Source organism: Anas platyrhynchos, chromosome 1 (assembly GCF_047663525.1).
Source record: "Anas platyrhynchos isolate ZD024472 breed Pekin duck chromosome 1, IASCAAS_PekinDuck_T2T, whole genome shotgun sequence".
In the NCBI taxonomy this organism is placed as follows: Eukaryota; Metazoa; Chordata; class Aves; order Anseriformes; family Anatidae; genus Anas; species Anas platyrhynchos.
The window spans coordinates 81,398,357-81,516,025 of NC_092587.1; the positions used below are offsets into that span (position 1 = coordinate 81,398,357).

Here is a 117,669-nt window from a genome sequence, read left to right on the forward strand (position 1 = left end):
GCCAGACTTTATGCATCATGTCTAATCTCCCTAGGCTGTCTGTTAAAAAAGATCCACATGACTGTTACATGAAGGTAAGAAGGTAATGGTGGACAAGAGAGACTTGTCAGAAGTACAAAGCTGCAGTGCCGATTATGTGGGCTGTCTTCCCACCTGGGTTCTCTGTTAGAGGACAGTGGAGTCTATGGCTTGAAGAGATGGGGAAGACAATGAGAACTAAATTGTGAGTTGCCCCCACCAACAGCAGGAGAAATCCCAGGTGCACTGGGGATGGCCCTTGTGACCAGAAAGTCCCGGAAAAGGGATTCTGAGGAACCGTGCAGTTTCCAAGCATCTGCTCTGGCCCATCTACTGCAACCCCCGCTGCTAGCTGCAAAACAAGAGGGCTGCTCTGAATTGCCTGCTCTTCTTTATCTTCAGTGTCTCTGAAGATCAAGGGACTGGAAGTCCCCAGTGGAGCTAATACTCAGATATATTTCACCACACCAGACCACCAGGGACAGAAGCTAAGAAATCCTTCTTGCATGAGGAGGTACGGGACTCTTTGGGGTGCTCCAGCTCACGCTGTAGTACGATGATGTAACATGAAATAATGGCGTACAAGAGAACTGTGCAAGACCACAGTTCCCATCTATTGATCCAGATTCTTTCACTTAGCATCTCCATGCAGTTCTCCTTATGCCTTTCACTGACCCTTCTCATCTGAAGTTGTGGAACACACCATTGGAATTTTCCTTCCTGGCATCAGGAGAGGCAAGTATCACCAGGGACAGGAGCACATTCCCACTTCCTTCTCTTTCCCTGTTACCAGTCAGAGCTCCAAGGCAAAGGTGCTGCCAGTTTCAAGGAGGAGGGAAAGGTTCTGTTAGGCAGTCTCAGCGAGCTGAGTTTCCCCATTCAGGACAGCCATGTGGATGTCCTTCTGTAGAGAAACACCTGAGGGCGCTGTGGATAGCACGTTCTCCATTTCCCATGAAAAAGCGAGCAGAGCAATAGGGAGCTGTCACTGGTAAAGCATGAGCAAACTGTACTATACAACCACTTTTTTATTCTTTTTTTTTTTTTTTCCTTTTTTTTTTTTTTTTTTTCTACTGTCTGGCACATACTCAGACCCCACATGAACCCTTAGCATATTCCTATCTGTACACTTGCAGACTTCCCTGATCCACACCGTTTTCTGTAGGCTTTATACTTTCCTGTAACTGCATGCGTCATTCCACAGCGTTGTCAGCCAGCCAATCCTTTCTCACTTTTCATGCTCTCTTATTGCTCTGCCCAGCCCCAGTGTGTCTCATCCTCCTTTAGTACTTTCTTGTCACATACCTCTGAGCAGCTACAAAGACAGGTCCCTGAAAGGAACAGGAAGGACAGGTGTTTTCACATGGTTTCACGCTGTTTCTTTGTGGCCCTTCTGGCCCCGGTGGGTAAGTGAACTCAACAACCCCCTTAGCACCTGCATAGATTCCCGTGCTGCTTGACTCGGCTGGATGCCTATTTCCCAAAGCTTCCTGTGGTAAGGACAGACGTTGAAGAAGATGGGCAAGAATCCATGAGTCTCCTGCAATGTCTATTTCTTTCTTGTGTGCACAGCACCCAAGTATTTTGTCTAAGGACACAAGCTGCCCAAGAATATTTCTTGCCTTTCACCTGGATATTGGAAACTCACATACTGATCTAAAGAAGTATGCCATTCCTTCCCCTTCTCCCTAGCCTGTCCTATTCCTTCTCATCATTCTTTCAAACAACACACCATGCCTAGTTCATGCTTTTTCATTGTGTCTGAAGTCATGTCCTGCCCTGCTTTGTGCTTGAGTAGCTCTCCTCATCTCTCCATCAATCCATTTCTCCCCATCCTCCTTAATGCTTCTCCTTTTCCCTTCCAGTGTTGGCTCTGGAACAGTCGCCAGACACAGTCATATGGCAAGGAGAAAAAATGAGTCTGACCTGCTCCAAAATGAATCCCTCCTATTCAACTATGTACTGGTACAAGATGCCTTTGGGAAATGGCTCTGGAATGATCCTAATGGTTACTGCAATAAAAGGTAGCAAAGCAAGTGTTGAAGCAGCATTCCAAAGCCACTTCATGAGCAGTGGCATACAAGGAGACGGGATGACCCTCTCGACTGAGGGTGCCTTTCTCAATGACTCTGGCATTTATTACTGTGCTGAAAGTGAAACACAGTGGGTAGGTTGATGAGGCACCTGAGCACAAACCTCCCCCTGCACAAAAGTGAACGACTATCCTCCTCCTCTGCACTGCACAAGGCTGGACAATACCTTTATACTTGTTTCTGTCTCTGCTCCCTAGACGTCCTTTCCTCCTCAGGCTCTTTCCTTATTTCTCTCCTTCCCTCTCCACTCCCTGTCTAACTCTTCCTTTGCTTTCATTTACATTATATGCACCTCTGACAATTGTTCTAATCCTCTCTGCCTCCTTTTCTCTCTCCAGCTTTTTTTCAGCTCTCTTCAATCCTCACTCCATACACTTCCCTTCTTCTTATTTAAGTCCACTTTTCTGGCTTCTCTCATCAAACATCCCTACTCTCCTTCTCCATTTGACAGCTTTCTTTTCAAAGTTATTATTTTTTTTCTCCTTTCTGTCCAATTTAATTCACTCCATACTCTCCCTAAAGGGACTGGGAATGAGTGGAAGTTTGGATACACAGCCTTCCAGCTCAAGCCTGTGCTTTCCCCAGTTTACTCCTTCCTGGAAACAGAGGGGACTTAGAGAAGTCGATCTTTACCAGCCAGATAGGAGGTAAGAGTGCCCAGGATCTGTGCAGTAGTGCTGGGTGGACAGAGGAGCTGTGCCAGGTACTCTAAGGGTCCATGATTGTATGTGTGTTTATGAACATAGAGAGAATTTTATGTGTGTCTTCACTAGTGAACCTCTATCTTTACCAGCCAGAGAGGAGCAAGGGAACTCAGTTACTTGTGTCTATGTTTACATGATGGTGTGTAAATGTTGTTGAAGGTAGCCCTTCACCAAGACAGCGTGTGTGACCAGTTGTGTCAACATCCAGTCTCTGTGTGTGTGTATCTGTGTGTCTCTGGGATACATGCTCAGCTTTGCTACTGGTTGAACATATGAAAAAAGGAAAGCAGCAGCCATGTTCCCCAACCTGAGCAGATACTCTGGGTTTCAAGGCACTGGGCTGGATGCCAATGGCCAAACCAGAATGGTCCTTGAATTGGAGCAGCTGGAGGAGGTGTCCGTGTTCACGTCATTCTTCATTTCCACTTAAAAAGCACATTGGCTAGAGTTGTCCAGAGCCAGCATATGCTGGGCATGTTTCCACATCCCTTGCCTGAAGTGGGAGCTCTGTTGGCTTGAATCCATAGACATTGAAGTTACCTCTGATCTCTTCTTTCTAAAGGGTGTATCCTGAAGAGAAAAGAAAGGGTCAGGATGTACTGACTCTCCAACATAACCAGGGTCTGATGAGGAAAGGGTTAAGGATGAAGGCAATGCACATTATGCTGCTGAATCCTAGCATTCCTCTTTCCCTGGAGCGGGGGGAAAGGAGACAGAGTCGTGGCTTTGGCTGGAGATACAAATATCTGGCCAGGTGGTGTTGGGCATGGAGGGTTGGTACCAGATATAGAATTGAAAAAACCGCCAGGCAGTTGATCCTCATAGCAGGGCACTTCCAAATATGTAGTTATATGTGGCATCAACAACTTGTTAAGAAAAGCTAATGCTACTGAAGGATGTTCCCTCTCAGGCTTCTTCTTGAGGCTGGGATATAATTCCAGGGAAAGCCATTCCATTGAACGTGCAGAGTACTTGAGGGAAGCCATGAAGCTTATATAGCTTCAAGAACATAGAGCCCTATATTTAACAAAAAACTATTTACCTGAGACTAGATGGGAATACTCTAAGGTATTCTATTTTCATAACGGAAAGAAGATTCCCCAAGACACACAAATCTGTGATATCTTCCCTTAGCCTTCCAACAGGCTGTGCGGTGACTGAGATGGCCTCCTTCCTTAAACTACCTCCAGGTACTGCAGCTAAGTAGTGTTCTCGGGACCCTGCAGTGTAGAAGCAAGCAGCAGCATGACAGGGACACAACAAAGCAGGCCATCATTCAGCTTCCCCAATGCACCCACACTATATGTTCCATTTATTATTCACACAGTGTTTTTATAAACACACACAATGTGTGGAGATGTATGCTCACAGGATGTGGTCCAAGAGACGTATTACCCAGAAGACAGCACCCACACTCTTGCCTGCCCTAAGGGAGGATGTATCTTTCTCTTCCCTTGCAGTTTTTCTGATCTTTCTGTCTTCCCCAACTCCATTCCTTCACTTCTCTCCCAAGACCAACGGCCCCTCCCCACTTTACGTGCTGTTTCCTCCTTCCTTCCAGACCCACACGGTTCCTGTGAAGTTAATACCTTTCTCACAGAGCTGCACAAGCACTCTTTAATAGTCCCACAGTGCTTACTGAAGGAGGCAGACTATAAGGAGCAGCCCTGCTGTAGGCAATGGGAAAGCAGAAGTGTGGAGGTGCTCTTCTACAGGTGTAGTGAGAAGCTGATGACCCTCACGCAGAAGCCCTTGATAGCCCAGAGCAGGCAAAATGATGGGACACTCCCTGGCATGAAGATGGCATGAACAGCATAGGGCTGAGCAGAGAAGATACAATAGTGCAATCTGTGTGGCCAGGCCCTGTGAAATTTTGGGAAGTCAGATGTGGGAGAAATATTAAAACAAACTCCTTGTTTGCAGGCAAACTTGATCTCCAGTAGAAAAAGAGTGAGCCAGTGCATCCACCAGAACTGGTGCCCTTAATATAAGTATTTATCAGTGGACAAGACCCAAAGTTTTTGCTAAAGACAAACATAATTTGTAGGAGCTTTATTCCCAGTTACATGCACCTGATCAGGTTTCCCAGTCAAATTTACAGCATAAAGCTTCGCATACAATATTGCAAATGGACTTCCTTTTTCCCAAGCTCTTGGGGTTATCTGAACTCTAATCAGTGCTATAGGTAAAACCTCTGTCCGTTTTAACTGTGTTTCCTGGCGCAATTTCCTAACCTGTCCTTTCAATGTTTGGTTCATTCTCTCTACCTTGCCACTTAACTGTAGCTTCCATGGGGTATGTAGGCCCCATTTTATATTCAATATCCTCACCAATTCCTTAGTAATTGCTGCTACAAAACGAGGTCCTCTGACAACATTCCTCCAGTACTCCAAATCTCAGGATTATTTCTTTTAACAGACATTGTACTACTTTTCCTAGTTTGGTTCTTCACAGGTTATCTTTTAGCCACACAGAAAAGGTGAAGGTGCCCCCCCAGTAGAAGTACATATACGTAACTATATTGGTTACACCTATGTAATTCAGAAAAACTTGCCAGTACTCACGCAGAGTGACTCCCTTTTTCACCTCTACAGAAGGAGGCTTTTTGTATTTCCAATACAAAGCTCACATATTTGAGTTATGCTCTTAGCAATTAGTAGCATTTTTTTCTCCAATGGCATCCCTTCTGACGTTTCCTACTAGAGCTTCCCAATGAAGTTGTGTCGTCCATTGTTTCATAACTACTAGGGTAATGTCCTGGATTCAGCTAGAAGAAACTTCCGCCTATTGGGTTCTGATTGGGTTCTGTGTTTGGGATTTAGGATGAGAATAATATTGATAACAGGCTGATGTTTTAATTGTTGCAGAGCAGCGCTTACTCTAAGCCAAGGACTTTTCGTCTTCTCCCACTGTCCTGCCAGTGAGCAGGCTGGGGTGCAGCAGGGGATGGCAGGGGACAGAACAAGGACAGCTGACCCAAACTGGCCAAAGGGGTGTTCCATACCATATGCTGTCACGCTGAACGATTAATATGGGGTGGCTGGCAGGGGTGTGGGGACTGCTTTTCGGGGATAGGATGAGCATTGGTCAGTGCAAGTACCTGAAGGAGCAAGTACCACACTGATCTTTAAGAAGAGCAAGAAGAAGGACCTGGGGAACTACAGGCCAGACAACCTTCCCTCAGTCCCTCGAAAGGTGATGGAGTGTATTTTCTGGAATGTATTTGCAAATTCATGAGGGCCAAGAACGTGACATGGAGTAGTTGTCAAGGATTTATGAAGGAAAAGTCGTGCTTGACTAACCTCACTGCTTTCTTCAATGAAGAAACTTGCTAATGTGACGCCCATCTATGAGAAGGGTCATAGGGAGGATCCAGGGAACACACAGGCCTGTCAGCCTGACATCAGTTCTCCTTGTGCCTTTCACTGACCCTTCTTCATCTGAGGATCGTGAAGTTGTGGTACACACCATCAGAATTTTCCTTCCTGGCATCAGGAGAGGCAAGTATCACCAGGGACAGGAGCACATTCCCACTTCCTTCTCTTTCCCTGTTACCAGTCAGAGCTCCAAGGCAAAGGTCCTGCCAGTTTCAAGGAGGAGGGAAAGGTTCTGTCAGGAGGTCTCAGCGAGCTGAGTTTCCCCATTCGGGAGAGCCATGTGCATGTCCTTCTGTAGAGAAACACCTGAGGGCGCTGTGGATAGCACGTTCTCCATTTCCCATGAAAAAGCGAGTAGAGCAATAGGGAGCTGTCACTGGTAAAGCATGAGCAAACTGTACTATACAACCACATTTTATTTTTTATTTTTTTCTTCTACTGTCTGGAGCACACTCAGGCACCACATGAACCGTTAGCATATTCCTATCTGTCAACTGCCAGCCTCCCCTGCTCCACTCCCTTTTCTGCAGGGTTCATACTTTCCTGTAACTGCATGCGTCATTCCACAGCGTTGTTAGCCAGCCAATCCTTTCTCACTTTTCATGCTCTCTCATTGCTCTGCCCAGCCCCAGTGTGTCTCGTCCTCCTTTAGTACTTTCTTGTCACATACCTCTGAGCAGCTACAAAGACAGGTCCCTGAAAGGAACAGGAAGGACAGGTGTTTTCACATGGTTTCACGCTGTTTCTTTGTGGCCCTTCTGGCCCCGGTGGGTAAGTGAACTCAACAACCCCCTTAGCACCTGCATAGATTCCCGTGCTGCTTGACTCGGCTGGATGCCTATTTCCCAAAGCTTCCTGTGGTAAGGACAGACGTTGAAGAAGATGGGCAAGAATCCATGAGTCTCCTGCAATGTCTATTTCTTTCTTGTGTGCACAGCACCCAAGTATTTTGTCTAAGGACACAAGCTGCCCAAGAATATTTCTTGCCTTTCACCTGGATATTGGAAACTCACATACTGATCTAAAGAAGTATGCCATTCCTTCCCCTTCTCCCTAGCCTGTCCCATTCCTTCTCATCCTTCTTTCTAACAACACACCATTCCTAGTTCATTCTTTTTCATCGTGTCTGAAGTCATGTCCTGCCCTGCTTTGTGCTTGAGTAGCTCTCCTCATCTCTCCATCAATCCATTTCTCCCCATCCTCCTTAATGCTTCTCCTTTTCCCTTCCAGTGTTGGCTCTGGAACAGTCGCCAGACACAGTCATATGGCAAGGAGAAAAAATGAGTCTGACCTGCTCCAAAATGAATCCCTCCTATTATACTATGTACTGGTACAAGATGCCTTTGGGAAATGGCTCTGGAATGATCCTAATGGTTACTGCAGTAAAAGGTGCCAAGGCAAGTGTTGAAGCAGCATTCCAAAGCCACTTCACGAGCAGTGGCATACAAGGAGACGGGATGACCCTCTCGACTGAGGGTGCCTTTCTCAATGACTCTGGCATTTATTACTGTGCTGAAAGTGAAACACAGTGGGTAGGTTGATGAGGCACCTGAGCACAAACCTCCCCCTGCACAAAAGTGAACGACTATCCTCCTCCTCTGCACTGCACAAGGCTGGACAAAGCATTGTACTCATTACTGTCTCTGTTCCCTAGACTTCCTTTCCTCCTCAGACTCTTTCCTTCTTTCTGTCCTTCCCTCTCCACTGCCTGCCTCCCTCTTCTTTTGCTCTCATTTACATTATATGCACCTCTGACAATCGTTCTAATCCTCTCTGCCTCCTTTCCTCTCCCCACCCTCTTTCCAGCTTTCCTCAATCCTCACTCCATAGACTTCCCTTGTTCTCATTTAAGTCCACTTTTCTGGCTTCTCTTATAAAACCTCCCTACTCTCCCTGTCCATTTGACAGCTCTCTGTTCAAAGTGTTTTTTTTTTTTTTTGTTTGTTTCTTGGTTGGTTTGTTTGTTTTTCTTCCATCCGATCTAATTCACTCCGTACTCTCCCTAAAGGGATTAGGAATGAGAGCAAGTTTGGATACACAGCCTTTCAGCTCAAGCCTGTGCTTTCCCCAGTTTGCTCCTTCCTGGAAACAGAGAGGCCTTACAGAAGTCCAGGTAGATGGCATTGGTTGGTCTTGTCAAAGTTTCTCTATCAAAGAAGGCCACTAGGTTGGCCAAGTACAATTTGCCCTTGATGAAGCCATGCTGGCTGTATCGGATCACCTCCTTGTCCTGCACATGCCTTGATATCAGTGAGTGGGGATTTCCACCCCAGCACCTGGAGTGAGGCTGTGGGTCAGAGACTGTGTGCCTAGTACCAGCTGCTGGCGGTGGGTAGGGCCAAGTATCTGCATCCTCCCCAGCTTTACCTGTGTATTTGCTAGCAAACTTTAAGCTGGACTAGACAACAAATAGTAGAGGTCTCAGATCTAGGCTAGCTGTGGGTCTGTGCTGGTACTCCCAGGTGGACTTGAGAAAGTGGTATGCCAGAGGGAAAAGTGTGAGTGTGTGAGCGTTTGTGGTGAACTTCAAGCTGGACTAACCAATGTGAGGGTGACTGTGGAGCAGGTAAGAGTGCCCAGGATCTGTGCAGTAGTGCTGGGTGGACAGAGGAGCTGTGCCAGGTACTCTAAGGATCCACAATGGTTTGTGTGTTTATGAAGACAGAGAGAACTTTATGTGTGTCTTCACTAGTGGATTTCTACTTTTACCAGCCAGAGAGGAGGAAGGGAAGAAAAGCAAATGCTACTGAAGGATTTTCCCTCCCAGGCTTCTTCCTGAGGCTGGGATATAATTCCAGGGAAAGCCATTCCATTGAACGTGCATAGTACTTGAGGGAAGCCATGAAGCTTATATAGCTTCAAGAACATAGAGCCCTATATTTAACAAAAAACCATTTACCTGAGACTAGATGGGAATACTCTAAGGTATTCTATTTTCATAACGGAAAGAAGATTCCCCAAAACACACAGATCTGTGATATCCTCCCTTAGCCTTCCAACAGGCTGTGCGGTGACTGAGATGGCCTCCTTCCTTTGACCTAACTCCAGGTACTGCACCTAAGTAGTGTTCTAAGGACCTTGCAGTGTAGAAGCAAGCAGCAGCATGACAGGGACAACAAAGCAGGCCATCATTCAGCTTCCCCAATGCACCCACACCATATGCTCCATTTATTATTCACACAGTGTTTTTATAAACACACACAATGTGTGGAGAGGTATGCTCACAGGACGTGGTCCAAGAGACATATTACCCAGAAGACAGCACCCACACTCCTGCCTGCCCTAAGGGAGGATGTATCTTTTCTTCCCTTGCAGTTTTTCTGATCTTTCTGTCTTCCCCAACTCCATTCCTTCACTTCTCTCCCAAGACCAACGGCCCCTCCCCACTTTACGTGCTGTTTCCTCCTTCCTTCCAGACCCACACGGTTCCTGTGAAGTTAATATCTTTCTCACAGAGCTGCACAAGCACTCTTTAATAGTCCCACAGTGCTTACTGAAGGAGGCAGACTATAAGGAGAAGCCGTGCTGTAGGCAAAGGGAAAGCAGAAGTGTGGAGGTGCTCTTCTACAGGTGTAGTGAGAAGCTGATGACCCTCACGCAGAAGCCCTTGATAGCCCAGAGCAGGCAAAGTGATGGGACACTCCCTGGCATGAAGATGGCATGAACAGCATAGGGCTGAGCAGAGAAGATACAATAGTGCAATCTGTGTGGCCAGGCCCTGTGAAATTTTGGGAAGTCAGATGTGGGAGAAATATTAAAACAAACTCCTTGTTTGCAGGCAAACTTGATCTCCAGTAGAAAAAGAGTGAGCCAGTGCATCCACCAGAACTGGTGCCCTTAATATAAGTATTTATCAGTGGACAAGACCCAAAGTTTTTGCTAAAGACAAACATAATTTGTAGGAGCTTTATTCCCAGTTACATGCACCTGATCAGGTTTCCCAGTCAAATTTACAGCATAAAGCTTCGCATACAATATTGCAAATGGACTTCCTTTTTCCCAAGCTCTTGGGGTTATCTGAACTCTAATCAGTGCTATAGGTAAAACCTCTGTCCGTTTTAACTGTGTTTCCTGGCGCAATTTCCTAACCTGTCCTTTCAATGTTTGGTTCATTCTCTCTACCTTGCCACTTAACTGTAGCTTCCATGGGGTATGTAGGCCCCATTTTATATTCAATATCCTCACCAATTCCTTAGTAATTGCTGCTACAAAACGAGGTCCTCTGTCTGACAACATTCCTCCAGTACTCCAAATCTCAGGATTATTTCTTTTAACAGACATTGTACTACTTTTCCTAGTTTGGCTCTTCACAGGTTATCTTTTAGCCACACAGAAAAGGTGAAGGTGCCCCCCCAGTAGAAGTACATATACGTAACTGTATTGGTTACACCTATGTAATTCAGAAAAACTTGCCACTACTCACGCAGAGTGACTCCCTTTTTCACCTCTACAGAAGGAGGCTTTTTGTATTTCCAATACAAAGCTCACATATTTGAGTTATGCTCTTAGCAATTAGTAGCATTTTTTTCTCCAATGGCATCCCTTCTGACGTTTCCTACTAGAGCTTCCCAATGAAGTTGTGTCGTCCATTGTTTCATAACTACTAGGGTAATGTCCTGGATTCAGCTAGAAGAAACTTCCGCCTATTGGGTTCTGATTGGGTTCTGTGTTTGGGATTTAGGATGAGAATAATATTGATAACAGGCTGATGTTTTAATTGTTGCAGAGCAGCGCTTACTCTAAGCCAAGGACTTTTCGTCTTCTCCCACTGTCCTGCCAGTGAGCAGGCTGGGGTGCAGCAGGGGATGGCAGGGGACAGAACAAGGACAGCTGACCCAAACTGGCCAAAGGGGTGTTCCATACCATATGCTGTCACGCTGAACGATTAATATGGGGTGGCTGGCAGGGGTGTGGGGACTGCTTTTCGGGGATAGGATGAGCATTGGTCAGTGCAAGTACCTGAAGGAGCAAGTACCACACTGATCTTTAAGAAGAGCAAGAAGAAGGACCTGGGGAACTACAGGCCAGACAACCTTCCCTCAGTCCCTCGAAAGGTGATGGAGTGTATTTTCTGGAATGTATTTGCAAATTCATGAGGGCCAAGAACGTGACATGGAGTAGCTGACAAGGATTTATGAAGGAAAAGTCGTGCTTGACTAACCTCACTGCTTTCTTCAATGAAGAAACTTGCTAATGTGACGCCCATCTATGAGAAGTGTCATAGGGAGGATCCAGGGAACACACAGGCCTGTCAGCCTGACTTCAGTTCTCCTTATGCCTTTCAGTGACCCTTCTTCATTCATCTGAGGATCATGAAGTTGTGGTACACACCATCGGAATTTTCCTTCCTGGCATGAGGAGAGGCAAGTATCACCAGGGACAGGAGCACATTCCCACTTCCTTCTCTTTCCCTGTTACCAGTCAGAGCTCCAAGGCAAAGGTCCTGCCAGTTTCAAAGAGGAGGGAAAGGTTCTGACAGGAGGTCTCAGCGAGCTGTTTCCCCATTTGGGAGAGCCATGTGGATGTCCTTCTGTAGAGAAACACCTGAGGGCGCTGTGGATAGCACGTTCTCCATTTCCCATGAAAAAGCGAGCAGAGCAATAGGGAGCTGTCACTGGTAAAGCATGAGCAAACTGTACTATACAACCACATTTTATTTTTTATTTTTTTCTTCTACTGTCTGGAGCACACTCAGGCACCACATGAACCGTTAGCATATTCCTATCTGTCCACTGCCAGCCTCCCCTGCTCCACTTCCTTTTCTGCAGGGTTCATACTTTCCTGTAATTGCATGCGTCATTCCGCAGCGTTCTCAGCCAGCCAATCCTTTCTCACTTTTCATGCTCTCTCATTGCTCTGCCCAGCCCCAGTGTGTCTCATCCTCCTTTAGTACTTTCTTGTCACATACCTCTGAGCAGCTACAAAGACAGGTCTCTGAAAGGAACAGGAAGGACAGGTGTTTTCACATGGTTTCACGCTGTTTCTTTGTGGCCCTTCTGGCCCCGGTGGGTAAGTGAACTCAACAACCCCCTTAGCACCTGCATAGATTCCCGTGCTGCTTGACTCAGCTGGATGCCTATTTCCCAAAGCTTCCTGTGGTAAGGACAGACGTTGAAGAAGATGGGCAAGAATCCATGAGTCTCCTGCAATGTCTATTTCTTTCTTGTGTGCACAGCACCCAAGTATTTTGTCTAAGGACACAAGCTGCCCAAGAATATTTCTTGCCTTTCACCTGGATATTGGAAACTCACATACTGATCTAAAGAAGTATGCCATTCCTTCCCCTTCTCCCTAGCCTGTCCCGTTCCTTCTCATCCTTCTTTCTAACAACACACCATGCCTAGTTCATGCTTTTTCATTGTGTCTGAAGTCATGTCCTGCCCTGCTTTTTGCTTGAGTAGCTCTCCTCATCTCTCCATCAATCCGTTTCTCCCCATCCTCCTTAATGCTTCTCCTTTTCCCTTCCAGTGTCGGCTCTGGAACAGTCGCCAGACACAGTCATATGGCAAGGAGAAAAAATGAGTCTGACCTGCTCCAAAATGACACCTTCCTATATATATATGTACTGGTACAAGATGCCTTTGGGAAATGGCTCCGGGATGATCCTAATGGTTACTGCAATAAAAGGTAGCAAAGCAAGTGTTGAAGCAGCATTCCAAAGCCACTTCACCAGCAGTGGCATACAAGGAGACGGGATGACCCTCTCGACTGAGGGTGCCTTTCTCAATGACTCTGGCATTTATTACTGTGCTGAAAGTGAAACACAGTGGGTAGGTTGATGAGGCACCTGAGCACAAACCTCCCCCTGCACAAAAGTGAACGACTATCCTCCTCCTCTGCACTGCACAAGGCTGGACAATACCTTTGTACTCATTACTGTCTCTGTTCCCTAGACTTCCTTTCCTCCTCAGGCTCTTTCTTTCTTTCTTTCCTTCCCTCTCCACTCCCTGTCTAACTCTTCCTTTGCTCTCATTTACATTATATTCACCTCTGACAATCAGTCTCACATTTTCTGCCTCCTTTTCACTCCCCACCTTTTTTACAGCTCTCTTCAATCCTCACTCCATAGACTTCCCTTCTTCTCATTTAAGTCCACTTTTCTGGCTTTTCTCATCAGACCTCCCTACTCTCCCTGTCCATTTGACAGCTCTCTTTCCAAATATATTAGTTTTTTTTTTCCTCCTTTCTTTCTGGGTAGGGCCAAGTATCTGCATCTTCCCCAGCCTGCTGTTCCTGTTTATTTGCTAGCAAACTTTAAGCTGGACTAGACGACAAATAGTAGAGGTCTCAGATCTAGGCTAGCTGTGGGTCTGTGCTGGTACTCCCAGGTGGACTTGAGAAAGTGGTATGCCAGAGTGAAAAGCGTGAGTGTGTGAGTGTTTGTGGTGAACTTCAAGCTGGACTAACCAATGTGAGGGTGACTGTGGAGCAGGTAAGAGTGCCCAGGATCTGTGCAGTAGTGCTGGGTGGACAGAGGAGCTGTGCCAGGTACTCTAAGGATCCTCAATGGTTTGTGTGCTTGTGAACATAGAGAGAACTTTATGTGTGTCTTCACTAGTGAACTTCTATCTTTACCAGCCAGAGAGGAGCAAGGGAACTCAGTTACTTGTGTCTATGTTTACATAATGATGTGTAAATGTTGTTGAAGGTAGCCCTTCACCAAGGCAGTCTGTGTGACCAGATGTGTCAACATCCAGTCTCTGTGTGTCTGTATCTGTGTGTCTCTGGGATACATGCTCAGCGTTGCTACTGGTTGAACATATGAAAAAAGGAAAGCAGCAGCCATGTTCCCCAACCTGAGCAGATACTCTGGGTTTCAAGGCACTGGGCTGGATGCCAATGGCCAAACCAGAATGGTCCTTGAGTTGGAGCAGCTGGAGGGGGTGTCCGTGTTCACGTCATTCTTCATTTCCACTTAAAAAGCACATTGGCCAGAGTTGTCCAGACCCAGCATATGCTGGGCATGTTTCCACATCCCTTGCCTGAAGTGGGAGCTCTGTTGGCTTGAATCCATAGACATTGAAGTTACCTCTGATCTCTTCTTTCTAAAGGGTGTATCCTGAAGAGAAAAGAAAGGGTCAGGATGTACTGACTCTCCAACATAACCAGGGTCTGATGAGGAAAGGGTTAAGGATGAAGGCAATGCACATTATGCTGCTGAATCCCAGCATTCCTCTTTCCTTGGAGCGGGGGGAAAGTAGACAGAGTCGTGGCTTTGGCTGGAGATACAAATATCTGGCCAGGTGGGGTTGGGCATGGAGGGTTGGTACCAGATATAGAATTGAAAAAACCGCCAGGCAGTTGATCCTCATAGCAGGGCACTTCCAAATATGTAGTTATATGTGGCATCAACAACTTCTTAAGAAAAGCTAATGCTACTGAAGGATGTTCCCTCTGTGAGGAATGTTTTAACAATTCGTGTCCATAAAGAACAATTCTGTTTGAATCCTGTCTGCCTCTGGGTCCTGCACTGGCAATTTAATTCTTGAACCACAGATGCAGTGTGTCCCAGTCTCCCCCTCATTCTAGTCAGTTTATCACGTCTTCAGAGAACACTCCTTAAATTTATGAACCTGTTTGCTTTTGTTATTCCGGACTTCTATTTCTAACAGTTACAGCCTTTTTTCCTGTCTTCTTTGAGATTAACTTAACACTGCTATAGATGTGTCTGTGAATGGCTGTTGAAGAATGTTTTAATTACTCGTGAAGCGTCAAATAAGAAAGCTGTTTGTGTTTGATATCTGGGAGTTTCAGAACAACTGATAACAACTAGTGACTGTTATGGGATACTATGTGGATCTTTGGTATCTGGCCAGGGGGCCAAGAGATTAAGAGGAAGGAAAAAGAAGCTGAAGGACGGTTGGGAGACAAGACCTGCAGAAAGTGTTCTATAAACTTGGAATTGTGCCAAGTGAGTACAAAGGTGAGAGGAAGACTACGAGCCTTCAGCATGAAAGACCCCTAGAGACTCACAGAGGAGACTGATGCGCATGCTCCAGTAGGAGGGACTGGACCCTGGAAGCTAATTATAATAATCTATTTTTTTTAGAAGTAGTAATGAATATGTATTAGTCTAGGAGCATAAAAAATCAGCTGCTTGATGTAACTGGGGTGCGTCCTGGTGGAGCGGAGACTCCCGGTGTACCCAGCTGCTTACCTCTATTCCTTTATATTCTTTTAATAAATCCTATTTTTTTATTTAATCCTAATTTGAATCCTGAGCCATTTATAACACCTCCCAGGCTTCTTCCTGAGACTGGGATATAATTCCAGGGAAAGCCATTCCGTTGAACGTGCAGAGTACTTGAGGGAAGCCATGAAGCTTATATGGCTTCAAGAACATACAGCCCTATATTTAACAAAAAACCATTTACCTGAGACAAGATGGGAAAACCCCTGAGACGAGATTGGAACTCTGGAACCAGGAAGACTCATCCTTAGTGCAGGAGGACCAGATCAAGGAGCAATGAGGCAAATTGGATGTACCTAAGTTCATGTGGCCTGATAGATAGCACCAAGTACCGAGAGATCTGGCTGTCACTGCAAGGTCACTCTTGATCTTTGTGCAGCTGTGATGAGTGGGAGAGGTTCCTGAAGACTGGAGGAGAGCAGATACCACACTTTTTTAAGAAGAGCGAGAAGGAGGACCTGGGGAACTACAGGCCAGTCAACCTTCCCTCAGTCCCTTGAAAGGTGATGGATATTTTCTGGAATGTATTTGCAAATTCCTGAGGGCCAAGAACGTGACGTGGAGTAGCTGACAAGGCTTTATGAAGGAAAAGTCATGCTTGACTAACCTCACTGCTTTCTTCAATGAAGAAACTTGCTAATGTGATGCCCGTCAATGAGAAGGGTCATAAGGAGGATCAAGGGAAACACAGGAACGTTAGCCGGACTTCAGTGGCAGGGAAGGCTGTGCAACAAATCATCTTGAGTGCAATCACGCAGCATATGAGGGACAAATGGGGGATCAGACCCAGCCATCATGGGTTCATGAAAAGCAAATTAGTGGGTGTTGGCCAGTGCTCATCTAAACAAGAGACAGTAGTATTCCCATGTTGCCAAGAAAGCCAAAATCATCCTGGTTTGCATCAGGACAGTGTAATAAGCATGACCAGGGAGGTGATCCTCCCCCTGTACTCTGCTCTGGTGAGGCCGCATCTCAAGTACTGTGTTCAGTTTAGAGACCCTCACTACAAGAAAGACATTGTGGCCCTGGAGCATGTCCAGAGAAGGGCTATGAAGCTGGTGAAAGGTGTGGAACACAGGTCTTCTGAGGAGTGGCTGAGGGAACTGGGGTTGTTTAGTCTGGAGAAGATGAGATTCAGGGCAGATGTTACTGCTCTCTTCAGCTACCTGACAGGAGGTTGTGGTGAGCTGGGGGTCAGCCTCTTCTTGCAGAAAACTAGTGATAGGACTAGAGGGAATGGCCTCAGGTAAAGCCAGGAAAGCTCAGTTTTTCAGAAGAAATTTCTTCTCAGAAAGAGTAGTTCGTCATTGGAACGCGTTGCCCAGGGAGGTAGGTGGTTGAGTCACCGTCCCTGGGATGTTTAAGAAAAGATTGGACCGGGTTATTAGGAAACTGGATTACTGGATAATATTGGTGGTATGGGGACAGTTGGACCAGATCATCTGGAAGGTCTTTTCCAACCTTAGTGATTCTATGATTCTGTGTCTAGCCTGGTGGATAAGGGGAGAGACAAGGACGCTTTTAACCTTGACTTTAGTAAAGCCTTTGACACTGTCTTCCGTAGCATCCCCGTAGAGAGAAGCTTCTAGAACCACAAGGTTCTAGAATAGACTTCACTTCTCTATCTACAGGAGATACACTGGCTTTTCAACAAAATACCATAAGTGCTTTCTCATTTCTATTCTTAATTCTTCTTCCAAGTCTTGTGTCTTAGAAGCACAGGAAGTTTTGAGAAGTTGGACCGACCAAGATCCTGTGTTCTGTCTCATTCTTGGAGCCTTTTAGTTAAGTGCTCCTGATGGTTTATCACTTATTTTCCTGTCATCCCAGGTTGCCGAGTGCTTTTCTTGCCTTTGTATGTGCACCCAAATACATTGCACTTGATCACAGCAGGCTTTTTTTTCTTCAGAAAAATAGAGAAACCACAGGGCACATTGTCCTGTTGACCCTCAGGCTCCAGTTAGTCCACACAGTTCTGTAATTCCCTCACTCCTTCTGTGTAAGAAAAACAATATGTAGAAATGTCAGCAGTGAGAGAAGTAAAAAGTGTCCTCACATCTCAGTTCTCTCAGACTTTGGTTGCATTTACAAGACAGAACATGAGACTCTGGGTCATGAGTTTGGGGCGTACGGGTGCCAGAAAAGAGTGTGGTAGTATAACATCAATAGGTAGGTAGGCACCACACTGCCACTCTTTCATTCCCCCTACTAAACAAAACGTGAGGAGAAAATATGCTGAAAAATAAACAACCGTGTGGTTTGAGATAAGGACAGAAAAATCACTCACCAGTTACCATCATGGACAAAACAGGCTCAGTGTAGGTGGGATTAATGTAATTTATTGCCAATGAATTACTAGCTAGAGCAGTGGGAACTAAAAGCAAGCTAAAAGCACCTTTCCCTCATCCTCGTTCTCTTTTTTTCTACCTCTTCCCCCCAAGCAGCACGGGCAAGTGGGAATGTGGTTACACTTGGTCTTTGCGAATCCACCCTCACTCTCTTTCCCTGCTCCAGCATGGCTCTTTTCCCCACTCCAGTAAAAGCTAAAAATCTAAAAATATGCATTGGAGTATAATCGGAGTCAATATGCGTGAAAGGATACAAAAGCATGTAAAATTTGTTCAAACTCATTGGCCAACAGCTCTACCGACTTTGAAAGCACAACTGAAATGCAAGGAAAAACACAAAAGCTTTTGAAGGCACTCAGACAAATCGTCTATATTGTCTACAATTTTTTGACAAGCTGCTGAAACTGTAAGGCGTCCAGCATAGGGCCCAGCCTTTGCTGAAGCACAGGTAAGGAACAGTTTCTCCTGACAAAACCTGCAGTGGCAAGAACTGGCAGGGTCTGGACAGGCGCCACGGTCATATCCCTCCTTCTCATATGCTAAGTGCCAATGGGCCCTAGGGCCACTGGAGAGCATACAAAGCTTTCACACATCACATAGAACATATTTTCTTCCCCTCTGGGAAGAGCTAAAGCGTTTCAAGTCACTTCCGTTTCCTTCTTTAAAAGCAGGGTTAAAAAAGAGTGATGGGGAATATCCGCTACCAATTCCGCTGAGATGTACACCACTCTCATAGACAGAGCATGCCCTTTCTACAAATCTTTGAAGGCCAAGGGACAGGTACGAATCTCTCTAGAGCTTCAGACAAATATGTTAGGGATAACAACAAAAAGGGAGGAGAAAGTGAAAACCTCAGTAACATTGCTTGGAAGAAGCAACATCAGTACTAACGAAGAAGGTCTCTGCAACCAAAGACCTCCATTTCAAAGTGTTAGTGCGAAAAGAATCAGCTACAACACCCTAAGTTCTTGGCATAATCAGAAAATAATGGAGAGCATTATTAGTTAAGACTAGCTTAAGGCTAGCTTTAGGACAAGGCTAGCTAGGGCACACTTGGCAGGCTAGAAAAATCAGACTGATCATGAGGTGATGTCTAGTCACAGTTTTTGCTTTCAGGAAAAGAAGGCTGGCAGAGATACCTCCCTTTCTTTAATTCGGAAGTGAATTAGGATGTGCTCCCAGGAAGGTTATACTATAGGGAATATGCTTCGCTGACTGGAAAACTGAAGAAGCTAAGATGTGACTAAGCGCAATTTTTTTGTGCCCCCGCTATCTTTGCTTCTGTCTGACAGAAGTTCCGAGTTCTGTTGTACAATCATCTGTCACATACTGAGAAGGTCTCTCGAGAATGGAGCTATGTGTGCTGAAGGTGTAGAGGAGGGGTCCAGCATGTCCATCTGTCCAAAGTTCTGGTTCACATCAGCACTTCTCTTGTGTCAACCATAGTCGGGAAGCTCTGGGCTCTGTGTTTTCCCTCATCTTTCTCCTGCTCTGCGCTTTCTCTCTCTCCAAACCCCACCCATAACCCTAACGCTAACAAACTAACCTCAACCCTAATTCTAACCCTAATCCTAACTATGACTCTAAGACCAAATCAATCTCACCTAGGTCTCTCATGAAATAATGATCGCAATGGAACCCTTCTGGGAAATATGAGCTTTCTTTGGCAGCCTTTGTACAGCCCCACTCAGAACAGCAGCTTCTGGATGATTGACGAGGATGGTCGCCTTGCAAATAGGGATGCAGACAAGATGAACAAGGAGCTCCAGGCTGAATTCAAACACAAACCACTCAACCCTTTGCCAAAATGGACTTTGAGAGGTTCTTCCTTCATCTGACTCTGGGAATCCAAACATCTATGCAGGTCCTGCTCTAATTCCCCAAACTTACTGCCCTCCAAAGTCCTTCATCTGCTGTGCAGGTCCCTCTTTTGCAATTGGCAGTGTTTTCCCATGTTTGTAAGTTACTGTGTTTCCCAAGGCCTTTTACAAAAACAAGCGAAGTAGAGGGGCAGAGCACGCACACCTGAATCCTCTGGCCAGACTTTATGCATCATGTCTAATCTCCCTAGGCTGTCTGTTAAAAAAGATCCACATGACTGTTACATGAAGGTAAGAAGGTAGTGGTGGGCAAGAGAGACTTGTCAGAAGTACAAAGCTGCAGTGCCGATTATGTGGGCTGTCTTCCCACCTGGGTTCTCTGTTAGAGGACAGTGGAGTCTATGGCTTGAAGAGATGGGGAAGACAATGAGAACTAAATTGTGAGTTGCCCCCACCAACAGCAGGAGAAATCCCAGGTGCACTGGGGATGGCCCTTGTGACCAGAAAGTCCCGGAAAAGGGATTCTGAGGAACCGTGCAGTTTCCAAGCATCTGCTCTGGCCCATCTACTGCAACCCCCGCTGCTAGCTGCAAAACAAGAGGGCTGCTCTGAATTGCCTGCTCTTCTTTATCTTCAGTGTCTCTGAAGATCAAGGGACTGGAAGTCCCCAGTGGAGCTAATACTCAGATATATTTCACCACACCAGACCACCAGGGACAGAAGCTAAGAAATCCTTCTTGCATGAGGAGGTACGGGACTCTTTGGGGTGCTCCAGCTCACGCTGTAGTACGATGATGTAACATGAAATGATGGCATACAAGAGAACAGTGCAAGACTACGGTCCCCATCTGTTGATCCAGATTCTTTCACTTAGCATCTCCATGCAGTTCTCCTTATGCTTTTCACTGACCCTTCTTCATCTGAAGTTGTGGAACACACCATTGGAATTTTCCTTCCTGGCATGAGGAGAGGCAAGTATCACCAGGGACAGGAGCACATTCCCACTTCCTTCTCTTTCCCTGTTACCAGTCAGAGCTCCAAGGCAAAGGTGCTGCCAGTTTCAAGGAGGAGGGAAAGGTTCTGTCAGGAGGTCTCAGCGAGCTGAGTTTCCCCATTCGGGAGAGGCATGTGCATGTCCTTCTGTAGAGAAACACCTGAGGGCGCTGTGGATAGCATGTTCTCCATTTCCCATGAAAAAGCGAGCAGAGCAATAGGGAGCTGTCACTGGTAAAGCATGAGCAAACTGTACTATACAACCACTTTTTATTTTTTATTTTTTTCTTCTACTGTCTGGAGCACACTCAGACCCCACTTGAACCCTTAGCATATTCCTATCTGTCCACTGCCAGCCTCCCCTGCTCCACTCCCTTTTCTGCAGGCTTTATACTTTCCTGTAATAGCATGCGTCATTCCGCAGCGTTCTCAGCCAGCCAATCCTTTCTCACTTTTCATGCTCTCTCATTGCTCTGCCCAGCCCCAGTGTGTCTCATCCTCCTTTAGTACTTTCTTGTCACATACCTCTGAGCAGCTACAAAGACAGGTCTCTGAAAGGAACAGGAAGGACAGGTGTTTTCACATGGTTTCACGCTGTTTCTTTGTGGCCCTTCTGGCCCCGGTGGGTAAGTGAACTCAACAACCCCCTTAGCACCTGCATAGATTCCCGTGCTGCTTGACTCAGCTGGATGCCTATTTCCCAAAGCTTCCTGTGGTAAGGACAGACGTTGAAGAAGATGGGCAAGAATCCATGAGTCTCCTGCAATGTCTATTTCTTTCTTGTGTGCACAGCACCCAAGTATTTTGTCTAAGGACACAAGCTGCCCAAGAATATTTCTTGCCTTTCACCTGGATATTGGAAACTCACATACTGATCTAAAGAAGTATGCCTTTCCTTCCCCTTCTCCCTAGCCTGTCTTGTTCTTTCTCATCCTTCTTTCCAACAACACACCATGCCTAGTTCATGCTTTTTCATCGTGTCTGAAGTCATGTCCTGCCCTGCTTTTTGCTTGAGTAGCTCTCCTCATCTCTCCATCAATCCGTTTCTCCCCATCCTCCTTAATGCTTCTCCTTTTCCCTTCCAGTGTCGGCTCTGGAACAGTCGCCAGACACAGTCATATGGCAAGGAGAAAAAATGAGTCTGACCTGCTCCAAAATGAAGCCCTCCTATTATAATATGTACTGGTACAAGATGCCTTTGGGAAATGGCTCCGGGATGATCCTAATGGTTACTGCAGTAAAAGGTGCCAAGGCAAGTGTTGAAGCGGCATTCCAAAGCCACTTCATGAGCAGTGGCATACAAGGAGACGGAATGACCCTCTCGACTGAGGGTGCCTTTCTCAATGACTCTGGCATTTATTACTGTGCTGAAAGTGAAACACAGTGGGTAGGTTGATGAGGCACCTGAGCACAAACCTCCCCCTGCACAAAAGTGAACGACTATCCTCCTCCTCTGCACTGCACAAGGCTGGACAAAGCATTGTACTCGTTACTGTCTCTGTTCCCTAGACTTCCTTTCCTCCTAAGGCTCTTTCCTTCTTTCTGTCCTTCCCTCTCCACTGCCTGCCTCCCTCTTCTTTTGCTCTCATTTACATTATATGCACCTCTGACAATCGTTCTAATCCTCTCTGCCTCCTTTCCTCTCCCCACCCTTTTTCCAGCTTTCCTCAATCCTCACTCCATAGACTTCCCTTGTTCTCATTTAAGTCCACTTTTCTGGCTTCTCTTATAAAACCTCCCTACTCTCCCTGTCCATTTGACAGCTCTCTGTTCAAAGTGGTTTTTTTTTGTTTGTTTGTTTCTTGGTTGGTTTGTTTGTTTTTCTTCCATCCGATCTAATTCACTCCATACTCTCCCTAAAGGGATTAGGAATGAGAGCAAGTTTGGATACACAGCCTTCCAGCTCAAGCCTGTGCTTTCCCCAGTTTGCTCCTTCCTGGAAACAGAGAGGCCTTACAGAAGTCCAGGTAGATGGCATTGGTTGGTCTTGTCAACTGATGCAGTTTCTCTATCAAAGAAGGCCACTAGGTTGGTCAAGTACAATTTGCCCTTGATGAAGCCATGCTGGCTGTATCGGATCACCTCCTTGTCCTGCACATGCCTTGATATCAGTGAGTGGGGATTTCCACCCCGGCACCTGGAGTGAGGCTGTGGGTCAGAGTCTGTGTGCCTAGTACCAGCTGCTGGCGGTGGGTAGGGCCAAGTATCTGCATCCTCCCCAGCTTTACCTGTGTATTTGCTAGCAAACTTTAAGCTGGACTAGACAACAAATAGTAGAGGTCTCAGATCTAGGCTAGCTGTGGGTCTGTGCTGGTACTCCCAGGTGGACTTGAGAAAGTGGTATGCCAGAGGGAAAAGTGTGAGTGTGTGAGCGTTTGTGGTGAACTTCAAGCTGGACTAACCAATGTGAGGGTGACTGTGGAGCAGGTAAGAGTGCCCAGGATCTGTGCAGTAGTGCTGGGTGGACAGAGGAGCTGTGCCAGGTACTCTAAGGATCCACAATGGTTTGTGTGTTTATGAAGACAGAGAGAACTTTATGTGTGTCTTCACTAGTGGATTTCTACCTTTACCAGCCAGAGAGGAGGAAGGGAAGAAAAGCTAATGCTACTGAAGGATTTTCCCTCACAGGCTTCTTCCTGAGGCTGGGATATAATTCCAGGGAAAGCCATTCCATTGAACGTGCAGAGTACTTGAGGGAAGCCATGAAGCTTATATAGCTTCAAGAACATAGAGCCCTATATTTAACAAAAAACCATTTACCTGAGGCTAGATGGGAATACTCTAAGGTATTCTATTTTCATAACGGAAAGAAGATTCCCCAAGACACACAGATCTGTGATATCTTCCCTTAGCCTTCCAACAGGCTGTGCGGTGACTGAGATGGCCTCCTTCCTTAAACTACCTCCAGGTACTGCAGCTAAGTAGTGTTCTAGGGACCCTGCAGTGTAGAAGCAAGCAGCAGCATGACAGGGACAACAAAGCAGGCCATCATTCAGCTTCCCCAATGCACCCACACCATATGTTCCATTTATTATTCACACAGTGTTTTTATAAACACACACAATGTGTGGAGAGGTATGCTCACAGGATGTGGTCCAATAGACGTATTACCCAGAAGACAGCACTCACACTCCTGCCTGCCCTAAGGGAGGATGTATCTTTTCTTCCCTTGCAGTTTTTCTGATCTTTCTGTCTTCCCCAACTCCATTCCTTCACTTCTCTCCCAAGACCAACGGCCCCTCCCCACTTTACGTGCTGTTTCCTCCTTCCTTCCAGACCCACACGGTTCCTGTGAAGTTAATACCTTTCTCACAGAGCTGCACAAGCACTCTTTAATAGTCCCACAGTGCTTACTGAAGGAGGCAGACTATAAGGAGAAGCCGTGCTGTAGGTAAAGGGAAAGCAGAAGTGTGGAGGTGCTCTTCTACAGGTGTAGTGAGAAGCTGATGACCCTCACGCAGAAGCCCTTGATAGCCCAGAGCAGGCAAAGTGATGGGACGCTCCCTGGCACGAAGATGGCATGAACAGCATAGGGCTGAGCAGAGAAGATACAATAGTGCAATCTGTGTGGCCAGGCCCTGTGAAATTTTGGGAAGTCAGATGTGGGAGAAATATTAAAACAAACTCCTTGTTTGCAGGCAAACTTGATCTCCAGTAGAAAAAGAGTGAGCCAGTGCATCCACCAGAACTGGTGCCCTTAATATAAGTATTTATCAGTGGGCAAGACCCAAAGATTTTGCTAAAGACAAACATAATTTGTAGGAGCTTTATTCCCAGTTACATGCACCTGATCAGGTTTCCCAGTCAAATTTACAGCATAAAGCTTCGCATACAATATTGCAAATGGACTTCCTTTTTCCCAAGCTCTTGGGGTTATCTGAACTCTAATCAGTGCTATAGGTAAAACCTCTGTCCGTTTTAACTGTGTTTCCTGGCGCAATTTCCTAACCTGTCCTTTCAATGTTTGGTTCATTCTCTCTACCTTGCCACTTAACTGTAGCTTCCATGGGGTATGTAGGCCCCATTTTATATTCAATATCCTCACCAATTCCTTAGTAATTGCTGCTACAAAACGAGGTCCTCTGTCTGACAACATTCCTTCCAGTACTCCAAATCTCAGGATTATTTCTTTTAACAGACATTGTACTACTTTTCCTAGTTTGGCTCTTCACAGGTTATCTTTTAGCCACACAGAAAAGGTGAAGGTGCCCCCCCAGTAGAAGTACATATACGTAACTCTATTGGTTACACCTATGTAATTCAGAAAAACTTGCCACTACTCACGCAGAGTGACTCCCTTTTTCACCTCTACAGAAGGAGGCTTTTTGTATTTCCAATACAAAGCTCACATATTTGAGTTATGCTCTTAGCAATTAGTAGCATTTTTTTCTCCAATGGCATCCCTTCTGACGTTTCCTACTAGAGCTTCCCAATGAAGTTGTGTCGTCCATTATTTCATAACTACTAGGGTAATGTCCTGGATTCAGCTAGAAGAAAATTCTGCCTATTGGGTTCTGATTGGGTTCTGTGTTTGGGATTTAGGATGAGAATAATATTGATAACAGGCTGATGTTTTAATTGTTGCAGAGCAGCGCTTACTCTAAGCCAAGGACTTTTCGTCTTCTCCCACTGTCCTGCCAGTGAGCAGGCTGGGGTGCAGCAGGGGATGGCAGGGGACAGAACAAGGACAGCTGACCCAAACTGGCCAAAGGGGTGTTCCATACCATATGCTGTCACGCTGAACGATTAATATGGGGTGGCTGGCAGGGGTGTGGGGACTGCTTTTCGGGGATAGGATGAGCATTGGTCAGTGCAAGTACCTGAAGGAGCAAGTACCACACTGATCTTTAAGAAGAGCAAGAAGAAGGACCTGGGGAACTACAGGCCAGACAACCTTCCCTCAGTCCCTCGAAAGGTGATGGAGTATATTTTCTGGAATGTATTTGCAAATTCATGAGGGCCAAGAACGTGACATGGAGTAGCTGACAAGGATTTATGAAGGAAAAGTCGTGCTTGACTAACCTCACTGCTTTCTTCAATGAAGAAACTTGCTAATGTGACGCCCATCTATGAGAAGGGTCAAAGGGAGGATCCAGGGAACACACAGGCCTGTCAGCCTGACTTCAGTTCTCCTTGTGCCTTTCACTGACCCTTCTTCATCTGAGGATCGTGAAGTTGTGGTACACACCATTGGAATTTTCCTTCCTGGCATGAGGAGAGGCAAGTATCACCAGGGACAGGAGCACATTCCCACTTCCTTCTCTTTCCCTGTTACCAGTCAGAGCTCCAAGGCAAAGGTGCTGCCAGTTTCAAGGAGGAGGGAAAGGTTCTGTCAGGAGGTCTCAGCGAGCTGAGTTTCCCCATTCGGGAGAGCCATGTGGATGTCCTTCTGTAGAGAAACACCTGAGGGCGCTGTGGATAGCATGTTCTCCATTTCCCATGAAAAAGCGAGCAGAGCAATAGGGAGTTGTCACTGGTAAAGCATGAGCAAATTGTGCTATCCAACCACTTTTAAGACACTAGTGATGTCACCGACTGCATCCTAACTGTGTCCTCCATGCCCCTCTGTTGGGCAAGCTCAGTTCTGCCAGAAAAGAAGACCAGCTTCGCTGGGGTGATTCACAGGGCAGAGGGGACATTTGCAGAGATGGTCTCAGTCCTCAAGCACTTCTTGAATTTGCCAAAGTGTGCTTGTGAAGCAGAGCTGCCAAGAGGCAACACCAAACTGAGCTGTCCAGGGCTCCCCAAATAAGTCCCCAGTGCCAGAGAGAAGCTACCTCTGAAGGAACCTGGGCTACTGCCTGTTAGCAAAGAAGGTAGAAGGAGAAGCTGCCCTGTGCCTGATCACAAGCACCTCCCATACAATATTGCAAATGGACTTCCTTTTTCCCAAGTTCCCAGTTTCTGGAATGCGCAAATGCACAGGACTCTGAGCATCTCTTGTCTCTGCAGTCCCTCTGTGGAGGGAACAGGTCTGGAGAAAGCAGCCAGGGAAGGGGGTTGTTTGTTTCCTGCCCCTTCTGATCCCAGGAGGAGAGATACGGTCTGGGGCAGATGGGACTCCATCCGACTGTCCTTTGTGGATTTCAGAAACATTCCCCAGTCTGATACAGAGAGTAAGAGAAACTCACTGCAATGTGAATCACTGTTTCATGCAGGAAACAGGTCTGGGGAAAGCAGCCAGGGAAGGGGATTCTTCCACATGAAACCTCGGCATATTCCTATCTGTCCACTGCTAGCCTCCCCTGCTCCACTCCCTTTTCTGCAGGCTTTATACTTTCCTGTAATAGCATGCGTCATTCCACAGCGTTCTCAGCCAGCCAATCCTTTCTCACTTTTCATGCTCTCTCATTGCTCTGCCCAGCCCCAGTGTGTCTCATCCTCCTTTAGTACTTTCTTGTCACATACCTCTGAGCAGCTACAAAGACAGGTCTCTGAAAGGAACAGGAAGGACAGGTGTTTTCACATGGTTTCACGCTGTTTCTTTGTGGCCCTTCTGGCCCCAGTGGGTAAGTGAACTCAACAACCCCCTTAGCACCTGCATAGATTCCCGTGCTGCTTGACTCGGCTGGATGCCTATTTCCCAAAGCTTCCTGTGGTAAGGACAGACGTTGAAGAAGATGGGCAAGAATCCATGAGTCTCCTGCAATGTCTATTTCTTTCTTGTGTGCACAGCACCCAAGTATTTTGTCTAAGGACACAAGCTGCCCAAGAATATTTCTTGCCTTTCACCTGGATATTGGAAACTCACATACTGATCTAAAGAAGTATGCCTTTCCTTCCCCTTCTCCCTAGCCTGTCTTGTTCTTTCTCATCCTTCTTTCCAACAACACACCATGCCTAGTTCATGCTTTTTCATCATGTCTGAAGTCATGTCCTGCCCTGCTTTTTGCTCTCCTCATCTCTCCATCAATCCATTTCTCCCCATCCTCCTTAATGCTTCTCCTTTTCCCTTCCAGTGTTGGCTCTGGAACAGTCGCCAGACACAGTCATATGGCAAGGAGAAAAGATGAATGTGATCTGCTCCAAAATGAAATCCTCCAGTACAGTTATGTACTGGTACAAGATGCCTTTGGGAAATGGCTCCGGGATGATCCTAATGGTTACTGCAATAAAAGGTGTCAAAGCAAGTGTTGAAGCGGCATTCCAAAGCCACTTCATGAGCAGTGACATACAAGGAGACGGAATGACCCTCTCGACTGAGGGTGCCTTTCTCAATGACTCTGGCATTTATTACTGTGCTGAAAGTGAAACACAGTGGGTAGGTTGATGAGGCACCTGAGCACAAACCTCCCCCTGCACAAAAGTGAACGACTATCTTCCTCCTCTGCACTGCACAAGGCTGGACAATACCTTTGTACTCGTTACTGTCTCTGTTCCCTAGACTTCCTTTCCTCCTCAGGCTCTTTCCTTATTTCTCTCCTTCCCTCTACACTCCCTGCCTCCCTCTTTGTTTGGTCTCATTTACATTATATGAACCTCTGACAATCGTTCTAATCCTCTCTGCCTCCTTTTCTCTACCCACTTTTTTTCCATCTTTCTTCAGTACTGGGAAGGACTGGAAGTTTGGATACACAGCCTTCCAGCTCATGCCTGTGCTTTCCCCAGTTTGCTCCTTCCTGGAAACAGAGATGGCACTTCTTTACAATGGTGATAGCACAGTAACAGGTTGGTCAGAAAGGTTGTGTAGGTTCCTGCTCTGGAGATATCCAAAACCCACCTGGATGCCATGATGCACAGTATGCTTTAGGTGATCCTGCTTGGCACGGGGTTTAGAATAGATGATCCTCAGAGATCCCTCCAAACTCAAACTTTAGTGATTATGTGTTTCCAGAAAGGAATTTTTCTGCACTGAACTCTGCTCGGAACCGTGCTGTGCTGGTTCTGCCAAAAAGCATGTGAGGAGAAAACCTGACCTCTGTCATTGAGTCAGCGGTAGCACTTGATGTGGTTAAATAATCATGGAGAGCATTCAGGGTGCACAGAGGCTTGGACTCAGTGATCAAGGCCAAAGAAGCCGGAGACTGATCCCAAGTGTATGGATAAGTGTACTAGTGTCTGCCTCGCTGATGATGCCAGAATGACAGCTGAACTACAACAGCAGAACTTGTTAGGCACACTGGTATTGGAGAGGAAAGCTCACAAAACAAGGTCCTGTTCACTGGCTGAGATGGTGCTTTGCATGGAGAAACCTCATATGCAGATGTTTCTTTGCAAGACGAGAAGTCTGTCACAGATTGTACCCACCCTCTTTTCCGGATGTTTCCCATCTTGGAGTCTAACATCTTGCATCAGCTCTGCTGCGTGAGGATTGTGTAGAACCCTGTGCATGCACTCAGAGCTATATTGCTCACCCTACAGTAATCCTGTCGTGGCCAATCTCTCAAAATCCATTCATGTGGCCTGTCTCAAAAAGTCATCTCATATGACCCTGTGGGCTGGAGTGGGGAAAGGCTGAGGATTCTCTTACCTGCACCAAAGTCTCTTGCACTCAAAGGTTATGCTGCCACCTGTCTGTTGGGGGTTTGAGAGAGAAATGGGGCATGTTTCTTTCTAGATCTCAGTAAGAAAAGTCAGGCAAGAAATGGCTAAATGAAATACCTCCTGTAAAAAGATAGAATAACAATAATAATAAGGAATGTAGATAGCAAGTAAATAATACTTCCCTCCAGATGCTGAGCACCCTGCGTTTATATAGCATCAGACAGAACAGAGAGGGTTTCTCTCACAGCATGCTGTGTAATTTCCATCCATGGAGAGAGGTTCCAACTTTTTGGTCCTTCAAGCTACTGCAGGTTTTCTTACAAGGAAACAACTATATTCCTAAAGGATGTTTGCATGTGGACTGCTTATTGAACATTCAGATAAAGGCAAGGCCATAGCATTGATGCAAGCACTGGTACCAAGTGGGGGCTTCCTGCAGGCTTTTCTGTTACAATGAGCTGAGTTCATTCTGTGGCCAAGGGAAATGTGCGACCAACAGCCTGAAAGACCAAGCTGTACGTACAGCACAGCACAAGTTTGTACCTCTTCAGGATAACTGACCACTAGTCTCTGAGTGTCACCTTCAATCCAGTTTCATATCCACTGTTTCCAGTTTCATGTCCACCCTTCAAATCCATCTCTCTCCAATTTGGAGATCAGGATGTCATGTGGGACCATGTCAAAGGCCTTAAAGAAGTCCAGGTAGATGCACTGGCTGGATGCCATTGGCCAAAGCAGAATGGTCCTTGAGTTGGAGCAGCTGGAGGAGGTGTCTATGTTCATGTCATTTCCATTTCCACTTAAAAAGGACATTGGCCAGAGCTGTCCAAACTTTTATCTCTTCTTTCTAAAGTGTATATCCTGAAGAGAAAAGAAAGGTTCAGGATGTATCAACTCTCCAACATAATCAGGATCTGATGAGGAAAGCATTAAAGATGAAGGCAATGCACATTATGCTGCTGAATCCTAGCATTCCTCTATTCCTCTTTTTTTTTTTTTTTTTTTTGGGGGGGGGGTGGCGAAAGGAGACAGAGTCATGGCTTTGGCTGGAGATACAAATATCTGGCCATGTAGGATTGGGCATGGAGGGCTGGTACCAGATATAGAATTGAAAAGATGGCCAGGCAGTTGATCCTCATACCAAGGCACTTCCAAACATGAGGAAAAATGAGGCATTTATAATTTCTTAAGAAAAGCTAATGCTACTGAAGGATGTTCCCTCCCAGGCTTCTTCCTGAGGCTAGGATTTAATTCCAGGGAAAGCCAGTCAACTGAAGGTGCAGAGTACTTGAGGGAAGCCATGAGAGGCTGTTGAGCTAGAGGAAGAACGTGGACCCTGGATGCAAGGCCACATCAAGCAGGAGATTACCCCTTCTCCCTATTAGTGTGGGAAATGCCTGACCAGATGGGGGACTGATGAGGATGAGAAGAAGAAGTTGAGTGTAACAGAATGAAGATCCCCCAAGACACACAGATCTGTGATATCTTCCTTTAGCCTTCCAACAGGCTGTGCGGTGACTGAGATGGTCTCCTTCCTTTGACCTAACTCCAGGTACTGCACCTAAGTAGTGTTCTAAGGACCTTGCAGTGTAGAAGCAAGCAGCAGCATGACAGGGACAACAAAGCAGGCCATCATTCAGCTTCCCCAATGCACCCACACCATATGCTCCATTTATTATTCACACAGTGTTTTTATAAACACACACAATGTGTGGAGAGGTATGCTCACAGGACGTGGTCCAAGAGACATATTACCCAGAAGACAGCACCCACACTCCTGCCTGCCCTAAGGGAGGATGTATCTTTTCTTCCCTTGCAGTTTTTCTGATCTTTCTGTCTTCCCCAACTCCATTCCTTCACTTCTCTCCCAAGACCAACGGCCCCTCCCCACTTTACGTGCTGTTTCCTCCTTCCTTCCAGACCCACACGGTTCCTGTGAAGTTAATATCTTTCTCACAGAGCTGCACAAGCACTCTTTAATAGTCCCACAGTGCTTACTGAAGGAGGCAGACTATAAGGAGAAGCCGTGCTGTAGGCAAAGGGAAAGCAGAAGTGTGGAGGTGCTCTTCTACAGGTGTAGTGAGAAGCTGATGACCCTCACGCAGAAGCCCTTGATAGCCCAGAGCAGGCAAAGTGATGGGACACTCCCTGGCATGAAGATGGCATGAACAGCATAGGGCTGAGCAGAGAAGATACAATAGTGCAATCTGTGTGGCCAGGCCCTGTGAAATTTTGGGAAGTCAGATGTGGGAGAAATATTAAAACAAACTCCTTGTTTGCAGGCAAACTTGATCTCCAGTAGAAAAAGAGTGAGCCAGTGCATCCACCAGAACTGGTGCCCTTAATATAAGTATTTATCAGTGGACAAGACCCAAAGTTTTTGCTAAAGACAAACATAATTTGTAGGAGCTTTATTCCCAGTTACATGCACCTGATCAGGTTTCCCAGTCAAATTTACAGCATAAAGCTTCGCATACAATATTGCAAATGGACTTCCTTTTTCCCAAGCTCTTGGGGTTATCTGAACTCTAATCAGTGCTATAGGTAAAACCTCTGTCCGTTTTAACTGTGTTTCCTGGCGCAATTTCCTAACCTGTCCTTTCAATGTTTGGTTCATTCTCTCTACCTTGCCACTTAACTGTAGCTTCCATGGGGTATGTAGGCCCCATTTTATATTCAATATCCTCACCAATTCCTTAGTAATTGCTGCTACAAAACGAGGTCCTCTGTCTGACAACATTCCTCCAGTACTCCAAATCTCAGGATTATTTCTTTTAACAGACATTGTACTACTTTTCCTAGTTTGGCTCTTCACAGGTTATCTTTTAGCCACACAGAAAAGGTGAAGGTGCCCCCCCAGTAGAAGTACATATACGTAACTGTATTGGTTACACCTATGTAATTCAGAAAAACTTGCCACTACTCACGCAGAGTGACTCCCTTTTTCACCTCTACAGAAGGAGGCTTTTTGTATTTCCAATACAAAGCTCACATATTTGAGTTATGCTCTTAGCAATTAGTAGCATTTTTTTCTCCAATGGCATCCCTTCTGACGTTTCCTACTAGAGCTTCCCAATGAAGTTGTGTCGTCCATTGTTTCATAACTACTAGGGTAATGTCCTGGATTCAGCTAGAAGAAACTTCCGCCTATTGGGTTCTGATTGGGTTCTGTGTTTGGGATTTAGGATGAGAATAATATTGATAACAGGCTGATGTTTTAATTGTTGCAGAGCAGCGCTTACTCTAAGCCAAGGACTTTTCGTCTTCTCCCACTGTCCTGCCAGTGAGCAGGCTGGGGTGCAGCAGGGGATGGCAGGGGACAGAACAAGGACAGCTGACCCAAACTGGCCAAAGGGGTGTTCCATACCATATGCTGTCACGCTGAACGATTAATATGGGGTGGCTGGCAGGGGTGTGGGGACTGCTTTTCGGGGATAGGATGAGCATTGGTCAGTGCAAGTACCTGAAGGAGCAAGTACCACACTGATCTTTAAGAAGAGCAAGAAGAAGGACCTGGGGAACTACAGGCCAGACAACCTTCCCTCAGTCCCTCGAAAGGTGATGGAGTGTATTTTCTGGAATGTATTTGCAAATTCATGAGGGCCAAGAACGTGACATGGAGTAGCTGACAAGGATTTATGAAGGAAAAGTCGTGCTTGACTAACCTCACTGCTTTCTTCAATGAAGAAACTTGCTAATGTGACGCCCATCTATGAGAAGTGTCATAGGGAGGATCCAGGGAACACACAGGCCTGTCAGCCTGACTTCAGTTCTCCTTATGCCTTTCAGTGACCCTTCTTCATTCATCTGAGGATCATGAAGTTGTGGTACAGACCATCGGAATTTTCCTTCCTGGCATGAGGAGAGGCAAGTATCACCAGGGACAGGAGCACATTCCCACTTCCTTCTCTTTCCCTGTTACCAGTCAGAGCTCCAAGGCAAAGGTCCTGCCAGTTTCAAAGAGGAGGGAAAGGTTCTGACAGGAGGTCTCAGCGAGCTGTTTCCCCATTTGGGAGAGCCATGTGGATGTCCTTCTGTAGAGAAACACCTGAGGGCGCTGTGGATAGCACGTTCTCCATTTCCCATGAAAAAGCGAGCAGAGCAATAGGGAGCTGTCACTGGTAAAGCATGAGCAAACTGTACTATACAACCACATTTTATTTTTTATTTTTTTCTTCTACTGTCTGGAGCACACTCAGGCACCACATGAACCGTTAGCATATTCCTATCTGTCCACTGCCAGCCTCCCCTGCTCCACTTCCTTTTCTGCAGGGTTCATACTTTCCTGTAATTGCATGCGTCATTCCGCAGCGTTCTCAGCCAGCCAATCCTTTCTCACTTTTCATGCTCTCTCATTGCTCTGCCCAGCCCCAGTGTGTCTCATCCTCCTTTAGTACTTTCTTGTCACATACCTCTGAGCAGCTACAAAGACAGGTCTCTGAAAGGAACAGGAAGGACAGGTGTTTTCACATGGTTTCACGCTGTTTCTTTGTGGCCCTTCTGGCCCCGGTGGGTAAGTGAACTCAACAACCCCCTTAGCACCTGCATAGATTCCCGTGCTGCTTGACTCAGCTGGATGCCTATTTCCCAAAGCTTCCTGTGGTAAGGACAGACGTTGAAGAAGATGGGCAAGAATCCATGAGTCTCCTGCAATGTCTATTTCTTTCTTGTGTGCACAGCACCCAAGTATTTTGTCTAAGGACACAAGCTGCCCAAGAATATTTCTTGCCTTTCACCTGGATATTGGAAACTCACATACTGATCTAAAGAAGTATGCCATTCCTTCCCCTTCTCCCTAGCCTGTCCCGTTCCTTCTCATCCTTCTTTCTAACAACACACCATGCCTAGTTCATGCTTTTTCATTGTGTCTGAAGTCATGTCCTGCCCTGCTTTTTGCTTGAGTAGCTCTCCTCATCTCTCCATCAATCCGTTTCTCCCCATCCTCCTTAATGCTTCTCCTTTTCCCTTCCAGTGTCGGCTCTGGAACAGTCGCCAGACACAGTCATATGGCAAGGAGAAAAAATGAGTCTGACCTGCTCCAAAATGACACCTTCCTATATATATATGTACTGGTACAAGATGCCTTTGGGAAATGGCTCCGGGATGATCCTAATGGTTACTGCAATAAAAGGTAGCAAAGCAAGTGTTGAAGCAGCATTCCAAAGCCACTTCACCAGCAGTGGCATACAAGGAGACGGGATGACCCTCTCGACTGAGGGTGCCTTTCTCAATGACTCTGGCATTTATTACTGTGCTGAAAGTGAAACACAGTGGGTAGGTTGATGAGGCACCTGAGCACAAACCTCCCCCTGCACAAAAGTGAACGACTATCCTCCTCCTCTGCACTGCACAAGGCTGGACAATACCTTTGTACTCATTACTGTCTCTGTTCCCTAGACTTCCTTTCCTCCTCAGGCTCTTTCTTTCTTTCTTTCCTTCCCTCTCCACTCCCTGTCTAACTCTTCCTTTGCTCTCATTTACATTATATTCACCTCTGACAATCAGTCTCACATTTTCTGCCTCCTTTTCACTCCCCACCTTTTTTACAGCTCTCTTCAATCCTCACTCCATAGACTTCCCTTCTTCTCATTTAAGTCCACTTTTCTGGCTTTTCTCATCAGACCTCCCTACTCTCCCTGTCCATTTGACAGCTCTCTTTCCAAATATATTAGTTTTTTTTTTCCTCCTTTCTTTCTGGGTAGGGCCAAGTATCTGCATCTTCCCCAGCCTGCTGTTCCTGTTTATTTGCTAGCAAACTTTAAGCTGGACTAGACGACAAATAGTAGAGGTCTCAGATCTAGGCTAGCTGTGGGTCTGTGCTGGTACTCCCAGGTGGACTTGAGAAAGTGGTATGCCAGAGTGAAAAGCGTGAGTGTGTGAGTGTTTGTGGTGAACTTCAAGCTGGACTAACCAATGTGAGGGTGACTGTGGAGCAGGTAAGAGTGCCCAGGATCTGTGCAGTAGTGCTGGGTGGACAGAGGAGCTGTGCCAGGTACTCTAAGGATCCTCAATGGTTTGTGTGCTTGTGAACATAGAGAGAACTTTATGTGTGTCTTCACTAGTGAACTTCTATCTTTACCAGCCAGAGAGGAGCAAGGGAACTCAGTTACTTGTGTCTATGTTTACATAATGATGTGTAAATGTTGTTGAAGGTAGCCCTTCACCAAGGCAGTCTGTGTGACCAGATGTGTCAACATCCAGTCTCTGTGTGTCTGTATCTGTGTGTCTCTGGGATACATGCTCAGCGTTGCTACTGGTTGAACATATGAAAAAAGGAAAGCAGCAGCCATGTTCCCCAACCTGAGCAGATACTCTGGGTTTCAAGGCACTGGGCTGGATGCCAATGGCCAAACCAGAATGGTCCTTGAGTTGGAGCAGCTGGAGGGGGTGTCCGTGTTCACGTCATTCTTCATTTCCACTTAAAAAGCACATTGGCCAGAGTTGTCCAGACCCAGCATATGCATGAGGAAAACATGAGGCATTTATAATTTCTTAAGAAAAGCTAATGCTACTGAAGGATGTTCCCTCCCAGGCTTCTTCCTGAGGCTAGGATTTAATTCCAGGGAAAGCCAGTCAACTGAAGGTGCAGAGTACTTGAGGGAAGCCATGAGAGGCTGTTGAGCTAGAGGAAGAACGTGGACCCTGGATGCAAGGCCACATCAAGCAGGAGATTACCCCTTCTCCCTATTAGTGTGGGAAATGCCTGACCAGATGGGGGACTGATGAGGATGAGAAGAAGAAGTTGAGTGTAACAGAATGAAGATCCCCCAAGACACACAGATCTGTGATATCTTCCTTTAGCCTTCCAACAGGCTGTGCGGTGACTGAGATGGTCTCCTTCCTTTGACCTAACTCCAGGTACTGGAGCAAAGTAGTGTTCTAGGGACCTTGCAGTGTAGAAGCAAGCAGCAGCATGACAGGGGCAACAAAGTAGGCCATCATTCTCCAGGCTGAGCACAACAGCTTCCCCAATGCACACACACCACATGTTCAATTTATCAGTCACACAGAGTTTTATAAACACACATTTATGAACGTGTGTTATCTGTGGGGAGATATATAACATCTCCTTTTCCTCTGTGTCGGTTTCCTATCTCTCTGCCTATTATTCCTATACCACATGTCAATGTGTGGACTTGAACCATGGCCACTGCAAGCAGACTTACTTGCATTTGTGTATTCTTCTGTTTCTGTTTTTGTCTTTTCTCCTTTCTACTTCATCTCAATTATTATATACCTTATATGCTACCTCAGTTAATTAGGAAATAGACATTCCTGAAATTCAGAGTTAATTAGTTACTGGTATCACCATCATGTTCCTGTTATTGCACACATACACACATATTAAGACAGATGTGCAGAGTTTGTACCACACTATTTTGTGTATTTCCTACTGTTCCTAGGCAGCCAACAGCTTTTTCACATTTTGGGCGGTCTCACATTGCTCCACCCCCTCTCCCACCCCCCCAACACAGTGCATCCATTCCTTCCTCAGCATTTCCTCATCATACCTCTTTCTGCATGAAAGGTCACTGCTGCCACAAGGCAGCCTTTCTCCATGGTTCCCTGCTGGTTTCTTGTGGCCATCTTTGTCTCTGTAGGTAAGTAAATTTTCCTCTCCCTTCAGAATATTCATTGGTTCTTCTGCTACTGCCCCAGTGCTCAGTTGTTGGCAGTGCTCCTTTCCCCATGGCTTTCTGGGGGAATATGGACAATGAATGAGATGAAAAGATTTTCCTCAGCCTCTTACTCAGAAAACTCAACAAGTCTATCTATTCAGTGTTTCTGCCGCATTTTGATAAAACAACTGAGAGCACTTAAGTTATTATTAAATATACATATGTTAAATTTCTAGTACATTTGAAATTGTTTTTTCTTTCTCCTATATGTCTCTGTCAGAGAAATGGGACACTGTCCCATATCCTTGCTGACATTTTTATACCACCCCATCCCACATCATACTTCAAGGATGTGTCTTTGCATCCCTTTCAAACTATTTCACTCCTCACATTTCCTTTCTTTTTTTTTTTTTCAGGATGGGCCCTTCAGCAATCACCAGACACAGTTGTCTATGAGGGAGACGCTCTGATTCTGAACTGTTCAGAAAAAAAAGAGAGTGCATTCTTGACCATGTACTGGTACAAGCTGCCTGTCGGGAAGAATGCCACTCTGCAGCTGATCGTAAATTCAGTGGAAGGTGGCAGAGCAGAGATTGAAAAGGAATTCATAAACCACTTCCAGAGTAGTGGGACTAAGAGCAGCTGCTTATCGGTGGAGACAACTCATGTCCTACTTAATGACTCAGGCACTTATTTCTGCGCTAAGCAAGATACACTGCGAAACAACAGCTGGAGGAGCATACCAAAAACCTCTCCCTGAAAAAGGAGATCTGTGTGAAGCCCATACAGCCCTTTATTTAACAGTAAAACCATTTTCTGCTCTCACCCTCCAGCTCTGTCTACTTAAGGAAAGTGGTGTTTTACTTTGTCTCTTCTGTTCGTACTCTAGTTTTTTTTTTTTAACTTTTTTTTTTAAAGTTTTCTCTACTTTTTTTTTTTTCCCTATATTTTCCTATCCCCAAATCACTTTTTGTCCTTGCTTTCTTGTACTCAGCTCTCTCCTCATTTCTCTGTCATCCATAGATTTCTCTTCTCTTTCTCCTCTAGTCTTCTCTCTGTACCCCTCCCCTTTCTTCTTTGTCCTCTGTGACACCTGTCTCCCATCAATTTCCTTAATCCTCTTCCATTTCTTATTGTTTTCTACATGTTGAATTAACTCACAAACATGCAGGATGTGGAATTAGTTCACATAAACTTTCTTCCACCAGCTGAAAAGCCAATTTTTTTTTTTTTTTTTTAAAGCCAGGAAATTAATTAAATTCAATAATTAATTAGTTACTGGTATCCCCATCATGTTCCTGTGATTGCACACACACACAAATACTAAGATGTGCAGGGTTTGGACCACCCACTAGCTTTTCACATTTTGGGTGGTCTCACATGTCCTTTCTACAAGCTGTTGAAGGCCAAGGGACAGATATGAATCTCCCTAGAGCTTTGGGCAAATACATGAGGGATAAAAACAAAAAGGGAGGCAAAAGTGAAACCTCAGTAATATTGGTTGGAAGAAGCAACATCAGGACTAACGAAGAAGGTTACTGCAATCAAAGACCTCCACTTCAATCAAAGTGTTAGTGAGAAAAGAAACAGCTACAACATCCTATGTTCTTGGCACCCTAAGTTCTTTATTCAGAAAAGAACATAGAGCAGTATTAGTTAAGACTAGCTTAAGGCTAGCTTTAGGACGATGCTAGCTAGGGCACACTTGGCAGGCTAGAAAAATCAGACTGATCATGAGGTGATGTCTAGTCACAGTTTTCGCTTTCAGGAAAAGAAGTCTGGCAGGGATACCTCCCTTTCTTTAATTCGGAAGTGAATTAGGAAGTACTCCCAGGAAGGTTGAACTATAGGGAATATGATTTGCTAACCAGAAAACTGAAGAAACTAAGATGTGACTAAGCACATTTGTTTGTGTCTCCACTATCTTTGCTTCTGTCTGACACGAGTTCTGAGTTGTGAGGTATAGGCATCTTTCACTATTGAGAAGGTCTCTCGAGAATGGAACATATGTTTACATTTAAAAGAATGTAAATGTACTAGCTCTGGCAAGATGTCCCAAGTAATTTCCACAGGCAAGCAAATATCCCCTAGGTCCATGCCTGTTAGCTCCAATGCACAATGATGAAATGACTGACAGTACAACATTCAGAGAGCATTTTTTTGGTCTGCAGGCAGTCCCACATTTTTGTCAATGAGATCAGAACTGTGCCTCTCTTGCAGACAGGCTAAGCAACACTTAACAGCCACATGAATGCTTGGCTTTGCTTTTAGTGGCTCACTAACAAGGGTATCAAAGGCGAGCTGTCTCTTCTCCCTCTTCTAAACAAGCTTGATGGACGAACCAGAACACTCCACCCCTCGTCCCTTCATCTAAACCAGAACACAAATTAACCTAGAATTATTACAGCCTTTGGCAATATCCAGTCCGTGCATTGCTGGTTACCTCTCCCAAGTATCATCCTTACCTCAAGTTGCCCTACATTGGGAATCAAAAAGATTGTTGTGGTCTAACACTGATAGACAGCTAAGTACCACAAAACCTCTCGCTAAACAGGGCCTCAATAAATGTAGCGAATGTTCAGGAAGACGAATGCTTTCATAACGGAAGTACCCTCTTCTTTCTCTCCTTGCCTTCTTTCCCCAGCTTTTATTGCTGAGCTTGATGTCATATAGAACGGAATATCCTTTTGATCAGTTTTGTCTTGCCCACCCCCAGCTTACTGACCTTTGGTGGCAGTAGGGGGGCAGAACTGGAGATAGAGCCTTCATGCTGTGCAAGCACTGCGCAGCAATAGCCAAAACATTGGTGCGACACCAACACTGTTCTAGCTGTAAGTACAATGCAGAGCACTACAAAGGCCGCTGTGTGAAAAGTTCTGCCCCAGTCAGATGCAGTCAGCAAAAAAGGGAACAACTTTGTTGGCTGTCTCTTCATGGCACTGTTCACTAGTGGCACAAGTAGTACTCTAGCCATGTAAGAGGTGAGAGCCTGAGGACATTCCAACAATTTGAGAATCAAGTCTGACATGTCATCTGGAAAGTCGAATTTCTTCTTTACCCACTGAAAGCCCTGACACATGTGGGTGGACAGTGACAGAGATCTGGGACTGTTTCCAAACTTCTCTTCTCCACATGCCTGTCCCTCTTAGTTGAGAATGTACTCTGCCTGCTGATATAAAAGTTTATTTCTCTCCATTTTGTCTCATCCTCCCCATGGTCCTCCAACTTCTTTTCTCCCCTAACATACCTGGCAAAGATATTAAACAGTCTCCACTTGCAGTAGTCAGGGAGGGAAAGACTATGACTTTCAACCTTGACCTTGGTGCAAATACTCTAATGGGAAGGATGCCCTGACTTTTCTGAAAAAAAGAAGAAAAATAAATAATAATAATAAAAAAAAAGGATTCAAGGGCAGATTCTGAGAAGGAATTCAAGAAGAACTTCCAGAACAATGCGACACGAAGCTGTGGTTTGTTATCATTTGTATATTGTGCTGTTCCCCAACTCAGGCAACCATTACTCGAAGCATCTGATAGAGCACAAACCTCTCTAAGTGAAAACAGTACTTGTTCCTTCAAGCCCTGATCTTCTCCTCTCCTTTTCCTCCAGTCCTGGCAGTCCCCGGTTACTCTTGCACTTGTTCCCATTTCTCCCTGTCTCTGTTTTTTCTTTTTACTTTATTTTGTTTATTTGTTTTTAGAAAGCTACATAGTCCACTTCTGCAGCTTTTTCATGGACTTTCCCAGTGCCAGTTAGGGTTAGGGGAATTTAAAACCAGAACCCAGAACAATCTCTGTTCTTTTGACTGGTCCAGGAAAACTAAGGAAGCCCAGCACACCCTGTTAACTGAGAAAAATGGTATAGACGGGAGCCCCAATTAGTAAAAATAGCCTCACTAGGTCATAGCATTGGTACATTAAGAAAACTAGTCCTAGGAAGAGGTTGCTTTCATTTCCCAAGTACAGCTCTCAGGAAAAGTTTAGACATATTGCTGGGTGCCAGGGTCGATGGGGAGAGTTCATGTTCTGACTGCTATTTTCTCCCATAGGAGTATGCTGCCGCCTGAGTGTTCACCACACTCTTTCAGATGTTTTAAGTAGATGTATAGCACCTGAGTACATGCTGATAAACAGAAAGCATCTTCTACTCCAAAATGGTTGTACACAACAGATTCAAAGACTCCTGAAGATGATGCTACAAAATGTTCCAAGGTTCTTCTAGCTGAGAGGAACTACAAACATTTAATATGTTTCTGTGGTGGTTTTACCTTGCTTGGCATCAGAACTCCACCACAACGCTCTCACTCTCTCTCTGTAGAAGAGGAAGGGAAGAATAAAGTATGCTCAAAAGAAAACAAACAAACAAACAAACAAAAAACAAACAAAGAAAACCACAACTTATGGTTGTGGAAAAATTAATTAAAGGGAAGAGGAAGAAAAAACCAACCAAACAAAAACAATAAGCAAAGGCCGCATGGAAGCACACAGAGAGAAAATAAATTACACTCTATTTCCCATCAATGCATGATGGTTGGCCACACCCCAGAAAGCATGGCCTCAGTACATGTAGTAGCTGTTTGGGAGGACAGACATTTTAGTAACAAGAGCCCTGCCACTCCCCGCTTCTCCTTTCCCACCTTTTATTGCTGAGTGTGACATCATATGGTATAGAATATCCTTTTGGTCAGTTTAGGACAACTGTTCTGGTGATGTTCCTCACCATCTCTTGCCCACCCCCAGCCTGCTCATTCTTGCAGGTTGCGGGCTTGGAGGGAGTCCTGATGCTGTGCTAGTATTGGTCAACAATGGACAAAACACTGGTGTGATACCAATGCTGTTCTAGCTACAAGAGCAGCCACAGCACTGTACGGGTCACTGCAGTGAAAGTTAACTCCACCCCTGCCAGACCCCGTACATTTCCCCAGAGTGTTCTGTGTCTCTGTCCTCTACATGATAACCCATGGAAGTACCCAGAGGAACTCTGCACAAAGAAGGTCTGCCTGAAAGCCTTTATTTTTTGATAAGTTTTGTATGTCCAATTCTAAAACAGAAGAAAATGATGAGGAGGAAAAGCAGGTCACATAGAAGACAGTGTCTCAGTTGGCAGCAATAGTTGATTGGATCCAGGAGACATAATTGCAAACCTTAGTGTAAACTCCAGGATAGCCTTTCTGTGCACATCCAATGCCCCAGGAAACAATACCTTGGAGTTGCCCATTGCAGACTACTGGACCACCAGAATCCCCCTATGCAGATAAAGGATACAGACATTCAGCAAACATTTTCAGCATAAACAATAAGCCAGATGTCTCAGAAAACACTGAAATTCTGGAGAGCTCTCATGGGCTTTTTTCACACAGAAACTCTACAATCATCATTTCAGATTACCACTCTAGACTTGATGCTAGTGTGCCTTACTTTAGCTTAGCATAGCTAAGAGTGAGTAAACTGCCTGTTTTTCACAGATGCAGTTCTTGGTTGATGCTCAGGAAATTTGTGTTTTACACATTATTCTGTCAAATATTTCCCTGGAGTTAGGCATAAGTAACACGCAGAGCAATTGCCAGTTGTGTTCATTTACCAGACTTCTTAGAGATTGACGTACTGGGTATTTCATTTTTAGTGAGTCCAAAAGCAACCTTTGCATCCTAAGCTCTATATCCACTGTGATTATTGTTGATTCTGTGGTGCAGCACTCCTCCATTTTCAGAGGCCTAAACTGCAGAAGGTGGCATACTCTGCTTGTGGAGAATTAGGCCAGAGAGGTGCATCATGTCCCCAAAACAAAAACAAAACAACTCATCAACAACAAAAGAAAATGCCCAAGAAGGACAAATTGAGTGAAAAACCTAACTTGCTCAGTAAGTAACCTCTATCCTAAGCCTCCACTGTTAGTCAAAAAACAGGGGTCAAACGTGCCACTGAGGATAGCAGCTTCTTTAACATGATATCCTCTTCCACTAGCAAACTGCAGGAGAGATACAGGTAGGAGAGGCAGATGTTTTACCTGGCAGGAGTCTTTCCCTCCTTCCAGGTATCCTACACATATCATGTTGCTAGTAATTTGGCCGGGGTAGGCACTGCTGCACTGGCTTGAGGAGAGTACAGGAGCTCTCAGGCACTGCAAGTTATCTGGATACAGACCTACAAGAAAATAGAGAAATGTCTGATGACATGTCTGATTTGATTTCAGAGCCCGGAGAAGCCACCTTTCTTTGCAGAAAAGTCATTGCTCAACACCCTAATTTATTAGTCCTCATTTTTCCTCTGAAGGAAAATCACAGCCTGGATTCTATTTAGGTGGAAGAGATTCTGCCCATGGGTCCACTGTTCTACATTTCAGCTGCATAAACATTTGTGATATCTAGAAAACCATCAACTGGCAAGTGTGGAGCTAAGAGCTATTCCTTTAGTGCATATGTTGGAGAAAACATGGGTCTGAGGAAAAGCATCCTCTCCTCTGGTGTAGGTTTGGTGGTTTTCAGAGAATTAGATAGCCACCATCATCTGCACATCAGCCACCATCTGCACTTCTGACTATTGGTGTAGGAGAGTGGAGCTCTCTTGTAGCAATTTTAGATGCACATATTTTTATCATGTTCTCAGAGAACTGGCAACTCTATTAACATTAGCTAAATTGCTAGCGCTTGGCACTGCGTAGTGCCAAGGCACATAATGTATGGTAAAGTAGGCATCCTAGTGAAGGGCACTTGGATGACCTAAATGATTCCATTTTCATAACATACAACAAGAGGAAGGACCAGGCTTGCCATTAGAGCATTTAAATGGTTACTGTCCTACACAGATCATTTATAGTCATTCCTCAAAAAGGCCTAACCTGCAGCAATATTCTGTTCTTTACCCTGTACTGTTTGGACCTAATTGTGAGGTCTTTGAATGGCTCCCAGGCCCTCAGAATGCTGTACATTCTCTCTGAGCACTCACTGCCACTGCTGAGTGTGTTGCCCCATCCAGAGATTAGGCATGTGGTGCCAGTGGCCACACAGCTGGTAGGAAGAGGAACTGTGTTGACATAGGAGTTGAGTGTGGCTGCTTTGGAAAGTTTGATGAGCATAATGTCGTTGTCCAGCGTGTAGGCGTTGTAGCCAGAGTGGCGGATGACTTTAGATGAACTTATGGTCTGCTCAGTGCCTTCTTGGGATGCCAGGTTGTGTTCCCCAAGTTTCACTTGGATGGAACTGGAAAAGACAAAGAATGTCATATACTTTACAGTTACTGACATTGTAGTTTGTAGAATCCTCCCTGTCACTGTATGCACTAGCTTCAACATCATTATAGTAGTAGCTTTTTTCACTCAGGGTACCTTTATTGTCCTGCAATAGCTCCTGGGCATCCTCAGTGAGATTTTATGCACACCCAGTTCAGCTGGTGAATTCAGGAAGGATTACTTTTCTGAGCTGGGTCAAATTAAATATATTACAGTGCCTTATACAAACCTTCTGGAAAAAGACAAACTGGTACCACCAAGAGGTCATTCCTCTTCTTGTTCTCCAGTAACTAGGTTGTAATAAGATTAATGCAATTTACAAGAGATCACAGCCCATAATTTGTTGTTAGATAATCACATTGTCATTTCAGAAAGTAACCTGCATTCACAGAAACATTTGCAAAAATGGAAAACCCCATATGATGCCCCAGCCCAGCTTTCTGAATGAACCATCCATTCCTTGATTGTCTCCTGTCAGAGCTGGGTCCGTTGCATATTTGAATCTCATACATATTAGAATCTCACTGTTAAAAGTGAACTGGAAGAAATAGGTTATGGAAGAATATATTTTTTCCACTCACGACTTGTAGCAGTGAGCCGCTGACAGGACCCACTGGCTGCTGATGAGAGAACCTCCACAGAAGTGATACCCAGAATTCAGGGACACCTGATATGGAATAGAGTTCTTTGTACAGGTGTAGCCTCCCACAATCTTGTCATCATCATCATCACTGATGGGGAAGGCAACTGGGAGATAAGAAGTAGCATATGTTAACATCTGACATAAGGAACTTTGTGGTGTTGTGATTGCCTGAAGTGTCTCTTTTGTAGGCTCTGGTCCTATTAAAATGCACAGTGGCAGCGGTGGGCAAGTCTAACAGACATTTGTTTACTGTTCCCTATAATAAGCTGATTGAACTTAGATTGGTAGATCATCTATTTGCATCTAAAGCACTGGCTGCTGGTCCCAGGCTGAAACTAAGAATACAGAAACATTTTGTTGGACAGGATCAAGGGTCTGTTTGTCCCAGGATCCTTGTGGTGGTTTTACTCAGGTGGATAGCACAGTTCCACCACGGCCGCACTCATGCCCTCTCTTCAAAGATGAGGGGAAGCAGGAAGCAGGCCCTGGGAAGCAGGCCTCAATACACATAGTGGTTGTTCGGGAGGAGATGCTTCCACAACAAGAGCCATCCCCTCTCCTTCCCCATTCCCACCTTTTATTGCTGAGCGTTACATCATGTGGTATGGAATATCCCTTTGGTTGGTTTAGGTCAGCTGCCCCAGCAATGTCCCCTCCCCATCACTTGCCCACCCCCAGCCTGCTGGTTCTTGAGGGCTTGGAGGGAGTCCTGATGCGGTGCCAGTATTGTGCAGCAATACACAAAACACTGGTGTGATACTAGTGCTGTTCAAGCTACAAGTGCAGAGCACAGCACTGTATGGGCTACTGCAAGGAAAGTTAACTCCATTCCAGCCAGACCCAGCACAATCCTGTCTGCAGGAGTAGTCAATAGCAGACTGAGTCAAAGTACAGGATAAGTCTGCAGTGGTATTTCCTTGGAACACTCCTCAGTGTTCCAAGAAATAACAACAACAGGACTTCCTGAGCAAGACATATTATCTTTGTACTTCATTTTTCTTGACAGTCATGAATTTATAAAGTCAGTTATTGAAACTATATAGTCATTTCAATATTCCTGGGTCAAGAACCCTTATGAGGGCATTCATTCCACAGTCTGTGAAACAAACTATCCTGAACAGATATGTAGCAGTCAAAAGAAGTTGCAGTGCTCTTTCTTAAAACTTTTGCAAGGTGTAATTGGACTTAACTTTTTCACAAGAGACTACCTTGCAAATTTCTTCAGAAATAAGCTTCATTATACATTACAAAAGTAAATTTAAAAATATACTCACCAGCCACACCAACAAAGGCGACAAACAGTATGTATTTCATGATCTTGACACAGCCTCAAGCCCAGACTGGTGGACTGGAAATGTAACCTGCTGGAAATATATTTTCTGAAATGGCCTTATCTATGGCCCAAGGTTTTCTCCAGGGAAAAATACACAGTGGAAAATTTGAAGATCCAAATACAGATATTAAAAGGAACTGTCAGAAGGTAAAAATAACTTATCAACTAAGCACAAACATTTCTTAAGATAGCTCTCTTAAATTATTTCAAAGAGTAACCTTCAGTATAAAAATATATTTTGGCTTTGGAAGTTGTGTAGTTGTTTGTCCTTCTCACTTTTGTATGCAGCACTTGTTGATAGCAAACCTTTGAGATTCCTCTGCACTTATGAAGTCATTTTTAAGAACATATGCTTTTTCCATAAGCTGAATATTGTAGGTAAAAGACTATAGGACAATTTACATTTATTTTAACAACAAAAAACAACCAAGTAAACAAAACAACCAACCAACCAACCAACAAACAAACAAAAGAGAAACTTTGTGTTTTCTTAAATTAACTTTAAAAAAATAATTTCCTTAATTATCTTGTCTTCTCATCTGTACAGAGTGCTTACTAAAAATTATTCATCGGTAATTTCAGTAAGAGAGTATGAGAAAGCTATTCTGTATTACCCACCACTTCTTAAGTTAAATTTTCCAAATGTGGGAATGCTCACCAGTTTTCTTTGAAAGCATTTTTCTCATCTAATCTAAATGATCATAACAGATTAAGCAGTGAATCACATTTTCTAATTCATTTTGGAATATTCTACATATAGTGGCTTTTGCACAGAAAAATTTCCGTATAAATTGATATTTATGGATATAATGTATGTGAACAAAAATACTGTGATCACAAATAATGAGATTTCCTGAGATTCTTCTCTGAATCTGTGATAATTTCTTCTACGATAATGAGCTCCTTAAAGCTTAATGTGTTAGGCAATTAACAATTTTCCAAGCGTCTGCCATGCCACTTCCTGAAAGACATCAGAAAATCTCAAGTATCCATTAACAAAAGTAATATACTTTGTGATGCTAAAATAGCATAAGAGACTAAATTAAAATTATCTTTCTACGGGGTATCGGGGAATACTCCACACTATTGGATAAATTTTCTTGGGCTTTAATAAGCATACAGTTTTCTTACAAAAAATCTTAATATGAAAAACAAATAAGGATTAGAGATGTCTTCTGGAAAAGGAATTATAATGTTTATGGTAGTAAGCATGGTAGAAAGTATCAGAGCAATCTAAGTGCATCACACACAAATAGGGCAAAAGCATTTCCACGCTGAAATAGTGTTTATTTTGATTCTGCTGTTAATTTCATTCATAAAGACATACCACTGCAATAGAGAATGGCTATCATCAGGCATTTTAAATGTTGTTTCTCATGCCAAATCTGATAACTGATTTTGGTAACTTATAGGCTACAAAGGCTATCTCGCGTTCCTATTTTGCACATTTATTTATGCTAGTTTACATAGCCAGTTTCTTCTCCCTCCTCCGACCAAGCTTCATGGACAAATCAGAGCACGGGGAGGGGCATCAGTCTCTAGCCTCTTCTCTCTTAATGCACACTGTTCTGGAACAGCTGCTCCTAACCATGCTGACCATTTTGCTTGCTCTTCTGCCTGGTGAGAGACAATAGATCCATCTGCAGCGTCATCCAGGCCATGCTGGACTGGTGTGAGGTGAAGGGCCATTTTTGGCCACTGTCCATACTTCTCCTTTTCACTTCTTCTCTCTGACTCATGCAGGTGCTGGGGTTGGAAAACTCATCACACAATGGCCAGAGGAAACCCTCAAGAGAGCTGGAGAGACTGTGGACATCTCCTGTTACCAGAATAATAGCCACCAACTTGCCTATATGTTCCGGTAGCAGCAGCCTCCAGGGAGTAGCCTTAAGTTAGTAGCCAGCACTTCTCTGTGGTTGCAGAAGTCTTATGCGGAAGGTTACAGTGAGGCCAAGTTTGAGATCAGCAGAGACAACAGTGAACTCTCTGTTATAGCTATCAAGAATGTGACACGCAAGGATGCAGCCACGTATTTCTGTGCTGCGAGTGATCACACGGTATCGTGAGGGGGTTGAGCACTAACATAAAATCCCCACCTTGCCAGAATGGGAGACAAAGTCTCTGAAAAATGTGAGACAGATTGGAGAGGGGCAGAGGAAGAGCAGAAGGAACTCAAGGGCAAAGTAAGTTAATGGAACCGGCACTCTTTGGAGGGAAGAGGGTCAAGCAAACCAATGCAGCAGCACCTAGTATTTTTGAAGACAAAAACCCTTTAGACATACAAACACACAGGTCGGCGTTAAGTATTGAAGCACTGCTGGCGTGGTTAGTAAAAGGCAGCAGATACTTCTCAGGACTAGTGCTACAGCAGCACAGGCGTGTTCTGGGCCACTAGTCCCCACAGCAGGCCCTACCGTGGCACCAAGCAGAGAGAGAGGGTGGTAAGAGAAGGGTGGCTGTTGAGGGAGGAGAGCCCAGCCTCTGGCAATGGACATGGGAGGCTGACACCAGTCCAGGTGGGAGGAAGCATACCCAGGGCACCAGGCATTCAATCCACTGTGGAGAGGGCAGCCCCTTGGCAGCTTCACAAGTAACAATGTGCCCTGGCAGACACTTTTAGCCACCTGCTCCACACACCTCTTAACTGCCACAGGAACGCATACAGTTCTGAGCAGGACTAAGGCACCTCTTGATGGCAAAAATGCATGGCTAGAGTGCTGCCTAACTAGGCTTGCAATTTCCGTATCCCACCTCCCCCTTTTAAGGCTCCCTTCTAGACCCAGGGAAGGAACCGTCACCCCCCGTGTGGAAGCACATGGTATGTGGGCAAAGCTGTGGTCTGGTCTGCTCATGAGAATGACAGGCACCTTGGCATTGGTACATGGGACACTAGTACTGTAGGCAGTCAGTCAAAAAGGAGCTTAAAAAACAGATCATCCACTCTCAAAGGCATACATGACATCGCAGGGGGCTGGGTTGGTTATCTCCTTAGAGGGAAAAGGTCTCTCAGACAGTCTCTGTGCTACCTGCTTACGTCAAGCAGCAGACACTCCTGACCCCTTCCCAGACTAATGCCAGAGCTTGCAGCAGAAATCCTGAATCCTTGTTCCTAAGTCCTTGACAACAGACATATAGTGAAAGTACCCCATACAGGTCTCTCCCCATTCTCTGTGAATCCCAGTAATAAAGAGGGCACACCTGTAGGCGCAATGGTGCTGGAGCTCATGGCACAAACAGATCTCAAATGGACAATTCAGAGATCATCCAGGAGACAGGCCCCATCAGAAAAGAATTCAGGCTATTTGTCGGGAACTCTGAAAGATGAACTGACTCCTTTGTGTCCAGGTTCAAATTAGAACATCTTCCCTCCCTCTCTCCCACCTCCTCCACTTTCTTTAAGATGACGAAGCTCTCCGTGGAATGTAAATGCCCTCTTCTGATCACTGTGGGTGAACATCCCACAGGCCCATTTTTCGGGCTCTTTCCAAACATAAACTCCTATGGTGGGTCCAATTCTCCAGGTGCAAACAATTCTCTCAATGAGTGCAGTGGCACTGCAGCAGAACGCTGGTGGCTCCAGGGGCATGGGAGAAAGAAATAAGGAGGGTTGCTAAATGGAGAGCAGCCGTGTTGGGTATTATCAGTGGTCTGGCAATGACAGCTTGCATTTCTAGAAATACGTTCTCCTAGTTCAGGCATTTCAGTCAGCTGTGTCATTGCTGTACTCAGATAAAATAGGTAAATTTGTCCAGTCTGATGCAAGATCCTGGGAAAGGGAAAGCTGGACAAACTGTATGCTGACAAAGATAAAGCTCTCCAGGAGCATAAAGCAGAGGAGTTTCTGAGGCTAGTCCTCATCCACATCACAGAGCTTGGTCGTGGAGGAACCATGCATTCTCTCTTCCTCCTTCTATCTTGCTGGGAGCCACTGGTACATTCTTTAAAGCTGCTGAGTCTAGCTACCTGCACACCCGAGCAAACCTTCTCTCACAGGCTCTTGCCTTGTCCTCTCTACTGGCCCTTCTCTTTCCCCAGTAGAATTACATTCTGTTTTTCCTCAATTTCCACCCATGTCAGAGACAAGGACAGTCTCTGACAAGGAGCAGTTTCTCCTGACAAAACCTGAAGTGGCAAGAACTAGCAGGGACTGGACAGGCCCCATGGTCATATCCCTCCTTCTCATATGCTAAGTGCCAATGTGCCCTAGGGGCAGTGGAGACCATATGAAGCTTTCACACATCACATAGAACATATTTTCTTCCCCTCTGGGAAGAGCTATAGCGTTTCAAGTGACTTCCGTTTCCTTCTTTAAAAGCAGGGTTAAAAAAGAGTGACGGGGAATATCCGCTACCAATTCTGCTGAGATGTACACCACTCTCACAGACAGAGCATGCCCTTTCTACAAATCTTTGATGGCCAAGGGACAGGTATGAATCTCTTTAGAGCTTCCGGAAAATGCATGAGGGATAACAACAAAAAGGGAGGAAAACGTGAAAACCTCAGTTAGCTAGGACACGCTTGGCAAACTAGAAAAAGCAGACTGATCATGAGGTGGTGTCTAGTCACAGCTTTTGCTTTCAGGAAAAAAAGCAGTTTATACTGCCTCAGGGTCCTTTGGGGAAGGTCTTTCTTGCCACACTCTACATATCATGTGCTGGATGAGATGGGTTAAACACATCATTTAAAACTGGAACTCCCCAGTTCTCTATGTATGTTCAGGGCCCAGAGCTTCTGCCAAAGCTGATCTCTGTCCTTCCTTTCTTAACTGATTTCCCTCGATGCTTTACACTGCAGTTCATGCCTGGGGTATTTTTCCCTGTTTGCTGTTGGCTGCCTTTCCCTAGCAGCTAGTCTGTGTTACCTGCTGGACCCTGGTGGACACAGTCCGCCTGTCTCAAATGTCCTGGGGCAAGTGAAGGAGAACATATCACTGCCCACAGGTGTTGCCTGTAGCCTGATTGCTCTGTGCTTCCGGATTCTGCCTGCTGTCCCACCTAGTGCCATAGCAGTAATGGCCACCATCAAAGCTGTTACGGTGCCAGTGAGAAGAAAACTTTGCCACTGGCAGGAGCAAATTGGAACTCTGCTCTGCTGCTGTAGGAACCCGCTCCCCAGAGACCTGCTCCTTTTCTCAGTAAGAGGGCCAGGAGCAAAGAAAAGGAGGTGCCTGGCTCAGAAGACTTCTTGGATGGTGGAATAGTACCATATTTCCATAGCCTGACAGCCCAGCAGCTCTAGGGTGCTGCTCCCAGTGCACACACCTGAACCGGAACAGCACGGAAGGTTCAGGAGGAGCTGGTGGAAGGCTGCAGGGAACCCCACTTGTCTCTGATGAGCTACAGTCCCCAAAGTAAATGTCTGTAAGGCTCTTTAAGTTAGATATTTATTTGTGCTGTTGTCTTCTTAGGGAAAGCATTAGGGCGGGAGGGTAGTGGCCAAGGAGCCAGGTGGTTGTCAAGGTATCAGTAGGCTGCAATGGTCTCTTGGATCCAATCAACATAATTGCAGACCTTGGTGTAGACACCAGGATAACCCTGCAGAGCACACCCGATTCCCCATGACACAATGCCCTGGAGTTCTCCGTTGCACACAACTGGTCCACCTGAGTCACCCTGGAGGGGAAAATTTAGAGGCACAAGATGATTTAAAAGCAGAATCTCACCCAGAAAGTTTTTGACTTGGCACAAAGAATCCAGGGAATGCAAAACAAAGCGCAGCAGGCCCTGATACGGGAGCACAGAGAGATACCCCCCCGTGCTTGCTGGCCTCCCCTAGCCCCCCAGAATTCACTGGTATTGCGCTCAGTGCCAACCAGCAGATGCGGCTGGGCCTGCTATTTTCAGTGAAGTCCACCCTGTACCCAAAGCCTGCTGCAAAGGGTGCGTCAGAAGAGAGCAACTGGCGAGAAGGAGGCTGAAGCTAAGCAGGCTGCCAAGCTCCGATGTATACCGTGCAGCCTGGGGCACCCTGGCAGTGTGTGGCCCAGGGCTCTGCGCAGGCATCAACTCCTACCTGGCATGAGTCTTTCCCACCCTCCAGGAATCCTATGCAGATCATGTTGCTGGTGATTTCACCCGGGTAAGCATCTTGGCACTCTTGGTTAGTCAGAATTGGCGCTTGCAGGCACTGGAGGAGTTCAGGGTAATAGGCTGCCGGGAGAGCAGTAACAATTTTAGGTTTTGTCTTGGGACTCAGTACTGTCAGTGATCAGAAAGACCAACGACCTATATGCGAGAGCCATCCAGCAGAGCAGGGTAAAGTAAAACAGTGAAGTGCATTGTAGATTGAGACACACTGGCAGGGCAGCGTGAAGTCAGGGCAGCGTGGAGGACTTGCGGGCACAACAAGAAAAGGCTGCAAAGAAGGGGTGAACTGTACATGGGTCTCACGAGCATGGTGGTAGAGCAGGAGAAGTGTGAAAGCTACATGCGGTGTGTGTAGATACTCACTGCCACTGCTCAGTGTGTTTCCCCAGCCCGAAATCAGGCACTCCGTCCCCGCCTTGGCACAAGAGGTGGGCAGGGCTATGGGTTGAACGTCGGCACTGTAGTCCACGGCGGATGCCAGCTTGATCAACATAATGTCATTATTAAGGGTTCTTGAACTGTAGTTAGGATGGCGAATGATTACGGAAGAACTCCTGACTACTTCACTGTCTTCCTGCACATCAATGTTGTACTCTCCCAGCCTCACTTGTATACGGCTGCAAAATTGTCAGCAGAGAAAAGCAGCAGTTAGCCATGGGTAGAACAACTGGCTGCCACGTGGGGACCGGCAAACACTTGAAAGCGAGTAAGGGAGTCCTGTGCTAATCAATGGTTTGTGTGTCACGCAGCTCTAGGAACTTCACGATTTCATGGAAGACTGAGTTGGGAGAGCATTGCCAGATAGGCAAGAAAGGGAGATTCAGTTTCCTGTTTCTCCCTCTGCACAGAAATGTGCCCTAAACTCAGGAAGAGAGAATGGAGAAAGTCTGGAGGAATGAGAAAGAAGAAAGCGGTAATAGTAAGCCCCATGGATGTGTAAATGTAGACCGAAGGGCATGTTAGGATGCACAGAAAAGGATGCTAGGAGTGCAGGAATACTGGAAAGACCACGTAACACAGCAGGACTGAGGCTAGGGTTTCTCCTTTGGCTTCAGGTACACCATGCATTGCCCCGCCCCTGTCCCTCCCCCCATGCATGCATGGTCTTCTCTTGAGAGGCACCGGCGTTCTAGATGTGGTAGGTTTGTAAGATTTGAGCAGAATCCACCCAGATAAACAACCCAAGCCATACGTACGATTTGTAGCAGTGAGCAGCTGACACGACCCACTGGTTGTTGATGAGGGATCCTCCACAAAAGTGATAGCCAGCATTCAGGGACACCTGGTAGGGAACTGAATGCTCTGGGCAGTTGTAGCCTCCCACAATCTTGTCATCATCAGCAGCTCTAGGGAAAGCAACTGAGGAAAAGAGAATTGGGTTTCACAGCACTATGCCTGAATCCGTTCTCTTAAAGTGTAGCAGCAGCCAGTGAGCTACAGAGAATGAGCAAGAGCCAAGACAGCTTGAAACTTCAGAAGTCTTCAGGCAACTCCTGAAATATCCTGCTGAGTTCTTTCTGCACTACTCTGAAACACCAGGCTTTGTCTGTACCACCTGAAGTCAGGAAGAGAACAGGAGAGCACAAGCTGCCAAAAAACTTCATAAATGAAATGTACGCAGCCTTCACTGTGTTCCTTCCGGGGCACCTTTGGGTTGGGATGAGACAGCTGTGCCATGGTAGAAAGCGTATGGAAAACGGGCAAATGCAGTTGAGAGAACTTCTTCATTTGCAGGGGTGAGACAAAGGGTGAGCAAGAGAGGTAGAAAAACTTGGTAGTGAAGGATTCAGAGAGAACACAAAGGCTTCACAGAGTTGGAGGATGATGTCACAGCAGAATGTAAGAAAGATGGTATTTGTTGAAGCCAACAGAACAGTGGTCTCCAGCCTTTTTGATTGCATACCCGTATCAGTAAAACACCTTCCCACAGCCCTGACATATGTCTATTTGTTCATTTCAAAGTTACGTACTTGCCCTACTGAACTTCAAATGTTTTCCTCCCACACTGTAATGCACAACCCCAGAGGTGCATGCACCCCATTTTAGAACCCACTGCACTAGAACATTGCAGGCTGGGATCCTGCCTCTGACCATCCATTACAGAGGCAAGGAGCAGAAGATGACTTCATAAACCGCAATGGACTTCTCTTTCACAAATGTGTTGCCCGTCCATCCGCCCTATCCTCTTCCCCTCTAACTCACCTTCACCCCCCCCAGATTTTTTCAGGCCATGTCCTTTGCTGTTTTTGAACCTGCCCAAATGCCCAGCTGTCTTTCATACTCCCTAATTCTTGTAGACAAGGAGACAGCAAGCCCTGCATTGTTTTATGCACCCTTGTCTTGTCCTACCTTCTCCACCTCTCTAGGAGGCTGAGAGTCTATGTCTCTGACATGGGTGGAAATTGAGGAAAAACAGAATGTCATGCTACTGGGGAAAGAGAAGGGCCAGTAGAGAGGACAAGGCAAGAGCCTGTGAGAGAAGGTTTGCTCAGGTGTGCAGGTAGCTAGAAGATCAGTATCATTAGAGAACGTACCAGCGGCTCCCAGGCAGGAGAGAAGGAGGAAGAGAGAATGCATGGTGCCTCCACGACCAAGCTCTGTGATGTGGATGAGGACTAGCCTCAGAAACTCCTCTGCTTTATGCTCCTGGAGAGCTTTATCTTTGTCAGCCCATGGTCTCTCCAGCTTTCCCTTTCCCAGGATCTTGCATCAGACTGGACGAATTTACCTATTTTATCTGAGTACAGCAATGACACAGCTGACTGAAATGCCTGAACTAGGAGAACGTATTTCTAGAAATGCAAGCTGTCATTGCCAGACCACTGATAATACCCAACACGGCTGCTCTCCATTTAGCAACCCTCCTTATTTCTTTCTCCCATGCCCCTGGAGCCACCAGCGTTCTGCTGCAGTGCCACTGCACTCATTGAGAGAATTGTTTGCACCTGGAGAATTGGACCCACCATAGGAGTTTATGTTTGGAAAGAGCCCGAAAAATGGGCCTGTGGGATGTTCACCCACAGTGATCAGAAGAGGGCATTTACATTCCACGGAGAGCTTCGTCATCTTAAAGAAAGTGGAGGAGGTGGGAGAGAGGGAGGGAAGATGTTCTAATTTGAACCTGAACACAAAGGAGTCAGTTCATCTTTCAGAGTTCCCGATGAACAGCCTGAATTCTTTTCTGATGGGGCCTGTCTCCTGGATGATCTCTGAGTTTTCCATTTGAGATCTGTTTGTGCCATGAGCTCCAGCACCATTGCGCCTACAGGTGTGCCCTCTTCGTTACTGGGATTCACAGAGAATGGGGAGAGACATGTATGGGGTACTTTCACTATATGTCTGTCATCAAGGACTTAGGAACAAGGATTCAGGACTTCTGCTGCAAGCTCTGGCATTAGTCTGGGAAGGGGTCAGGAGTGTCCGCTGCTTGACGTAAGCAGGTAGCACAGAGACTGTCTGAGAGACCTTTTCCCTCTAAGGAGATTACCAACCCAGCCCCCTGCGATGTCATGTATGCCTTTGAGAGTGGATGATCTGTTTTTTAAACTGCTGAAGAATAAAAAAAAAAAAAAAAAAAAAGAGTGAGAGAGAGATAGAAAGAGAGAGAGTCTTGTATTTTAGTCTGGGCTTCCTGAGGCCTCGGGAGGAAGTGGGTACAGAGAGGCCCCACCTAGGGTGCAGAGTGCTGCTTGAAGGATGTGCTGTTTTGCAGCTCCTTTTTGACTGACTGCCTACAGTACTAGTGTCCCATGTACCAATGCCGAGGTGCCTGACGTTCCCATGAGCAGACCAGACCACAGCTTTGCCCACATACCATGTGCTTCCACACGGGGGGTGACGGTTCCTTCTCTGGCTCTTGAAGGGAGCCTTAAAAGGGGGAGGTGGGATACGGAAATTGCAAGCCTAGTTAGGCAGCACTCTAGCCATGCATTTTTGCCATCAAGAGGTGCCTTAGTCCTGCTCAGAACTGTATGCGTTCCTGTGGCAGTTAAGAGGTGTGTGGAGCAGGTGGCTAAAAGTGTCTGCCAGGGCACATTGTTACTTGTGAAGCTGCCAAGGGGCTGCCCTCTCCACAGTGGATTGAATGCCTGGTGCCCTGGGTATGCTTCCTCCCACCTGGACTGGTGTCAGCCTCCCATGTCCATTGCCAGAGGCTGGGCTCTCCTCCCTCAACAGCCACCCTTCTCTTACCACCCTCTCTCTCTGCTTGGTGCCACGGTAGGGCCTGCTGTGGGGACTAGTGGCCCAGAACACGCCTGTGCTGCTGTAGCACTAGTCCTGAGAAGTATCTGCTGCCTTTTACTAACCACGCCAGCAGTGCTTCAATACTTAACGCCGACCTGTGTGTTTGTATGTCTAAAGGGTTTTTGTCTTCAAAAATACTAGGTGCTGCTGCATTGGTTTGCTTGACCCTCTTCCCTCCAAAGAGTGCCGGTTCCATTAACTTACTTTGCCCTTGAGTTCCTTCTGCTCTTCCTCTGCCCCTCTCCAATCTGTCTCACATTTTTCAGAGACTTTGTCTCCCATTCTGGCAAGGTGGGGATTTTATGTTAGTGCTCAACCCCCTCACGATACCGTGTGATCACTCGCAGCACAGAAATACGTGGCTGCATCCTTGCGTGTCACATTCTTGATAGCTATAACAGAGAGTTCACTGTTGTCTCTGCTGATCTCAAACTTGGCCTCACTGTAACCTTCCGCATAAGACTTCTGCAACCACAGAGAAGTGCTGGCTACTAACTTAAGGCTACTCCCTGGAGGCTGCTGCTACCGGAACATATAGGCAAGTTGGTGGCTATTATTCTGGTAACAGGAGATGTCCACAGTCTCTCCAGCTCTCTTGAGGGTTTCCTCTGGCCATTGTGTGATGAGTTTTCCAACCCCAGCACCTGCATGAGTCAGAGAGAAGAAGTGAAAAGGAGAAGTATGGACAGTGGCCAAAAATGGCCCTTCACCTCACACCAGTCCAGCATGGCCTGGATGACGCTGCAGATGGATCTATTGTCTCTCACCAGGCAGAAGAGCAAGCAAAATGGTCAGCATGGTTAGGAGCAGCTGTTCCAGAACAGTGTGCATTAAGAGAGAAGAGGCTAGAGACTGATGCCCCTCCCCGTGCTCTGATTTGTCCATGAAGCTTGGTCGGAGGACGGAGAAGAGCAGCTGACCTAAACTGACCAAAGGGATATTCCATACCGTATGATGTCACACTCAGCAATAAAAGGTGGGAAAGGAGAAGCGGGGCATGGGAGGGCTCTTGTTACAAAAATGTCTGTCCTCCCAAGCAAGCACTACATGTACTGAGGCCATGCTTCCTGGGATGTGGCCGAACAGGACACGTTGATGGGAAATAGTAATTTATTTTCTCTCTCTCTGTGCTGCCTTGCAGTCTTTGCTTGTTGGTGTTTTGTTGTTGTTTTTTTGTTTTGTTTTGTTTTTAGTTTTCATTCTTCATTTTCCCTTAAATTTTCCTTTAATCTGTAAGTTTTGTTTGTTTGGTTGTTTTTTTGTTGTTTGTTTTCTATCGATCGTACTTTATCCTCCCCTCTTTTTCCAGGAAGGGGGAGTGAGTGAGAGAGAGGTTGTGGTGGAGATCAGATTCACAGCAAGGTAAGGCCGCCACAGGAAAATATTAAATGTTTGTAGTTCCTCTCAGCTAGAGGAACTTTGGAACATTTTGTAGCCTCATCTTCAGGAGTCTTTGAGTCTGTTGTGTACAACCATTTTGGAGTAGAAGATGCTTTCTGTTTATCAGCATGTACTCAGGTGCTATACATCTACTTAAAACATCTGAAAGAGTGTGGTGAACACTCATGTGGCAACATACTCCTATGGGAGAAAATAGCAGGCAGAACACAAACTCTCTCCATCAAACCTGGCCCCCAGCCATATAATTTAATTTTCCTGGTGCAGAACCCCTGAGAGCTGTACTTGGGATTATTATTTTTTTTTTTTTTTTTAAAGAAAAGTCCTGGCATTCTTCCCTTTAGAGTATTTGCACCAGGGGTGAAGGGAACTATTGAAAGTCACAATCTTTCCTTCCCTGACCACTGCAAGTGGAGACTGTTAAATATCTTTGCCTGGTATGTTAGGGGAGAAAAGAAGTGAGGAGGATGAGATAAAATGGAGGGAAATAAACTTTTATATCAGCAGGCAGAGCACATTCTCAACTAAGAGGGACAGGCATGTGGAGAAGAGAAGGTTAGAAACAGTCCCAGACCTCTGTCACTCTCTACCCACATGTGTCATTGCTTCTAGTGGGAAAAGAAGAAATTCGACTTTTCAGATGACATGTCAGAATTCATTTTCAAATTGTTGGAATGTCCTCACAGGCTCTTCCCTCTAACATGGCTGGAATACCACCAGTACCATTACAGAGCAGATTTAACCTCTACAAACCTAGAACCTGCCTCTTTGCTGTGAGAATCTGCGATGGGGAGCTTGCAGGCCCTCTCTGTCCCTCAGAAGGGAGTTGCCTTTAACCATTACCCTTCTTTCTTTCTTGGTGGAGGAAGTCTTGAGGAGTGGAGACGACTTCCTTGCCTGAGACAGCGCTCTTCCTTGCCTAAGAACAAGGTCAGGGAAGCATCTGGGCGCATGATCTGTGCTAGATCCTCCCTCCCATAGATTTTCTTGGGCTTTAATCAGCATACAGTTTTCTTACAAAAAATCTTAATATGAAAAACAAATAAGGGTTAGAGATATCTTCTGGAAAAGGATTTATAATGTTAATGGTAGTAAGCATGGTAGAAAGTATCAGAGCAATCTAAGTGCATCACACACAAATAGGGCAAAAGCATTTCCACGCTGAAATAGTGTTTATTTTGATTCTGCTGTGGATTTTTAATTTCATTCATAATGACATAGCACTGCAATAGAGAATGGCTATCATCAGGCATTTTAAATGTTGTTTCTCATGCCAAATCTGATAACTGATTTTGGTAACTTATAGGCTACAAAGGCTATCTTGCGTTCCTATTTTGCACATTTATTTATGCTAGTTTACATAGCCAGTTTCTTCTCCGTCCTCCGACCAAGCTTCATGGACAAATCAGAGCACGGGGAGGGGCATCAGTCTCTAGCCTCTTCTCTCTTAATGCACACTGTTCTGGAACAGCTGCTCCTAACCATGCTGACCATTTTGCTTGCTCTTCTGCCTGGTGAGAGACAATAGATCCATCTGCAGCGTCATCCAGGCCATGCTGGACTGGTGTGAGGTGAAGGGCCATTTTTGGCCACTGTCCATACTTCTCCTTTTCACTTCTTCTCTCTGACTCATGCAGGTGCTGGGGTTGGAAAACTCATCACACAATGGCCAGAGGAAACCCTCAAGAGAGCTGGAGAGACTGTGGACATCTCCTGTTACCAGAATAATAGCCACCAACTTGCCTATATGTTCCGGTAGCAGCAGCCTCCAGGGAGTAGCCTTAAGTTAGTAGCCAGCACTTCTCTGTGGTTGCAGAAGTCTTATGCGGAAGGTTACAGTGAGGCCAAGTTTGAGATCAGCAGAGACAACAGTGAACTCTCTGTTATAGCTATCAAGAATGTGACACGCAAGGATGCAGCCACGTATTTCTGTGCTGCGAGTGATCACACGGTATCGTGAGGGGGTTGAGCACTAACATAAAATCCCCACCTTGCCAGAATGGGAGACAAAGTCTCTGAAAAATGTGAGACAGATTGGAGAGGGGCAGAGGAAGAGCAGAAGGAACTCAAGGGCAAAGTAAGTTAATGGAACCGGCACTCTTTGGAGGGAAGAGGGTCAAGCAAACCAATGCAGCAGCACCTAGTATTTTTGAAGACAAAAACCCTTTAGACATACAAACACACAGGTCGGCGTTAAGTATTGAAGCACTGCTGGCGTGGTTAGTAAAAGGCAGCAGATACTTCTCAGGACTAGTGCTACAGCAGCACAGGCGTGTTCTGGGCCACCAGTCCCCACAGCAGGCCTACCGTGGCACCAAGCAGAGAGAGAGGGTGGTAAGAGAAGGGTGGCTGTTGAGGGAGGAGAGCCCAGCCTCTGGCAATGGACATGGGAGGCTGACACCAGTCCAGGTGGGAGGAAGCATACCCAGGGCACCAGGCATTCAATCCACTGTGGAGAGGGCAGCCCCTTGGCAGCTTCACAAGTAACAATGTGCCCTGGCAGACACTTTTAGCCACCTGCTCCACACACCTCTTAACTGCCACAGGAACGCATACAGTTCTGAGCAGGACTAAGGCACCTCTTGATGGCAAAAATGCATGGCTAGAGTGCTGCCTAACTAGGCTTGCAATTTCCGTATCCCACCTCCCCCTTTTAAGGCTCCCTTCAAGAGCCAGAGAAGGAACCGTCACCCCCCGTGTGGAAGCACATGGTATGTGGGCAAAGCTGTGGTCTGGTCTGCTCATGGGAACGTCAGGCACCTCGGCATTGGTACATGGGACACTAGTACTGTAGGCAGTCAGTCAAAAAGGAGCTGCAAAACAGCACATCCTTCAAGCAGCACTCTGCACCCTAGGTGGGGCCTCTCTGTACCCACTTCCTCCCGAGGCCTCAGGAAGCCCAGACTAAAATACAAGACTCTCTCTCTTTCTATCTCTCTCTCACTCTTTTTTTTTTTTTTTTTTTTTTTATTCTTCAGCAGTTTAAAAAACAGATCATCCACTCTCAAAGGCATACATGACATCGCAGGGGGCTGGGTTGGTAATCTCCTTAGAGGGAAAAGGTCTCTCAGACAGTCTCTGTGCTACCTGCTTACGTCAAGCAGCGGACACTCCTGACCCCTTCCCAGACTAATGCCAGAGCTTGCAGCAGAAGTCCTGAATCCTTGTTCCTAAGTCCTTGACAACAGACATATAGTGAAAGTACCCCATACAGGTCTCTCCCCATTCTCTGTGAATCCCAGTAACGAAGAGGGCACACCTGTAGGCGCAATGGTGCTGGAGCTCATGGCACAAACAGATCTCAAATGGAAAACTCAGAGATCATCCAGGAGACAGGCCCCATCAGAAAAGAATTCAGGCTGTTCATCGGGAACTCTGAAAGATGAACTGACTCCTTTGTGTTCAGGTTCAAATTAGAACATCTTCCCTCCCTCTCTCCCACCTCCTCCACTTTCTTTAAGATGACGAAGCTCTCCGTGGAATGTAAATGCCCTCTTCTGATCACTGTGGGTGAACATCCCACAGGCCCATTTTTCGGGCTCTTTCCAAACATAAACTCCTATGGTGGGTCCAATTCTCCAGGTGCAAACAATTCTCTCAATGAGTGCAGTGGCACTGCAGCAGAACGCTGGTGGCTCCAGGGGCATGGGAGAAAGAAATAAGGAGGGTTGCTAAATGGAGAGCAGCCGTGTTGGGTATTATCAGTGGTCTGGCAATGACAGCTTGCATTTCTAGAAATACGTTCTCCTAGTTCAGGCATTTCAGTCAGCTGTGTCATTGCTGTACTCAGATAAAATAGGTAAATTCGTCCAGTCTGATGCAAGATCCTGGGAAAGGGAAAGCTGGAGAGACCATGGGCTGACAAAGATAAAGCTCTCCAGGAGCATAAAGCAGAGGAGTTTCTGAGGCTAGTCCTCATCCACATCACAGAGCTTGGTCGTGGAGGCACCATGCATTCTCTCTTCCTCCTTCTCTCCTGCCTGGGAGCCGCTGGTACGTTCTCTAATGATACTGATCTTCTAGCTACCTGCACACCTGAGCAAACCTTCTCTCACAGGCTCTTGCCTTGTCCTCTCTACTGGCCCTTCTCTTTCCCCAGTAGCATGACATTCTGTTTTTCCTCAATTTCCACCCATGTCAGAGACATAGACTCTCAGCCTCCTAGAGAGGTGGAGAAGGTAGGACAAGACAAGGGTGCATAAAACAATGCAGGGCTTGCTGTCTCCTTGTCTACAAGAATTAGGGAGTATGAAAGACAGCTGGGCATTTGGGCAGGTTCAAAAACAGCAAAGGACATGGCCTGAAAAAATCTGGGGGGGGTGAAGGTGAGTTAGAGGGGAAGAGGATAGGGCGGATGGACGGGCAACACATTTGTGAAAGAGAAGTCCATTGCGGTTTATGAAGTCATCTTCTGCTCCTTGCCTCTGTAATGGATGGTCAGAGGCAGGATCCCAGCCTGCAATGTTCTAGTGCAGTGGGTTCTAAAATGGGGTGCATGCACCTCTGGGGTTGTGCATTACAGTGTGGGAGGAAAACATTTGAAGTTCAGTAGGGCAAGAACGTAACTTTGAAATGAACAAATAGACATATGTCAGGGCTGTGGGAAGGTGTTTTACTGATAGGGGTATGCAATCAAAAAGGCTGGAGACCACTGTTCTGTTGGCTTCAACAAATACCATCTTTCTTACATTCTGCTGTGACATCATCCTCCAACTCTGTGAAGCCTTTGTGTTCTCTCTGAATCCTTCACTACCAAGTTTTTCTACCTCTCTTGCTCACCCTTTGTCTCACCCCTGCAAATGAAGAAGTTCTCTCAACTGCATTTGCCCATTTTCCATACGCTTTCTACCATGGCACAGCTGTCTCATCCCAACCCAAAGGTGCCCCGGAAGGAACACAGTGAAGGCTGCATACATTTCATTTATGAAGTTTTTTGGCAGCTTGTGCTCTCCTGTTCTCTTCCTGACTTCAGGTGGTACAGACAAAGCCTGGTGTTTCAGAGTAGTGCAGAAAGAACTCAGCAGGATATTTCAGGAGTTGCCTGAAGACTTCTGAAGTTTCAAGCTGTCTTGGCTCTTGCTCATTCTCTGTAGCTCACTGGCTGCTGCTACACTTTAAGAGAACGGATTCAGGCATGGTGCTGTGAAACCCAATTCTCTTTTCCTCAGTTGCTTTCCCTAGAGCTGCTGATGATGACAAGATTGTGGGAGGCTACAACTGCCCAGAGCATTCAGTTCCCTACCAGGTGTCCCTGAATGCTGGCTATCACTTTTGTGGAGGATCCCTCATCAACAACCAGTGGGTCCTGTCAGCTGCTCACTGCTACAAATCGTACGTATGGCTTGGGTTGTTTATCTGGGTGGATTCTGCTCAAATCTTACAAACCTACCACATCTAGAACGCCGGTGCCTCTCAAGAGAAGACCATGCATGCATGGGGGGAGGGACAGGGGCGGGGCAATGCATGGTGTACCTGAAGCCAAAGGAGAAACCCTAGCCTCAGTCCTGCTGTGTTACGTGGTCTTTCCAGTATTCCTGCACTCCTAGCATCCTTTTCTGTGCATCCTAACATGCCCTTCGGTCTACATTTACACATCCATGGGGCTTACTATTACCGCTTTCTTCTTTCTCATTCCTCCAGACTTTCTCCATTCTCTCTTCCTGAGTTTAGGGCACATTTCTGTGCAGAGGGAGAAACAGGAAACTGAATCTCCTTTTCTTGCCTATCTGGCAATGCTCTCCCAACTCAGTCTTCCATGAAATCGTGAAGTTCCTAGAGCTGCGTGACACACAAACCGTTGATTAGCACAGGACTCCCTTACTCACTTTCAAGTGTTTGCCGGTCCCCACGTGGCAGCCAGTTGTTCTACCCATGGCTAACTGCTGCTTTTCTCTGCTGACAATTTTGCAGCCGTATACAAGTGAGGCTGGGAGAGTACAACATTGATGTGCAGGAAGACAGTGAAGTAGTCAGGAGTTCTTCCGTAATCATTCGCCATCCTAACTACAGTTCAAGAACCCTTAATAATGACATTATGTTGATCAAGCTGGCATCCGCCGTGGACTACAGTGCCGACGTTCAACCCATAGCCCTGCCCACCTCTTGTGCCAAGGCGGGGACGGAGTGCCTGATTTCGGGCTGGGGAAACACACTGAGCAGTGGCAGTGAGTATCTACACACACCGCATGTAGCTTTCACACTTCTGCTCTACCACCATGCTCGTGAGACCCATGTACAGTTCACCCCTTCTTTGCAGCCTTTTCTTGTTGTGCCCGCAAGTCCTCCACGCTGCCCTGACTTCACGCTGCCCTGCCAGTGTGTCTCAATCTACAATGCACTTCACTGTTTTACTTTACCCTGCTCTGCTGGATGGCTCTCGCATATAGGTCGTTGGTCTTTCTGATCACTGACAGTACTGAGTCCCAAGACAAAACCTAAAATTGTTACTGCTCTCCCGGCAGCCTATTACCCTGAACTCCTCCAGTGCCTGCAAGCGCCAATTCTGACTAACCAAGAGTGCCAAGATGCTTACCCGGGTGAAATCACCAGCAACATGATCTGCATAGGATTCCTGGAGGGTGGGAAAGACTCATGCCAGGTAGGAGTTGATGCCTGCGCAGAGCCCTGGGCCACACACTGCCAGGGTGCCCCAGGCTGCACGGTATACATCGGAGCTTGGCAGCCTGCTTAGCTTCAGCCTCCTTCTCGCCAGTTGCTCTCTTCTGACGCACCCTTTGCAGCAGGCTTTGGGTACAGGGTGGACTTCACTGAAAATAGCAGGCCCAGCCGCATCTGCTGGTTGGCACTGAGCGCAATACCAGTGAATTCTGGGGGGCTAGGGGAGGCCAGCAAGCACGGGGGGGTATCTCTCTGTGCTCCCGTATCAGGGCCTGCTGCGCTTTGTTTTGCATTCCCTGGATTCTTTGTGCCAAGTCAAAAACTTTCTGGGTGAGATTCTGCTTTTAAATCATCTTGTGCCTCTAAATTTTCCCCTCCAGGGTGACTCAGGTGGACCAGTTGTGTGCAACGGAGAACTCCAGGGCATTGTGTCATGGGGAATCGGGTGTGCTCTGCAGGGTTATCCTGGTGTCTACACCAAGGTCTGCAATTATGTTGATTGGATCCAAGAGACCATTGCAGCCTACTGATACCTTGACAACCACCTGGCTCCTTGGCCACTACCCTCCCGCCCTAATACTTTCCCTAAGAAGACAACAGCACAAATAAATTCCTAACTTAAAGAGCCTTACAAACATTTACTTTGGGGACTGTAGCTCATCAGAGACAAGTGGGGTTCCCTGCAGCCTTCCACCAGCTCCTCCTGAACCTTCCGTGCTGTTCCGGTTCAGGTGTGTGCACTGGGAGCAGCACCCTAGAGCTGTTGGGCTGTCAGAATCTGCGATGGGGAGCTTGCAGGCCCTCTCTGTCCCTCAGAAGGGAGTCGCCTTTGACCATTACCCTTCTTTCTTTCTTGGTGGAGGAAGTCTTGAGGAGTGGAGGTGACTTCCTTGCCTGAGACAGCGTCCTGTGTGGCCTTTCCCCCACATCCTCACCACCCTGTCCCTTGCACTCCAGGGCCTCAAATCTAGTGTGTAAGGGCACTTGTTGTGGAGAGGCGGGTAGGGATGGGGCCGCCTGTGATGCCAAACAGGGACCAGTATCCATTCCTCTCCATCTCTCAGGCCCCCTCCATCTGCCCAACAAGAACAGGGTGGGAGGTCCACCACTATTTTGGGTGCGTTGCCCCAGTGCCTTTCTCTCAGGCATGATAGGGAGCGACTCCACCAGCCCAACTCCTGCTCACACTCCCTGATAGTCCTTAACCTCCTTCTTGAGCTCTGCCACCAGGCTGATCACATCCTCTACCCGCTCGCACCTCACGCAGGCAGTATCTCTCACCCACCATTGGCAGCAGCAGGCTCAGGCACTCCCTGCAGCCAGAGACCTGAACAGCCACATCTTTGGGCAGGCACGCAGTCTGGGTTTCCATAGTGGTTTTGGCAAGCACTTCAGTGAGTGCTTCCTGCCTGGTTGCTCATGCTTCCTAGGGCCTGCCTTCATATGATAGGGAGAGCTGCTGGCTCCGCCTGCACCTCATCAGGCAGCCTCATGAGGGCGGCTGGGTCGTGGTGGCTGCCTCAGAAGCCTTGAGCGGCCTCAATGCAGAAAAGCGCCCTCTTGCTGCTCCTCTGCAGTAGGCAACTGCCTTGGAACTGATCACCTGTTGAGTGGCCATGAAACAGCGGTGACACCTGATTGAAATAGCTTGCCACTGCTTCTGCTGGCTCTGCTGCGTCTTTTCAGCCACCCTCGCGCCTCTTCAGCCACCCTCAACAGCCACTTTGGCATAAGCTTTGGGCCCTGAAAGGACATCGCCGCCTTGGCAGAAGCTTTGGCCTCCAAAAGGACATAGAGGATTGGGGAGTCCCAGTTTTAAAGTGTACATTTAAGCCATCTCATGCAACACATGATCTATAGAGGGTGGAAGAGAAACCTCCCCCACAGCACCCTGAGGCAGTGTGAACTGGGCCAGTACAGAGCAACTTTAGTGTCTCCAAACCTAGAAACTGCCTCTTTGTTGTGAGAATCTGGGATGGGGAGCTTGCGAGGAAAAAAAGAGAGGCTGAGGAGAGACTGGGAAAAGTGCAAGATTCCTGCAAGGGTGGTGAGGTGGAGAGTCAAGTGGTGGAGAGTCGAGTGGAAAGGTTTCTGCAAGAATTGTCTCCAGTCAGGTGAGCCCTGACCCTCCCGATAGTCTCCTTTTTATTAAGGGGCGATCTCACTGCTTTCCCCAAGACTTACTGCTGGGTAGAGCTGAAACTGGTAGCCCGACAGAGGGGTGGCTGCCATGGCCTCACACACCCAGGCCCAGCCAGTAGCAAGGCTGAGAATGTGTTCTCAGTAGGAACTCATACATGCAACACTGTTGAGGGATTTTTTGAACCAGCAAAAACCCCATGGCTTGCTGCAGCTGAGCAAACCAAGCTACCAGGGCAACTATGAGAAGTTCCCATGACAGTGTTCCCACATTGCCCAATTGAGGAATTTAGAAAAATATTGTTGCCAGCATCTGTCTTCAAGGACAAGGTCTACGTGACTGCTAATCAGAAGGGGGTTGTTTTCTTACAGGTGGGGTTGTTTTCTTGTAGTTGTTTGTCTGAGTGCTTTTGACCAATAATCATGTGTGAGACACTGTCCGCCCCTGTTAAGTTCACTGTAAAAGTCAGTCTATTTGGGCAATAGAATGGAGCAGGATCTGACTCTACTGGTGTCTGTTGTGCGTTCGGCCGTGCATCCTGCAACACAACACATGCATACCTACATTTGCAGCCAAGCACACAGATCAGCATAGACTCACACTCACATTCACACCAACAAAACCAGCATCATCTTTCTTTTTTTCTTTTGTGATTTGGCTGTTTGTTTGGCTGTGGGTTTTTTTTGGTTGGATTTTGGTTGTTGGATTTTTTTTTTTTTTTTTTTAATATTTGAACCGTATAGGTCTTTTTTTTAAGCCCAAATTTGGGGAAAATCCGGTTCTGTGCTGGGGAGCTCAATCATACGTATCTTCATCTTACTATGGTTTGTCATTCCCTTTACTTTTTTTTTTTTTTTTACTTTTTTTTTTTTTTTCCTTCTTTTGCCTTATTGTAAAAATAGCTTGAAAGAATTAGATCCTTTGAACTGAAAAGCAAACGCTACCTGAGCTTACGAAGATAAATTGGCTGCTCTGCTTAGGCCATTGGTAAATTTAGTTCCTTTTATGTTACACAGAGAAAGAGAAGTGAGTCATTAGAATTTATCTGTGGCAGCTAATCAAAGTGCAGACGTAGTGATGACAGCTTTTTAATACACTTGTCTGCTCATCTTTTTTACCAAGGCAAGAAGCACATGGCTGATTTCTGGGTGGGGAAACACACTGAGCAGTGACAGTGAGTATCTACACACGCTGCATGTAGCTGTTCACACTTCTCCTGCTCTACCACCATGTTCATGGAACCATGTACATGGAACCACGCCTTCTTTGGAGCCTTTTCATGTTCTGCCCACAAGCAAGGTTCATTTTGGGGAAATACGGGCATCTCTAAGTACAATTTGTATCTCTCCTATAGCTGTGGTCAGACACTCTGTCTGGCCAGTAGCTGCCCCTGGATTCCAGTCTCTGCTTTCGCTGGTACCTGCTCCTATGAGCCCCCAAGCATGCAAGTGCTGGCCCTTATACGCACAATCACAGAGTCACGTCTTTGCAAATAGCTGCCTGGGACAACCTTGGTCCTTTTGCTTTCCAGTTCCCACTCTAGTCCTGCCATCAGATACATACACACATGTGCCACCTATGTGTTTTTTTCCTACGTTCCGTGGAGTCCAGCCTGATGTTCACTAGCAATCATACAGACTGTCATACCCTGCCTTGCTCCTGTAGCTGGCATCAGAAAAACATGGGCCCATTTACCCGTGGCCTTCTTCGAGTTCCTAGTGCTTAAGTTCACTCACTCTGGTCTCTCCAGTCGCTGGTACCTGTGGTCTGTGGTCTGACTACAGTTCGTTACACATAGCCCCCCAAACACAAAGGACATGTACACAGACTAGAGTCCTTCACTCAGGGAAACTGTTACAAGTAGAACTTAATAAAAGGAAAGGGACAGGTAGAGGCATAGGGCATAGCCAGGCAAGCATACTCACTAGCAGCTTGCCCTTTCTATACCTTTATTCCTCTTTTTTCCCTGCATTCATTCCTCCCCAGATCACCTAAATCCCTCCATTGCCTTGCCTTTGGTTCTTCACATAACCGTCCACTAAGTCTGATGCAATCCCCAAGTGCTGTTTTCCTGATTCCCTTAGCATGTTCCATGCCTGTAGGCAGTAAGACCCACGAGACCCGGAAGTGATCCATAGAGCTGCTCGCCTTGATTCATGTGGATGGATTTCACAGCTGGACCATGGGGCTTATGGCTCTTTGGGGATAGCTCTGGGTAGAGCATAGACAGGCTGTTTCTTCAGCTCTGAAATTTGGGTTCCCACTGTAAGGAATGTTTCAGCAATTCGTGTCAATTGAGGGCTTGAAGGGTAAACCTTGTGTCTCTGACATCTCGGGGGAGAGGGGGGGGTTCAGCATAACTGCTAACTATTGTGACTATTGCATGCGACACTACACAAGTCTCTGATATCTGGCCAAGAGATTAAGGAGAAGGGGAAAGCTGAAGGACCACTAAAAGACAAAGCTTGCATGGGATGCTGCGCAAGTCTCTGATATCTGGCCTGGATGGACAAAGGAGAAGGACAAGGAAAAAGCCTGGGAGGAAGACTACGTGCCTTCAGCACAAGAGACCCCCAGAGGGACCACCAGAGACTGATATATATGCGCCAGTGGGAGAGTTCGGATTCCTTGAAATAGTTATAATAACCCTGCCTTTTCTAGAAGTAGTAATGAGTATGTATTAGCCTAGAAGCATAAAGACCATCCGCCTGATGTAACTTGTGTGTGTGTTGGAGGAGCCCACGCTCCCTGCACACCCAACGCTGTTTACTTGCCTTTTATTGACCCCATAAATAAATCTTATACAGCTAAATTGACTCAGAATTTATAACAAAACCGCCTCCCATTGTGCCTCGTGTCTCTTTGATTGTAGAGGTGAACCTTTGATGGGCTAATCACTCTTGTGTGGTAGGACAGGAAGAAGTGATGCTAGGGTGTCCCCCCGTCTGCCATCGCCTCTCTGCTTCAGTTTTTATTACATAACGTAGCATTTACCATTTCTTCAAAGAAAGGGAAGTTCACAGAGAAGAGCAAAAAGGTATCTTTAAGAAAGCATGGCTATAGAGTTGTATATTTTGGAGTTCTTCTAATCACAGGAAAAACAAAACAAACAAACAAACAAACAAACAAACAAAAAGAGTGGGGGCTGAAGAGAGTAGATGGTAAGAGCAAGGTCAGGGAAGCATCTGGGCACATGATCTGTGCTAGATCCTCCCTCCCATACTCCGCTTTACCACAATTTCTGAGAGACTTCTTTAGTGCCAGGATGGATCACTCACTGTCATGCCAGGATCCTAGCTTCTTCCTGGTCAACCACGCTGCATAAGTTTTACTTTGCTTCCAGGCTCTGCTCTAAAATAAGCTACACTCTTCTTGATTAGGGAGATACAGACGCATGACAGATACTTATGATAATTGTAGTCCTGCCCTGGGCATAGGGAGGGCTCTGAGGAGGCTAACTTTCTTTGTTACCCTGACTTAATGCAATCCAAAAAAGATATTTCTGAATGGGCCTGGCACACCATGGTAGTCAATGTTCTTACTTCAGGAGTTGTTCAGCAAGGAGTGTAGCACAGCGTTCCTTGCTCTCAGGGAGCACTCACCTATTTGTTCCTCAGAAAATTCTCGGGCCCCTGATCTACTCACTGTTTATATCAGGTAACAGACACACAGCAGGGAAGCACTGGGAAAGCATTGTCTCTCACAGACCCAGTTAGTTGGTAGCATTGGTGATAGGAAGATGGTTGGACTATATGATCTCATAGGTCCTTTCCAACCTTGTGTTTCTATGATTTTAAGGCATACATCAAAACAGCAGTGGCCCATGCAACTGTCTCAACATTGGATATGTCTCAACCTTTCTCATCCTAGCAGTGCTCAACCTAGAGCCACTGGAGAGCATACAAAGCTTTCGCACATCACATAGAATATACTTTCTTCCCCTCTGGGGAAAAAGTATAGCTGTTTGGGTCATTTCTGTGACATGAGAAAATGTCAAGTATCCATTAACAAAAGTCATATATTTTACGATGCTGAAATGGCATGAGAGACTAAATCAAAATGATCTTTTTATTTCATTAAGGATTGGTGGCACCATAAAGGTGGAAATTTCCATTCCTTAAAAAGGACAATCCCAAGATCAAGGAATACTCTACACTATTGGATTAACGATCTTGGGCTTTAATCAGCATACAGTTTTCTTACAAAGACTTTTAACACAAAAAAACAAATAAGGATTAGAGATACCCTCTGGAAAAGGATTTATAATGTTAATTGTAGTAAGCATGGCAGAAAGTATGAGAGCTATCTAAGTACATCACACACAAGTAGGGCAAAAGCATTTCCACGCTGAAATAGTGTTTATTTTGATTCTGCTGTGGATTTTTAATTTCATTCTCAAAAAAATACCACTGGCACAGAGAATGACTCTCATCAGACATTTTAAATATTGTTCCTGATGTCTAAATCTGATAACTGAATTTGGTAACTTATAGGCTACAAAGGCTGTCTCCCGTTCCCATTTTGCATGTTTATTAATGTTAGTTTACATAGCCTGTCTCTTCTTCCTCCTCCACCAACCAAACTTCATGGACAAATCAGAGCACAGGGAAGGGCATCAGAAAATGGTATAGACAGGAGCCCCAATTACTAAAATAGCCTCACTAGTTCATAGCATTGGTACATTAAGAAAACTAGTCCTAGGAAGAGGTTGCTTTCATTTCCCAAGTACAGCTCTCAGGAAAAGTTTAAACATATTGCTGGGTGCCAGGGTTGATGGGGAGAGTTCATGTTCTGACTGCTATTTTCTCCCATAGGAGTATGCTGCCGCCTGAGTGTTCACCACACTCTTTCAGATGTTTTAAGTAGATATATAGCACCTGAGTACATGCTGATAAACAGAAAGCATCTTCTGCTCCAAAATGGTTGTATACAACAGACTCAAAGACTCCTGAAGATGAGGCTACAAAATGTTCCAAAGTTCCTCTAGCTGAGAGGAACTACAAACATTTAATATTTTCCTGTGGCGGCCTTACCTTGCTGTGAATCTGATCTCCACCACAACCTCTCTCTCACTCACTCCCCCTTCCTGGAAAAAGAGGGGAAGAATAAAGTGTGCTCAAAAGAATACAAACAAACAAAATAAAACTCACAGATTACAGGAGAATTTAAGTGAAAAATGAAGAAAGAAAACTAAAAATAAAAAATAATAAATAAATAAATAAATAAATAAATAAATAAAAACAAATCAAAACTAAAACAAAAACAAAAACACAACAACAAGCAAAGACTGCATGGAAGACAGAGAGAGAGAAAATAAATTACTATTTCCCATCAACGTGTCCTGTTCGGCCACATCCCAGGAAGCATGGCCTCAGTACATGTAGTGCTTGCTTGGGAGGACAGACATTTATGTAACAAGAGCCCTCCCATGCCCCGCTTCTCCTTTCCCACCTTTTATTGCTGAGTGTGACATCATACGGTATGGAATATCCCTTTGGTCAGTTTAGGTCAGCTGCTCTTCTCCCTCCTCCGACCAAGCTTCATGGACAAATCAGAGCACGGGGAGGGGCATCAGTCTCTAGCCTCTTCTCTCTTAATGCACACTGTTCTGGAACAGCTGCTCCTAACCATGCTGACCATTTTGCTTGCTCTTCTGCCTGGTGAGAGACAATAGATCCAACTGCAGCGTCATCCAGGCCATGCTGGACTGGTGTGAGGTGAAGGGCCATTTTTGGCCACTGTCCATACTTCTTCTTCTCCTTTTCACTTTTTCTCTCTGACTCATGCAGGTGCTGGGGTTGGAAAACTCATCACACAATGGCCAGAGGAAACCCTCAAGAGAGCTGGAGAGACTGTGGACATCTCCTGTTACCAGAATAATAGCCACCAACTTGCCTATATGTTCTGGTACCAGCAGCCTCCAGGGAGTAGCCTTAAGTTAGTAGCCAGCACTTCTCTGTGGTTGCAGAAGTCTTATGCAGAAGGTTACAGTGAGGCCAAGTTTGAGATCAGCAGAGACAACAGTGAACTCTCTGTTATGACTATCAAGAATGTGACACGCAAGGATGCAGCCACATATTTCTGTGCTGCGAGTGATCACACGGTATCGTGAGGGGGTTGAGCACTAACATAAAATCCCCACCTTGCCAGAATGGGAGACAAAGTCTCTGAAAAATGTGAGACAGATTGGAGAGGGGCAGAGGAAGAGCAGAAGGAACTCAAGGGCAAAGTAAGTTAATGGAACCGGGACTCTTTGGAGGGAAGAGGGTCAAGCAAAACAATGCAGCAGCACCTAGCATTTTTGAAGACAAAAACCCTTTAGACATACAAACACAGAGGTCGGCATTAAGAATTGAGGCACTGCTGGCGTGGTTAGTAAAAGGCAGCAGATACTTCTCAGGACTAGTGCTACAGCAGCACAGGCGTGTTCTGGGCCACTAGTCCCCACAGCAGGCCCTACCGTGGCACCAAGCAGAGAGAGAGGGTGGTAAGAGAAGGTTGGCTGTTGAGGGAGGAGGGCCCAGCCTCTGGCAGTGGACATGGGAGGCTGACACCAGTCCAGGTGGGAGGAAGCATACCCAGGGCACCAGGCATTCAATCCACTGTGGAGAGGGCAGCCCCTTGGCAGCTTCACAAGTAACAATGTGCCCTGGCAGACACTTTTAGCCACCTGCTCCACACACCTCTTAACTGCCACAGGAACGCATACAGTTCTGAGCAGGACTAAGGCACCTCCTAATGGCAAAACTGCATGGCCAGAGAAAGGAAACCGCAAAAGGCTGCTCTCACATGGTGCATCCATTGTGACGGACATCAGTAGGCAGAAACTGAAGACATTTTGGTCAGAGTGTTGCCTAACTAGGCTTCCAATTTCCGTATCCCACCTCCTCCTTTTAAGGCTCCCTTCCAGACCCAGGGAAGGAACCGTCCATCACCCCTGTGTGGAAGCACATGGTATGTGGGCAAAGCTATGGTCTTGTCTGCTCATGCGAACGTCAGGCACCTCGGCATTGGTACATGGGACACTAGTACTGTAGGCAGTCAGTCAAAAAGGAGCTGCAAAACAGCACATCCTTCAAGCAGCACTCTGCACCCTAGGTGGGGCCTCTCTGTACCCACTTCCTCCCGAGGCCTCAGGAAGCCCACACTAAAACACAAGACTCCCTCTCTCTCTCTTTGTTTTTTTTTTTTTTTTTTTTTTTTTTTTTTTTTTTTGTTTGTTTGTTTGTTTGTTTTTTAATTTACCAGTTTAAAAAACAGATCATCCACTCTCAAAGGCATACATGACATCGCAGGGGGCTGGGTTGGTAATCTCCTTAGAGGGAAAAGGTCTCTCAGACAGTCTCTGTGCTACCTGCTTACGTCAAGCAGCGGACACTCCTGACCCCTTCCCGGACTAATGCCAGAGCTTGCAGCAGAAGTCCTGAATCCTTGTTCCTAAGTCCTTGACAACAGACATATAGTGAAAGTACCCCATACATGTCTCTCCCTATTCTCCGTGAATCCCAGTAACAAAGAGGGCACACCTGTAGGCGCAATGGTGCTGGAGCTCATGGCACAAACAGATCTCAAATGGAAAACTCAGAGATCATCCAGGAGACAGGCCCCATCAGAAAAGAATTCAGGCTGTTCATCGGGAACTCTGAAAGATGAACTGACTCCTTTGTGTTCAGGTTCAAATTAGAACATCTTCCCTCCCTCTCTCCCACCTCCTCCTCTTTCTTTAAGATGAGGAAGCTCTCTGTGGAATGTAAATGCCCTCTTCTGATCACTGTGGGTGAACATCCCACAGGCCCATTTTTTGGGCTCTTTCCAAACATAAACTCCTGGGGTGGGTCCAACTCTCCAGGTGCAAACAATTCTCTCATTGAGTGCAGTTGCACTGCAGCAGAATGCTGGTGGCTCCAGGGGCATGGGAGAAAGGAGGGTTGCTAAACGGAGAGCAGCCGTGTTGGGTATTATCAGTGGTCTGGCAATGACAGCTTGCATTTCTAGAGATACTTTCTCCTAGTTCAGGCATTTCAGTCAGATGTGTCATCACTGTACTCAGATAAAATAGGTAAATTTTTCCACTCTGATGCAAGATCCTGGGAAAGGGAAAGCTGGAGAGACCATTGGCTGACAAAGATAAAGCTCTCCAGGAGCATAAAGCAGAGGAGTTTCTGAGGCTAGTCCTCATCCACATCACAGAGCTTGGTCGTGGAGGAACCATGCATTCTCTCTTCCTCCTTCTCTCCTGCCTGGGAGCCGCTGGTACGTTCTCTAATGATACTGATCTTCTAGCTACCTGCACACCTGAGCAAACCTTCTCTCACAGGCTCTTGCCTTGTCCTCTCTACTGGCCCTTCTCTTTCCCCAGTAGCATGACATTCTGTTTTTCCTCAATTTCCACCCATGTCAGAGACATAGACTCTCAGCCTCCTAGAGAGGTGGAGAAGGTAGGACAAGACAAGGATGCATAAAACAATGCAGGGCTTGCTGTCTCCTTGTCTACAAGAACTAGGGAGCATGAAAGAGAGCTAGGCATTTGGGCAGGTTCAAAAACAGCAAAGGACATGGCCTGAAAAAATCTGGGGGGGGTGAAGGTGGGTTAGAGGGGAAGAGGATGGGACAGATGGTCGGGCAACACATTTGTGAAAGAGAAGTCCATTGCGGTTTTTGAAGTCATCTTCTGCTCCTTGCCTCTGTAATGGATGGTCAGAGGCAGGATCCCAAGTGGGTTCTAAAATGGGGTGCATGCACCTCTGGGGTTGTGCATTATAGTGTGGGAGGAAAACATTTGAAGTTCAGTAGGGCAAGTACGTAACTTTGAAATGAACAAATAGACATATGTCAGGGCTGTGGGAAGGTGTTTTACTGATACGGGTATGCAATCAAAAAGGCTGGAGACCACTGTTCTGTTGGCTTCAACAAATACCATCTTTCTTACATTCTGCTGTGACATCATCCTCCAACTCTGTGAAGCCTTTGTGTTCTCTCTGAATCCTTCACTACCAAGTTTTTCTACCTCTCTTGCTCACCCTTTGTCTCACCCCTGCAAATGAAGAAGTTCTCTCAACTGCATTTGCCCGTTTTCCATACGCTTTCTACCATGGCACAGCTGTCTCATCCCAACCCAAAGGTGCCCCGGAAGGAACACAGTGAAGGCTGCGTACATTTCATTTATGAAGTTTTTTGGCAGCTTGTGCTCTCCTGTTCTCTTCCTGACTTCAGGTGGTACAGACAAAGCCTGGTGTTTCAGAGTAGTGCAGAAAGAACTCAGCAGGATATTTCAGGAGTTGCCTGAAGACTTCTGAAGTTTCAAGCTGTCTTGGCTCTTGCTCATTCTCTGTAGCTCACTGGCTGCTGCTACACTTTAAGAGAACGGATTCAGGCATGGTGCTGTGAAACCCAATTCTCTTTTCCTCAGTTGCTTTCCCTAGAGCTGCTGATGATGACAAGATTGTGGGAGGCTACAACTGCCCAGAGCATTCAGTTCCCTACCAGGTGTCCCTGAATGCTGGCTATCACTTTTGTGGAGGATCCCTCATCAACAACCAGTGGGTCCTGTCAGCTGCTCACTGCTACCAATCGTACGTATGGCTTGGGTTGTTTATCTGGGTGGATTCTGCTCAAATCTTACAAACCTACCACATCTAGAACGCCGGTGCCTCTCAAGAGAAGACCATGCATGCATGGGGGGAGGGACAGGGGCGGGGCAATGCATGGTGTACCTGAAGCCAAAGGAGAAACCCTAGCCTCAGTCCTGCTGTGTTACATGGTCTTTCCAGTATTCCTGCACTCCTAGCATCCTTTTCTGTGCATCCTAACATGCCCTTCGGTCTACATTTGCACATCCATGGGGCTTACTATTACTGCTTTTTTCTTTCTCATTCCTCCAGACTTTCTCCATTCTCTTTTCCTGAGTTTAGGGCACATTTCTGTGCAGAGGGAGAAACAGGAAACTGAATCTCCTTTTCTTGCCTATCTGGCAATGCTCTTCCAACTCAGTCTTCCATGAAATCATGAAGTTCCTAGAGCTGCGTGACACACAAACCATTGATTAGCACAGCACTCCCTTACTCGCTTTCAAGTGTCTGCCGGTCCCCACGTGGCAGCCAGTTGTTCTACCCATGGCTAACTGCTGCTTTTCTCTGCTGACAATTTTGCAGCCGTATACAAGTGAGGCTGGGAGAGTACAACATTGATGTGCGGGAAGACAGTGAAGTAGTCAGGAGTCCTTCCGTAATCATTCGCCATCCTAACTACAGTTCAAGAACCCTTAATAATGACATTATGTTGATCAAGCTGGCATCCGCCGTGGACTACAGTGCCGACGTTCAACCCATAGCCCTGCCCACCTCTTGTGCCAAGGCGGGGACGGAGTGCCTGATTTCGGGCTGGGGAAACACACTGAGCAGTGGCAGTGAGTATCTACACACACCGCATGTAGCTTTCACACTTCTCCTGCTCTACCACCATGCTCGTGAGACCCATGTACAGTTCACCCCTTCTTTGCAGCCTTTTCTTGTTGTGCCCGCAAGTCCTCCACGCTGCCCTGACTTCACGCTGCCCTGCCAGTGTGTCTCAATCTACAATGCACTTCACTGTTTTACTTTACCCTGCTCGGCTGGATGGCTCTCGCATATAGGTCGTTGGTCTTTCTGATCACTGACAGTACTGAGTCCCAAGACAAAACCTAAAATTGTTACTGCTCTCCCGGCAGCCTATTACCCTGAACTCCTCCAGTGCCTGCAAGCGCCAATTCTGACTAACCAAGAGTGCCAAGATGCTTACCCGGGTGAAATCACCAGCAACATGATCTGCATAGGATTCCTGGAGGGTGGGAAGGACTCATGCCAGGTAGGAGTTGATGCCTGCGCAGAGCCCTGGGCCACACACTGCCAGGGTGCCCCAGGCTGCACGGTATACATCGGAGCTTGGCAGCCTGCTTAGCTTCAGCCTCCTTCTCGCCAGTTGCTCTCTTCTGACGCACCCTTTGCAGCAGGCTTTGGGTGCAGGGTGGACTTCACTGAAAACTGCAGGCCCAGCCGCATATGCTGGTTGGCACTGAGCACAGTACCAGTGAATTTTGGGGGGGCTAGGGGAGGCCAGCAAGCAAGGGGGGGTATCTCTCTGTGCTCCCATATCAGGGCCTGCTGTGCTTTGTTTTGCATTCCCTGGATTCTTTGTGCCAAGTCAAAAACTTTCTGGGTGAGATTCTGCTTTTAAATCATCTTGTGCCTCTAAATTTTCCCCTCCAGTGTGACTCAGGTGGACCAGCTGTGTGCAACGGAGAACTCCAGGGCATTGTGTCATGGGGAATCGGGTGTGCTCTGCAGGGTTATCCCGGTATCTACACCAAGGTCTGCAATTATGTTGATTGGATCCAAGAGACCATTGCAGCCTACTGATACCTTGACAACCACCTGGCTCCTTGGCCACTACCCTCCCGCCCTAATGCTTTCCCTAAGAAGACAACAGCACAAATAAATTCCTAACTTAAAGAGCCTTACAGACATTTACTTTGGGGACTGTAGCTCGTCAGAGACAAGTGGGGTTCCCTGCAGCCTTCCACCAGCTCCTCCTGAACCTTCCGTGCTGTTCCGGTTCAGGTGTGTGCACTGGGAGCAGCACCCTAGAGCTGCTGGGCTGTCAGGCTATGGAAATATGGTACTATTCCACCATCCAAGAAATCTTCTGAGCCAGGCACCTCCTTTTCTTTGCTCCTGGCCCTCTTACTGAGAAAAGGAGCAGGTCTCTGGGGAGCGGGTTCCTACAGCAGCAGAGCAGAGTTCCATTTTGCTCCTGCCAGTGGCAAAGTTTTCTTCTCACTGGCACCATAACAGCTTTGATGGTGGCCATTACTGCTATGGCACTAGGTGGGACAGCAGGCAGAATCCGGAAGCACAGAGCAATCAGGCTACAGGCAACACCTGTGGGCAGTGATATGTTCTCCTTCACTTGCTCCAGGACATTCGAGACAGGCGGACTGTGTCCACCAGGGTCCAGCAGGTAACACAGACTAGCTGCTAGGGAAAGGCAGCCAACAGCAAACAGGGAAAAATACCCCAGGCATGAACTGCAGTGTAAAGCATTGAGGGAAATCAGTTAAGAAAGGAAGGACAGAGATCAGCTTTGGCAGATGTTTGGGGCTGCAAAAGGACATAGTCCATGGATGAGTTCCAGTTTTAAAGTGGTGTATTTAACCTATTTAATCCAGCACATGATCTGTAGAGGGTGGCAAGAAAGATCTTCCCCAAAGCACCCTGAGGCAGTGTAAACTGGGCCACTACGGAGCAGCTTTAACCTCTCCAAACCTAGAAACTGCCTCTTTGTTGTGAGAATCTGGGATAGGGAGTTTGTAGGGGGAAAAAAGTGAGGCCTAGGAGGGACTGGGAAAAGTGCAAAATTCTTCTAAGGGTGGTGAAGTGGAGAGTTGGGTGGTCTACAAATGTTAGGAAGGAATTTAGAAGTGGGAGCTAGTAAGTTTGGCATAGTGAAATAGAATGAAGGAGGAGGGGAAACTCATACCACATTAGCAGATGCAGTTGTATCAGAAATGGAATAAGAATGGACTGTTTGGGTATGAGAGGTGTGAAAGAATGTGCATAGGACTGACTGGGCAGGGGATCTGGGATGGCAAGCCCCAGGTGGAAGGGTTTCTGCAAGAATTGTCTCCAGTCAAGTTCCAGGGCTACTGGATGAAACTGGCATGAGATGCTTTACATCCATTAAAGCCAAGAAGCCATCTGATGGTAATCGCACACAGCCACAGTTTAGCTGGACAATCCCAGTTGTGGCGTTAAGTGTTAAGCATCTGTCGAGCTTTGGAAGTGGGCTGCCATTGCCTTCGTTGCATTGCAGCCATCATTTGTCCCTGTCACGACTGGAAAGCCAGTACTTACTTGATGTTCTCATTCAAAATATTAGCCTCCAAATCCAACAGAAACTTCTGTCGAGCAGCTCTTACTGTTTCCAGCTGTCCTTAAACACCATTCCCTCAATAGGAAGCATTTCCTTGATCCTTTGATCCTCTTCCACTTAGGCAGGAGACATCAGCCCTCTGGTCATTGCCACCTCTCTTCTTATAGTCCCTATTTTATTAAAGGGGTGATCTCACTGCTTTCCCCAAGACTTACTGTTGGGTAGAGCTGAAACTGGTAGCCCAACAGAGGGGTGGCTGCCATGGCCTCACACACCCAGGCCCAGACAGCAGCAAGGCTGAGAATATGTTCTCAGTAGGCACGCATACATGCAACACATGCATACCTACATACGCAGCCAAGCACACAGATCAACACAGACTGACATACTCAGCAGTCACGCCAAGAAAATCAGCATCAATGGTCTCACCTTAGACATCTTCATTTTCCTTCTTTTAATTGTTTTTCTAATGTTTGCAGTTTATAGGCTTTTTTTTTTTTTTTTTTTTTTTCTTTTTTTCCAGATTTAGGGAAAATCCAGTAGTTCAGGATCTGAACTGGTAAGCTCAATCATACCTATCTTTATCTTACTATGGTTTGGCTTACAAAACATACAAAGCATTAAAAAAAAAACAAAAAAAAAAAAACATACAAAGCTTTCACGCATCATATAGAATATATTTACTTCCCTTCTGGGAAGAAACTATAGCTGTTCAGGTCATTTCTGTTTCCTTCTTTAAAAAGCAGGGTTAAAAAAGAGAGACAGGGAATATTCACTACCAATTCTTCTGGGATGTACACCACTCTTACAGGCAGAGCATGCCCTTTCTACAAATCTTTGAAGGCCAAGGGACAGGTATGAACCTCGTTGAGCTTCAGGCAAATACGTGAGGCATAACACCAAAAAGGGTGGAAAAAGTGAAAACCTCAGTAATATTGCTTGGAAGAAGTAACATCAGGACTAATGAAGAGGGTTACTGCAGTCAAAGACCTACATTTCAGTCCAACAGTCCTGTGAAAGTTCTAGGAAAACCAGTTTATGCCAGAATCACTATGGAATATAAACACCATGATGGCAACTTTGGGAGTGTTTTGGTTTTTTTTTTCATCTCCTTTAATAAGTTACCAGTTCCTGAAATTCATAATATTACAGTCCTAGTTCAGACCTCTCCCTTAAACATTGAAAAACAGTTCTATTAGCTTGGGAACATAAGCAAAAATCTATTTCTGAGCTCCCAGTTACGTTTATTATTATTATTATTATTATTATTATTATTATTATGTGGGAAATACAATTGAAAGAGCCTTTTAAAGCAAATTATCAGTAGCCTTCATTCCAGTAAATAAATGAGCTGGTTATTGACTGGTCACAGCTGTGCAGTTTCCAGTTGCAGTGGGAAACCATCCATATCTCTAGTGGACTTTGTCAATTGAAGTTCTGCAGCCACAGTGCCCAATTCCAGCTCTGAGGTCAAACTTGATCCTAGGCATTGGTTCTTTTGCAAGCTTGAGGTGGCACTGAAAATAACCTGCTATTCTAAGAATAGTTTATCATGAAATAGCTATTTTCCTTGTCTCATTCCCTGTCCTTATATTAATTCTTCTTCAACTCCTGCTGTAGTGGAGTTTAGGGAAGCTGTAATTACAGAAACCACAGTCAAAGGTACCTGTTGCATATGTCCAGCAATGACATTCCAGACACAACTGTGTAAACTGTTGTATATGCACAGTGTTGTATATTCACAAAAATAACAATTTGTCAGTAATAGCCTACCAGCAGTCTAGAAATTGTTCTGGCTACTCAAAAGATAATATGGTGGAAGGTGAGGATATGTAAAGTCACATCCCATGCAGAATTTGCCAGACCACCCTATGTATGTATATTTACTTTCCTTCCATTCTCTCCTAGCCTGTGTATACTTAAGTTTTGTATTAGAGTCACTGGTTTGCACCCAAATTTTACTTTAGTTTTACTACTAAGGAACAATATTGTTTCCCAAATGCCCATCTGCTCCCAAGCTAGTGCCTATACTGGGCAATTAGCACAAGGTCATCTGTCCTGTTATTTCTGTTCTGTCAGCTCTTGTACCACAAGAAGCCTGAAGAACAGCATCTGTAGTCGCAATTTTTCAGCTTTTTCTTCATTGTCTGTTCTAGCTACTCAGACTTTTTCTGCCTTTCTCCTTTTAGAAAGTCAAGCTTATAAGTCTTGGAATGAGGAAACTGACTTTTGCTTACCCAGCTAGGAAGCTTGATCTCTCTGTTCTCCACTATGCAGCGCAATTATGCTCTGAAAAAGGGCTGTTGCTTAATTTTAGGGGTTCATTGTCTGAAGTACTGAACATTTGTGAAACAAACTTCCTAGTGCTCCTAAGACAAATTTATAAAGCTCAAGATTTCTCTGTATTTTGCTTCTTCTGTGTATTAGAGAGTAATCCAAGACAGGCATAAGCAATGAGATCGTTATTTCCTTTGAAATTCCCTCACTAAAATGATACTGTTTTTACATAATATGGCCTTAAATGTTTCTTGTTGACAAATCCTTACCTTTCCTTCTTGGCTGAAGTTTTACACATGAAGCCTCCTGTAAGATACATGGAAACCCAAAGCAAGAAACAGTCTTTGCTTCCCTCCCACTTGTTTGAATTCATGGCCTACAAGGCCTTTCCTTTTGAGGAGGGATGAGGGGGAATGCAAGGGGGGGGGGGGGGAATGGTGGGAACTAAAATTGAACTCTAAAGTGGGACAAGACTGCTGTCTGCTGGCACTTTTGGAAATTACCTCATAATAGTGACCATCTATGTGATGCTAACATCACATAGGAATACTCCTTCAAAATTAATACAGAAGAAGTGGTTTGAATGGTTTTAAACGAAAGACACAATGTTGGAGAGAGTCTGCTAATGACAAAAAGGACCATAATGGAGCTGTAGACTGGTAAAGGAAACAGAATAATCTTAAAGGGATTTCAGTAGAATGGTTTTAGACCCTGAGTAAACACTGCTGACATCAGAGACAGAATTAGACCAAGGCAGGCAAATAATATCACACTATTAGTGTTATCATGTAGGCAGAGACAGACCAATAAAAAATGCTAAATGTATTTTTAAAATAACTCAGTCCAAACAAAGACAAATGTGTGCCATCATTCTTATAATTGGCAAGTTAAACATACAGGCAAGTTAAACATACAGGGCATCACCTACCACCTGTCCAATATTTTAAATGGCTTTCTCTAGTCTTCTGTTTTGGTCCTAAATGTTTCAACTTACTCTGACTTTCTCATTCACCTCCCCTGGGGACATAACAGCTGTTAGGAGCTTAGCAGAACAGCACAAAAGTAAAAGAAATATTTTGCTATGAGAGCTATCTATTTTCAAATAATTGTATGTATCCTATAGTAACTGACTGCTATTTATATCAAGACAGGATGGAGTGAAACCATTAGAATGCAACATGAATTGTAGGTATTCAGTAATGTTGCTAACTATGTTCTGACTATTTACACAAGAAGATGAGGCCTGGATCAGCTAAGCATGTCCTAAACCTAAATTTGTTTGTTCATGCTCCTGTCTCTCCCTGTATTGCCTCAATGTCTGTTGGTATACACAGTTGCACTGGCACAGATCTTCCCCTCTTGGAAGCTACATCATACCTGGGCACACCTAAGGGGAAAAATGCAGTTTTGTTTCTTCATTTAATTACGCGTGTGAGAGAGAAAAATAATAATAAAGTACCCTTCCACCTTAAAGTTCCCACCACCATAAAACAGTCTCCAACATGAAGGTATGCTTGTACTCCTAGATGAAGCTTTTTTGTAGTCATAGATACTCAGGAGAAGATTATATTTCTGCTTCCTGGAACAGGGTAGTCAGAGGAGTAAAAACCTAAGAACTCAACATCATACTTCTCACCCTTTCAGAGCAGCCAAAAAATATTGCACAGACAGAAGAGGATATTCACAACCAGGCAAGACTACAAGTATAAACACCAGTCTGTAGTAAGCAAATCAATCTCAGTGCAAAACAATTACAGTGGGTTTGAGTTCTGCTTATCATTCTGTGTTGGAAGAGTGAGAATGAAAGCACCGTAAGCACTACCATGAAGTTGCATGGTGAAAAATAACTGCATATAAAACTAGTTAATAAAATGGGAAGAAAAAAAAAAAAAAAAAAAAAAAAAGACTAATTTTTGTCTATAGGAAAAAAAATTAAAGTCGGAAATATAGATTCTGGGATAATGGATACACTAAGAGGTAATCAGAATATCTCACAGAAAAAAAAATGGCAGTGGAAGGAAGGGGCCTGTGGTTGCCACAACTTCTCATGTTGGATGACAAAATGTGAGGGTGGAGACATGTGGGATTGTTTTTGTATGAGGTTGTATCGTTGTGGGGACAGGGGATCCACAATGATATATTCTCCAGGAGGTCTTTACAAAAACCCATATGTGCATAAGCCTCAGGGGAGAGTGTATTTAGACAAATACAGAGCATTCTGAAGCACAGTGGGCATGTTCTGTCTTGGTTTTTCCTGACAGACCCAGTATGCTGAGACTTACTTTTGTCATCTGAGAACTGCAAGCCTAAGCCTATCCTGTCTAGAAGACAAGCCAGAAGATTCTGGGATGACTTTGAAATAATTTTCAACAAACCAGATTGATTGGAGATGCACCTAAAACTTATCAGAGTATGTGAAACACACAACTAATATTTTTTCTGATGCAATAATGCCCCCACCCTCCACCTCATGACCCCCTACCAATTGTTCTTTGCTAACATGACCAAAGTGTTAGGAAAAAAATCTGAAAAGTAGCAGGTATCAGTCAAAGGCAATATATAAAATGGTGTTGGGGCTTTCTCTGGGCAAGTCTCCAGTGTCCACTAAGACATGCTTGTCAGGGCAATTTTCTTTTCTCAAATCCTCCATTCTTTCTCATTGCAGTTTTTCCTAATGGATGCAAAAGGGTTTGTCTGAGATTAGCCAACAGATTCTTCTGGACTGTACTTATGTAGATTACTTTTAACCTATCAGGAATTTTAATGGGATCTTGCAAGACTATTTAAGATGTCTGGCCTGCCGCTGAAGGGAAAACAAATGAGTTTGTTTTAATTCAATATCACAAAGCTGAAGCACCTATATGAAAACACATGACCATGACCACCACAAAACAATGTGATTATCAAGCTTCACAAGCTACAGAAATGAAGGCTTCCCTATGCTTAGAGTACTAGGCTGACAAAACTGAAGCTGTAGTTGCAGAGGAATTATATTTGTAGACTTTGACAGCCTCTGGTATTTTGGGTACCTCTGTATGGTTTCTATGTCTTCAAAATAAGAGCAGAAGGTGACACCAATGAGAGAAAATGGAGATTAGGCCATGAAACAACTGGAGGTGAAATGTAGACAACAAAAATAAGTATCAATAAACTCTGAAAAGTGCTCTTATAAATGTAACAGATTATACAATAGAATTTCAAGCTGGTGTTCTGCCATAGTCCTTCAGAGACTGAGGACATCTTTGGGTTTCCAGATACAGTAAACATTACCTAAGTTTCTGCTTACTAAACTCAACTGCAGCACACCCATTTTCTTAGCTTATAATACAACAGTTTGTCAACGTGACCAACACTAAGGTGATTTTTGGTTTTGGCACAAAAGTTACAGTGATGGGTAAGAAAGTTTTGTTTTCTCTCTAAATAACTTTCAAATCCCTTAAAACTTTAAAGTTCTTCTTTTCAGATAATTTCATCTTTATCCTCCTTTTCATCATTAAGCTGGTGTTTTACTAATGTTCTAATATCCCTGTCTGCTTTGGAGACCAGATTAAGTTTGCTGCTCTAGTTAATTACATACATTTCACTTTGGAGAACAAAGGCATCTTCTGTGAATAAAGGACTGTCCATAAAAAAGATAGACGGGTTGAAAAATATGTGCATGTTATCACTGTATCTTCTTAATAAATCAGCATCTGCAAAAATCATTATTCTTGAAAGTATAGCTCTGCCCCCATAATGCTAGTTCTCCTGGGTTTCCAGGTTATCCATAACAGTTGTCTAAGTTATGTTTACATTTAGGGCAGGTCTAGAAAACAAATCAAGAATCTACAAACGAATTACTTTGAATCTTTTGAGGGTAAACTAAAACATGTTATCTCAGATGACTGGGAAAGACAAATAAGTATACTACTGTTTTTGGTTAACAAACAGAAGCAAAAATATTCAGCTTTATCGTAACCAATAATATCAGCTGTCTGCAGCTGTTTAATTTCTAGTTGTTCTAGAAAACTATTGTCCATAGCATAGCAAGTTTTTCTTCCACAGAGCACATTTATCAGGATGATAATAAAAATTACTCTTACAGTTTTTACTATTATTATTATTACTATTATTAAATAAAAATACTATTCCTGTTACTATAATTACTATTTCAGAATAGATTCTGAAAGGCCACTGAAAATCACCAAAAGAGAACGTGTGGTTCATTTCGAATAAAAGTAACTCCTGTAGAATATTTTTATCTGGGCCACACTTCTGGATTTGGACTGTTTCCAAACCCAAGGGAAAGCAAGGCTGTTTCTGAGACTGATTAATGATAGTGATCTCTCCTTCTCATTATTATTCCTGGAATTAGAAGAACCTCACACTTTTATACCAGACCCTTCCTCACAGAGAAAAATGCTTTCAAGTGATAAATTTTAGTCTTCATAGGAAAAATGGAGGCTCTTCCTCAGACATGATCAGACATTAAAAAAAAAATAAATACAGTGCAAATCAGTGGTTCTGATGGAAATATTAAAAGTTTATTTTACAAGAGAGTAACATTCACTAGATTGAAAACAAAATGAGGAAATAAGGAACTGAGTCTGTTCAGCAGAAAATAATCAAAGAAAATTGCTCTGTCTGCATCTGAGAAATATTTTCTAACACTGCATGTGTACTCTAAAGAAATGGTGAAAGCTGCAGCAACTGATTCACCTAAGCCTGAAGAAGAGAGCTCTGGAAGAGTTATTTCTTAGATTGGTTTCACTGGATCAGACACATAGATGTACTTGCTGTTCCTTTACACATCTTTTTTTTTTTTTTTTTTTTTTTTTAAGGGGACCATGAATTAATGAGCTCCTAGTTTCAGTATTTGCTAGTTCTGCATGAGGGAGGGTTAGTCCAGAGGTTTGGCTCAGAGGACTAACAGTAGCAGAGAGGTTTTACTGCAGCTGCAAAATAGTGTGAATAATGAAAAACTGTTCTTTGGCACTGGGACAAAACTCACTGTCATAGGTAAGACAAAAATCAGATCTCTGTATTATGCATGTAATACTGTTTTAGGGGACAAGAACATTTTTAATTCACAGCAAAATAATGATCATGTTTCACTCATCTATGATGACAGAATTAATGATTTATTGGTTGTTTATTAGAAACACAAAAGTGTAGGGTTGTCAGGCACCAATTTTTAGACTGTTTTTACTGTGAAATTCATGATGGGAGAAAGGGAAAAAAAAAACACTGCTCCCATTGTTCAAGAAAACATTACAGAGTTTGAAAATGAAGGGTTCTTCTTTAGTCTGCAAGGTGTTTTTTGTTTGTTTGCTTGTTTGTTTGTTTTTCAGTTCTTCTGCCCTGCTGTCTAACAACCAAAAGCAAAATTTCAGGGATATTGTCAAGTTCACAAGTATGCTTGTGGTGGCTCAGAATCAGGCAGGGAAGGTGCAGTCTTGCTGGTATTTTGCTTCCCTCCCCATAGATGGTAGGCAGGCTGCCTGAAATTGCACTGGGACACTGTTTCCTTTTAACATTCTTTTTCACTGTTAAAAAGGATATTTTAAAAAGTCTGTATTATCTTTCTCTTACTTTTCTGACAAGAGTGCACTTTTCTCTACTATTCATTCTCTTCTTCCCTATATGCTTTCTCTGCCTTCTCCCCTCCAAGGAAAGGATTTAGCATGACCTGCTCTGTTAATACCATCTTCCTTTAACATCAAGGCAGTTCTGTTGAGCATTTTTGAATCACAGGACAAAACAACCTTTTCACTCTGCCTCTGCCAGCTCTAATAGCAAACTGTAGAAATACAGATGGGCTTGATCCTTTAAACATTCCCATTTTGGGGAACTAAGTAGCAGACAAAAACAGGAAAAGGCCCTTTTGTGTTACTGGTGTAACACAAATGGTGTAATGGTGTACACCTGTGCTTTTTGACTGTACCAGTTATATTTAGAGTTGGCACTGTGTTCAGAGTTATATTTAAGCTCAATGTGAAGGACATTTGAAAAATTTCCTTGTATTAATGATACATAACATATACACAGATGATTTTCAAATGGGAGTAGAGGTGAAAAATAGCAAGATATTATTAAAATGATCTTAGGGGAATGGGAGACCAATGTGGAAGATCAGAACAGAATGGGCTGTTGATATATATATTTTTCTAATTCTCTCTGCTCTTGCTTATGTCAGTCTCCTAATTCTTTATTCCATTTCAAGTATGCTCATCTCATTTTTTTTTATTTCAATACTTTTTTCTTTCTTTTTTTTTTTTTCTGTCAGCCTTTTTCACTACCTTCCTTTCTCTCTCTCTCTCTCTCTCTCTTTTTTTTTTTTTATTTTCAGATGTTGAATCTTTCTCACTATTCTCTTCTGTTCTCCTCATCTGTTTCAGTGTCTTCACTTTTAGCCACTGGGGCTGTGAGACAATGAACTTATGCTAGAAAGAATTTTAAGATTAAAAAAATAAATCATCAAGCCATGTACTAGAAGGAGCAGTAAAAGTGATCAGCCTTACTTTTGGAAGGAAAGAAGTGCCAAACTTGCTAGTGAGCTATGAATGTAACTATCTAGTTACCTCTTCTGAGGTCTGTATGAGCTCATGTTTTCGCAGAAAGGCCTAAGGTTCTTTGTAGAGTAGGCAATGACAATCATGATTAAGGCTAGCAGTTGAAAGAAAACTCCAGGGCTTATGGGTCAAGATCTATGCAAGATAAATTTCTGTTTATTTATGTATGTCCACTCCAGAAAGGAGGGAATGTTCAGGAAGATCATCCATAATGTATTGTAGAATCATAGAATGGTTTGGGTTGGAAAGGACCTTAAGGACCACCTAGTTCCAATCTCCCTGCCATGGGCAGGGACACCCCCCACTAGACCAGGCTGCCCGGGGCCTAGCCCAACCTGATCTTGAACATTTCCAGGAATGGGGCATCCACAGTCTGCCTGGTCAACTTGTTCCAGTGCCTCAACACCCAGAGTGAAGAATTTCACTCCTAACATCTAATCTAGATTTCCTCTCTATTAATTTAAAATCATTCTCCCTTGTCTTATCATTATCTGCCCAATCAAAAAGTTGCTCTCCATCTTTTTAATAAGCACACTTTAACTCTTGAAAAGCTGCAATGAGGTCACCCTGGAACCTTCTCTTCTCTACGATGAACAACCCCAGCTCTCTCAGCCTTTCTTCATAGGAGAGGTGCTCCAGAGCTCTGATCATCCGCATGGCCCTCCCTGGACCTGCTCTAACAAGTACACATCTTTTTGTGCTGGGGTCCCAGACCTGGACACAGTATTCCATGTGGGGCCTCACAAGGGCAGAGCAGAGGGGGACAATCACCTCCCTAGAACTGCTAGCCACATCTCAGTTAATTCTATTATATGGAATAAGTAAAAGTTTACTCTTTATCTCTATAGTTCTTTCTGACTTTCTGTTTCCATGTGCACTCTGCAGACCTGGCAGAATTATCAAGCTTGATAAAAGAAAGGAATTCTAGTAAAACATATAACAAATATAAAAAAGATATAAAAAGGTGGCTTTTAGAGTCACTGTCTAGTTTCTAAGTAGCATCTCATTGTTACTTTGTACATCCCTTCTGACTGCAGATATACATATAAGATATACATATATCTGCATATTTTATATGTATACATGTATATATATGTAAGATTAAATGTCTTAAACACTCTTGAGACTAAAAATATTAAACACTCTAGGACATGGAATATCTTTTGTTTTCTGAGTGTATAAATTCTCACTTTACTCTGAAAAGTGTAAGGTGAGGTTTTCTCATACCCAGGATAATCTAAATAATAAATAACATAAATATGATATTTCATAGTCTTAAAAATGGATGGCTAGTAAAGATCTAGAGATAAACTTGCCCCAGGCAGGCTCAGGTTATCTACCTAAAGTGTTATTCACTTCAGATAGTGAGAAAGATTATCTCTTTCTTTTCATGTCACGCCTCAGCTGGGGCTCCAATTAGGGTATCACATGGAAATACAATTCTGAACACTGCAGTAACAGTCCTGTCTTACTACAACTTCAGGAATGTGCTGCAGTCAGCTAAAGATGCTTGTGCCTTATAACACAGGCTTTTACCTGTTACTACAAATACAGGCCTTTTGGTTACTTTACTTTGTTTGCACAGCTTCTTATAAGCTTTCCTGTTCTTTTGACAGGGACTACGCCAGAAATACGAACAGTGCTCCATTTCTGTAGCCAGGCCTTTTATATTTCTGTGCAATGAGTGAATTTTTGCACTTTCTTGATGTCTTTCTGTCTAACAGATAATATCTCTAATATGCATTCGTTAAAAAGCCAGGAGTCACACAGCACAAATACGATGCACAAATAAAACACTTCCTTGGCTAAAAACAATAATGGAGACTCTGGGCTGTATTCCTTTCTGTTTCAGAGAAAAACGATGTAATCAAACCACCAGCTGTGGCCATCTTTTCCCCATCAAAGCAAGAGATCCAAGAGAAGAGCAAAGCCACACTGGTATGCCTGGCCTCTGGTTTCTACCCCGACACCCTCAATTTAGTCTGGAAGGTGAATGGTGCTGAGAGGACAGAAGGGGTGGGTACAGATGAGACTTCCACATCATATGGGGATACTTATTCACTGACCAGTCGACTGCGAATCTCATCCCAAGAATGGTTCAACCCTTTGAATCGTTTTGAGTGTGTTGCCAATTTTTTTAAGAATGGAACACAGGAATCAATACACAAATTCATCTATGGTGATGCTGGTAAGTAAAAAAAAAATAAAATAAAAAGAGCATAATCATCATCATGGTGTACAAACTAGAAATCACTTAAAGTGGGAAAAAGGCTATGGGTTACTTATTTCTATGTACAGTGGTGTGTTCATGGCATGAATTATATGTAAATGTGTACCTATTTCCATATATCTCTTTATATTCCCAGCCCTGTGTATCTGTTATTATCATTATATATCTATGAATTTTCAGAGGTTTCTTCAGATTTTCTTAGTGTAAATATATAGTAAAATATTTATTATGATATAATATATACTATATTTATATTTTATACTATATATATTTACTGTACTAAATATATACTGATGTAAAATATATAGTATAGTAAAATAAATACTGTGAAATTAAACTTCTAAAATTTGTGTTATATTCACATTGAAGAGAAACGTAACTTTAATTCATTTTTGTCTTTCAGGATGTGCACTTACTGAAGGTATGTGTGTCTTCTCGCAAGCAAGTAAATATCTGCATTTATTTCAATTCCAGTTTTGCTGATGTTACGTACAAGGGAAATGAGATATTTATATATATTTTTTTTTTCCAATAAAAGAATAACTTATATTTCAACAGCTAAACAGCATGAACATCAGATTAAAAAAAAAAAAAAAAAGACTCAGGAATGTCTGGACCTGCATGTTGTATGTAGCTATTTTTTAGCTCTTTATGTTTACCTTTTGAAATGGTACAAGAAACAGTGGAACTTTACTGTACTGTCATCTGCTCTTTTTATCTTCTCCAGTCCTCAATGCTGCTTTCTACTGGGAAGCTGCTTGCTTACCTTTTTTTCTAGAAGAAAAATAATCCCTGAAAGAACAGAAATCATAGTTAGCCAAGTGATTATGACCTCAAAATTATAACCCCAGAATTCTTAATATTTCTTATTATTGAATTCAGAATGTTTCTTATTAAAAGTCACATCTTTCCTTCAAACTGTGAAGATATTCATATAAATAATTATGATTATTTCCTCTGTGTATTCGTAATTACATATTCTTGGTTTTGACCAACTTCTTTACCGCTTCAAGTATCTGAAGGGTGAAATGAAATCAGGCTGGTTTCTCAACACTACCACTGTACCTTGAGAGTGAAAAACATGTAAGAACGAAAGGCTAGATTCCAGGTTATTCTGGACTAAGTAAAACTTTGCTTATATATCAGCATTCACAAGGCTACTGAAAATAATGAGTGAAAAAAAAATAATAAATAAAAATATATATATATATATATATATATATATATCTTGTGATTCAGTTTAATTTCAGTTCCTAAGGGTGATTAACAAGACCACCCTAGTTTTTCAATGTGTGGTAACACAATGGTTAAATGTTCCCAATTAAGACATAGTCTTTTAGAATAAAGCCAGTCTATGTCTTTTCTAGGGTCATTTTCTCCTTTGGTTCTTTGAATCACAATGTTCTATCTGCTCCTGTGCTATCACAGGTGTTAACATAGCTATTTATTTGGCTCTAGTTCCTTTGCTTTGCTTAGGTAAAGATTTCAAGAATTCTTATTTGATTAAAGCTACATTAGATCAGTCTCTCCTGATGATGATAATTCAATACAACAATGATATTTGGTTTGCAGAGTCCTACATGCTGCATGGAAATTCTCTGAAGCTCACTTACCTTATTCTCTGTGGGAAAGCCTTCCTGTATGCTATTTTGGTGTGCACTCTGATGTTGACAGCCAAGGTAGGCTTGTGTATCACTTCCAAGGTGATTTTGTTCACTAGTACAAGCATAAGACAAAACCTACTTTCAGGCATGGAGTGTTCTCCATATACTCTGCAGAGCTATGTCCTGCCTTGTTTGAAAAATCACAAGTGCTGAATTTTCTATTACTGTTCTTCCACATCTCAAACAAAATCAGTGCTAACACAGCAATTCCTTCTAGAAATATTCTTTAAACACATGGAAAAAGAAGAACAATTATGTACAACTCACCCAGAAAGTAAAAAAATGAAATATCATATATATCATACTTTTCTATAAGCACTGAAAAGAGACACATACCTGCAGTGAAAGTAATAAACAGGGGTTTGAGGAGATATGTGCAATGAATGGGATAAATCTGAAGAAGTGGGAGAAGTTTAAATAGCTAGTAACTGCCATTAAATACTTTTTATCCATGAGCTTCTCATACATCTAGCAGATAATTACAGTAAGAGTAGTGGAAGTCTCAGCATCTGTTCCTTTAGAAACAGGACTGGGAGGTATGTTTGAAAAGGGACCTGACAGAGCTGAGAGCATGAACAGAACCTCAATTATTTTCAAGGCTTTTTTGTCTCCTTTTTGAAGGCTGCTTGAGGAAGTAGGTTTGTACTTTACTGGGTCACAATGATCTGTGAAAATTCATGTGTAAAACTATTAGGTCAGGATGTAAGAAAATATTATGTACAGGTTAAGATACTTTCTTGCTACAAAGAGAGGATGAAAACATAGAGCTACAACATGCTCATTTTTGTTAATATTCTCAGGAAACACAACAGTTTAGACACTGATATATCAGGTCTACTGTTTCCTAGATTGTTGTATTTTTGGGTTTTGCTTGTTTGTTTATTCTGTTTTGTTTCCATTTAGGCTGGTGGCACACTGTATACAGAATGAATGAATAACCCTCTCCATTGCATCATCAGGACCAAAGCAAATTCTATTTTTTACTGTATAAAGGATCCAAGCTTCTGTCTAAGATCTTCTTTGTTTCTTGTGTTTCTCTGTTCCCTCCTGTTCTTTCTAATTTGTTGTAATCACTGGTGGGTTTTCCATGGACATCCAAAAAGATCTCTGTCATAGCTTTAAAACTAACACCTTGTTGCTTAGAGAGCTGCATCAAGTTGCATCAGCTCCTTGAACTGGGAATAAAGTTTTATCTTTGTTCCATTTGAGAAGCTTGAATTTTTTTTTTTTTTAATTTTTTTATTTTTTTTTGTAGCAATAGTCTTCTACACCACAAGTTCCAGTGACCTGTTGTGTTGTGAGGAACTCACATTAAAAAAAACATTCACAAACAGTCCTGAGAGAAACTGTCTATCTCTTATGAAAATATTAGAAGGCTCATCCACTGCTGATACTGTATACCAGCAACTGGAGTGGACTCCAAGCTTCAGAAGCTTGCACAGTGCAGTCCAGTGACTGCAAGAGGGGTTACCAAACAGACTGCATGTCTAAGTCAAGTTGCTGGGAGATGCATAGTACATATGTGTAGGTCCCAGTGTGTGTGCAGGTGTGTGGGGTAACTGGAAGTTAGTATCTGTGAATGGGAGAGTCTGTACCAGGGAGTGGAGTGGGACTGCAGGCCTCAGGGGCTCAAATGTCCAGCTACGAGGATGTGAGGATGTGAGGAGCTCAAGGATCCAGGGCCAGCTCCTAGACACACAGAATGTCTAAGGCCAGCTACTAGAGGGATCCATACTATATATCCCTCCTGATCAGACCTTTATCCTGATCTGCTAGAGGGGCACAGAATGAGGCTAGAACAGCCATTTTTCTGTTGGATTCAGTAACCCCAACTAAAATAATTGGAACTTATCATTCCCTCCTAGAGCATTCTCTCCTTCATCTTGGGGCACCTAGGACATCATCAACCCATGCACAGCATTGGTTAGGTGACCAGTGGTACGTTTTGTGTTAACAGTCTTGCTATGCTTCATCCCTACTTTGTCAACAGTTTTTGTGCTACAGCAGTTCATAAATTGAGAAGATGGATCCAACCTCAGTCTAAATGAAGAAAAAAAAAATGGGGGTTTAGGTAGAAGGGGTATTCCTGTGATTTGACAGTCATAAATTTACTGGGGGCCAAGGAAGAAAAAAATAGTAAGTTTTTTGTAATGTTTTGGTATTGCCTACAATACCACACGTTGCCAGCTGTGAAGTATGGAAGCATTTGCACACCAACACAGATCCCACATTCAGACCATTATTTTGATCTTTTTATTATGAAATGAACCCTCACTGCTGATACATAAGGGACTAACTTCTGCCCTTCTCTCTCATCTTAGAAGCCAAAGTCTAAACAGGTGATAAAAACTGAGTTTCTCTTTCCCTTATATTACAGAAGACAAGTTAAGGGTAAATTCAAGAAAATTAACTTCACAAACTTACCCGGGCAAAAGAGAGTTTACATTTATTTCAGGGCAGGAAAACAAGAAAATTCCAAACATGTATTTAACTCCTGCATAAAGTTAAACACTCACAGGACATGCATAAAAGGTACTCCATCTACTCTGTCTACTCCAACCAATGCTGGCCACTGTTGCTCAATCACCGCTATATACCAGGTTCAGGTTACACAGAGCTCATACAGTGGCCCAAGACTTCACTAAATTTACTTAGGTCAAACAATAGCTACCTTAAATACCAGCAGCTTGTTTCTCTTTCAGTACCAATGAATAAAGCCTGACTGTATTCTTAAAACCATACCACATATATTTCTGTACATTGGTGAGATTCCACCCTTAGTCTTCCATTCTCCAGTCTAAACAGTCGCAGGTCCCTCAGCCTTAGCAGTTTCTTAATCATGTTAGTGGCCCTTCGCTGGACTCTCTTCAATATTTCCACATCTTTCTTGTATATTGGAACCCAGAAATGGGCACAGCAGTTCATATGTGGCCTCACCAGAGCTATGTAGAGGGAAAGATCACCTCTTTCAACTTATTAGCAACACTCCTAGGGCAGCCGAGGACACAATTAGCTTTCTTTAGACTGGGCCAATGGGCTGAGGCCAACTGTATGAAGTTCAACAAGGCCAAGTGCCAGGTCCTGCACCTGGGGCACAACAACCCCAAGCAGAGCTACAGGCTGGGAGATGAGTGGTTGGAAAGCTGCCAGGCAGAGAAGGACCTGGGAGTGTTGGTTGATAGTCGGCTGAGTATGAGCCAGCAGTGTGCTCAGGTGGCCAAGAAGGCCAACAGCATCCTGGCTTGTATAAGAAGCAGTGTGACCAGCAGGGCTAGGGAAGTGATTGTCCCCCTGTACTTGGCTCTGGTGAGGCTGCACCTCGAGTGCTGTGTTCAGTTTTGGGCCCCTCGCTACAAGAAGGACATCGAGGTGCTCGAAAGAGTCCAAAGAAGGGCAATGAATCTGGTGAGAGTTCTGGAGAAAAAGTCTTACAAGGAGCAGCTGAGGGATCTGGGCTAGTTCAGCCTGGAGAAGAGAAGGCTCAGGGGTGACCTTATTACACTTTACAGGTACCTTAAAGGAGGCTGTAGTGAGGTGGGGATTGATCTATTTTCTCACGTGCCTGGTGACAGGATGAGGGGGAATGGGTTAAAGTTGTGCCAGGGGTGATTTAGGTTGGATATGAGGACGAACTTTACTGAAAGGGTTGTTAGGCATTGGAATGGGCTGCCCAGGGAAGTGGTTCAGTCACCATCCCTGGAGGTCTTTAAAAGACATTTAGATGTTGAGCTTAGAGATATGGTTTAGTGGAGGACTTGTTAGTGTTAAGTCAGAGGTTGGACTAGATGATCTTGGAGTTCTCTTCCAACCTAGATGATTCTGTGATTCTTTGCCATAAGGACACATTACTGCTGCATGGTTTCATGGTGCATGGCCTCTTGGTGTTGGTCTGTCCAAGAGACAGGACCAAAGATATGACTGGAGACAAGCTACAGTGTGCATATGAGAGGTCCATCTAGAAAACAAGCTACCAACAATGAAGGTCCAAGGTCCACTCAGGAGGATGGATACAGGTACACCTAAAACATAGCTTAGGCAAGAATTGAAGGCCCAGGTCCAAATTCAAATGCAGATCCTGGGCTCATGGATCCAGGTGAGGGTGATCAGGTACATTATGGCTATTAGCACACTCAGGCCTTGACAGAAAGTATCAAAGTGAAACCTGCCTGAAAGTACCACTCAGACAAAATGAGGCTTTGACTACATTTGCCTGGTTCTCATTCATTACATGATTCTATGAGGTACAGAGAAATAAAACACAGATCACTGTGATGGGGGAGAGTTCCAGACTGCATCCTCCAAAACTGTTAAAAGGTTTTCATCTTTGTTTTATACATGTATACGTGGTGGGAAGCTAGAAGGTGATTGCAACAGGTAACAATTGTTAATGGGCTTCAAATATGGATAAAGTCAAAGAGGTCAGTCTGGTGTGACATGACTAGGAAGGCAAATGCTGACTTGTGCCAGCCATCTAAGGCAAAGAACAGTAAATAGTTGAGACAAGATCTCTTCCAGGCAAAAACATTAATGATGTCCAACACTGTAGAAGACAACTTGAGGTGAACATTGTAAGCCTGGTGATCAGCCTGGACTCAGACTCACTGACCAGTTGGAGTGAGTGTTATGTTTATCCACATCCAGGGTGCTGGCCACAGCTTTTATGGAGGGCTTGATTGATGTATTTTGCGTATTCTGTGTCTGTGCGTGTGTGCCAGAAATCTTAGAATAAAAACTGCTATCCACCCATTATACCCAGCCTAATATATTTGAAAATGTATTTTAGATACTATGGCACTTGGTGGTGGTGTTTTGTCTTTGTAACTATCTTTCCCCTAAATTATACTATAACAACAAGTTTGCACTCATCTTTTTTACTGCACCTGTGCTTTTACCTTCCTACTAGCATTTAGCATCGCTGTGGTGTGCTCATACCCATGTTTGTGTCTTTCTAGTTCTCAGCCTATCACAGCCATCTCCCCTTCCTGTTTGTCATCAGATATATACCGGACTGGGCTGATGTGTGGTAATGTATTGGAGGAGACAAATAGCATAGTACAGCTCTGCACACAGAGGGACAGAAGCGCTTTATTCTCCCCAGATATCTTTGCAATATGATCACACAGTCAAGACCATCCATTTTCTATAGTTCAGTCAGTGTAAGCACAGACTTTGGCATTTTCTAAATTTGCCCTTGGTCACTGAGGGTGGAGCATCAGAATGAGAATCAGTCATTGTAGGAACACCGGTAGGAGAATGATGCATTCCTTTGGTAGGCCTTTACAGAAACCCTCCCTAAGAAGGGATACACTCAGAAACTCTCAAGTACACTCAGCAAGAACAGGTAGACAAAACATAATGAATTCTCTCCTCTTGATACACAGAAGTCACCCACATATTTTTATTTTTATCTTGTAATGAAATCCTGGCAATGTTCCTGTTTTTCTTCGCATGGGAGGGTTTGCAGTCTAGATGTCATTGAAGACTTTGTAAGTAGAAAAAAACATTTTGCTCAGTCCATCAATGATCTGTAGATATTTCCAACATGACAGGACAGTCTCAAACAAGACATCCTCTGTACAAAAATCAGTAAGTTTGTGGTCATTAGTAAATGGCCACATGGGAACCATACTGCTTAATGCAGTGTCTTTCTGCTCTCCAATGAGGTCCTGGAAGATTCTGTCAGGCTGCGGCTTGAGGAAAAATGAATACAATATTATAATGAGGAAAAACAAACAAACAAACAAAAACTAATTTCGACAGGCTTATGAGCATTGCTCGTGCTGGGAAGAAGTACCAAATCAGGCAAGTGACTCCTAGGAAGGAGGCCACAAGAAGGCCTACATCTACCTCCCAATCCCACATCATTCTTTTGACAACATATCCAGCAGAATACTTCTTCAGATGTTGTCCAGTCTAGTTTTCAGTTTCCAACAAAACAGCATTTATACCACTTCTTTTGGGGAAGCTGATTGTGTGGCCTACTTGTTAGCTCTATCAGCATTCTTGCACGTTCTCCTGCTAGCCTCAGTCTCTGTCTCCTCTCTGGATTTTTCATATGGTGTAGTCATATTACTCTGTCCCCTTTTTGTTATGGGGAGGGGCGTATTTTGAGAGAGCCTCTGCAGTACTGTGATACATATGAGGTTGAGTTTGGTCCTGGGACCCACATAACAGTACTAGGTAAGGAGAAGAAGCCTGTACTTTTAACAAATCCATGACAGTGGAGTTTCTTTGTAAGAGAAAATTGAAGAGTTGTATGAAGATTGGGCAGGAGGGAAGACAGGCAAACTAAGCACAGAATAGGCAGATGGGTGAGTTCCAGAAACTCGAGTCTTCATTAGCACAACTTAGTGTTGGCAGAAAGAAGATAGATTCACTGTTGCTGCTTTTATTTACAAAAGTTTTCTTAGACTGAATTCTGAAACTGAGAAGTAGAATACAGAGATGGGAAGAGTTACTTCCTACAGAGGCTGGGTTCACTAGATACAGCATCTCCTGAAGTAATATTCAACCTGTTTCAAAACATTTTTCAGAAAAGTATAGTATTTTTCTAACACAAATGACAGCATAATAGTCCCTTCAGTGTCTGGTCTCACAAAAGTTATGGTATATCCTGATATCATATAGGTTTTATGTGCAGTTGATAGTTTGTAGTGGCACTTTTTAGTGGCACTTCAAAATACTGTGCAATCTCAACAACTGCATTTTGGAAAGGGCACCCAGCTGACAGTGCTTGGTAAGTTTCTTTTATTCCTTTATTTGTTACTCTAGGATATTAATTCATTACAGAATAAAATGCTGGAACAACCAATAAAAAGTGATAAAGGTTTGATTATCTTGGCAAAAGGTAGTTGAGAGTAATTGCTAAATCTGTGTCTACTGACATGAAGGAGAAAAAGAAGTTTGCATTACTAAGCATATTTGTAAACTAAATGTTTATGTGGATCTGGTGTGAGATCATATAGGTTAATGTAGGACAATACTATAAATGATTCTTCAATTTTCCTGTAGTACCTGAACTGAAAAGTGCTGGAGATAAGAGCATTTTAGGAAAGTAACTTCTACATGCCTTCATTAGTCTTATGGTCTTCACTTGACATTTATTCTTCACGAATGCAGAGATATGGTGTTAGTTTAGTGGAACCTTTCAACATGACCAACACAACTATTTTGACATTTTTGCATTCCTGTTAAAAACAAATGCAGCCAAATCAGTAAGTGGCAAAGCTTTAGAACATATTCCATTGCATTTTCCTGTGTTATGGGTGTGAAGAAGGAGCTTTCTTACATATCTTTTATCTGTCATCTAAGCAAATGTTCAAACAACTGCTAATAAAAAAATGTGCTGATTTCTAGCCAAAGTAGATGCAGGATTCTAGCATGGTAGATACAGGAACAGAACAATAGCTAGATGAGAAATGACACCCTTTCAGGAGAGAGATGGTAGCTGCTGTTTCTATCATTGTGTTCTTACTCTGGAGTTTGATGATTGCACCAGGCTTGTTGTGGTAGGTAAGAAAAGTGAATTGATTTGGTGAATAGATTAAAAGTCCTGTCAGTTAATACATTTGTTGTTCTTGCTACTTGAAAAGGATTTGATGACAGATTTTAGTGTAACCTGGCATATATTTTTTTAATGTCATTATCAGAAAAGTTGTATACATATATATTGATACTACTGGAAAGATAGGCATAGAGCCCATGAAATGGGCTTGCCACTTACTTCATCTGTTGAAAACTCTTTGAAACAGGAGAAAATATCATATTGAACAGAGGTTTGTTTGGTACTCTGATTACAGATGTCACTTATGTAGTCTCATGATAGTTCCAATCAAAAGGAACTGTTTTGTGTGCAACTGCTTTTTACAAAAAATGCCTTTATGGGTGTCAAATTCACAAGGCATGAACAAAAAAAGGCCTTTTTATTATCCCTTACTAACCAATGTAATGTCCCTCAATAATTCACATAAAGTCTTAGCATTTATTTCTCCACGAAGAAAGGAATTCTGAGTTGATTTGTCTTTCACACTGACTCAGATGATAAAGAATAACAATCATAGCCATTTGGACTTCTACCTTCAAGTTTTTAGTAATAATTATTAGCAAAAATAATTTGCTTACACACAGCCATTGCAATTTAGAGCAGGGTCCATGCAGATTGTTGCAAGTAAGAAAATGTTGTTTAGAATGTGTGTTTAAAATAAAAGACAGGAAAGCCAGAACTGCTACTTAGAAGAATTTTGTCTTTCAGTTTTTCTGTTTGTTTGTTTAAATCATAATTTTCTATTTTAAATATGTATGTATAAGTAATTCTGCGTACCTGTGAGAGTGGTGATCAATCTTATACCTACAGTTGCTAGCTCATAACTAATTTTTGCCACAATTGCAATGATAATTGTAAAAGGTGTTCCTAGGATATTTTTTTTTCCCCTTGAGAGAGTGAAAGAAATATATATATATAAATAGTAATATAAAAATATGGAATAAAAACAAAGAGAAACACAGGCAGGAATGTATGAGGGGGGAAGCCCTTAAGAGAAAGTAGAAGATAAAGAAAATTTACTGGACTTTTTTGATTCTTGAAGTAAAACTCATTACTTGGAGATAAGTTGCAGATAAAGGCACTAAAACTCTGTTCAGGAATTGAAAGATAGATTGAGGGACAAACTAGAGCTCTATTAATATAATTTATGAGGAGGAGGAGGGTTGATGAAGTACTTAAAGACCAGGACAAACATTAATTGTGAGATAGGAGAAAACAGGTCTTGTAGTTTAAACATCTGATAACAGAAAAGATAACCTTATAACAGAGAAGAGAAGAGAAGAGAAGAGAAGAGAAGAGAAGAGAAGAGAAGAGAAGAGAAGAGAAGAGAAGAGAAGAGAAGAGAAGAGAAGAGAAGAGAAGAGAAGAGAAGAGAAGAGAAGAGAAGAGAAGAGAAGAGAAGAGAAGAGAAGAGAAGAGAAGAGAAGAGAAGAGAAGAGAAGAGAAGAGAAGAGAAGAGAAGAGAAGCTCTTGGTTATTGTTTGGGGCAGTTAAAGTCAGGGGTTTTATAAATTCCTTGTCTAAAGGCAAGTCTTTGTAGGTTCATAAGGAAAATAGTGACTAACTCCAGCACAGCTTAAATGATTTTTTTTTTCTTTTTGTTAGACTTGAAATAAAGGGAAGTAAAGTTAGTAAGTGACTGCAAGGGAAGAATGGACAGGATTTTCACCATGGTCCTAGTATTTTAATGCTGTAGACTTTACTTTCAGAAGTAGCATAATGCATCTCCAGTGGCTTGTATAACAGTTCCATTGGTGGCTTTTCTGAGAATGAAGGACTAGGAAATAGAGAACTGTGACATTAAGGAGGAGGAAGGCAGGGCAAGCTCCTCAGAGGTCAGCAGGTAAAGGTCAGCAGCAATACCATATTCTGAAGAAGGAACATGGCTCACTGTTCTAGGTAAGAAAAGAAGTGTAACGGAAGGGCTTGAATCAGGAGAGCCTCATTAGGAAGGCTGCAATGATGTTTCAGGAAAGACAGGTCAAGAAAGAGGGAAATAGTAGGGACTGTGAAGAAGAAGGGGACAAATTAAACAATTCATTCTTATTATGAAATTTGCCCGGGGAATTGGATGTGTTGGTATTATATTGTCAGATTAATAAACCTAGCAAGAAAACTAACAAGCAAGCAAGATTAATGGAAGAAATTGGAGTCAGAAGGAAAAGACAATCAAAGAAGAGACCTCAAGTCAAATAAGACTGACTTGTAAGTATGTGTATTCTGGAAGAACATATACTACCTTTGAAATGCAGAAGTCCCAAAGACTATTCAGGGTTCTATGAGTCTACGGGTTGTCTTCTACTAGAAATGAACTATATTCCTGACCAAGTTTTTTTTCCACAGAATTAGGATACCTGCAGAATGAACCAATCCTTATGATTTCTTCTTATCCCTACAGTCATATTCAAATAGAATGTGTGTCCATGAAAGAAAAGGATGGAAGAATTGGGAGGGATGTACATATATTCATAAGGAACTGGCAAAAGACATGGAAGCTGGAGGGAAAGTGAGAATGTATCCAAAAGAAGGATGGATTTTTCATTATGCTTCATAATTCCTAAAAAGTGTGAGGATATACTGATGTCATAGTACAAGAGAAGAGTAAACAATAAATTGTTTTATTAATGGTTTATTAACGACAGAGAAATGAGCTATGATTTGGATCATATGCTATGATATAACTACCATATAGATAATTGATACACCTTCTTTTCAGTTAACCTTTGGCTACTACTGTGGGGAAAAAAAATCGTATCTGAACCTTTAACACATTTATCACTGGACAGCAGTGCAAGACAGGAGTGAGTAGTTTTGATATTAGACTGTGAGACTGTGTTTTATCAATACCCAGTATTTTGGAGAAGGAACAAAAATAACAGTTCTGGGTAAGTGGGAGTCCTAAGTGACTTATTTTGTACAAGGAACAAGATTCTAGGAATGTAATGGAGAAAGATGAAATTCAGTCAATTCAGATGAAGGATCCTCTTTTCAGAATGTCTCATTATTGATGCTTTATAGTTACTGTAGACTAGAATGAAATATACCATTCCATTTTTATGAAAGCACAGCAGAATGGAACATAAAAATAATTCCATCTCTGACTGGAGCATATTAAGATGAATATAAGGACATCTGGTGAACGTGACTGTATTTTTCAAGCCTACGAAAAAAATCCTGACCAACATATTGCTTACACAAAGACTTACAGAGTGGATATGGTGGAGCTTTGTATGAGTGAGTAGAGGAGAGATTTGGGGGTGGCCATTTTGGATCAAAAATAAGATAGTGTGTTATCAAAGACAGAGAGTACATTTTGGAGGAGGAATACACTTTAAAGTTCTGTGTAATAAAGAAAGAAAGAAATATACCAAACACTAGATAATTCCTTTATGATTCTAAAATAAAAAGAAAATGTATTTTTGATGGGAACTAAAACAGTAAAATCTGGTGATCTTCAGTGGGATTCTTCAGGAAAAGATAGAGAGAAAAGAGACAGGCAACACAACAGATTTAAGAATAGAGGGGAATGGTGGTGCATGAAAGTGCGTGAGTGAATGAATATACCCTGCTCCAGCTCTGGTGAAAATACATTGCTGGAGAAAAACAGCTCAAAGTTGCAGATAGAGTGCTAACATCCATGACTTTCCTAATTGACAGCATTTATAGTTTCGGAAGGTAGGACCAGTTCAGGGGAAAGAGAAGTGACCTACATGTCCACCTACACGAAACGTGGGAAAATGCATTTCCTCAAATTAAGTGCTGTCAATGGATCCAGAAAAAAAAAAAAAAAAAAAAAAAAAAAAGTTGCTAGTTTAATTAAGTGACTGATAAAGCTTCTACTAATTTCACTAGAGTCAAGATTCCACCCTCCCTTTGTTAGTTTCAGTCTGGCTTCTGACACACCAATTAGTGTTGCAGAAGTTATTTTTACCATGATATTTCTGGTTGTCTACCTGCTGTCTGGCTATTCAGATTTCAGAAGGATTCCTAGCAGAGAGATGAGGAAAGAGAAAAAGAGGAGAAGGAAATAGTCAAATGAGTCTGAGAGAGAACATCGGCAAAAATTGTAAATGCTAATAAGGGAGATAAATCTGTAGTGTCATCCATGAGAGCATAAGAAAAGACAAATGGGAAGAGTCTGAATTAAAGAGTTAATTAATAACACTCAAGTATTTATATTGTCAGACAAAGACAAGTAGACTTTCGGTAAAAAGAATTCTTGTCTAGCATTTAGACATGTCTGTTTTTTTCTGAATTCCATTCATTTCCACATTGCCATGGATTTATGCAAGAAAAAATGAGTGATGTTTATAGAAAAGGTGGAACTGACAAGTTCTGTGATAATGGCATGAGAAACACAGTTGAAGTCCCATTTGCTTTTTTTCATACTATAATGAACTTGCACTTTGCACTATTTTTCGCACTAAGGATATAATACACGCGTTTCTTATCAGGCAGAGTGGAAGTTTTATCATTAGTGCAGAATCAAGCCTTCAAAATTTAAATCCATGTTTTCCTCAACAGACAGAAAGCAGGAATTTATTACTGCTTTATGTCCTTTTGGTTTGGATATAAGCAACATTTTGTGGCAGAAATTAAACTGTCTGGCTTAGGTAAGAAAACATAGCCTGCTATTTCTTTGCTAAGAAAGAAAACGTTGTCATTCCTGATTTTTTGGGGAAAACTTGTAGGTTAAAAAAAAATAGTAGATTGTAGGTCTGGGGAATTCAGTTTGTTTTCTTTTTCTTTTTAAAACTGTAAGACAAAGAGAAAGAGGACTTGAGGTGAAATAAGCCAAGATATTTCAGAAAAGTCTTGATTCAGAGAGTGAGGAAACAAGCATACACAGAGACATAAAGACCCGACAGAAGGTGAATGCAGAGGATCACTTTGACCCCTGCTCATTCTCTAACTTAGCACAGAGAATTAAAGGAGGAGGAGGAGGAGTATTCAATTAGCATTTAATGTTTATTATTTTGGCTATTTGGTCAAGAATAAGAAAAAATATTTTGTACTTGCTCTGCACGTTTACATTTAAAATCCTCATACCAGATCCTGTTCAAATATCCTATTGACTTTGACTCAAATGGCATATATAGCATGATATATGTAGTACATACTACCCTGGAAAGACAATTTTAAGCTAATGTATACATACTTGTCTTTTAGCCCAAAGATCATGGTCCTGCATACTCAGTGCTTTAAGTCAAAATGAATTGTGAATTCACTATACAGCTTCCCATACAAGGATTTCTACAAACAAACAAAACAAAACAAAACCAACCAATCAAACAAACAAAATCAACAAAAAACACCCATACTTTGATATCTGCATGTGTGATGGTAAAGTCATTGATGGAGGCTCTGGGCTGTATTCCTTTCTGTTTCAGAGAAAAACGATGTAATCAAACCACCAGCTGTGGCCATCTTTTCCCCATCAAAGCAAGAGATCCAAGAGAAGAGCAAAGCCACACTGGTATGCCTGGCCTCTGGTTTCTACCCCGACACCCTCAATTTAGTCTGGAAGGTGAATGGTGCTGAGAGGACAGAAGGGGTGGGTACAGATGAGACTTCCACATCATATGAAAATACTTATTCACTGACCAGTCGACTGCGAATCTCATCCCAAGAATGGTTCAACCCTTTGAATCGTTTTGAGTGTGTTGCCAATTTTTTTAAGAATGGAACACAGGAATCAATACACAGATTCATCTATGGTGATGCTGGTGAGTAAGACTTATGTGGGTGTGGGTGTCATCCTCTGTAGGCTCCTTTGTCTAGGGCAAGTAGTCATCACTGCAAGCATGTTTCTTGGCAGTTCTAGTACACTTAACTCAGATCTGTCAGTACCCAGAAAACTGAAACCAGTCAAAGGAATCCATTCAATTCTGTTTTATTTCAAACTGGCTAAAAACTATATCATTCTCATTTTTACATCAACCCTCCATTATACAAATAATTGCACAAACACAGGAAAAGGTGAGCTGATACATATCACTGCTCAAATAATAACTCCTATTTCTTTCCTTCTGCTTTTAGGCTGTATTATCTTCAAAGGTAAGCTAAATCACTGTTTTTTTCTTCTCTTGACAAAGTATCTGTTACTTTGTGCAAACACTTACGTGTGCAATGAGAGATGTGTCCTGTGTAAAAGTGTCTCAGTGTGTCCTGTGATTGTTTTTTCTGTCAGGCATGGCAGTTTATGCCTGTGTACATAGATGCAAGTATGTGTGGACATATACATTCATGTTCTACTGTATATGTGTGAACATCTAACTTCTGTCTGTTCTCATCAAACATTCCATGAGACTGGCTGCTAAAACTCAGCATTTTGGAGTAAAAATATCTCTCACTGTGGCACAGCTGCTCATAGCGCAAAGCTGGATGCTGATTTTCTAGTGAGAAGTCAGAACACTTGGTAGGTCACTGACAGCAAAGACATTCTGCAGCATGTTGTCTCCTTAAATACAATGCAGAATTAAAATAAATTATATTCCCATCTGAAAGACTCCAAATACAATTTCATTTGATGCTTCCAAATTCTGATTTTTCAGATCAGCTCCTTATCAGTCCCACCACTGTGAATGTGAGAAATCTAATAAAATTAACAATTAAGATGATATTTAAGCTAAGGGCAGCCAAGTTATAACTTGTGCAAATGAGCGTTGTACAAGTTTTCTTAATCAGCAGGTTGAAAAGTAATGTCCTTGCCCAGGAAAATTTTGTTAAAAAAAATGTTTTCTCTGTTGATTTTTATTTTCTTCTTTTCCCCCTACTTTTCAGAAAACTATCAAAGAAGTGCTACAGCTGGGAAGTTTTTGTACATCATGCTCATTTTGAAGAGCATTTTGTATGGGATATTTGTAATGGGGATGATGCTTAGGTCCAAGGTAAGGAACAGAGTTTTTTTACTCTGTACGCATTTGTCTTAATTCATTCTACGGGAGACCCATCTGGGCAAAATAAAGTCATACAGTTGATATTTATACAAACCCACCTCTCTTAAATTATATTGTGTGTTTCATCATTTTCAAGAGAAAAAAATAGTGATGATAGAAGGAAGATCTCCAGACAAAAAAAAAAGAGGGAAAAGGTGACAGGGAGGTAGGCAATGAATTCAAAATTACCAAAATCTATAGTGTCTTTAAATAAAAGAATAAAGAACAATTAAAGTGTGAAACAATACAGAGAAAAGTAAGATAGACAAAGAAAAGCAAAGGAGGAAAACAAACAAACAAAAACCTACCACTCCAAGAAAAAATGGAAGAGAATTTAACCTATGGGGGAACGGGAAGGGGAAAAAGTAATGGTTCTTTAAAGCCATGTTTGTAGGCACCATTGATTTGTTGTTGAAAACTTTCTCCTTCCTTCCTTCCTTCCTTCCTTCCTTCCTTCCTTCCTTCCTTCCTTCCTTCCTTCCTTCCTTCCTTCCTTCCTTCCTTCCTTCCTTCCTTCCTTCTACCCATTATCTCTTCCCTCCTCCTTCCCTGTTCCTTTCTTCCTATCAACTTTATTACTTAAACACAAATAATCACTTTCCATCTAGATACATAATGTATTCTAAATCCTTTTGTTGTTGTAAATAAAACCATCTAGTTCTTTTATCCATTGCAAGAATTTAAATATTTATAGACTGAACTGTGGAAAACTTGATTATTCCCATTCTTCCTTTCTCACTCAGAGAAACAATTTATGTAAGAAACATTGCTTGGACTTCAGTAATTTCAGTGGCACATCCTTAATCTCTTGCTCTTTTCCTTCTTTATGCAGTAAATATTCTAGATGTGCTTTGTCCTGAAGAGGAAGATGGACATATGATGCAAGCTTCAAATCTTTGAACACAAGTCCTCATTTGCTTCAGAAAACAGCCTTCTGTACTAACAAAGGCAGGAGAACAGCGATTTGGCAATATAATTCTATTATTGCTTGCTTTCAAAATTATCTTTTTTTAAAGTCTATCTTTAATAAACTTCTCTGTAATTTTCTTTATAAGCTATGATAGGATGACACAACTGTTTGATTTCTACTGTTCTCAAAGAACTGAATGGATACAATTAGTTCTAGGGAGAATATACAAGTGAACAAAGATGACCTCTACTTATTGGAGTAATGTGGTACTCTAGATCATGTTCTTATGGTATATTTAAATTACATAGGGCATAAAAGGAAGTCTCCATATCTCAGGAAGGAAGGAAGGAAGGAAGGAAGGAAGGAAGGAAGGAAGGAAGGAAGGAAGGAAGGAAGGAAGGAAGGAAGGAAGGAAGGAAGGAAGGAAGGAAGGAAGGAAGGAAGGAAGGAAAGGAGGAAGGAGAGGGAGGGAAGAGGGAGAGGGAGAGGGAGAGGGAGAGGGAGAGGGAGAGGGAGAGGGAGAGGGAGAGGGAGAGGGAGAGGGAGAGGGAGAGGGAGAGGGAGAGAGAGAGGAAAAGAGAGAGAGGGAGAGGGAGAGGGAGAGGGAGAGGGAGAGGGAGAGGGAGAGGGAGAGGGAGAGGGAGAGGGAGAGGGAGAGAGGGAGAGGGAGAGGGAGAGGGAGAGGGAGAGGGAGAGGGAGAGGGAGAGGGAGAGGGAGAGGGAGAGGGAGAGGGAGAGGGAGAGGGAGAGGGAGAGGGAGAGGGAGAGGGAGAGGGAGAGGGAGAGGGAGAGGGAGAGGGGAGCGAGTTGGGATGGGGACAGAGGAAGAGAGAGGGAGAGAGGAGAGTGAGGGAGAGGAGAGAGTGGGGGGAGAGGGGAGGAAGGGTTTGCAGGGCAAGAGAGAAAACACAATCCCAGACATTACTACAGACTGGGGGATGAATGGATTGAGAGCAGACTTGTGTGGAAGTACTTTGGGGTGCTGGCTGATAAAAAACTCAACATGACACAGAGATGTGTACTTGCAGCCCAGAAAGTCAACTGCATCCTGGGCTGCATCACAAGAAGTATAGCTAGCAGGTCAAGAGATGATTCTCCCTCTCTACTCTGCTCTTGTGATACTCCACCTAGAGTACTACATTCCGGTCTGAGGTCCCCAACGTGGATCTGTTGGAGTGAGTCCAGAGGAGGGCCATGAAGAAGATCAGAGGGCTGGAGCACCTCTCCTATGAAGACAGGAGAGATCTGGAGTTGTTCAGTCTAGAAAGAGAAGACTCCAGGGAGACCTTATAGCAGCCTTCCAGTAACAAAGGGTGCCACAAGAAAACTGAAGAGGGATTTTTTTATAAGGAACTGTAGTGATAGGAAGGTGGTAATGGTTTTAAACTGAAAAGAGGGTAGAATATGTCATGAAGAAATTCTTCACTATAACTTTGGTTAGACACTGGAACAGATTTCCCAGAGAAGCTGTTGATGCTCCATTCCTGGAAGTGTTCAAGGCCAGGTTGGATGGGTCTTTGGGCAACCTGATCCAGTGGAAGATGTCCCTGCCAACGGCAGGGGGATTGGAACCAGAAGTTCTAAGGTCCCTTCCAACTCAAGCCATTCTATGATTTCTAGGCTGCAAACACACGTTGCCGTCTCACGTTGAGTTTTTCACCAACCAACACCCCCAAGTCCTTCTCCTCAGAGATTAAGTGACTAAATGTGTTTGAAAATCTCTTTAAGGGAACAGCAGTTGAGTTTTAGCCAAAACAGGATGCGGTTTGACATTTACTCAGAAAAGAACCGTTTCATTAACTCACCAGCGTCTTACCGCAACACCCCCCCCAGCCTCTCAGGATGAGGCATTGGGCACAGCTGTCTGTTCACCAAGTTACAGTTGGACAGATATAGTGACATATATGGGTCTTATGAAAGCTGTGGGTTTTTTTTTGTTGTTGTTGTTTTGTGTTTTTTTGTCTCATTATCTCACACAATCTTCTTGCTACTGAAGTCTGTAGATGGTTTTGCATGTGCAGCTGCAGTTTCTGTTGTTCGATGCCAAAAAAAATAAAGACTTGTGGGTTTATGGGGGAGGGTTGCTGACCTGCTTTTAAAATTTAGAACAATTACAACAACAATAAACAACCTACAATAAAAAAAAAGCAACATAAAAAAATCAGGTGTTTGGTAGGTGTCTCAAAACAACAAAACAAGATGATAAAAAACATTGACTTGTAGAAAAAATGATGGAAAAAGACGTCAGTAGGTTTCTCAATATGAATTCCTGTTCAAAATAGAGCTAATTTGAAAACTAGGTCATGTTGTACAAGGGCTTGTCCAGCTGAATTCTAGATATCCTCAAGGAAATAGATTTAATACGCTCTCTGAGAAACTGAGTGCTGAAGTACCATAGAAGAAAAACATTTGCTCCTTATGTCTAATCAATTTCCCTTACTGAGTTTTTTTTTTTTTTTTTTTTTTTTTTTTTTTTTTTTAACTATCCTTTCACTGTGCCCCTCTAAGACACCAACTCAGGCTAAGACACCAAAACTCCGGGGGGGGGGGGGGGGGGGGAGGGAGGAGGAGATATGCAATTAGCTATCCTTTAGTCTCCTTGTCTCCAAGCTGAACAAAATTGATTTTCTGAGCCTCTCGTCTTATCTTTCTTTTCCAACCTTCTGACCATTTTAGTGATCCTTGGTTGGACTTTCTCCAGTTTGTTGGTACCTCTGTTGCACGGGGGCTGGGACAGGGTGAGTTGGGGTGTATGGACAGTAGAGGTAGTATTCCAAATACAACCCTGCAAGTGCTTCAACATACTAACTGCATTCTTGCTAATGCAACCAAAAATGTAATTAGCATTCAATTAGCTGAAAGTCTCACAGCTTACTCGTGTTGAATTGCTTTCCCACAAAGCTGCTCCCTACTCAGTCAGTTGGTGTTTAAATGACTCAGATAAAGGTTCTTTCACCTTTTCACCAGGGGATGTACATGTAATACAATAGTTCCTTTCCCAATGAAGAAATGCAACCTAGTCATCAATAACAAAATTTGTCATAAAGGTTCAACAGGTTTGGTAAAACTGTGTGAAAGTTGTGTTTATTTATGTTCAACGCATTATAACAGTTGATAAATATTCCTTTGCCCTAAAGCACTTACAATATAATTTAACATAATTCAAATGATGTTAATTTGGGATAAGAATAATGTCAGAATGTGTATGCTGAGTCTGTATTTATTTAATAGTTGCATTCTATGTCCTTCCTTTAAGATTTTCCAGCTTTTTAAAATAAATAAATAAATAAATAAAAACTCTGAGTGGAAACAGATTATTCTTCTTATGCTAAGAATTTAGGATATGTTGTTATAACATCATAATTTAATGCTTAGACCATAGTGTACCTCATGCTATGATCAATCCATTCAAAAAAACATTAACACCACTACCTGGGAGAGGGGTGCTGCTTTATGTGTTTTAACTGGAAATACATTGGTAAGTCTTTGTGTGTGGGAGCCATAAGACTCTTTGTGGCAGGTATGAAATATTTCATCAGGGAGAAATCTTGCAGTAGATAAAATTACATTCACATTCTGCTTCTTCATCCTTCTACTTTTTTTTTTTTATTTTTCTTCAAAATATGGATGCTTAGGGCTTAGCTCAATTTCAAAACAACTTAGGGTCTTTGAACACGGGAAATCACAAAGTTGCCTGGGAGGGGAAAAAAACAATAACTCACAACTCATCCACAAATAAGGAGTAAACCAAATCAACATAGATTGTCTTGTATCTTGTAACAAAACATAAATATGAGGAATAAAGGGACAGATGTAACACACGTAAAGCATGTACTTCAGAATATTGCTGGCAGTAAGCTGAATAAACAGAAATCTGAATTTCTCTTGAATGTGAATTCATTCTAAGTTGCATACTACTTTATGCCATCTCTTTCTTTATGGCCTCCATGCACCTGTAACTTATCAGGAATGTGTCTACACCTATCAAATGCTGTAATGGTTGTTTTGCCATTTTAGGCCAATCTGTAGCATGTTAGTTCTACTTAGCTTCTTTTCTTATATCATATTCTTTCATTTCTTATATCATATTTTGTTCAGAGCTGTCCTCGTTACTTTTGACAGTCTTAGTTTTATTAATTTATTCTGTTTAGGGTAACCTTACCAAGCACAGTGAAAATCACTGTGACTCTCACTGCATGATAATATCCAGAGTGGCGTTAGAATGTTCATACAAATCATTGTCTCCGAAGTATTTCTGACTTGTATGTAAGTATGGATATTTCAATTAACTGTTCTACATCAGGAAGAAAATAGTCTGTGGGACAATAATTTGTCTATGTGAAGATGGCAGTTTCCATTTCCTTCATTTTATGTCTGGATTTGATTAACAATATTTAATGATCTAATGTGATAGAGAATCAACAGGTGATTCAGAAAGAGTTCAGCAATTAAACTGCACCTACTTTACCTGTTTTAGTCCAAGTCCTCAGCAACATATGGTTTTTGAATAGGCTATTTGCCTACAGGCCATTTTCCTGTGCTGAGAGCTGCTCCCTCCTGAGGGAAGGTGAGGGAGAGAAGAGTTTATGTAAAGAAAGCAAGTGACTTTGAAGTGTTGTGTCCAAACTGCTGGCACAGAAATAGTCAGCTGAGTGGTTCATCTTCACAGGTTTAATAACTAAATGGAAGTCTGAGAGATTTAACCGCGTAGCTTTGTATCCAGGGTGAGTATCACCCACAGCTTCCTGATCTGCACCGATGGAATAGTAGAGTAATTGCAGCCCCTTCCCTGGCTGTTGCAGATACCAGGACATATAATTGTGATTATCATTTTGACTGCATTTCAGGGTAGCTTCTCCATCTTCTTTCAGTACCAGACTTGATGTTTGTGTTATTTTAGCTCCTATAAGACAAAATAACAACAAAAAAATAAACACGGTAAGAAAAGTAAACTATGTTCTCCCCACAGCAGAAGAGGTATCATGACACAGCTGATGCCTTACTTGCTCCAAAGAAGAACGTGGCCACACACCAGGCTGTCCACATACCCATTTCTGCCTCAGTAGGCAGAGAGCATGATCTAATAAGGGACTTCTGTAGGTCTGTTTCACGTTTCTCTTAAACCAATAGCAAAGACGTCTGTAGCAGTTACATTCATGCTGAAAACCAAGCCTCTTCCTGTATGAAATCTCAAGCAAATGTATTGTTTTAAGTGTATCTGTTGAAAACATACAGAAGCTTTCAGACTGGCTCTAGTAGAAGTTTTTCTATCAGACAGGATAGTATCATACACAACAATTGTCTTTTTATTTAATGTTGTATATCTTATTTTTGGCTTTTGATGATTTTCTTCCAGAATGAAACCAAAAGACTTTAGTATAACGAAGTAAAGAGGTTTTTTTATATATTGGTGAATGATGGATTTTTTCCTTCTGGAAAACTTCAGCCATTTCTGGTCACTCTGTACTCCTATGGCTGCAGATTTCTGACTTCCTACACATGCAGTGGAACCTAAACAGATAAACAGAATGAGAAGAACAAAAAATATATTTTCAAGGTCCACAGAGCATGGTGGGTCTTCTTGGCATAGCACAACAAGAAAATAGTTATTTTATGAGCAAATCAAACACATATGCTCCTTAATTATTTTTCTTCCTTCTACACCTATCAAGGCCAGCATTCATGATCTTTTTGGGGGGATCACTTTAAATGGGACCTTGTTGTATCCTAAGCACACACCAAAATAAATAATAATAATAATAAAAATAATAATAATAATAATAAAGGAACCTAGGTTGCTCCTGAAACAAACATCTTACAACTTCTTTTCCCTTAGGCGTCCTAGCAGTATCTCAGCAGGACTGAGTGGCACAGCAGTTGCTAAAACAATCTTTTAACTTGTTTTAAGAAGACTGATTATTGTCACACCTTGGTATTTTCGATGCATACTGAGAGCCATTGCAACCATCATATTTGTGATCTATAGTTGAAAAATTAGGTGCCAGAAATTAATATCAGAGACAAATACACCAAAATCAAACAACCTAACAGCTGTGCTACTGAAAATATTCTTTCTTATTTATGTGAAAGGAAAGAATGGATGTTTACAGTGAACATTTTGGGCTGTATTTCCCCCATTTCTCTATTTTTACATTGGCAGAACTGCATGAAAAAGATGCTGGAACTAATGTAACAAGTGTATGCTTGTCATTACACTTGTGACTGTGAAATTCTGCATTGGAAGTGCTGACTCAGAAATACACACGCTCTTTTTCTCTATAGGAGAAAGATCTCAGAGCTTATATTAAGAATATGAGTTCACAAAGCCAATATAAAACAGCTGAGGGAGATAGTGTGTGGAATAGCTGAAAAAATATATACCTAGTGAGGTAGATAAGATGTAAAACTTGTCTTAAGATACAGGGAAACTTGTCTTAAGATACAGGAAAGAGAACTCTCCTTTTATTCAGAACACATAGTCAGAATGTTCTTCTGGGTTTATGTGGAACTGGGGCTAGAGGGGCAGTTTACAGAAATATAACACATGAAACTCAAGCAGAATATCTAGATTCAAATCCCCCATAGTTATTGCTTCAAGCCAGGATCGGAAGCAGGAAAACCCAGCTCTCCAGAGCATACTGTGTTGTAGGGTATCTCAAAGTGATTAATGACAAATGTTTTTCTACTCTATAAAAAAATACAGAAACTTATAGCCTGGACTTTTTGCACAGAAAGCCAGGTTCTATGTCTTTTTAATACATATTTAAGTATTTAATATGAAGTGAAAGGATTTCAAGAGGAAAATCTGATTCACAGTATCCTGTTACACAACAGTGAGTACATCAAGTCCAAAGTAAGCAAACAGAGGAATCAAAACCGGTCTGCTAATTCTGAGGTGTGCATTTTACTTCTTGGACTACTGACAATAAGTGTGGTCATTTGGAGGGAGAGATCTCATCACGTAATTCAGGCAGTGTTTGAGGGAGATTGAACCTCTTGTATACATCCAAGCAACTGGACTTGTAAACACCTACAAGACAAATCCAGCTAAGTCTTAACAAGCTGCATACTACTCTCAAGGCTTAGACTGTTTTGAACACAGATATTGGCAAAAACTTGTTTGTCAGGATCTTCTTACCAGAGCAACACATCTTGAAATAAGGATCATGAAATTACCCATTTTTAAGTAACCACTTCCGTGGTTTTGTTGCAAACATGTTTTCACTCCTTTTTCAGGTAATGGCTACTGCTTTGAACCACAGCAGCACCAAGAGGGAGCTGCAATTCTCACAGAAGACATTTGAAGATTTATCTGCTCTACAGATGAAGAAATGGAAGCACAGAGAAGCCAGAATCTTATGTTCATATGCAAAATGGGGAGGTGAACAAAGACCTTCCTGTTGGCTGATTTCACAAGTCCTCAAAGGCAAGGTGCTGCACTTATACTGACACAGTGTATCCCTATAAGCCATTCTGAGCTGGCAGTTAAGGTGTTTCTGACGTTAACATCCCTAGGGATTTTAACAATAATGCATTGCATGGAAGAGCAATGAAAGTGTAGCAATGAATGGATGTGAACATTCACAGAATCGTGCTATTAGCAGTGGAAGCTTTAGGTCTGCTGCATTTTAGCTCAGGCTCCCCCTGAACAAACTTGTTCATTGAAGCTGCTTTCAACCTAAGAAGGCTGAAGGTGAACAATTAATGGCACAAGTGTGACACACACTGACAGGAGAGGAGTAGTGTACCCTACTAAGCCTAGAATGGTGGTTCTCCTAGGCATGACAGAGGAGTAGGAGTACTCAGAGAGTTTGATAACTAATTGTGATTGTTTTTTAATAAGTGACTGTAAATTTAGAAACTTTCTCCATTCTGTGTAAATATATATCCATATATTTAACCATATATATATGTGTATGGACAAACAAAAATATACACTCATATAAGATATATACACATTATTATATTCAAAAGGAATAGGCAAATTAACACACACTATTGTTATACATTTTTCTCTCACTCTGTATCTTATGAAGCAAAATTATGTTCCAGGCTTAATGCCAAATAACCAAAGTCCAAATCAGTGCTATATATAAGGGCCTGAGTTATTCACATTAAGGTTCCTTGTGAAATCATATAGGCTTGATCTCTCTTTCTGTTGCTGCAAGGTCTCAAAGTGTTTTTAATACCTACAAAATAGAGACTATTATTTAATTTCTTTTTTTTTTTTTTTTTTTTTTTTTTTTTTAGCTACAGGAAAAATGTGGGCAGACAAATGCTTTAGTCATGGATATATATAATCAAACACTATTACAACTTACACAAAACTTATCCCTATCAAATTAAGCATTGAATATTGCTTCATATAGCACAAGACATGAGATTATCTTAATGTACATTAAATCACAGTACAAGAAAAAATGTAGAGACCTGTATAGCCACTTACGGAGGTACCTGTTAGAAGCTGAAAAATCAAGTGGTCCAGAAGGCTGCTGCAGCTCCTTGTCCCCATATCCATCCACTAGCAAGGCTGAGTGTATATTCCCAACAGGCATATAAACAAACACACGCAAAATACAAATATACGCATCCACAGAGCCAGCCACAAATCTACAAAGACAGAAACACTCAGCACTCATACAAGCACAAACAATGATGTGCTTGCAGCCTCATTCTGTTCCCCTCTGGCTGATCAGGATAAAAGTCTGATCAGGAGGGATATACAGTATGGATCCCTCCAGTGGCTGGCCTTAGATTTTCTGTTTGTCTAGGAGCTAGACCTGGATCCTTGGGTTCCTCACATGCTGGTAGTGGCACAGGAGCCAGGGCACATTGCTGTCTCATGGTCAACCTGTCATCCACCAGGACCCCCAGGTCCTTCTCTGCAGAGCTCCTCTCCAGCAGGTCATCCCCCGGCCTGTACTGATACATGCGGTTGTTTCTTCCCATGTGCAGGACTCTACACCTGCTTTTTAAAACCTCACTTGATTTCTTTCTTTCTGTCCAGCTCTCATCCTGTCTAGGTCTTACTGTTCATTTCCTTCATGTGGAAACCAGACCTGAATGAGACGCATAGTAGAAACACAGATCTCATTTGCACATAATGTTAGGATACAGTCAGCATACACTCAGTCCCAGGAGCAAGACAACATTCCCAGGTCCTAACATGTTTGCCCATGCTTGAATGTTTCTGCTTCTGAAGCAACTAGGAAAGCCCAATAAAGAGATCAAGCAATATGAATCTCACAGGTCACAGACTTGCAGAGCAAGACTTTTCTGGCTCTGTACATGAAAGAATCTCATCTGTAAATTCCCAGCTCTCTCTATTAAAAGTTTCTGTTTGTTTGTTTGTTTTCCCCAAATAAATGGCCACAACTGTAAAGTGGCAATGGTGAGTATGCCACTTGAAAACTTTAGTTTTCTCTACTGCTTCCCCAAGTGATTGAGTGAAAATTTCTTACTCTAAAATCACAGGCAGAGAGCAGAAAGACCACTTACTAATATGTCTTCTAGAGGGAAGGGTGGAATCTATGCTAGGCCATCCTGATTGTCTTAACGTTACTTAATTCACCGTATATAGTACCAAATTAAATTAATCAGGATAACATTTCTTTGCAGCAATTTCATACAATGAATAAGAACTGTCTGTTGTGTTTTAATGTTCTATTTGTGTTTCACCAGTTGCCACTGCTATTTTACACAATGAGTAACATCCACAAAGATATCCCAGGAAAGGAATTTCACTTGCTGAAGAATTTCAATTATCTACATAATTTATTGCCAACTTTGGATTTAAGAAAAAACGTGACAGATAACTTTAAAAACTTTGTAGTGAGGTTACTGGTATTGAGTTTGTCAGGAAGCATGTAGTAAGAACAGGGGAAGAAGTGCCAGATCACAAGACAGGCAGAAACAGCATCCTCACTGGTAAAATCCTAGAGTAGCCAGTCAAAGTTGGTGACAATGACATGTTCCGTCAATGATAAATATCAATCAGATAAATACAAAGTAAAAAGTCAAGTTCATGTTCAGTCCATGAACACAATCAACAAGCCAGAAACCACAGAGGTTAAGAGTATGCACAGGACTACCTTCAGCAGAACTTAGGGAGTGAATGCCTAGGTTTTAGTTTACATACGGCTCCATGGTCACTGGACTGAAACTGCAGTGTTGTAGGGCACAGGTGAGGTTGTTTGGACAATTAAGGCTTATTGGCACACTTGGGACCATGACTATCCTGGTTAAAACAGTACAACTTCTAGTAGTATCACAGAAGAAATCCTAGACTCACAGAATAAATAAATAAATAAATAA

At 43.6% G+C, this 117,669-nt stretch overlaps 6 protein-coding genes and 1 long non-coding RNA gene across 7 annotated transcripts; 5 read left to right on the forward strand and 2 right to left on the reverse strand.

Annotated features, from left to right (window-relative positions):
- Positions 1-1,269: 1,269 nt before the first annotated feature.
- On the forward strand, positions 1,270-107,503 carry LOC101798133 (T-cell receptor beta-2 chain C region). The gene is made up of 6 exons (XM_072043172.1): positions 1,270-1,424; positions 1,884-2,042; positions 89,923-90,258; positions 105,547-105,564; positions 106,291-106,397; positions 107,278-107,503. Exons 1-6 carry the CDS (start codon positions 1,382-1,384, stop codon positions 107,278-107,280), a joined length of 666 nt encoding a protein of 221 aa, XP_071899273.1. The 5' UTR covers positions 1,270-1,381; the 3' UTR covers positions 107,281-107,503.
- LOC140003369 (uncharacterized) lies at positions 33,090-34,158 on the forward strand. Its single transcript, XR_011811873.1, has 2 exons — positions 33,090-33,540; positions 34,000-34,158. It is a non-coding gene; the product is annotated as an uncharacterized lncRNA (long non-coding RNA).
- Positions 36,586-37,877, forward strand: LOC140003368 (uncharacterized). Its single transcript, XM_072043189.1, has 2 exons — positions 36,586-36,628; positions 37,063-37,877. The coding sequence occupies exons 1-2, from the start codon at positions 36,586-36,588 to the stop codon at positions 37,404-37,406; spliced, it is 387 nt and encodes a 128-aa protein (XP_071899290.1). The 3' UTR covers positions 37,407-37,877.
- On the reverse strand, positions 41,742-45,830 carry LOC101792988 (trypsin I-P1). Its single transcript, NM_001319966.1, has 5 exons — positions 45,791-45,830; positions 44,455-44,620; positions 43,591-43,844; positions 42,653-42,789; positions 41,742-41,891 (listed from the first exon to the last, which is right to left on the reverse strand). The coding sequence occupies exons 1-5, from the start codon at positions 45,828-45,830 to the stop codon at positions 41,742-41,744; spliced, it is 747 nt and encodes a 248-aa protein (NP_001306895.1).
- Positions 51,215-54,621, reverse strand: LOC113842431 (trypsin II-P29). Its single transcript, XM_027449826.3, has 5 exons — positions 54,470-54,621; positions 53,132-53,294; positions 52,299-52,552; positions 51,862-51,998; positions 51,215-51,461 (listed from the first exon to the last, which is right to left on the reverse strand). Exons 1-5 carry the CDS (start codon positions 54,510-54,512, stop codon positions 51,312-51,314), a joined length of 747 nt encoding a protein of 248 aa, XP_027305627.2. The 5' UTR covers positions 54,513-54,621; the 3' UTR covers positions 51,215-51,311.
- LOC140003367 (trypsin II-P29) lies at positions 61,421-64,819 on the forward strand. Its single transcript, XM_072043179.1, has 5 exons — positions 61,421-61,571; positions 62,747-62,909; positions 63,489-63,742; positions 64,040-64,176; positions 64,577-64,819. Exons 1-5 carry the CDS (start codon positions 61,529-61,531, stop codon positions 64,724-64,726), a joined length of 747 nt encoding a protein of 248 aa, XP_071899280.1. The 5' UTR covers positions 61,421-61,528; the 3' UTR covers positions 64,727-64,819.
- On the forward strand, positions 74,289-77,897 carry LOC119718245 (trypsin II-P29-like). Its single transcript, XM_038186003.2, has 5 exons — positions 74,289-74,589; positions 75,746-75,908; positions 76,488-76,741; positions 77,042-77,178; positions 77,580-77,897. Exons 1-5 carry the CDS (start codon positions 74,547-74,549, stop codon positions 77,727-77,729), a joined length of 747 nt encoding a protein of 248 aa, XP_038041931.2. The 5' UTR covers positions 74,289-74,546; the 3' UTR covers positions 77,730-77,897.
- Positions 107,504-117,669: the final 10,166 nt, after the last annotated feature.

Coding starts and splice junctions, on each gene's coding strand:
- LOC101798133 (XM_072043172.1), top strand. CDS start 1,382: ATGGTTTCACGCTGTTTCTTTGTGGCCCTTCTGGCCCCGGTGG. Junction 1,425..1,883: donor GGCCCTTCTGGCCCCGGTGG/GTAAGTGAACTC, acceptor TTTCCCTTCCAG/TGTTGGCTCTGGAACAGTCG. Junction 2,043..89,922: donor AATGGTTACTGCAATAAAAG/GTAGCAAAGCAA, acceptor TTTCTGTTTCAG/AGAAAAACGATGTAATCAAA.
- LOC140003368 (XM_072043189.1), top strand. CDS start 36,586: ATGGTTCCCTGCTGGTTTCTTGTGGCCATCTTTGTCTCTGTAG. Junction 36,629..37,062: donor GGCCATCTTTGTCTCTGTAG/GTAAGTAAATTT, acceptor TTTTTTTTTCAG/GATGGGCCCTTCAGCAATCA.
- LOC101792988 (NM_001319966.1), bottom strand. CDS start 45,830: ATGAAATACATACTGTTTGTCGCCTTTGTTGGTGTGGCTG. Junction 44,621..45,790: donor CGCCTTTGTTGGTGTGGCTG/GTGAGTATATTT, acceptor CTTATCTCCCAG/TTGCCTTCCCCATCAGTGAT. Junction 43,845..44,454: donor GCGGCTCACTGCTACAAGTC/GTGAGTGGAAAA, acceptor TGTCTTTTCCAG/TTCCATCCAAGTGAAACTTG.
- LOC113842431 (XM_027449826.3), bottom strand. CDS start 54,512: ATGCATTCTCTCTTCCTCCTTCTCTCCTGCCTGGGAGCCGCTG. Junction 53,295..54,469: donor CTCCTGCCTGGGAGCCGCTG/GTACGTTCTCTA, acceptor TCTTTTCCTCAG/TTGCTTTCCCTAGAGCTGCT. Junction 51,462..51,861: donor GTGGGAAAGACTCATGCCAG/GTAGGAGTTGAT, acceptor TTTCCCCTCCAG/GGTGACTCAGGTGGACCAGT.
- LOC140003367 (XM_072043179.1), top strand. CDS start 61,529: ATGCATTCTCTCTTCCTCCTTCTCTCCTGCCTGGGAGCCGCTG. Junction 61,572..62,746: donor CTCCTGCCTGGGAGCCGCTG/GTACGTTCTCTA, acceptor TCTTTTCCTCAG/TTGCTTTCCCTAGAGCTGCT. Junction 64,177..64,576: donor GTGGGAAAGACTCATGCCAG/GTAGGAGTTGAT, acceptor TTTCCCCTCCAG/GGTGACTCAGGTGGACCAGT.
- LOC119718245 (XM_038186003.2), top strand. CDS start 74,547: ATGCATTCTCTCTTCCTCCTTCTCTCCTGCCTGGGAGCCGCTG. Junction 76,742..77,041: donor AAACACACTGAGCAGTGGCA/GTGAGTATCTAC, acceptor CTCTCCCGGCAG/CCTATTACCCTGAACTCCTC. Junction 77,179..77,579: donor GTGGGAAGGACTCATGCCAG/GTAGGAGTTGAT, acceptor TTTCCCCTCCAG/TGTGACTCAGGTGGACCAGC.